This window comes from Tachypleus tridentatus, chromosome 6 (assembly GCF_004210375.1).
Source record: "Tachypleus tridentatus isolate NWPU-2018 chromosome 6, ASM421037v1, whole genome shotgun sequence".
NCBI lineage: Eukaryota > Metazoa > Arthropoda > Merostomata > Xiphosura > Limulidae > Tachypleus > Tachypleus tridentatus.
The window spans coordinates 134,553,421-134,680,513 of NC_134830.1; the positions used below are offsets into that span (position 1 = coordinate 134,553,421).

Below are 127,093 nucleotides of genomic sequence, written 5' to 3' on the forward strand. Positions count from 1 at the left end.
CCACTTTTGAATGAACTGCTCAATCCTGCTGAGAAGTGATGTAGACAAGACTATTAGCTTCAAATTAATGGACCCTACTAGCTACTAATATTTGAAAGTACAAATAGCTTGTTAGTAGGAATGGGATCTCTATTAATTATATTAAAATAGCAGTTGTGAGAGACTGTCCACAACCTGTGACAAAGTGAGAAGTTTCTTCACTTTTGTTTCTTACTACCTATGATATTTGGCTGTAACAGATTTATTATTATACATTTAGTTCTATACCTACCTTTGTTTTCATGCACATAAAGTATATTGTTGGATGTATATTGCGCAAGTCCTGCCTGTTCTCTAAGTTTGTAGAAGAGTCTAGTGAGTAAGAATGAACAATATTTCTTTTACGAAAACTCTAGCGTGTTTTCGAATATTGTTGCAAGTTCGAGAACTTGCCCATGAACTATTACTTAGTACTATTACTCTTGTTTATTTTGAACACTATCTCTATAAAAGCTTAAGTTTGTTTCACAAGTGAACGACATCTGACTAACTAGCATATTGAGATTGCATCTGCTGTTACATATTTTATTTTTACTAGAAAGTATTTTTACATTCCATGAGCATATTGTGGAATCTAAGATACTGATCAATTGTAAAACTTCCACAGCTCTAGTCATGCAAATCTTGTAACTGAGGTGGCAAGTTTTCATTTTACGAAGATTCAAAATCACACTTGAGTAAAAACTTATGTTTTTTGTTGTTGTTTTCTTTTGTATTCACGACCATAATTACGACATCTCTATTTTTCAGATCCACCAGTCTTTTTGAAACCATTAATTCCTCAGAACACGCTAAAGTGACCAGTTTAACTGTGGTTCAGTCACGTGATGAAACTTTGTTTATAAAAATATTGTAATAAATAATTCTGTTCTTGTTAGCACAATAACTGTCATCCTTGTTGTCATTGGAAGTTCAACCTCTAATATATGAATTGTTATGCAATGCACTATGGATTGTGAAAGTTGTTGAAGACTTCACATCAGTGTCGCCACATATACATCCAATATACACTCTTTCTTATTGTAATTCATTCCCACCCCCCACCCACTCCCCAATCATAAGAAGAAGACAAAGTTCTTACAGTACAGGTAATCTCCAACTATATGTCAACTTGCTGTTTGTACCAGTCCATTCTTTTCCGCTTCTAGAAGAAACCTATCACCCATAATTACCACATCATATCAAACAGTTGTAGCTGTCGAACAATTGTTGATCAACACACTCAACATAGCTCTTTATTGCATCTTCGATCTTATTGGGCTCTTAGATTTATTCTTATAGTATCGTCTATAGCCAAATTTTGTCATTCTCTCTATTATAGTACATATAAATTATTCACGTATTAATGAATCCATCATTTTATGTGAATCATCTGGGTAAAATAGGAAGTCAGTCCTTTACAAATACAGCCCAGCATGACCAGTGGATTAAGGCACTTGACTCGTAAACTGAGGGTCACAGGTTCTAATACCCGTCACACCAAATATGCTCGCCCTTTCAACCGTTAGGGCATTGTAAAGTGACGATAAATCCCACTATTGATTGGTAAAAAAGTAGTCCAAGAGTTGACGGCGGGTGGTGAGAACTAGCAGCTTTCCCTCTAGTCTTACACTGCTAAATTAGAGACGGCTAGGACATTTAGCCTTCGTGTAGCTTTCTCGAAATTCAAAAACCCAACCCTGTACAACTAATCACCAAGTTCAGCTGAGGTCTCTTTATTGTTCTATAATCTGCTTCTGATATCATGAACATTTTCTTTCGGTGCGTCACTATAACCTGTTGAATAAGACAATATCAATAAGGTAAATTTTGTAGTGGGGCCCTCAGGACTGAACTACATAACTACCATCAATTTTACAACCATCATTTGGAGGGTTATTTAATGTCTTTAAATACGGTCCTTTTAATGGAGCATTAAGACAATATTCGCTATTTCATCTGTTTGTTTCTAAAACTATTTCGAAATGACTGTTTGTTTGTTTGTTTGTTTTAATTTCGCGCAAAGCTACAAGAGACCTATGTCCCTAATTGAGCAGTGTAAGACTGGAGGGAAGGCAGCTAGTCATCACCATCCACTGTCAACGCTTGAGCTACTCTTTTACCAATAAATAATGGGATTGACCGTCATATTATAAAACCTCTACACTTGAAAGGCCGACTATCTTTGTTGCAAGGGGAATTTGAACATGTTTAAGTTATAAACATTAACTGTTTGTTAAGGTAGAAAATATGCAAATATCACTTGTATAACCACAAAGAAAGTTAGTTTTCGCACGAAAGTGAGGAACGTTTACTTATTAAAAACGTTGGTCTTTTTACTTTATAAACCTGATAAAACTAAGAACGTTACAAAGTGAAAACTCAGAAATGTAAAAGTTTAAAATGATTGGCAATAAAGCCTTTCAAAAATTTCGTTTTTTTTTAAATTAGAGTCACGATTTAATTTTTAGAGACTTTGGCAAGGAATATTCAATATGTGTCTAGTGTTATACATATATGCACAACTGCAAGTGTGATATATGAATGTGTTATTTTTGCCCACCATCTTTAACAGCATAAAAAGAATTAAATTATTTGTTTAATCCGTTTCGTTGAAGTTTTGCTATAGACACGTGGTCCAGAAAACAATTGAAATGTCTTCATTCTATTTGAAAATATGTCTTTTTAGATTATTGTTGTTAATTACGCACAAAGCTACACAATGGCTATCTGTGCTCTGTCCACTACGGGCATTGAAACCCGGTTTTTAGCCTTGTATGTCCGCAGACATACCGCTGAGCCACTGGGTGACCATCTTCGATTACGAGTCGAGAGTCTTAACAACCTGACCATGCTGGGGTTCTCAGAATTGAACTACGTACATAAATATGTCAAATACAGTTTTGCAATATTTATTACAGTTTAGATATTACACAATATTTGAGATAGGTATATAATGTACAATAGTTGAAGGAATGATTCATAATATATTTTCCTAAATGAAGGAACAGGCTGTATAAGAAAATGTTAATGAAAAATCACAAGACATGAAAAGTTTATACGAAATGCCTAATATTTCTTTTGTCTTGCTGGCACGGTAGTAAACATACGTTTCTGAAGGAGACATTTTTACCACATTTTATCTCTCACTCAGGAAAAGCCATCAATCCCGGGAACTCACCTATTTGCACCTACCCATACCTCCACTATCATAATCAGCCTTCCATATTATTTAGTGATTACGACTTACACCAGCACACAAAAACTAAATACTATAGAACAAGGATTTGTCGTTTGCCACAGTTTTCGGTCACGGTTTTCATGTGGTTAACAACAGCGTGTTACAAAAAAAATATATATTTTTTAACGAGGAAGCATGAATGGTTGTGTCTATTATTTTGAGCATTTTTCTATTCCAAAAATTTGTTTTTATATTTTACCATGGTTAGTTCTAAATCTCTTTCTCTTATATAATGGCGTCCGTTTTACGAGTACATGCCCCAACACATCGAAACATGGTTAAAGGAGTTATGTTTAACTAATGTTTTTATATAGATTATTCTATTTTAAATTGATTCTACACATATTTAAACAATTAATGAATGTCGAATATATATTTTTACAGCTTAATCACTACACAATTATCGTTTGTACACGTTTTGTTAACTCTAACATATCATTGCCGATATCTACTTTTTGTTAAAACTTAATTTTATACCTACAATTATAGAGGTCAAATATTGGTTTTATATCTTCAAATATTTCACTAATTGTTTTATTTCATAAAAACAAAACAATAGTAATTATTATATGTTACAACTCTACCAACTTGGGTCTCAAAATTCAATTAAAACTTCATTGTCAGTATTGTCATTAGCCACAATGAAAAATTGTTTTATAACCTCAACCAAAATATTAATTCTAATCATTAATTAATTTAACTGTGTAAATAAACTGGCACGTAATAAAGTTTATAACAGTGCTGTAAGTAGGTGTAGGAGAAGACTGTGTTATAATTAAAGTAGGGGAGATGTTCTTTACTGATACACTTTCTTTGATTAAAAGTTCAAGATCACAGTTACCTACCAACATAAAAATATAGTTATGGTTTTCTTGTATAGGTGGCATTACAATAACTGTACATGTATTTATAATTAATCCTTGGACAAGGGAAATGAAATAAAACTTTTTAAACAAATAACTTTATGAATAAAATGTTTATTTAGAAACTGTCGTAGATCAAGTACACATACTTTTTTATGTGATTCTAATGAAGACCTTCGTTATGAAATGAAGCACTGCATTCCTTTAACGAGTTTTTACAGACTCGCGAGTAACAGATTGGAATAATCTACTTTGAGCTACAGTTTACAATGTTAGTGGACAATAACATGATTTATTATATTTACTTGAATTCAAATACAGAGTTTTAATTGTCAGTAAACTAACGTCAAGTCTAAAACATATAACAAAATCCAAAGATATGAGAGACATATTAAAAGTGGGGTTGCCCAAGTAGTAGGGGTGTTGGTCTCGCAATCTGTGGGTTACAGGTTCGAATTCCCGTCCCACTAAACATGCTCGCCATTTCCGTCGTTATGGCGTTATAATGTGACAGTCAATTCTGCTATTATATGTAAAAATGGCTGGTTTGGGCTGATAAAATTTTTATGCAGAGGAGCGGACAACGTTTCGACCTTCTTCGGTCATCGTCAGGTTCACAAATTTTCTCAACCCAAACCAGCCATTTTTACATATATATTTTTCTCTACAAGTGGGTTTTCTCGTTATCACTGATACCTAATTTCGCTATTCTTTGGTAAAAGAGTAGTGGGTGGGTATGACTAGCTGTCTTTCCTCTAGCCTTACACTATTAAATTAGGGACGGCTAGCGCAGGCAGCCGTCGCGTAGTTTTGCATGAAATTCAAAACAATCCATTTGGCTCTTCAGTTATGTGTAATTATATGATTTATTGGACAAAAGCTTAAAGCGCCACCTAATGTCACTCATTAGAGAGAAAATATTATTACTCTTTTAATCCTAATTAGATAGAGTTTGTAATTAAGCGCATTGTTATCTCTGTGTCACAAGTATCGAAACCTATATTTTAGCATTATAAGACTTCGGACTATTCACTACACCACTGGAGGAGTCCTAATGGAATCTGAGCAGGCATGTACAATGTTTAGTTACATAAACAAACGACAAAGTCAAAGATACATAACTATGAACCAAGTAATAATTAACAAAAAATAAATAAATACTACATAAAACTGAAATTCGAACCACAATATTATCAAAACAATGCACTAGCCTAGTCTAATGTAAGTTTTAGGCATGAGAATGACAGCAAATAAAAAGAACCATACGTAGGTAAGCTGCACACCCTCTGTCCTCATATTTAATGATTATTTTGCATTTTCAAATTTAACAATTTAATTTTAATATTACATAAAATGCTCATTTACAATGAAAAATATATATTGTGAACACGCTCAGAAATTTTACGTCATGTATGTTTTTACGTTTTCCAAGTATACTTCGAAATTTCTACCTCCTTTATTGAATGAGGACAATTCTTAAGGTTTATCTTTTTTTTTTTTAATTTGATATTTAGTGCCGACAAGAGTTGTCGTTTTAGAATTAAAAGATAGGTAAGAGAGTGGCTAAATTTCTTTCACAGTTTTGAATAACTAATGTTCACCTTCTTGATGGTAAGACGACTGTAAAGCTGACAGTATTCTCTCTCCCTGGCAGAGTGTGTGATACCTTAAGGTTTCATCCATACATCTCAACTGGTTCAACTAATAGTGACATAGGTAACACACTGCTCTGAAAAGAATAGCATTATAGAACTTTTTCTACAATACTATACATACTCAGACTAGAAGATAACGTTACAGAACTTTAAGGCATTGGATAGAAATGCATATTTGTTAAAGATACAGTGAAGATACTGTATTCCGTTCATATATGTTTTATTTTGATTGTGTCTTGTATAATATAATGAATGTTTAACTTTATTTTACATTGCTCTCCCCAGTGGCTCAGCCGTAATTTTGGTGGTTTATAGCATTAACGATCGAGTTTCGATACCTGTGATGGTCACAGCATAGATAGCCTATTACGTAACTTTGAGCTCAGTAACAAACTGGCCCGGTATGGCCAGGTGGGTTAAGGCATTCGACTCATAATCTGAGGGTTGCGGGTTCGAATCCCCACCGCACCAAACATTCTCGCCCTTTCAGCCGTAGGGGCATTATAATGTGACGGCCAATCCCACTATTAGTTGGGAAAAGAGTAGCCCAAGAGTTGGCGGTGGGTGGTTGTGACTAGCTACCTTTCCTCTAGTCTTACAGTCCTAAATTAGGGACGGATAGCACAGATAGCCCTTGGGTAGCTTTGCGCGATATTCAAAACAAAACAAACGATTCCACATGATGGTCCGTCTCGGTTTATTTCAATAAAACATCTACTATCAAATTACCAGTTATCATGTGGGTCCTATTGTGATTACTTGAAAGAAAGCCAGTGAACCTAAGAAGACCACATTGCTAAATTCAGTGGTTAATCATATATTTCTATTAACTTATGATTCTGAAACAAAATTAGTTTCTTTATACTCCTTTAAAATATTTTATTTTTTGATTGTTTTATAAGATGTAATCACATCAGGAACATAAAACACTGTTGATACATTTTTTCAAGAAGTAGAAACCTCTATTAATTGTCGAATTCCATTGGTTGCTAGTTACATAGTTTCTGAGGAAGAGTTATCCTTACTGACAATTTATAATACAGCGTGACATACATGTGAACGTGAGGGAGGTGGTAAACCTAAACATAGCATGTATTACTTATGCATATTTAATAAAAACACCTTAGGCGGAAAGAAAAGAAAGTGTGATCATAAATAGCGTGCGACTTAAATGAATGAAATTAAATTTGGAGGCCTTACTGAGAGCTACACATATAACACTGATCAGACTTTTAAAGTAAATATTCATTCATTAGGTATCCAGGCTGCGTATTTTGTTTAACTTGGGGCACAATGGTAGGAAAAAAAATACACGGCCTAACCAATAAATATTTGCTTTAAAATTCTTTTTTGGCCGCAACTTTAAATGCAAAATAACTAAAGCGTTTTTCTCTTATTAGATATCATGTCAATAAACACAAAAACATCACCACAAGTAAGAAAGAAGCACTCAATGATAGGCCAAGTGGTTAGGACGCTGGACTCGTAATCTGATGATCACGGGTTCCAGGAGCGTAGATTTTTTACACCCGATGGGGGGGGGATGATTTTTGCAACCATTTGTGTGGACTGTTCAAATTACAAATTGGTAATCTCTGATTACGTGAACCTGAAAGCTGTAAATATACAGTGACAGAGTAATCTTGTTGCCACGATACTTGCATGTGTATTTAGGCCTACTGACTGATACAAACTATCGCTTAGATAGATGCCTTAGATCGAAAAGCTTAGAAGCACGCCTATATTAAAGATGTATTGGGTTGAGAAATAATTCGTGAGCGTTTTTTCAAGTTAAAAAAATATATTCATAAATGAAACGCTTTCGCAAAATATTTCATGTCATTTGGTAGATAATTTTTTGCTCTAATAGATGGTGTGTTTAATTTTCATGTCCTTAATTTTTGCTTTCATTTTCAGCTCATTAAATGGAATGTCAAGTGGACAAAATCGAGCGTTTTCGACACCATCTGCTTTTCGCATTTAATTTCTTGCAATTTCATTTAAAACAATGCATACTATATACCTAGGTATTACATGAAATAAAGTATCATAATAAATGTTTTGGGTGTAATGTGTTCATGCATTGAAGTATTGTATAGTCTTGCATGTAATGCTTGAATGAAATTATTTAAAAACGCTCACGAATTATTCCTCAACCTAATACATTTCAGCTACTGAAGAAGCCTACATCTAGGCCTAATTATGTAATTCGATTGGTAAGAACACGAGAATCACAAGAACAAACACAGAATTTGTAGGCCTGTGATGCAGGGAACTAATATCCACTTTTAACATTGGCTAGTTTTTGAATAATGTTTCCCATCTATATGATTCATTAAAATTCGTCTGCACTTTGACTTACATGATGTAAACGTACAATAAACGAATTGGCTTCACCAATGAGGCCCGGCATGGCCAAGTGTGCTAAGGCGTTCGACTCCCAGTCGCACCAAACATGATCGCCCTTTCAGCCGTGGGGGCGTTATAATGTTACGGTCAATCCCACTATTCGTTGGTAAAAGAGTAGTCCACGAGTTGGCGGTGGGTGATGATGACTAGCTGCCTTCCTTCTAGTCTTACACTGCTAAATTAGGGATGGCTAGCACAGATAGCCCTCGTGTAGCTTTGTGCGAAATTCAAAAAAAAATCACCAATGAATGTTTCTCTTTCACTTAATGAAGTACAACGTAATTTATTCTTATCTTTTCATTTCTTTAGAGCCGTTAATATAGCACAGAAACAAACAAGGAAAGTTCCCACAATGCTAGTCCAGGACGGATATTGGCCAAGAAATGGCACTTCAAATATTAAAACCAAAACGATATCAACTGTTCTCACTATAGAAACTGGTCCAGCTTCTTCTAATTTCCGTGAAGTTACGTAGAGAAACCATGAACATATACCATAGAGTCCACAAAGAATCAGGAGAACGCCATTTTGTCCACATGTATGAATAGTAAATTTACTGAAAATGAAGAGATAAACTAAACTGAAAGTAATGGATGCTATAGAAGAGATGTATATCACTACTAGAATTGAAGTTTTTTGTATCTTTCGCAAGAATATGGTGCTCAATGCTATCGATAGACACGAGCAAAACGCCATCAGATATCCCTGGAAGAGATATTATGAACTAACCCGTTGTGCTGAAGTACCTCCAAATAAGAAAGATGATCTAGATATAAGTACTACACCTGTTAAAGTTACAATAACTGTGAATACTTGAAATATTCTACATTGTTCTCCTAAAATAATGCAGGCAAAAAGAGTCACTAATGCCGTATTGCTAAAAATTATAGTCAAAGTATCCGCAAATGGAACCAGTTGGAAGGAGTAATAAGCAGTTCCTGTATAAATTTCTCCAAACACTTTTCCTGTGCAAAGAAACTTCCTCTTTCCTTTAATTCCTAATAATGAATTTCTATTATAGATAACCACCGGTACATACAACAACAAATGAATACAGATACTGATGACCAAAATCTCAACAGGATCCACATTCTTTATAAAGGCAACAATAAATGATGATGTTGTATAAAGGAAATTAAAGAACATAAAAGTCCAAGATAAGAAACATAATTACTTCTCCGACTTTGTCTCTTACAAGGGTTGAAATGACATGTTTTCGAAATTTCCACACTGTTTTCATTCATTGAAGCTACTGTAGAAACATGTTCAGAAATTAAAGGTTTGTTCTCCATCATTATCGTTCGCCAGCCAGCTGGACAATCTGTAATAAACACGAAAATCAAAATTAGAAGCAATGGGTTTCGTTGTGTGTAGTTATTACTTTATTTAACATTTACAACCAATATTTATTAAAAAATAAAGTCGTGATTATGGGAAATTATAGGAGAACAGAGTTGTTAGCACATGTTAGTGTAACGTACACACTGTGAGATACAATCTTCATTTTTTTATGATTATGGTTAGGTTTATCATTCATTTAATATTTCCTACTACTGTGTAACTCATTTATGATTTTTTGGTTGCATTTTGTAGCTAATCATTTGATATTTTGAGTGAATATGTATGATGAAACTGACGCCAGCTTTCTTATCAGTGAAGTATAGATACTATTAATGTAACAGAAGAGTATGTACATTTATGGTCACATGAAGTTGTACTCTCGTGACCTATTGTGTGAACAAACACTGTCAGAAGGTTCATGAAGAGAGAATCGCGTGACAGGTAGTGAATTGCTGGTGTTTATCACTCGATATCGAGAGGTGTTTTGGGGGTATTATATGTGCTGTTTGTTTGTCTGTTTTTATTTAAATTTTTTTTTTTTTCTTTTTTTCTGATTTCATAATTTAAGTAATACTGATATTATTTATAATATGTTGCTTATAAATATTGGTGTGTTGTTCTGTCCAAACACTTGTTTATTAAGTAACTGTCGAATTTATTTTTAATTGTTATTTGTTGTTGAATTCTTGTTGTGGGGACCTGTTTACTTAAGATGGTTACATTGGCGCCTGAACAGAGACCTTTTCATAAACATTAATTATACCTTGGTTTTTTGTTGTCGTTTCTGAATTTGCTATCGAGTGAGAAGTTCAGTTAACCAGTGTCTGAAAATAAACGTTGCTATAGGTGAGATTCTGATATGGCAAGCCTGAAGCAGTCTGTGCCAGTATTGATAAAACAGGTAAAAATGCTAATGCTAATAAGTATTATTACTTATCTACTATTAAAATAACGTAAGTTTCTCTCCCTTGCACCATAAACGTCGAGAATTTATTATACCTATATACCTGTCGAAGATGTATATATTTATGTCCTTGCAATCAAACTATCACTCTTGTCTGTTAAGTTCAACTGTGAGTCGAATTTTAATGTCCAAGTTTCTTAATAGTTCAAAAAACATTTTCTTTTACGTTTATCGTTTACGTGGCAATAAACGGGTGAAAACTGCGGCTTTTTGTTTAAGGGAGGACATTAGAAAGGTGGAAGGATTTTGAAGCAAAAATTGTTTTCGAACTCGAGAGAATTTAGAGGAAATTGATTAATTTGTACCCAGCAGTGTTAGACAACAATGAATTGGATAAGGAGCTCATTTTAGTAGGACGTGAACTGAGATGTTTGTGTAAGAAACTAAATGAAGCTACAGAAAGAAAATTCGTGAAGTGATAATAGCACAGTTGTACTTTTCTTTATGGGAATACTTGGAATGTCATTTTGTCCTCTATTATTAATGTGCTAAAGTTTACTAAACAGTACGATCATCGCAAGAACAATCAACAAGAATCTTTGAATTGCAAAGTGTTTAAAACTAAATATTGTAATAGACTTGTACAACACTATACTTGTAACTAAACACAGCACTTATGTCATTTTTGCGACAAAAATAAAATATGTAAACATGAAACAAAGAAACAAATAACAGCGATTGGAAAATTTGAACAGGGATCAAAGAAGGAGGATTTGAGTCCAGTGAAAGCAAGAAACCCTCCATCAACTATTTAACAACAACTGAACTGGATTTGTCACACCTAACCCTGACAATTAGATGTGTAGAAATAGTAGGTTGTGTATACACTGGATCGAATTATTCATTACTTAATGAAAATAATTTGCAACAAGTAATGAGAAATGACCCAAAACTTCAACAAAAACTTGTAGTAAGGGTAACATGCCTCTTAAAGGTAGAATGACGAACTGCCAACCATGAGGATATTTTGAAGCCAAACTATTTGTAACAGATACAGTTGTGGACCATGGTTGTGTTGTCGTTAAATGTTTATCTGTGTCTTGTATTCGACTTCATTCAGCAAAATGAAGCAGTTCCTCATAGATGGTCTTGAATTAAAGGTATCATCAGTTAGGGATTACGTCTGGAAATACACTGATTGATGAAGTACAATGTTCGCAAGAGAAAACATTCAAAACAACTTGTGTTGAAATATGCCGATATTGTTACATATAAACCTGGTTGAACACAATGTTGTGTAACCACCACACAAATATTCTCGTTTTTATCTTACTAATATACCACTGCTAGAGGTCACGTGAATGAAATGTCTCGTGCTGGATTAACCAAACAGCACATATCCTACTGAGAGACCCTGGATGGCCAGGCGATTAGGGCGCTTGACTCGCAATCAGTAGGTCGCAAGATCGAATCCCCGTCACACCAAACAAACTCTCCATGTTACGGTCAATCCCATTATTCGTTGATAATGAGTAGCCCAAGAGGTGCCTTCTCTTCAGTCTTACACTGCTAAATTAGCGACAGTTGGTACCGATAGCCATCGTGTAGCTTTGTGCGAATTTCAAACATAACTAAATGTACAAGCCTGAGTCACTGTCAAGACAACAACTGTTTTTGTAGAAGACAGTTTTATCAAACAACGAGTATTCTGACAAGTGTTCGATGATTTTCGCAAAACATATCACGTTTAACTTTAGACTAGTTTTCTTTTGACATAGATCAAGCGATTCTGAGACATAACTCCAGTAGTGGGTGTATGTTATACTTCAAGAGGGTTTGAACACTGTCAATGTTTTCTCTGTTTATCTACTAAATATGAGGCGACATTCGGACTTTCTGTGATAAAAAAAACAATTAATATTCAGTATCAGAATGTACTTATAAACGTAAAAAAATAGTTACACTTACGCATGCTTATTATATGTTTAAAAGAAAACTCGGGGTGAGGATTAGTTTTAATGCAAACGTAGCCTTAATCGCCCTGTTTATCTATTTATACAATATAAGAACGTTACCTGTGTGTGACATCTAGCGAATCGTTTAGAATATTAAACCTTATTTCAACTGTAATCTTTCGTGTATATATATATATATATATTAATTAAGGATGTTAGTAATTTCATAATTCTAACACTTATCTAGAAGTAGGCATCGCAGAATTGCTTCTTATATCAGTTTTCATGATACTTATATACATTCTGAAAAATAAATTCACACCATAACTTATAATTATTGTGTTTATATTCGTGTTGGAATACTGCTACAAATTGTTTTTTTCAATGACAAAACAAATATTGTTTATACCTCTTTATTAGAGCAAATCTTACTTATTAATATAATACTAAACACCTGGATAAAGGGAACTATTTTATGGGAGGATTGTATGAGCTCCCTACCCATCAAAAGTAGTCAATTCAAAATTAATTGTAAAACAATTTATTACTGACCATAAAACAAATCAAAAATATTTATATTGTTTTGTCTTAAGAAAAAAAAAAATCAATACAAGGTGGAGCTCCAACAGACAGTACTATTATGTTTGTATAGATAAGTAGTTACATAACATACAACAGACAGTAATATTATGTTTGTATAGATAAGTAGTAACATAACATACATCAGACAGTACTATTATGTTTGTATAGATAAGTAGTTACATAACATACAACAGACAGTACTATTATGTTTGTATAGATAAGTAGTTATATAACACACAACAGACAGTACTATTATGTTTGTATAGATAAGTAGTTATATAACATACAACAGACAGTACTATTATGTTTGTATAGATAAGTAGTTATATAACATACAACAGACAGTACTATTATGTTTGTATAGATAAGTAGTTACATAACATACAACAGACAGTACTATTATGTTTGTATAGATAAGTAGTTATATAACATACAACAGACAGTACTATTATGTTTGTATAGATAAGTAGTTATATAACATACAACAGACAGTACTATTATGTTTGTATAGATAAGTAGTTACATAACATACAACAGACAGTACTATTATGTTTGTATAGATAAGTAGTTATATAACATACAACAGACAGTACTATTATGTTTGTATAGATAAGTAGTTATATAACATACAACAGACAGTACTATTATGTTTGTATAGATAAGTAGTTATATAACATACAACAGACAGTACTATTATGTTTGTATAGATAAGTAGTTATATAACACACAACAGACAGTACTATTATGTTTGTATAGATAAGTAGTTATATAACATACAACAGACAGTACTATTATGTTTGTATAGATAAGTAGTTACATAACATACAACAGACAGTACTATTATGTTTGTATAGATAAGTAGTTACATAACATACAACAGACAGTACTATCATGTTTGTATAGATAAGTAGTTATATAACATACAACAGACAGTACTATTATGTTTGTATAGATAAGTAGTTATATAACACACAACAGACAGTACTATTATGTTTGTATAGATAAGTAGTTATATAACACACAACAGACAGTACTATTATGTTTGTATAGATAAGTAGTTATATAACATACAACAGACAGTACTATTATGTTTGTATAGATAAGTAGTTATATAACATACAACAGACAGTACTATTATGTTTGTATAGATAAGTAGTTATATAACATACAACAGACAGTACTATTATGTTTGTATAGATAAGTAGTTATATAACATACAACAGACAGTACTATTATGTTTGTATAGATAAGTAGTTACATAACATACAACAGACAGTACTATTATGTTTGTATAGATAAGTAGTTATATAACATACAACAGACAGTACTATTATGTTTGTATAGATAAGTAGTTACATAACATACAACAGACAGTACTATTATGTTTGTATAGATAAGTAGTTATATAACACACAACAGACAGTACTATTATGTTTGTGTAGATAAGTAGTTATATAACATACAACAGACAGTACTATTATGTTTGTATAGATAAGTAGTTACATAACATACAACAGACAGTACTATTATGTTTGTATAGATAAGTAGTTACATAACATACAACAGACAGTACTATTATGTTTGTATAGATAAGTAGTTATATAACACACAACAGACAGTACTATTATGTTTGTATAGATAAGTAGTTACATAACATACAACAGACAGTACTATTATGTTTGTATAGATAAGTAGTTACATAACATACAACAGACAGTACTATTATGTTTGTATAGATAAGTAGTTATATAACACACAACAGACAGTACTATTATGTTTGTATAGATAAGTAGTTATATAACACACACACAGACAGTACTATTATGTTTGTATAGATAAGTAGTTATATAACATACAACAGACAGTACTATTATGTTTGTATAGATAAGTAGTTATATAACATACAACAGACAGTACTATTATGTTTGTATAGATAAGTAGTTACATAACATACAACAGACAGTACTATTATGTTTGTATAGATAAGTAGTTACATAACATACAACAGACAGTACTATTATGTTTGTATAGATAAGTAGTTATATAACATACAACAGACAGTACTATTATGTTTGTATAGATAAGTAGTTACATAACATACAACAGACAGTACTATTATGTTTGTATAGATAAGTAGTTACATAACATACAACAGACAGTACTATTATGTTTGTATAGATAAGTAGTTACATAACATACAACAGACAGTACTATTATGTTTGTATAGATAAGTAGTTATATAACATACAACAGACAGTACTATTATGTTTGTATAGATAAGTAGTTATATAACATACAACAGACAGTACTATTATGTTTGTATAGATAAGTAGTTACATAACATACAACAGACAGTACTATTATGTTTGTATAGATAAGTAGTTATATAACATACAACAGACAGTACTATTATGTTTGTATAGATAAGTAGTTATATAACACACAACAGACAGTACTATTATGTTTGTGTAGATAAGTAGTTATATAACATACAACAGACAGTACTATTATGTTTGTATAGATAAGTAGTTATATAGCATACAACAGACAGTACTATTATGTTTGTATAGATAAGTAGTTACATAACATACAACAGACAGTACTATTATGTTTGTATAGATAAGTAGTTACATAGACATACAGCAAACAGTACTATCAAATTTTTACAGATAAGTAGTTACATAGACGTACAACAGACAGTACTATCATATTTTTATAAATAAGTAGTTACATATTCACACAAAAGACAGTACTGTCATATTTCTATAGATAAGTAGTGACATACACATGCAGCATAAAACAAGTTTAAATCTATTGAAGACCGTGTATTATTTAGGGACGGAGGGTGAGTTTTTATGTATAATATTTATTTTATAAGAATTTCAGTATCGTATTTGGCTGTTGAGAAAAATTTAAAAGTAGAGACGGAAATCGGATGTCCTGTTTGAGCTGTTGAATAGTGGAGTTAGGAGGGTTTGTAACCTTTCTTACAGTTTTTATAGATATGGCCATGTGTTCACATGCTCGCACGTGTATAAGTCGACGAGGTGTAGACAATGGAATTCAGTAAACGATCTTTGCAATGGAAAAAATATTTAGTTTGGTTTCATAATAACTTTCAGGTCAATGTAGGGTTAGTAAGTGTTAACTTTTCATTTCAACTGTTTCTTGATAAGAGAGCTCTGTCTTTCAAAGATATGATCAGCAGGTGTATATGGGAAGTTAGGATGGGTGCCTTAGACAGTTTGAGAAACAGTTTAGTTGAGAATAAAGAAATTAGTTTATCCAAGAAATGCTTAGGGTAGTCGTTTGGAAAAAGAATGTTTTGTAGGTAAGTACTTTCTTTGTGTAGGATCAGATAGGAAAAGTTTGTAGATTTTCTTTAGTACAGTGGTTCTTAACCTTTTTCAGTGTTTGCACCCCCTTTCAAATCAGTAATCATTTCTCGTACCCCCTGGAAACTTAAATATAAAAAAAGCTAAAAATACAAAGTTGATGTAATCAAAAATTTTTTTTTAATCTTCATACATACAGCATACCTTTTTTCAAGACAAAAATTCAGGGTACATAATGAAAAATTAATTTCAATGTTTCTTTTTAGGAGAAATATAAAGCATACTCTTATGTAAAAATATAGATTTGCTTTAATTATTCATGGGCATCCTCGCACCCCTTGGGAATCATCTTTGCACCCCCTAGGGGTGCGGGCACCCCTGGTTAAGAACCCCTGCTTTAGTAGAAAGACAATAAGACTGTGATTGAAACAGAAGGGTATTAAACTATGAAACTGAGTAAAAAGGGCAGTAAATGTGTTTCAATAATAGAATACAAGTTGAAAAACTATTAGAATCATGATAAACAAGAACATCCAGAAACGAAATAGTTATTTGTTTCATGAGTCAACTATATCGAGGGGTGTCATGAAGTAAGATAGTCGAGAAAGTGTTGGATATGATCAGTAATAGGGAGAGAATCATCTTCTATGGAGAACAGACTTGAAGGACAGTTGTTAATCCAGCTTTGTTCGTGGTGACAAAGTAAAATGTTGGCAAGCGTGAGTGAGACTCAATGGAGATCTCGTAGCAGCCCATCTAGCTGTTCATGAAGGAGAATAGGTCCTTCAGTAGAGAGTTCAAGTATAGGTTTGAAATCTGATTCAGAAAGTCCTTTAACAAGAATGTTTTTTAGATAAGAGATGAGACAGCGCAAAGCTAATGGTTTCGTTCAGGTAACTATAAGTACAGGTACACCACCGATTTTCCAGCACCCTTGATTCCAGATCCTTCCCGGATTATCCGTTTTGCTGGACCAACAGAGGTCACGTGACAATAATAGAACTATACACCTCTGACCCAGTAATTATACCCTTCCTGTGTCTCTATAGCACCGTTGACTACTAGAAACTTAATTAAAACAAATATTAGATGTGAATTAACTGATTAATGAAATACATCAGAACAGGTATAAATGATACAGGTTTATTACTGCAGTATAAGTAATACAGGTTTGTTAGTACAGGTATAAATGATACAAGTTTATTACTACAGTAAAGTAATACAGGTTTATTAGTACAGGTATAAATGATACAGGTTTATTAGTACAAGTATAAATGATACAGGTTTATCAGTACAGGTATAAATGATACAAGTTTATTAGTACAGTATAAATGACACAAGTTTATTAGTACAGGTATAAATGATACAAGTTTATTAGTACAGGTATAAATGATACAAGTTTATTACTACAGTAAAGTAATACAGGTTTATTAGTACAGGTATAAATGATACAGGTTTATTAGTACAGGTATAAATGATACAGGTTTATTAGTACAGGTATAAATGATACAGGTTTATTAGTGCAGTATAAATGGAAAAGATTTATTAATCACTGTACTTACAAAGAATGCTACAATAGTACAATATCCAAAAGAGCAAATTTTAGAATTTTACTAGAATTGTAGAGCTAACCACAAAGGTTTGGAAGTTGAGGGATGTTAAAGGTGCTGTCTGTTTCATATTTGACTGTTTCATCATGGATTTGTGATGTTGCAGGAGGAACATCTGGGGTATTTGAAGCCACAAAAATTATCGGATGTAGGCCTACTGCTCTGACACACATTCTTCTTGGCTATGTTTTTAAACATTTCATCCAAGCGAAGTTGTTTTAATCACTTTGATCTTTCCCTGTTAATTTATCACACAACAAATGAAGAGTTATTAGCTCTTCTTCCGTCATGTTCTAACCCACTGATTAATTCATCCGTTAACTCAATTAACTTGTCCATAGTAAGTCTTTCAGCTACATCTGTTTTATCTTCATCACTTTCATTGTTTTTATCAGGGTCCAGAAAAATATCCATAATTTCAGAGTCAGCATAGTGATGAACAACAGGTGTTTCTTTGTTAACATTCATCCACTCGGCTAGACTCTCTTCATTAAGCCTACTTGCTATATCCTTGGCAGCAGGTGCCGTTAAACTTGTTGCATACTCAAGGAACTCATTTGGTGTGACGGAGATTCGAATCCGCGACCCTCAGATTACGGGCCGAGTGCCCCAACCACTTGGCCATGTCAGGCATTATACACCTTATGTGAATAATTTACCTACCATGAAAAAATATAGTACTGTTGAATATAATTTGGAAACAATAAACCTAGTGAAGGTTGTTCGACCTCAATGAAGCAAAATGTGTTTCATTTAAACATTAATGTTGTATTTTGGTTTCATTTGTATTTCGTTAGGTACTCCTTTATGTATAGAACAACATAGAGCCGAAGCTAAGTGTGAAATTGATTTGAATTTGTACTAAACCTCAAGTGAGCGGAACAGTTGACAATTCTTTGATAGATTGTTTAGGCAAAGTATTCATGATGAAACTTTGTAGAACAGACGGAAACTGCCTGTTGTGGAGAAGACGATATTTCGAAAGTCTTCTCCCTTTGGTCTTCAAGTCAGTGTGTGTGTAGGTGTTGTCGTCCTTTTATAGTGTTCTGGTGGATTGTGGAGTGCGTGTTATGATTGGGGGAAGACTTTCGAAACGTCGTCCTCTGCACTTGTGTCTCCACAACAGGCAGTTGCCGTCCATTCCAAATTATTACAGTTGACAATATTTAAAAATAAGTCCTTTTCTATTTTCTACAGCTACTGCCTATGATTTAATATTTCCATATAAGAACAACAGCTACATTGAAGAAGATATGATCCAGTGTTTCGACAATGAAAACATTAAAATGTAAGTAAAATAAAAACTCATCTTTGTGTTTCAATAAATTATAGCAAGTGCATTACTAATGCAAACTATTTATCATTTTCTTGTATATCAAGGTTCGACTTTATAAAGAACATCGGCATGGAAGAAGATTTACCTCGTGTTTACTTTATGAAATATTTAAAATGTTAACGAAACTAAGCTACGTTTTATACAATCTTCACCAAAATGTTTGCACAATTTGTAGTAAATAAGATCATTATTATTAAGACGGATTACAAATACACTTAGTGTTATCAATCGAAAATGTCAGTTATATTAAATATATTCATGTGTAAACTGTATAATGTTACTTGTTATTTTTGAATTTCGCGCAAAGCTATCAAGGGCTATCTGCGATAGCCGTCCCTAATTAAGCAGTGTAAGACTAGAGGGAAGGCAGCTATTCATCACCACCCATCGCCAACTCTTGGGCTACTCTTTTACCAACGAATAGTGGGATTGAGTGTCACATTATAACGCCCCCACGGTTGAAAGGGCAAGCATATGCGGTGCGACGGAGATTCAAACCCGCGACCCTCGGATTACGAATCGAATGCCTTAACACACCTGGCCATGCCGAGACTGGTGTTATATTAAGTCACCATAACGTTTCTTAATGATAATTTTAAAAGTTTGATGATCAACTGAAGATTCTTCAGGATACTTAATAGTTAATGGGACTGGCTTCATGTATGAATAGGGCAAGGTGACTGATATACTTGCATCTCTGACTACTAAGACTTCCACTCTGACTCGCAATCTGACCATTCTCGTGTTTTTCTTGCAATTTTCAAACCAGCTTCTCGTCCCTAGGCTTCTGTTCTTTGAAATTTAACGTCTTTTTAAACCGACAATGCATGTTAACCAATCAGGACATGACACTCATGTTCTACAAGTTATAGGAAACTTTGGCGGAAGATGCATTTTGTTTTGTTTCAAATGGATTCTCCACCAAATTGTCATGTGATCACTTTGAGTTGCTTGCAATCTTCAAAAGCATTTTGTATGGTGATGAATATTCTTACCAGATGTATTACAGTTGGCCCGGCATGGCCAGATGGTTAGTGTACTCGACTTGTAATCTGAGGGTCGTGGGTTCGACTTTGGAGGCGTTATAATGTGACGGACAATCCCACTATTCGTTGATAAATGAGTAGCCCAAGAGTTGGCTGTGGTTGATGATGACTAGCTGTCTTCCTTCTTGTCTTACGCTGCTAAATTAAGGACAGCTAGTCTGGATAGACCTCGTGTAGTTTAGCGTGAAATTCAAAAACAAACAAACTGAAACAAACCTGTACTACAATAGAAAGTACAGCTAACTACAATGTTCCAACATTATACATTGAAGCTGATAACTGAACGCAACAAGGTATAAATATCTGGGGTTTGTTTCATTTTAACGTTAAAAATAACTACAGGCAAGTGACGTCATGATGTTCTGAAGTTCATTTGATTAAACAATATATGTAGATATTAACACTGAAATAAGAAAATTCAGTGTAGAAGTTCCGTCATGTCTAGTTTTGCAATAAAACGATTGATTATTATCAGGAGAGTAAAGTTCGTTCTTTTCTTCCTTTCTCTAACTTTATCGTCAAAATATTCAGATTCGTTGAAATATTTGAACAATATAGATGTTATTGAAACAATTCAAGATACATACGTATGTGAATTCGTGCCTGTCACATACCTCAACTGACTTCATGTTTTGTAATATGTTCTCCTCTATGCGGTGAAAACGTTTCAGGTGAGTACCGAAATTGAACGTTCATAAAACGGTGTTATTGTAGTTTAATTACACATCGGCGTTATGTACGTGTATACCATCTATGTTATATTAAATTGTTTTCTAAAAATGTTAGGTACAGCCAGACATGGCCAGAAGGTTATGGGCGCTCAACTCATAATCCAAGTGACGCGGGTTCAAATCCCCCATAACACCAAACATGATCGCCCTTTCAGCAATGGGGGCGTCATAATTTGACGGTCAATCCCATTATTCGTTGGTAAAAGAGTAGCCTAAGAGTTGGCAGTAAGTGGTGATGACTAGTCTTACACTGCTAAATTAGAAACGGCTAGCGCAGATAACCCTCGTGTAGCTTTGCGTAAAAATCAAAACAAACCAATAAACCTATGTAAATGTCATTATTTTTGCCTTAACTGAAACTTCTAAAAATTATCCTTTAAAACTTATAAAATAACCAACACAACACGTGAAGAGAAGTTTAACATTGTTGGTTTGTTAACACAGTTGTTGTACTATAAACTTCGGAAGCTGTACCTGTTATTAACACTTATTAATAGCAAACTTTGTTAGTAACATCATAAATTTGATACATCTCAACATTTAATTAAGATTTAAATTTAAATTACAATTTAACTCAGTTTCAGGCTACTTCAAATCATAATACGTAACACGTTGTAAAAATTCATTGACTCATTCTTAACGTATATATTCACAACCCAACATATTAACATCATAGGTGGTTTTACTTCCAAGAAGCACGAGATCGAAGACTTAATTACGCAATCTTCTCCTGACATTGTTGTAATTACTGAAACTATGTGTTCTAAAAATAATCCACTAACATTTTCTGGATATGTTATTTTAAGAGTAGATTGAATGAACAAAAATGACTCATTGTACAAATATATTTCCCTACATTATCTATTATCCGAATAGATATTCAAAATAGTAACGAAAATATTAGCATAAATTTAAATTTATCAAATGATAAGATAACAACCATAGCTGGAATTTACTGTTCTTCATCCAAAATACTGGACACTCAATTACTGGTGGAAGACGCAAGTTAGTGTTATATTTCTGTTGTTGTTGTTTTTCAAGTGCATTTTCTACTTATTATTATAAAAGTAACTAAAATGAAAAAAATTAGAAATTTAATTAGTTAGATTATGTAAGGAAATATTCTGTAGCTTTGCATTAAATTAAAAATCAAACAAACAATATTCAATGTTGTTGTCGCACAAAATAATATTTTATGGGTCTTAGAAAAAAATTGTTTCGTTGGCAAATATTCAGTAAGAAATTAACCTTTAATCTTGACGTTTGAACAAGAGATTCCGACAGCATCTTGTATATTTATATGTTTTAACTACTAACGTTCCAAACTGTATACAAGTCCACTTTGTTGTTGGTTATAATAAATGAGTCGCAAACAAAAGTGTTGTCGACGCTACAATCAACCTCATTTATAACTATTTGAGTTCGCTGTGTATTTTACATAGAAATTATTGCTTTTGTCAGTTCGTTCATTAAATGTTTTTAATTGCGCATTATAATACAATATGTGCTACCCACATTTCAGTAATTTAAAGGTTCATCGACGTTATGTGGCTTTTATAGCTCAAACCAGTGTGTTTGTTTTCTTATAGCAAAGCCATATCGGGCTATCTGCTGAGTCCACCGAGGGGAATCGAACTCCTGATTTTAGCGTTGTAAATCTGTAAACTTACCGCTGTATTAGTGGGGGGGGGCAGCTCAAAGCAATATTATTTTACTAATAATATTGAATTTTATTTTCATCATTAATAAAAGTTTGTGAACATATTTTCTTTAAATAAATATTATTTTTGTTTAAAACACACTTGCCTTCATAAAAGCATTCAGACTTTTAGGATGTTATGGTTATCATGGATTATTATTATTGTTATACTGAATCTTAACCCAACAATCTTAAGATCTATATATTTCATTCTTTTGTGTTTCTTTCATCAGCTTTGCCCTACTGTTATCGTTTATTCCAGCTTCTAAGAACACTAATCCACAAATTACAATAAAATATACAGTAGTAAAAAATGCAAAACAAATTAATATGAAAACAAGTGCATTTATAAACATAAACCAAATTGAAGATACTGATAGGATAAAAACTTAGCTTAACTTTATAAGAGGTGCTTAAAATAAAAACTTTAAATATTTTAGTGTACATTACGGTGCAAAAGTGTTAGGACAAAGTCAAAATTAGACAGAATTTGGGCTAGTTTCGAACAACAATTGAAGACATATCCAGTACAACAGAAACTCAGTGAAAGTGCTTGCGTTCATCAAACAGTTAATATTTTATGTCTCTCTTTTGCTTTAATAACTGCAAACAGCTTTTCAGGCATTGTTGCAACATATTTGATCAAAGTGTTCTTTGGAATTTTACTCCAAATGTCTCTAATACAATTCAATACAGTTTCTTTGGAAGTAAATTTTGATTTGTCAAGTTTTTGATCTTTTAAATCCCAGATTTGTTCAATTGGGTTGAAATTAGGATTCTGTTGAGCTATTGTATCATTTAAATGACTCTAGCAGCTTCTTTCTTAGGTAAGTATCTTCTGCATGGGTTGGATGAGTGTTTAGTGTCATTATGTTCTTCGTAGTGGAATCCTTTACCAATAATATACTCATTTCTGGGTATACCATGACAGATCAGTATCTGGGTATACTTGTGCTGGTCCATTATTCCATCTATTTTGCAAATATCTCTTCCTGTCTCACCAGAAAAACACCCACAAATCATCATAGTACCTCCCCCATGGCTCATGCTAGGTGCTATGCATTGAGGTAAGTCTTTTCCACCTTTCTTCTGCCAGATGTACAACCTACACTTTGAACAAAATATTTCAAACTTGGACTTATTCATCCATAACACCATTTTTCAACCATCAACAGTCAAGTTTTTGCATATTTTAGCAAATTTCAGTCAATATTTGAAGACCGAAGTAAAGATTTTTAAAATTGATATATGAACAAATATTCCACTTTCTTCAAGTCTTCTTAGATTTGTAGATATTGACACTTTCTGTCATTTGATACATGGTACTTTATCTGACAGTTAAGATCTTTCGCAGTCTTTCTTCTGTTCTGGAGGCTGCATAAACCTAACATCAATATTATTGAGTTTAGGTGTCCTGCCTCTTCCTTTCCTAGTTTCAACTTTATCTGTCTCGGTCTGACAGATACAAGGTGTAATTCACAGCGTTTGAGGAGCATTTCAAGTCTGCAGCAACTTGTAGGAGAGTCCAACCAGCATCATGTGAAGATTTTATGCAAACTAATGACAATTCTCTGCGTTTTTTGGACCGTGGCATGACAACAAAGTTTAACATATTGTGTTAAACACTTGTTAAATCAAAATGCATTTGTGGAGTGCTATTAAACTGATTTATTCTAACATATACCGGTACAATATGCCTATCTTCTTTCTGTGTATACTTAAGATACTGCATGGGGCCCCATGACAGTTATTTGAGACCCTAAATTTGATCAGTATGTTCATTTAAACATAACCCTTTTGAAATATTCTTTGTACAAATATTTTGGATTCTAAAGAATGATTAATATTCTCACCCTGGTTCATTCAGTTGTGAATAGGGATGAGTGAAGTATTACCATAGTGTTGAAATTTACATTCTTTAATGGCATAGTAGAATTAGCCACATAAAATGAAAAGAATAACAAAACATTCCCTTGTCCTAACACTTCTGCACAGTACTGTACATGATGAACTTAAATATTATAAAAACTGAAGTCACAGCGACAATTTCAAATCAATTAACACTTTAGAGTTTTCATATCTTTCTTATTAAATTACTACAACTAAGTTAAATGGCAGTAATGTTGTAATGTGAGTGAACGATGAAACAGTGGTAAATTTAAGGGCATACAATACTAAAATATAGGGTTCAATTCCCGTGATGGGCAGATTGCACACAGCCCAAATATATATATATTCATAATTTGTGATTTTATAATCAGTGATAAGCATTCGGAAGTTTCAACTAGAACGGCACCTTATGCAACACTCAGGTTAAACTACAAGATCAAAAATTCCAAGACTCGGATGTAGATGACCAGACGTAAGGCATCCAGTTAAATGCACCACTACTATATGGCCACTCTTAACCAGATATCAGGATTTCCTAACACAGTTTAACACCCACACAGCCGAAAATGTGGGACATGTTTTGGTGGTACACTGAGACGTAAGACTGAGATCTGCCGATCCCCAGGTCAAAACTTGAACTACTAGCCTATGTCTGGCACATATTACAATTTTTAAAGAAAATCGGCCATGTGATATGAAATTCAAATGATCCGTTATCCAAAAGATACCAGAAAGATCTGTGTGTAAATTTCATAGAGAATCATGGAGGAGATCCACCCTATTTTTACACAGAAAAGTAGCATATAGTAACAGTGTGAGTACGAGTTGAGCAGGAATAAGGATTGGTGACGTATCACTCCTTATATACTGCAGAAAGACTAAGGACTGGTAACATATCACTCCTCTTATCCTGCAGAAAGAATAATTACTGATGACATATCACTCCTTATATTCTGTAGAAGGAATAAGGACTGATGACATATCACTACTTATATCCTGCAGAAAAGTACCCTCAAGCCGTAGAGATCACATTCTTCAAAACTCTGTACTGCAATGTAAAAGCAAACACTCTAACTGTGGACAAATTCCTTGAACAGGAATTTGATCAAATAGAGTGGCCTTCACACTCACTGAGCTTGTATTCCATAGTATGTTCATTTCAAGGAATCCAGACACTCAAAAGTGCCTTGAATGTTTGTTCTGTCACACATTAACTTAGAATCTGAGTTTGATGTCCATCATTTGTGCTAACTACTATTGAAGTGTTTGATTACCATTCTTCATATTGAATTAAACAATAAGAACTATAAATCAACAAAATGATACCTACCAAATGTTCTTGCACAAGCATTGGTTAAATGAACTGCCATCTGTAAATCAGACCACGTAAGTTATCATTAGATGTTTGATTTACATAAAGATTAACCGAGTGGCAACTGATTTATTTTGTGCCTATATTACAAATTTGGATTATCAGTAAACTTATTTCAACAGTATATTATGTGTTCAATGACCTCTATTAACTGAATTTTAACTACTCTGCAGAGCATAAGTTATTGTCTATTGTTGCAAATTACTTAATATTAATCTTAACTTTAGAAGTATTATTCAAAATACATCAAGACCAGGAAGATGAAATGTGTTACTAAGGCTTTTAATGTCTAGTAATATAATACATGTCAAATATGTCATAATGTCTAGTAATATAATACATGTCAAATATGCCATAATGTCTAGTAATATAATACATGTCAAACATGCTATCAACAAATCTTTCCGAAACTTTTTGTCACTGTTGCTGTTGTTTATCTCATACAAAACGCAAATATATGTTTTTAACTGTTTGGGTTTAAGTGGTTATTTACATTGCTAGATAATGTAATAATAGAGTATTGAGTTATATTGAAATTTCGTTCGCTTCTGTTTAGCCCTAGTCTTCTGTTTTCAAACATTTTCTTTATCAGGAATATTACTCGAAACATTAAATTGTTTTAGACCTTTGATCATGCTATATCTTAACATGATTTAACGTGTTTTTTTTTTCCTTTTGCAGCTCTTTTAGTGTACGTGTAATTTACAAGAATGGAGCAGAAATTATTTAGGCCTAAAAATACCGGAACCGAAGTCTCCATGAATGAAGATATTTCAGACTCTTTATCAACCTGTCAAGATACTGTCAACAAAGAAACTGAAGTCATCCAGAAAATTTCTTTTCTAGGTCTTCTTTCTTCTCTATTTTCTTCTCTGTTTTTTTCCAGTGCATCATTTATTGTCGCCTTTGTAACCAATGTGGATCCTATTGAGATTTTAGTTATCCGAAGCTGTATCCAGTTGCTGACGTACGTACCAGTTGTTATCTATAACAGAACTTCTTTCTTAGGTGTTAAAGGAGAGAGATGGTTTCTTTGTATGCGAGCAATTATAGGAACAGTTTCCATGGGAATGGGTTACTATTCCTTTCGATTGATTCCATTGGCAGATGCTTCAACTATAATATTTAGTTGTCCAGCGTTAGTGACTCTTTTTGCCTGCGTTTTGTTGAGAGAACCATGTGGAGTATTTCAAGTATTCACAGTTATTATTACTTTGACAGGCGTAGTGCTTATATCTAGACCATCTTTCTTATTTGGAGTTACTTCAATAGACCAGGTTAGTTCAGCACATCGCCTCCAGGGCTCTCTGACAGCATTTTGCTCGTGTATTGCTGCGGCATTGGCCTTCATAACCCTGCGTAAATTGCAGAAAACATCAACTTCCGTAGTTATATGTGTGTTCTCTGTTGCATCCATTGCTTTTGGGTTGATTTACCTTTTCATTGTGGATAATTTTACAATTCCAATTTGTGGACAGGATGCCATCCTTCTCGTTATTTGTGGACTCTTTGGGACCTTTGGACAGTTCCTACTCACAACTGCACTAAAATTAGAAGATGCTGGTCCCATATCTTTGACAAGGACACTTGATATCGTTTTAGCCTTTGTTTTTGGAATATCCTTTCTTGATCAATATCCTACCTGGAGTAGCATCGTGGGAGCTTTGCTTGTTTGCTCCTCTGTCGTTTTAATCGCCATCAAGAAATGGAAAGACAAGCAAAAAACCAAAAAACATTTTAAGTGAAAGACAACCTCTCAAGAATAAAACCAGTAATATTTATAACTCAATTTTATCTCCAAAATCGAAGTAAAAATATTTATGCAACAAGTTACTAAACTGTTGAACTTTTACTTCATATTGAAGTATTGTTATTACTTTATAATATGATAACTTATCTTTGTAGTATTATTATTACTGTGGTTTTGCCTTGGGATTACTTTAATAGGACGTTTATGTAATAAGGGGTTTGTAATTACAGTTCAGTGAACATTGCTAGTTGAAACAACTGTTTGTGCTAGTAAGTAGTAAATGTAGTGTTCGTACCTTTATTGCAAAAAAATGAACATTTTCTGTAAAAACATTTTTTATTTTTTGTGAGAAAAATGTTATGACTGTGCTCTTTACTCATATCAAACTCATTGCATCAAAATGATTCAATGTAGATAGTTCAGTATCTTTATATATTTTACTGATATAAACTGTAATATTTTAATACATTATTGAAAAAAATAACAAATTTTAAAAACTCCAGTTTTCAGTACTATATTTGAAAATAACGTTAATAAAGAAGTAATCAAATCCTCAAATACAGTTCTGATGAAAGTCGTGTTCTTTTTGTAAGGAAAGTAAATTTACCTGAATATTTATTGGTATAAATAAATGGTTATTATATATATTACAGTTATTTTTTTAATTGTCGAAATCTTGAATACCCAAAGGATAATAAGTTTTACGAATTTTTAGGGTGCTATTTAATAGATGGCGTTACTTTTATAAGCCAAAATTCTCTTCTGGCATTGAGACCTTGTATTTCAGCATAACAGATAGCACCATCATATTTACGCATACATGTGTGTGTGCCACTGAAACATTATGTGTATGTGTTTATAGGTACAGTATGATTAAAAAATACAGAATTCTTAAACAGGCTGGTCTTAAATGCCATTAAAAGACTTGTAATTATATTTTCACCTGCATATTAAATTTAAAAAATATATTTAGAATACCAAACATTTTTAAACAATTAGTTCTTAAACACTATCTGACATACGCTGATTAGCATCTTATTGGCTATTTCAACATGAAATAAGATTTGTTGAAATTTGTTTTCACACATATTACAGCGAACAGTCTTTGTTGGCTGTAGTATGCGCTTATTAAGACTTTTTTTATCACATATTCTAATGATAAACAACCTCTTCTAAGTGTGCCAATAAAGCAGTTCAAGCTATAAATGTAGAAATAACATCAGATTCATAACATTTGGTAAGCTAATTAATTAGTTGTGAAATACTTATAAACTGGATCACATGGATACAGGTTATAGGAAATATCAAATTTTGAAATAAAAAAAAATCTTACGTGAAACAATTCTGTATTCACAAACTCTCAAGCGTTAAAGTAAGTTATTTTAAGAAGCAACAGTATGGTACTTTTGCTCACATAACTCTTTACTAATCATTTGTTTCATAGTTATATTGTTTTGAATTTGTGCCATGCTAGTCGAACCTAATGAAATTTTCTCGTTGTTTCAAGTGAGTAATTTTATATCACAACATGTTCTATACCTCTGTCAAAAAATATAGAGAGAGACGACCAAGTTAGTACAAGTGAGTAAGTTAGTCAGAGTGAGAGTAAGTGTAAAAGAAAAGAACTGAAATCAGACTGAGTGATTGTCAGTTTAGAGATATAATGGTGATTTTTAAATTGAAAGCTTCATAGTTTGTATTGTAATAACAGAGATATAGAAAATGAGCTGTCTTCTCAAAGGATGTTCTAAAGTGACAAAATCTGTCTGTATGAACTGAAAGAATGCAATTATCTGTAAATATAGAGAATAATACCTTACAAAGATAAAGGACCCATGAATGACAATGGAATCATGGTTAGTCAAACCAAGTTGCACAAATTTGATGAACAGAAGGATGACATAAATTATTTCCTGAATAGATATGAAGGATTTGCCCAAAGTCAAAACTATGACAAAGGAGACTGGGCAGTCTGTTTCAGCTCATTTCTTACTGGAAAAGGGTTGGTTTGGTTTGTTTTGAATGTTGTGAAAAATTACAAGAGGGCTATCTACTCTAGCAGTCTCTAATTCAGCAGTGTAAGAATAGAGGGAAAACAACTGGTCTTAGGTTACTCTTTTACCAACGAATAGTGGGATTGGCCGTCACATCATAACGCCCACACGACTAAAATGTGCAAGTATATTTGGTGCGGCGAGGATCCGAACCCACGACCTTCGGATTATAAGTCGAATGCCTTAACCACCAGGCCATGCCGGGACTGGTGTTGTATTAAGTCACCATAACGTTTCTTAATGATAATTTTGAAAGTTTGATGATCAACTGAAGATTCTTAAGGATACTTAATAGTTAATGGGACTGGCTTCATGTATGAGTAGAGCAAGGTGACTGATATACTTGCATCTCTGGCTACTAAGGCTTCCACTCTGACTCGTAATCTGACTATCCTCATGCGTTTTTGTTGCAATTTTCAAACCAGCTACTCGTCCCTTGGCTTCTGTCCTGTGACATTTAACGTGTTTTTAAACCGACAATGAATGTTGACCAATTAGGACATGACACTCATGTTCTACATGTTGCAGGAAACTTTGGCGGAAGATGCATTTTGTTTTGTTTCAAATGGATTTTCCACCAAATTGTCATGTGATCACTTGGAGTTGCTTGCAATCTTTTAAAGCATTTTGTATGGTGATGAATATTCTTACCAGATGTATTACAGTTGGCCCGGCATGGCCAGATGGTTAGTGTACTCGACTTGTAATCTGAGGGTCGTGGGTTCGACCTTGGAGACGTTATAATGTGACGAACAATCCCACTATTCGTTGATAAATGTAGTAGAGTTAGCTGTGGGTGATGATGACTAGCTGTCTTCCATCTTGTCTTACGCTGCTAAATTAGGGACGGCTAGCTTGGATAGACCTCGAGTAGTTTAGCGTGAAATTCAAAAACAAACAAACTGAAACAAACCTGTACTACAATAGAAAGTACAGCTAACTACAATGTTCCAACATTATACATTGAAGCTGATAACTGAACGCAACAAGGTATAAATATCTGGGGTTTGTTTCATTTTAACGTTAAAAATAACTACAGGCAAGTGACGTCATGATGTTCTGAAGTTCATTTGATTAAACAATATATGTAGATATTAACACTGAAATAAGACAATTCAGTGTAGAAGTTCCGTCATGTCTAGTTTTGCAATAAAACGATTGATTATTATCAGGAGAGTAAAGTTCGTTCTTTTCTTCCTTTCTCTAACTTTATCGTCAAAATATCAAGATTCGTTGAAATATTTGAACAATATAGATGTTATTGAAACAATTCAAGATACATACGTATGTGAATTCGTGCCTGTCACATACCTCAACTGACTTCATGTTTTGTAATATGTTCTCCTCTATGCGGTGAAAACGTTTCAGGTGAGTACCGAAATTGAACGTTCATAAAACGGTGTTATTGTAGTTTAATTACACATCGGCGTTATGTACGTGTATACCATCTATGTTATATTTCCATTGTTTTCTAAAAATGTTAGGTACAGCCAGGCATGGCCAGAAGGTTAGGGGCGCTCAACTCATAATCCAAGTGACGCGGGTTCAAATCCCCCATAATACCAAACATGATCGCCATTTCAGCAATGGGGGCGTCATAATTTGACGGTCAATCCCATTATTCGTTGGTAAAAGAGTAGCCTAAGAGTTGGCAGTAAGTGGTGATGACTAGTCTGACACTGCTAAATTAGGAACGGCTAGCGCAGATAACCCTCGTGTAGCTTTGCGTAAAAATCAAAACAAACCAATAAACCTATGTAAATGTCATTATTTTTGCCTTAACTGAAACTTCTAAAAATTATCCTTTAAAACTTATAAAATAACCAACACAACACGTGAAGAGAAGTTTATCATTGTTGGTTTGTTAACACAGTTGGTGTACTATAAACTTCGGAAGCTGTACCTGTTATTAACACTTATTAATAGCAAACATTGTTAGTAACATCATAAATTTGATACATCTCAACATTTAATTAAGATTTAAATTTAAATTACAATTTAACTCAGTTTCAAGCTACTTCAAATCAAAATTCATTGACTCATTCTTAACGTATATATTCACAACCCAACACATTAACATCAAAGGTGGTTTTGCTTCCAAGAAGCACGAGATCGAAGACTTAATTACGCAATCTACTCTTGACATTGTAGTAATTACTGAAACTATGTGTTCTAAAAATAATCCACTAACATTTTCTGGATATGTTATTTTAAGAGTAGATAGAATGAACAAAAATGACTCATTGTACGAATATATTCTCCTACTTTATCTATTATCCGAATAGTTATTCAAAATAGTAACGAAAATATTAGCATAAATTTAAATTTATCAAATAATAAGATAACAACCATAGCTGGAATTTACTGTTCTTCATCCAAAATACTGGACACTCAATTACTGGTGGAAGACGCAAATAAGTGTTATATTTCTGTTGTTGTTGTTGTTGTTTTTAAAGTGTATTTTCTACTTATTATTATGAAAGTAACTAAAATGAAAAAAATTAGAAATTTAATAAGTTTGATTATGTAAGGAAATCTTCTGTAGCTTTGCATTAAATTAAAAATCAAACAAACAATATTCAATGTTGTTGTCGCACAAAATAATATTTTATGGGTATTAGAAAAAAAAAATGTTTCGTCGGCAAATATTCAGTAAGAAATTAACCTTTAATCTTGAGGTTTGAACAAGAGATTCCGACAGCATCTTGAATACTTATATGTTTTAACTACTTACGTTCCAAACTGTATACAAGTCCACTTTGTTGTTTGTTATAATAAATGAGTCTCAAACAAAAGTGTTGTCGACGCTACAATCAACCTCATTTATAACTATTTGAGTTCGCTGTGTATTTTACATAGAAATTATTGCTTTTGTCAGTTCGTTCATTAAATGTTTTTAATTGCGCATTATAATACAATATGTGCTACCCACATTTCAGTAATTTAAAGGTTCATCGACGTTATGTGGCTTATATAGCTCAAACCAGTGTGTTTGTTTTCTTATAGCAAAGCCATATCGGGCTGAGTCCACTCAGGGGAATCGAACCCCTGATTTTAGCGTTGTAAATCCGTAGACTTACCGCTGTATTAGTGGGGAAGGCAGCTCAAAGCAATATTATTTTACTAATAATATTGAATTTTATTTTCATACATTAATAAAAGTTTGTGAATATATTTTTTTTAAATAAATATTATTTTTGTTTAAAACACACCTGCCTTCATAAAAGCATTCAGACTTTTAGGATGTTATGGTTATCATGGATTATTATTATTGTTATACTGAATCTTAACCCAACAATCTTAAGATCTATATATTTCATTCTTTTGTGTTTCATTCATCAGCTTTGCCCTACTGGTATCGTTTATTCTAGCTTCTAAGAACATTAATCCATAAATTACAATAAAATATACAGTACTAAAAAAAAAAAAAAGCTAAACAAATTAATATGAAAACAAGTGCATTTATAAACATAAACCAAATTGAAGATACTGATAGGATAAAAACTTAGCTTAACTTTATAAGAGGTGCTTAAAATAAAACCTTTAAATATTTTAGTGTACATTACGGTGCAAAAGTGTTAGGACAAAGTCAAAATTAGACAGAATTTGGGCTAGTTTCGAACAACAATTGAAGGCATATCCAGTACAACAGAAACTCAGTGAAAGTGCTTGCGTTCATCAAACAATTAATATTTTATGTCTCTCTTTTGCTTTAATAACTGCAAACAGCTTTTCAGGCATTGTTGCAACATATTTGATCAAAGTGTTCTTTGGAATTTTACTCCAAATGTCTCTAATACAATTCAATACAGTTTCTTTGGAAGTAAATTTTGATTTGTCAAGTTTTTGATCTTTTAAATCCCAGATTTGTTCAATTGGGTTGAAATTAGGATTCTGTTGAGCTATTGTATCATTTAAATGACTCTAGCAGCTTCTTTCTTAGGTAAGTATCTTCTGCATGGGTTGGATGAGTGTTTAGTGTCATTATGTTCTTCGTAGTGGAATCCATTACCAATAATATACTCATTTCTGGGTATACCATGACAAATCAGCATCTGGGTATACTTGTGCTGGTCCATTATTCCATCTGTTTTGCAAATATCTCTTCCTGTCTCACCAGAAAAACACCCACAAATCATCATAGTACCTCCCCCATGGCTCATGGTAGGTGCTATGCATTGAGGTTAGTCTTTTCCACCTTTCTTCTGCCAGATGTACAACCTACACTTTGAACAAAATATGTCAAACTTGGACTTATTCATCCATAACACCATTTTTCAACCATCAACAGTCAAGTTTTTGCATATTTTAGCAAATTTCAGTCAATATTTGAAGACCGAAGTAAAGATTTTTAAAATTGATATGTGAACAAATATTCCACTTTCTTCAAGTCTTCTTAGATTTGTAGATATTGACACTTTCTGTCATTTGATACATGGTACTTTATCTGACAGTTAAGATCTTTCGCAGTCTTTCTTCTGTTTTGGAGGCTACATAAACCTAACATCAATATCATTGAGTTCAGGTGTTCTGCCTCTTCCTTTCCTAGTTTCAACTTTTTCTGTCTCGGTCTGACAGATACAAGGTGTAATTGACAGCGTTTGAGGAGCATTTCAACTCTGCAGCAACTTGTAGGAGAGTCCAACCAGCATCATGTGAAGATTTTATGCAAACTAATGACAATTCTCTGCGTTTTTTTTATCACTTGTTAAATCAAGATGCATTTGTGGAGTGCTATTGAACTGATTTATTCTAACAAATACCGATACAATATACCTGTATTCTTTCTGTTTATACTTAAGATACTGCATGGGGCCCCATGACAGTTATTTGAGACCCTAAATTTGATCAGTATGTTCGTTTAAACAGAATCCTTATGACATATTCTTTGTACAAATATTTTGGATTCTAAAGAATGATTAATATTCTCACCCTGTTTCATTCAGTCGTGAATAGTGATGAGTGAAGTATTACCATAGTGTTGAAATTTATATTCTTTAATGGCATCGTAGAATTAGCCACATAAAATTGAAAGAATAACAAAACATTCCCTTGTCCTAACACTTCTGCACAGTACTGTACACGATGAACATAAAATATTATAAAAACTGAAGTCACAGCGACAATTTCAAATCAATTAACACTTTAGAGTTTTCATGTCTTTCTTATTAAATTATTACAAGTAAGTTAAAGGGCAATAATGTTGTAATGTGAGTAAACGGTGGAAGAGTGGTAAATTTAAGGGCATACAATACTAAAATATAGGGTTCAATTCCCGTGATGAGCAGATTGCACACAGCCCAAATATATATATTCATAATTTGTGATTTTATAATCAGTGATAAGCATTCGGAAGTTTCAACTAGAACGGCACCTTTTGCAACACTTAGGTTAAACTACAAGATCAAAAATTCCAAGACTCGGATGTAGCTGACCAGACGTAAGGCATCCAATTAGATGCACCACTACTATGTGGCTACTCTTAACCAGATATCAGGATTTACTAACACAGTTTAACACCCACACAGCCGAAAATGTGAAACATGTTTTGGTGGTATATTGAGACTTAAAACTGAGGTCTGACGATACCCAGGTCAACACTTTATCTACTAGCCTATGGCTGGCACACATTACAATTTTTAAAGTAAGCACATGGCATTAAGACATGCTTAATGTTAAGCAGCATTGTGTTTCAAATGCTGTGCATTATTACTTAATAATTCAAATTATTTGTTATCCAGCCTATACTAGAAAGGTCCGTATGTAAATTTCATAGAGAATCATAGATGAGATTCACCCTATCTTTACACAGAAAAGCAGCATATAGTAATAGTGGGAGTACGATTTGAGCAGGAATAAGAATTGGTGACGTATCACTCCTTATATCCTGAAGAAAGAATAATGACTGGTTACATATCACTACTTATATCCTGCAGAAAAGTACCCTCAAGCCGTAGAGATCACATTCTTCAAAACTCTGTACTGCAATGTAGAAGCAAACACTCTAACTGTGGACAAATTCCTTGAATAGGAATGTGAACAAATGGAGTGGCCTTCACACTCACTGAGCTTGTATTCAATAGTATGTTCATTTCAAGGAATCCAGACACTCAAAAGTGCCTTGAATGTTTGTTCTGTCACACATTAACTTAGAATCTGAGTTTGATGTGCATCATTTATGCTAACTACTATTGAAGTGTTTGATTACCGTTCTCCATATTGAATTAAACAATAAGAACTATAAATCAACAAAATGATTCCGACCAAATGTTCTTGCACAAGCATTGGTTAAATGAACAGCCATCTGTAAATCAGACCACGTAAGTTATCATTAGATGTTTGATTTACATGAAGATTAACCGAGTGGCAACTGATTTATTTTGTAGCTATATTACAAATTTGGATTATCAGTAAACTTATTTCAACAGTATATTATGTGTTCAATGAACTCTATTAACTAAATTTTGAATACTCTGCAGAGCATTAGTTATTGTCTATTGTTGCAAATTACTTAATATTAATATTAACTTTAGAATTATTATTCAAAATACATCAAGACCAGGGAGATTAAATGTGTTACTAAGGCTTTTAATGTCTAGTAATATAATACATGTCAAACATGCTATCAACAAATCTTTCCGAAACTTTTTGTCACTGTTACTGTTGTTTATCTCATACAAAATTCAAATATATGTTTTTAACTGTTTAGGTTTAAGTGGTTATTTACATTGCTAGATAATATAATAACAGAGTATTGAGTTATCTTCAAATTTCGTATGTTTCTGTTTAGCCTACATCTTCTGTTTATGGAGATTTTCTTTATCAGGAATATTACCTTTGATCATGCTATATCTTAACATAATTTTTACGCTTTTTTTTCTTTTTACAGCTCTTTTAGTGTACTTGTAATTTACAAGAATGGAGCAGAAATTATTTAGGCCTAAAAATACCGGAACCGAAGTCTCCATGAATGAAGATATTTCAGACTCTTTATCAACCTGTCAAGATACTGTCAACAAAGAAACTGAAATCATCCAGAAAATTTCTTTTCTAGGTCTTCTTTCTTCTCTATTTTCTTCTCTGTTTTTTTCCAGTGCATCATTTATTGTCGCCTTTGTAACCAATGTGGATCCTATTGAGATTTTAGTTATCCGAAGCTGTATCCAGTTGCTGACGTACGTACCAGTTGTTATCTATAACAGAACTTCTTTCTTAGGTGTTAAAGAAGAGAGATGGTTTCTTTGTATGCGAGCAATTACAGGAACAGTTTCCACGGGAATGGGTTACTATTCCTTTCGATTGATTCCATTGGCAGATGCTTCCACTATAATATTTAGTTGTCCAGCGTTAGTGACTCTTTTTGCCTGCGTTTTGTTGAGAGAACCATGTGGAGTATTTCAAGTATTCACAGTTATTATTACTTTGACAGGCGTAGTGCTTATATCTAGACCATCTTTCTTATTTGGAGTTACTTCAATAGACCAGGTTAGTTCAGCACATCGCCTCCAGGGTTCTCTGACAGCATTTTGCTCGTGTATTGCTGCGGCATTGGCCATCATAACACTGCGTAAATTGCAGAAAACATCAACTTCCGTAGTTATATGTGTGTACTCCGTTACATCCATTGCTTTTGGGCTGATTTATTTCTTCATTGTGGATAATTTTACAATTCCAATTTGTGGACAGGATGCCATCCTTCTCGTTATTTGTGGACTCTTTGGGACCTTTGGACAGTTCCTACTCACAACTGCACTAAAATTAGAAGATGCTGGTCCCATATCTTTGACAAGGACACTTGATATCGTTTTAGCCTTTGTTTTTGGAATATCCTTTCTTGATCAACATCCTACCTGGAGTAGCATCGTGGGAGCTTTGCTTGTTTGCTCCTCTGTCGTTTTAATCGCCATCAAGAAATGGAAAGACAAGCAAAGACCAAAAAACATTTTAAGTGAAAGACAACCTCTCAAGAATAAAACCAGTAATATTTATAACTCAATTTTATCTCCAAAACCGAAGTAAAAATATTTATGCAACAAGTTACTAAACTGTTGAACTTTTACTTCATATTGAAGTATTGTTATTACTTTATAATATGGTAACTTATCTTTGTAATATTATTATTACTGTGGTTTTGCCTTGGGATTACTTTAATAGGACGTTTATGTAATAAGGGGTTTGTAATTACAGTTCAGTGAACATTGCTAGTTGAAACAACTGTTTGTGCTAGTAATTAGTAAATGTAGTGTTCGTACCTTTATTGCGAAAAAAATGAACATTTTCTGCGAAACATTTTTTATTTTTTGTGAGAAAAATGTTATGACTGTGCTCTTTACTCATATCAAACTCATTGCATCAAAATGATTCAATGTAGATAGTTCAGTATCTTTATACATTTTACTGATATAAACTGTAATATTTTTATACATTGTTGAAGAAAATAACAAATTTTAAAACTCCAGTTTTCAGTACTAGATTTGAAAATAACGTTAATAAAGAAGTAATCAAATCCTCAATTACAGTTCTATTTAAAAAATATTTTCAGAATACCAAACATTTTTAAACAATTAGTTCTTAAACAGTGCCTGACAAAGGCTGATTAGCATCTTATTGGCTATTCCAACATGAACTAAGATTTGTTGAAATTTGTTTTCACACATATTACAGCTAACAGTCTTTGTTGGCTGTAGTATGCGCTTATTAAGACTTTTTATCACATACTCAAGTGATAAGGAACCTCTTCTAAGTGTGCTAATAAAGTAGTTCAAGATACAAAAGTAGAAATAACATCAGATTCATAACATTTGGTAAGCTAATTAATTAGTTGTGAAATACTTATAAACTGGATCACATGGATACAGGTTATAGGAAATATCAAATCTTGAAATTAAAAAAAAAAAAAGACAGAAATCTTACGTGAAACAATTCCGTACTCACAAACTCTCAAGCGTTAAAGTAAGTTATTTTAAGAAGCAACAGTATGGTACTTTTGCTCACATAACTCTTTATTAATCATTTGTTTCATAGTTATATTGTTTTGAATTTGTGCCATGCTAGTCGAACCTAATGAATTTTTCTCGTTGTTTCAAGTGAGTATTTTTATATCACAACATGTTCTATACCTCAGTCAAAAAATATAGAGAGAGACGACCAAGTTAGTACAAGTGAGTAGGTTAGTCAGAGTGAAAGTAAAAGTAAAAGAAAGAAACTGAAATCAGACTGAGTGATTGTCAGTTTAGAGATATAATAAAAGCTTCACAGCCTATATTGTAATAACAGAGATATAGAAAATAAGCTGTACTAAAGTGATAAAATATGTCTGTGTGAAGTGAAAGAATATAATTATCTGCAAATATAGAGAATAATACCTTACAAAAGATAAATCACCTATGAATGACAATGGAATCATGGTTATTCAAACCAAGTTGCACAAATTTGATGAACAGAAAGATGACATAAATTCTTTTCTGAATAGTTTGTTTGTTTTTGAATTTCGCACAAAGCTACTCGAGGGCTATCTGCTCTAGCAGTCTCTAATTCAGCAGTGTAAGAATAGAGGGAAAGCAACTAGTCATCACCACGCACAGCCAACTATTGGGCTACTCTTTTACCAACGAATAGTGGGATTGACCGTAAAATCATAACGCCCCCACGGCTGAAAGAGCAATCATGTTTAATGTGACAGCGATTCGAGTCCGCGACCCTCATATTACGAGTCGAGTGCCGGGCTACACTGGAAAAGTCTTACAAATATATGCAGGGACTGCTTCAGAAGATTTCATGGGCTTTTACATGTTAAAAGTGGCCTTCTTGAAACGTTATTATCTCAGAAAAGAATGTTTTTGTCAAAAATTCAAGGAAATCAAACCAGACACTAAAGGAACTGTATTTAATTTTATTGTACATCTACAGCAATACTTCACTAGATAAAATGACATAACCATGTGCAAATACAGTTTTGAAGGCAAGTTGATATATTAATGCATGAACAGTTCATTAGTGCATGCTCAACTGACATGTGACTAGAAAGTTCAAAAATGACCATTTAAAGTCTAAGTCAGGGGTGACTAATCAGAAGTAGGATGACACCATAGGCTATGTGTACGAAGGTACGTGCCTATGATTTGGTGGTTGGCAATATAGCAGCCAGTAGAAGTTTGGAGGAACCACACAGAAAAAAGACTGATGAGGTGTTTACGGTCACCATAAGAGCTCAATAAAAGAAAACAAGACATCAAGCCCCTACAAGTTTCGAAAAGTGACATCTCGAATGTAGGCGTATTGGAAATGTATGAAGCATAAAAGAACGACCTTTCACTGCAGAAACTTTGGGATAGTGCTCAGGAGAAAGTTGAGTACAATACCAAAGGGAAAAACTGACACTCTTACAAAGTAAAGACTAGAGAGGAGGGGTGCTGCACCAAATCTATCAAGGCAATTCTCGTCGGGAAGTTAAACAGATCATAGTACCAACATAATACCAAGCTCAAATGATGAAGTTAGCTCACGAATTGATCGTGGGAAGGCAGCTATGAGTGAAGAAGATGACAGACAGAATCACTAGCAACTAACATTGGCCAGGGGTAATTGGAGATGTGACCAGATTCTGCAGATCATGTGTTATCTGTCAAAGGATAATACCTAGAAAGAAGGTAGTTAAGGTGCTACTGGGTGAGATGCCTTTCATAGAAGTGCCACTTAGCAGAGTACCTATGAACTTAATTGGACCACTAACACCTGTTTCTGAAAAAGGGCATCCAATAAATGCTACCAGTAATAAGGAGGAGAGAATTTAAGAAGCTCTCCTGAATATGTTCTACAGGGTATGCTTCCTAAACACGTCTTGAGTGACTCAGTTTACCTCAGGAATGATGCAAGAGGTTACAGACTCTTCAGCTTTAGGCAATTCTCTCCCACCATTCAACCTCAGATCTAATGGGCCTTGTGAGAGAGTTAATGGAGTCTTAAAAAGCATGCTTAAGAATAAGTGCCAGGACAGACCGCGTTACTGGAACCAATACTTGCAAACATCATTATTTCTTCTACCAAAAAGCTCACAAGCAAGTACAGGATTTTCACTCTTCAAGTTGCTGTATGGAAGAATAGTAGGCCTGATGCAGACATTGAGAATATTGTGAAGAGAAGAAGAACAGTCAAGAGTAAAGAATACTTACCAGTATGTGTTAGACCTTAAAAATCAACTGAAGGAAACATGCCATCTCGCTTGAGAGAGCTTGTATGCAGCTCAAAACAGTCAGAAGCACTTCTTTAACAAGAAAACCAAAGATTAACATTTCAATGTCAGATAAAAGGTCTTGGTTCTGCTACCTACAAAGAACAACAAACTCACCCTATAATGAAAATAATATTTGAAAGTGGAAGAAATAATCAACATAATGGGCTATAAAGTGAAAGAAGGCCGATATCTAGCATGCCAATCTGACATGGCAGATGAAACTGCCACAGATGCAGAACCAGAAGACAGTGACTTTGTCATAGAAGATGTTGACCTACTAGATATAGAATTACTATGCAAAGATGAGACACACATAGAACATCACTGTCAGTGAGAAGCTCGGTGTCAAGCAGAAAAATGATATAGAAGATCTACTGTGCCAGTAAGTTATTGCCTTCATAGAGAGATCAGGCAAGAAAGACAAGGGAAATGCTTTTGCAAACAAAAATACAAGGGAAATGATCTGTAAAGTGAATGCAAAGAGAAAAAGTGTGGTTATAATATAAATTTATATAAGAAATTACAACAACTGACAAACTATATACATATCTACATGGTTTTACTTTAAAATTGAGAGTCTACATGACCATTTGAACTTTCCCTTTATAAAAAGTCCCATGAAAAGTGTTCTAATCTATCTGGTTCAAGTTAAATGTACTGTCTTCAACTGAAGCTCTTGCACTCTATTGGTCATCTTCCTTAATTCTTTACTTAAAAGCAGTTTCCTTCTTCAAATGGCAAGGTACAGGCCTCATCAAGTACGCTTTTTGAGCCATTCAGTGGTTCATTTCACTACTTTAACCACAATTATAACCATCAGAGTTTATCACTTTCGTGTATGAGACAACTTCCATATTGATATATGATGGTCTAATATTGCTGATGTCTCTTGCTGTTTCAATAAGTGAGACAGTTAGCAATGCAGAAGCAACTATCTCAATCAGCAATATGAAGAAATTAAAAATAAGATACTCCCTAACCATCACAAAGATAGAAACCTTATTACAAGGTAAAATACTGGTTTTTGCAGTGTCTAACTGATGTGTTTTCAGAAAAATTTCATCATATCATGGATATTGGAACACAGTGAGGAGAGAAAAGATCAAGAGGTTAACATAATAGTATGTGCAGCTGTTGAATGTACATTAGGAGAAAGAAGGCCATTGCAAGGCAAATGTGTTATCGACTGAAGTATGAAAATCATCTTCTGTAGCACATCTTTAATGAATTCAGCTTTATTCACCTCTGAAATATGGAAGATGTCTCAGACACGAAAGTAATCAACTCTGATGGTTATCATCATGGTTACAGTAGTGATGGAAAATATTTTCAAATAATTTGACCTTGTCTGTAGTTTATGCCCATAGGTTTTGCAAGGATGTTAACCCTACTTCAAATATTACTTATTTACAGTTTAGGAGAGGTGTAGCTCGAGATAAGGTAGAGGTTCAGCAAGAAGCTCATCTGCACCATCTTCAAAGTCTGTTAGGTATGACAAAATAAATCACTTTTTTGAACCTCGTTCATAGGGCAGATGTTCTTGTGTATTAAAACTACCAGACTGAGGTGCACGAAGTGTGAGAAAATACTACACAAGGCATATAGTGATGTGCGTTCCACAGAGAATGAAACGCAAATTAAATGACCTGCGTACTTATAAATTAAAAACCAGATTCACATCGGTATAATGCAAATCAGTAGCAGATTTAAGGGTGTGTGGGCCTAGGGAGTAATGGTTTTTGTAGGCACTCCATTTCATGTGATTTTACATAGAAAAAATATTAATGGGCTCCCATTGAGACCATGGCCTTGGGACTGAGCCCCTTCTAGCCCCTACCTAAACACGCAACTGATGCAAAATTTTCTTTGTACTTAATAAATAAAATAAAAAAGAGGCCTTAAAATTTTAAATATTTTCAAAAAATATTTCTGTAATCTAGTTTAACATCTGAATATAACAATAATAGTTACAATATTTTGTTGTTCTTTTTTTCAATAAGTAAAAGAAATTAATCATTTTGTAGCTTGTAGCTATTTTCAGTCACACTTGTAACATTTTAATCAGAAAGGCAGCTAGTCATCATCACCCACCGCTAACGTTTGCGCTACGCTTTTACCAACGAATAGTGGGATTGACCGTTACATTATAACGCCCTCATGGCTGAAAGGGGAAGTATGTTTGGTAAGACGGAGAATCGAACTCGCGACCCTCATATTACGAGTCGAGCGCCCTAACCTCATGCCGAGCCCATTGTTAAAATGAAATAAGTACAGCCAGTAGTGTCATTACTTGTTAGCTTCATAGTAGGTAAGTAGATCAGACAATTTAGAACCCATAATAGAGTTTAGATATGAGAAACGTATTAGAGTCAGTTAATTATCAATATATGTATATATTATTCGAAACACAATGCTGCTTAACATACTCCACCCTTCTAAATGAAGGAGAGTTATAAAAGTAACAGTCAATCTTGTTATCTGATTCAAAGGAGTAACTGGTGTTGCTTAATAGTTCCCTTCCTATTGGTGAGAAATTCAAAACTATGAATCTGAGTTTCAGGATTCTCTGGCCTGGCACATGTGTTAGTCATTTAGGATGAAAATAGCAGACACCATTTATTAATAGCTCTGGTCCAAAGTAAGATAATTTTATATACCACAATTTGAAGGCTTCGTAAATCCACTGGACCTGAATAATAGATTAACCAGAAAATTTAGTGTCGTAAATAATAAAACTGAAACCTATGATAATTAAAAGGTACTAAAGTATTGTTAGCTCTTTTCACTAATATCGGTTATTTCGTGTCCTTTTTTTTTTCAATAATTACGCTCCCTAGTGGCCCAGCGGCAGGACTGAGGATTTATAATCATGAAAACTACAAAAATTCTAAACGACATTCCTGAGGTTTAAGACTAAATCGGTGTCAGGTTAAAAAGAGTTTTTAGACCAAGCCTGTCTCAAGCTGAGCAAGGTTTCAGACTAAGCCAGACGTCAGGTTACAGGGTAAGTCAGGTGTCAGTTTCAGACAACTAGATGACTTAAACAGAATAATACAACTTCAAATTCTCACCTAATAAAAAAAGGAGTACAGTATCGAAAGTATTAGCACTAATAACTAAGATATGACAAAATAGTATCTGCATTTCTTCGCCTACGTAAAGAAGACAATGTTTGGACGTTGTCCTTGCTATTATTGTGATTCCTTATCTCTCAATATCATGAGAATTGTAGATTAGTTCTCGGCTTGAAGTACTGTAGGCTTTTAACATTTATTTTCATAACTCATCTCAGATCAGAGAAGTAAATAAGTTGAAACTCACTACTAGTGGATAAAACAAACAATTTGAATTAAAACTTTGTAACAGAAGTCAGTTTTTGTTCGGTTTTTTCCAGACCCTGTCTTCTAGCTTCGCTGTATTGTTCGATAAAAAGTGATCTTGGCACTACTCCAGATATGGGGTCACGTGATTGCATGAATGCTGGTTCGTGCCATGTTAAAATATAAGAACTTTTCTAAACGGTAAGGTTTCATTTTTTTATTCCTTTGTTTGTAAGTGTGTGGGTGTTTTCTTATAGCAAATCAACATCGGGCTATCTGCTGAGTTCACCGAGAGGAATCGAACCCCTGACTTTAGCGTTGTTTGTAAGTAATATATGTATCATTTTAACGACGTCCAAAACTTAAGGCACATAAGTTAGACAAAACATTCGTTTTTATAACACTGGTGAACTGTGTAATAGAACAACAGATAATTATTGCCTTACATAAAATTATCTTTATATTTTATCTTAAGGAAAAACAAATCACGAAAAGATACTAAAATACAAAATGCAGTAAGAGAAGAAACGAAGATGAAAAGCTACCTTGTTACGTTCAGAAACGAGTTGTTTTATATTCGTGGTTTTGATGGATCAGTTTTCAGCTTAGGGTTTACAGTAAACGTTAAGAGTTACATTAAAAGCCGTAATGATAGGATAAGAAAAGAAAGACTCCTTGAGAGATAATTATGTTATGACGACTTGTTACCTACATCTCTCTTTACTTTGGACAGAGTTTTCATCCATACGAGGGCTGTTCAAAAAATACGCGGACTGACGTCATAAAACAAAATGTACTTTATTTAGAAGTTACAGGTCTGAGACCCCTTCAGGGTACTCTCCTCCCCAACGCACACACTTATCCCAACGGTGTTTCCACTTGTTGAAACAGTCCTGGTACGCTTCTTTTGTAATGTCCTCCAGCTCCTTCGTCGCATTTGCCTTAATCTCGGGAATCGTCTCAAATCTTCTTCCTTTCAAGGGTCTTTTGAGTTTGGGGAACAAGAAAACATCGCAAGAAGCAAGGTCAGGTGAGTAGGGGGGGGGAAGAACAGTGATCGAGTGTTTGGCCAAAAACTCACGATTTCTGAGGCACACATTTCGCAGCAACGCGGTGCATCTTCAATTTTTCGGTCAAAATCTCTTAACAAGATCCAACTGATATCCCACACTCTTCAGCAAGCTCCCTGACAGTCAGACGTCAATTTGCCCGCACCAGGGTGTTGATTTTGTCGACGTGTGGGTCGTCGTTGACGTGGAAGGACGTCCAGGACGTCCAGGACGCTCATAATCTTCAATGGTCTGTCGACCATTCTTAAAACGTTCATGCCACTTGAAACATGCCGTACGATTCATAGCAACATCACCGTAAGTCGTGTTAAGCATAACAAAAGTTTCAGTCGCAGATTTTCCAAGTTTATCACAAAATTTCACAGCAAGTCGTTGCTTCTTCAGGTCATTCATTCTGAAATCCGCCAAACGAAAAAATCGCACTTCACTTAAAACCGCGTAGCTAATACACAAATGAAGATATCTGCAATCGGGAAATGGCGTCGTAATCAGCTGATCTGTGCGAACCTAGCGACACCAAGCGGATTCCTCTGGAATTAACTGGAGCCGCGCAATTCAAACAGTCCGCGTATTTTTTGAACAGACCTCGTATACTTGATTGTAAACATTATTTCGGGGGGTGGGGGCACGAACAATGACTCTACCAACGTTTAAAATGTGCCACTAAGAATTTGTTTTGCAAAACATTAGAGACATTATTTTGTTCTAGATTTTTCCAAGGGCTTTACATAATCTATCATGTCAATATCCATATTAAGTCACCTAGTCTTTAGTCATTTCCATGACCTGCGACTACACTGGTTAAAAGCCCAAACTTTTTTCGTTACTCTTCAGTTAAATTGTGCTTACTTGCAAGTGCAGATAGCCACTAAACTTAGTGCCTTCGAAACAGTAATACCACAGAACTTCCCATCACAAAGTTGTTGTGGTTTTATTTTTTCGGTTATAAACCATTCCAGGTAAGAAGTTTCAGTATTTCGAATAAATTGATATCTTTATTGTTGAAACTTATTAATAAAGCAATAAAATGATTGATTTCAAAAGGTGGAAACTAAGTTACTTCTCAATTATTTATCATTTACACTTCAGAGGCTATTCAGAATGTCAGAAAAGCATACAGGTTCAAGAAGATTTGATACAAAATAATAAAAACCCTTTCACCTTTCTTCTTCACGGACAGGGGTAGTGAATAATTTATGCAATTTATTGCAAAACCTAGCCCTAGTTGCAATTAAAGTAAACCTTCTTAGGAACTGTTAAAAAAAATAATTACCACTGATTTATATCTGCAAAACTGACACAATAACCATGTTCACAAGCGCTGGAAGACATTGCTGTCGAAAGGTGTATAAGGCCATAAATGGAATTATTGTTGTACCTACAGTTACATTAATTTCCTGTTCAGAACACACTACCTTTGACAGAAAGCACACTATTGAGTAAGTCTGAATGAATAACGTTGACTGAGTTGCTAGAAATAATGGATATGAATTCTATGTAAACAAATTGCACTTTACTAGTACTTTACTAGCAAACTGATTGAATTATAGCTTATTGAATATGCAACTCTGTCTTACGTTAAACTAAATTCTATTAATTGTTTTTATATTAAACTTTTTATCTTTGGAATGATAACTGCATAACTTTGCCCATCCTATAGAAAATCGTGTGTGATGGAAGAAAGGCTGTAAGGCTAATAGATACAGACCCATGGTATCTTCAACATGGGTCTTTACCATCCTTCTCTATTAGCAGTTTGAATCTAATTGAAGTAGCTAATGACTCTGTAAAGAAAAAATTGGGGGAAAAAGCTGCATGAAAAGCTTTAATGAGCATATGTCTTATTCATTCTTGAATTAGAGGTCACATACTTACTACACGATGCTTGTTTATCAAATATTTATTAAGGCTTTTAATATATGCATGAGAAGGTTTGCTCATAAAAATGCATGCATTACACACATACATAGACATTTTCAATGTTTCTCTCAAGGTTTTTAACATTTAAGACTGCCTTGCTTTATCTATCTGTGATATTCCAATTTTGTACCTCCAAGATCAAACCTAGTACCCTCTTGCATGCCAAGCGAGGGTTCTACTATCTGCACTGAAATGTCAACCTACAAGCTTGCTCTTCCACATTTATTTTTGTTTTTGTACGTTTCAGAACAAAAGTTACCTACCAGGTTATCACACTTCTATTAGTTTCAGTTTTGTACCAAATATCCAAAAACCGATTGTTAATAAGGAAAGGGAATAGTTGTTTCAAAACGGAAGGGTAAATACAAAGAAGTGAAGAGAAACGGTTTAGTTGTGTTAAAATGGAAAGACGAATATATTTGTTTGTTTTGTAAAAGGCCGAGCATGTTTGGCGCGACGGGGATGCGAACCCGCGACCCTCAGATTATGAGTCGCTTTTACCCACCTGGCCGAGCCGACGAATATATAGAAATGAATGCAAGGGGACTAATGTCAAACGGGAATGGTGACTATATAGAAATTGGGTGCTTTAACATCAGTTGTTATATCTGACTTACAGATGAAAAATCTATCAACCCTTCAAAGTTGCGAAGCTAAAAATTTGAAAAATAATATCAATATTTTTAACTAACAGCACGTCATCGTGTTTTAATATATCAGTATTTTTTAACTAACAGCACGTCATCGTGTTTCAATATATCAATATTTTTCAACTAACAGCACGTCATCGTGTTTTAATATATCAATATTTTTTAACTAACAGCACGACATCGTGTTTTAATATATCAGTATTTTTAACTCACAGCACGTCACAGTTTGTTTTAATATTTGTGCTGTTTATTTAAACTTTATTTTAAAAATATCATGTCAGTGAAGGCGACTACTCTCACTTGCATTTTAACATTTTTTCAGATGTGCTGGTGAGCTTAAGAAATGGAAACTGAAACCAAAACATTAAAGCTAAAGCCTAGTGCAAGCCATAAGACACTTATTGAAGCATCCATGAAGGACAACTTGAAGACTTTGTCATCATATCAAGATACCATCAACACGTCTCGGAGTCTCAGAATTCTGAAAATCCCATTTTTAGGGATTCTGTGTGCTTTAATCTCCGCAATATTTTTTTCCACAGCATCGTTTATTGTCGCCTTTGTAACCACAGTTGATCCCATCGAAATTTTAGTTATCCGAAGCGGTATTCAGATGGTGCTGTGTGTACCAGTGATAATTTACAATCAAAACCCATTTTTTGGTATTAGTGGAGAGAGGAATTTTCTTTGCATGCGAGCTATTGTGGGAACAGTTGCCATGGGGATGGGTTACTACTCTATTCGTCTGATTCCATTGGCCGATGCTTCTACTATAATGCTTAGCAGTCCAGCATTAATAACTTTGTTTGCGTGTATGATCTTGAGAGAACCATGTGGGATGTTTCAAATATTCACAATCACTATTACTTTAATAGGTGTGGTACTGATATCTAGACCATCTTTCTTATTTGATGTTATTTTAGTAGACCAGGTTAGTTCAGAAAATCGCGTTCAGGGTTCTCTAATGGCATTTTGTGCGTGCACAGCGCGAGCATTGTCCTTTATAACCATGCGAAAATTGCAGAAAACACCCACTCCTGTGGTAATTTTCATGTTTTCTTTATCGTCTATTGTTTTTGGCCTGTTCTATCTCTTCATCACAGGTACACTTAGTGTTCCATCCTGTGGACAGGAGGCTGTTCTGCTAGTTGTCTGTGGACTTTGTGGAACATTTGGACAGTTATTAATGACGACCGCACTAAAGTGTGAAGAAGCTGGACCCGTGTCGATAGCGAGAACAGCTGATGTCGTTTTGGCTTTCATTTATGGAGTATCATTTCTTGACCAATATCCGTCCTGGACTAGTATCGTGGGTGCTTTTCTCGTTTGTTCCTCATTCGTATTGACAGCTATGAAGAAATGGAGGAGCAGAAATAAGCCATCGAATACTCCTTCAAATGAAAGGGATCCACTCAAGAGCAAAAAGAACATATTTTACAACTCGTTTTTAAATCATAAGTCTAATTAAAAACGTTCTTTAGCTTATGAACTTTGCATCTTGCATATTGAATACATAAATAGGATGAATGTCTTTGTGCATTTGAATGGTCTCCCATTGTAAGAGCGATAAGTCTATGGGTTTACAACGCTAAAATCAAGGGTTCAGTTCCCTTTGATAGACACAGCAGATAACTTTGACATAAGAAAACGTACCTATGTCTTTGAATGACTGAGTCAAAAATTAAACCTCATTAAATAAAGCATAACAATGGGATTTATAATGAAATGAAGTTTGGTTTGATTGTTCTCATCCACAAAGCTACAGAATGGATTATATTTCCTCTACCCATCTAAACCCAGTTTATAACTTTGTAGACTGCAGACTTACCGTTGCAACTGGAGTGCATGAGGAAACGTAATTACGTTTTCACTTCAGAATTTAATTATTTTGGGTCATTTAAATAATCAATGTTTAAATTTCAGTGCATCTTCACACAGACTCGCCTAAGATAACCTAAATTATCGACATTAAAAGATGCCTTATCAAATAAATAGAATGGTTCACAAGGAACGTTTTTTCTTCTTCTGGCTAACAGATACAGTACATGCTCTAGAAAATGGATTAAGATGCAAATATCACATGAAATAGGTTTTTCTGCAAACAACGTAGATGAAAAGATTCGCAGAACTTCTAAAAGCATCGTCTATCTTTCCAATATAACAATTACATTCGGTGCTTCTTTTTTATAAAATTTAATGAAGCTTTACTATTAACAATAATCTGCTTATTTACCTGAAACACACATTAGGAACATAATAGGCTGAGCGAGCAGGTCGGAAAGTCTAATTTTGAATTGTGAACCAAAGATGAGAGCAACCAGTCGGAAGTACCAGGAAGCGGCTATTTTAAACAGTATAAAAGAATTTACTACTACTCTTAAGCTGCTAACCAAGATTTTTGAAGGGGTTTGAAAGAACCAAGTACCATCGGTCTCTAGTCCGATATGCTAAACCACTAAACTATACTCGGGACATAACAGCTACAACATATGTTGTCCATTTTATCTTTAGCCTAACCTCACCATAGTTAATGTTTCTTTGCATTTTGTAAATACGTTACGCAATGAAACCTAAATGATACATTTAGAAGAAACTCCTGCAACCATACACATTTGTTTCATTTTGAATTTCGCGCAAAGCTTCTCGAGGGCTGTGTGTGTTAACCGTCCCTAATTTAGCAGTATAAGGCAAGAGAGAATACAGCTATCCATCAGTACCTACAGCCAACTCTTGGGCTACTCTTTTCTCAATGAATAATGGGATTGACCAAACATTATAACGCCCCCCACATCAGAAATGGCGAGCATTTTTGGTGCGATGGAGATTCGAACCCTCGACTCTCAGATTACGAGTCGAGCCTTCTAACCACCTGGGCGTGCCGAGGGAATAACATAGTAAAGATGTTGAATCTATATAGGCTATAAGGATCAACTAGTAGTTGACCAGACAGAAGACATAAATGTGTAAAGAGATGAAAGTTGTAACAAATAAAAACAGTGATGCAATAATTATTGGAGACTTTTATTTTAGACATATTGTTTGGAACTGTATGGATTCAAAGAGCGAGAGACAGAGATTTCTGGAAGTGATTTATAGCGTTCTTCTGTACCAAACTGTCACAGGGGTAATTAGAGAGTGTTTGTTTGTTTTTGGAATTTCGCACAAAGCTACTCGAGAGCTATCTGTGCTAGCCGTCCCTAATTTAGCAGTGTAAGACTAGAGGGAAGGCAGCTAGTCATCACCACCCACCGCCACTCTTGGGCTACTCTTTTAGCAACGAAAAGTGGGATTGACCGTCACATTAACATTATAACGCCCCCACGGCAGGGAGGGCGAGCACGTTTGGCGCGAGTCGGGTGCGAACCCGCGACCCTCAGATTACGAAGCACACGCCTTAACGCGCTACGCCATGCCGGGCCTAATTAGAGAGGGAATAGTTAACAGTGTTAACTGCTGAGAACATCTTGAAGAATGATCATTGTATAATTATGTTTGATGTGTTGCTACACGCAGGCCCCCCGCTAGTACAGCGGTATGTTTCCGGATTTGCAACGCTACATCAGGGGTTCGATTCTCCGCGGTGGGCTGAGCAGATAGCCTAATGTGGCCTTGTTCTGAGAAAACACACGCTACACGCAGAAATAAAAATAAATTTAATTTTAGATCCTTAGACTTTTTCATCGCTCTTCCAACAAATGTTCGATCAAACTTTCTCGATTACATGTGTATTATTTGTCAAAACTAAACTGAGATCGGAATATTTTATCAAATATTGTGTAGCAAAATTTTGCTACTTAGGTTTGTGTTAAATTTTCGTATTTTCAAAACATGAATAGCCCACTGTGCGATTCATTGGCTGAACGCACATGTGAAAAGACCCCCAAGGCTCAGGTCTTAGGATTATAACGCCCCCACAGCTGAAAAGCGAGCATGATTGGAATGAAGGCGATTCGAACTTGCGACCTTCAAATTGCTGGTCGAACACAATAACCATGTGACTAAAGTTCAGGTATAACTGTCCCTAATCTAAAACAGCTGAGCAGAAGTAAACAAGTAGCTAGTACAACTGATTTCCAACACTCTAACCAGAATAGTTGGATCAGTCGTTGAACTTTGACAACGTTCCCACAACTAATACTTCGGAGTACATCACATTAGAGTATATTGTTCAAGGGTATATCATGGATTCGAATTATACGTTTTTGAGATTCTTAACTCAGAATGTTAACCATTAAGTCACAGACCTTTTTTTTTTTTTCTTTGCTATTTTTGTTCATGTTGGTAGTCAAAAATACGGGCAATTTGCCGGGCTTCTTTCGAGTTTAGTATCTTTATTGATCAACAGAACATGAAAGTTATACATAATACGGAAAGTAATTGAATAACTTACATTTATTATAAACTGTAATTATAAACAGCGACATCCGTGAGCTCATTTTGTGTACTTGCTTAGAAATTTCGCGCTCCCTAGCGACTCAGCTGCATATCTGTAGACTTATAACGTTAAAAATCTGGATTTAAATATCTGTGGTGAGCACAGACCATAAAGCCCATTGTGTAGCGAGTGTTCCAATACATATAAGCATGGAATCTGTGTAAATAAAATGTTTTTCTTAGAAAAACAGCGCTTGAAACCACGAGTGCAAGACTGTGAAGCGAATTATTCTTAATTTAAGGCATGATGGGAGATTTTTGAGATCGTCCCTTACTATTTTCAAGTACGGGAGAATGTGGGTTGTTGAATAAGTTCTTTATTTTGTATTTACTTCAGTAAGCTTGCATCCATGGCTTTAAGCTGACGATAGAACTTAAAAGTCTCCGAAAGAATGACTTAAAAGCAGTTAAAATAAAAACTAACCAAGAAAATTACATTTTTCCGAGTTAAAGAAACATAGCCTTCTCTTGTAATATGTAATTTTTCACAATGTTCGCGGGTTCGAATTCCCTCACTCCAAACATGCTCGCCTTTTCAGCTCTTGGGGCGTTATAATGTTATGGTCAATCCCACTATTCGTTGGTAAAAGAGTAGCCCAAGAGTTGGCACTGGGTGGTGATGACTAGCTGCTTTCCCTCTTGTCTCACATTGCTAAATTAGGGACGGCTAGCGCAGATAGCCCTCGAGTAGCTTTGCGCAAAATTCGAAACAAACCAAATAAACCAATCCCTCAGAGCACCTGGGAAATTAGTTGCCCCTTAAAACCCTCCTGTCAGCAGACCTGTTTATACCCATTTCACGTAACACTACTGTTTGCCACCGAATAAATTAGAGGTATCGTTAGGACTAAAAAGATTCAGAGCTCGGGCCCAAAATTCGTTGGAATTTTCAGCGTTTCAGTATATAACATGGTTCACAGTTTTCTGTACTGGTTTCTAAGAAAACCAAATGGTTTTGACATACGATGAAGTAGAATAGAATCTATATATAGTTTTGGTTGTTTGTTTCCAAAATCTCACGGAAAATTGGGACATAACGCAAAACCTAGGCCCATATAAAATGGCTAAGGCCTTACACGTCATCATCAAGTCATACAAAATGTTCCTCTAGCAAACAATATAAAATGTCTACATTACAACACTAAAACATAATTATCAAACTTCAACCATTTGTGCATAATGATAAATTTAAAATCTGTAGTTCTAAATTCTTCCCATTACAGCTCTAAGTCTTTACAACATTTATAAAAAGTACAAAACACTACTTAAGTTTCAGTCGGCTCTTACCGACTGCAGACGTAAAGTGGTAGTACTAGTTACACCAGAGGCACTTAGTAACTAATATTTATTGTAGCGACCCTTCTAATACGGGGAGCAGTGTCGACAAGTCCTAGAATGTCCGACAATGCGTTTCACATGTGCAATAAGTGCATTTATATTTACCTTTCACTCTCCAATGAAAGTATCATTCATATAAGTTAATTTAAAGGAACTAGCTTTAGCCAAAATGATAAGTTTCATCATCAAAATTGTAGTTAAAACAAAAAAACATAAAAATATATTCGTTTTCCATATATTGATGATCAGAGGCAGCATTGACTGCTCACGTTGATTTTAGCGTATCAAATAGTAATAATCTATTTTAGTTGCTAAGATACGAAATATTTATACTTGTTAAGTTTGTAACTAGCGTTGTTATATATAAACAATTAAGAACAAGTTACTTTGAAAAAGGAATAGTTTGAACTTTTGAAATCAAAATGAATATTGGGTTAGAAGGCTATATAAAGGCAAAATTTGAGAACAAGATAAATGTGTAAGCGAACGTTTTGTCAACCTTATAAAAATTATAACTTAAGTCTTATGTTAAGACTGAGTGTCACTATGTGATACTGTTAGTCTTAGTTATAAGGATAAGGTATGATTAACTAAATTTGTTTGTATTAAAACCTTTCAAAATGAAAGGAAAGAACTAAAACCTAGTATGACTATGAGCTACATTGCATGTCACTTTACTGTAATAAGGCCAAAGGTTATTAATTATATCACATTGACACAAATTTTATTTATACCATATTTAAGCCCATTTAATAAGCTCTTTTCAACTGCTATCACTTTCAGTTGAACTTCACAAGAAATACATCTATAATTCTTCATTTAAAGACCTAGTATGGCTAATAACTCTACAGCCACGTTATTAATAGATAATTTCGGTAATTTTGTTTTGTAACATGCATCTAATCAGTCAAAAAGTAACTTATTTACTTTATGTTACATGTAACTTCATTAAGTACTTATTTTGTGATGAGTTAGTTGTATGTATAGATTACTTGGCTGATGTGACATCATAAACAAGCTGTTATTTTATTTAAAAGTATAAAGATAGATTAACTGCTACCAATGATTCAGCTTTTTGGGGGTATTTCTAGTATTTCAAAGATTTTAAATTATTCAGTTAATAACATTTAATATTGTGTACAATTAAATGTTGACATTATCCTGAAATGAAAATTGTCATTCACAAGAGAAATTTACTAATCATATTACATACTGATACCAAGTATGTTATATAATGCTTCAACCTTTCATTTACAAACATAAAACAGTTGTTGTATAGCAAAGTGGCATTCAATGTTTTATAAATACTGTTTTTTAATAAAATTATAGGCTACATTCATTGAAATATAACCAAGATCTGTATTAATTACAAACTTTTATTTAAACAGTATAAATAAAGGAAATAATAAATGTTTATAAGTGAGCTAGTTCATTGACATAATGTTTGATTGTATTAGATTTTTCTTGTGAAACACAGAAAAAGTTGAACATTGAATCTGTATATTTCTAGATAATTATAAGCAGTGATAAGTAAGAGAAAACATTTAAAAAGTCATTGTACAACATATAAATATAATTTAAATGTTAGATGTAATAAATACATGTACACTGCTTAGAACTCAAAAACTGCAACAAAACAGTTGGAGTTTCAGAATTTATGAAGATTATATGATTTTGTTGACTACAATAGTATAGATTTGTGCAGTATCCAAAATGTGTCTGTTGTAGCAGATTCTATTTTTTGACATGTACTGTAAGGAACGGCTTCATCATAATCTTTATTTATTCATGACGTGCCCAGTAATGATCATTTGCAAACTCTATTTGTCAACTGAATATGACTTACGACCGTCAAAACATTGTTTGGTACTTTATTTTAATTAAGGTTTTAATACCCATGCCAGCTGTCTTTAGAATACAATCTTTACTTATAATTCTTGTTTGGCAAGAGTGCTTAGATATTAGCCTATCATGATAATTTAAGGCATTTATTACTAAAATAAAGTAAATGTTGAAAATAGCAGTGGAAGTGGTCACTTGTTAAAAAAGCTAGTATTGCTGATCATTTAAGCATGGTATACAGTTTTCAGTATATTAATCCTATGTGATCCAAATGTATTGAAGTTGATATATCACAGTCATAGTTTTATGATTTTTTCAATGCTAGCAACACAGAAAACATTATTGTGAATACAAGGAATATGACAAACTGTTTGACTTTTCATTTACGTAAATAGAAAGTTTTAAAAGAGACTGCACTGAAGAAATATTCATTTAAATATTTGAGTTCAAAACTTAGTCAGATAAATGTTTAGCAATTATCTTAAATGGTTCACATCTTAATACATTTTATAGCAAGTTATTAACTAAAGTTACAAATACTTTATGGTTAACAAAATAGCAGAAAATAAATTTCCTATTGGTAAATCACGGATACATATTAAAAAATAAAAATGATTCAAGTATTGGTTTATATAAGGCACCACATACTAAATCAGTGAGAAACTGTCACCAATGATATACCTCTTTATGAGTAGTATCTAGCAAATGTGATCAAATCACTTCAAAACTATATTTATACATGTGGTAGGGACAGCTGATATGGGTTTAAAACATAAACTAAATAATGTTTTAACTTCTTTAGGATATTTAATTAAGTTTTGTAACTAATTACATAAAGACTGTTGTTTTGAATACATAATAAATGCAGTGTTTGTTCTACACAAGAAACATTTACAGTTGCTTTTATAAATGAAATAGATTCATGGTTTTGTAGTGAGATGTCCTCATGAGATTTGTGATTAAGATTCAATTTTATACTTGTTAAAATTAATGCAAGCATACAATTTGTATCATGATAAATACAGTGGAACCCCTCTAAGTAGCCACCCCTTGAAAGGGGTCATTCAATCATAGTCCCTTTTTTTGTTTACATAATCCCTAATTATGTACAGTGGAACCCCTCTAATCAGGCCAGTTTGTCTCAGTCCCAAAGGTGGCTGCTATAGAGGGGTTCCACTGTAAAGGGTATCGATATATCCAGTTATTAAACTTAAGATTTAAAAGCTGTATTTTAACTTTTTATTTTCATAGTTTAAAAAAATGAAAAAATTGAATACAAGGAGCAATGTTGGTAGTAACTGGTTTTAAAGTAGCTAACCATGTGAAATTTTCATGGAGTTAGACTTACTTTTTCAACCATATAACTCAGATGCAGCATTTGTGAACCAACAAAAGAAAATACACATTTTCAATTGGCATTTGTTTAGTGTAACTTCATTAAATAATTTAAGAGGTTGTGTTAATTCAAGAATATACTTAGTTGACAGTTACATGTTTTCCACAATAATTCAACAACTACAAATTTGAAGACTCAAGTGTGTGAATGGACAGGTGTAACAATTTGTTGAAGCGAGAGTAAAAATATAACACTTTATTGCTGATAAAAGAAAATTGATGATTATACAAGTGGAAGGACTATTGAAGAATGCTAAAATTAAAATGTGAAGTAACTGATACAAAGTAAACTTGATTTATATAAAATTAAAAGAAAAAACACAACCAGCAAACTGTCTAGGTATGTAAAAAATGAAACTTCCACAGAATGCTTCTCACCTCTTTCAAGATTGAAACAAATCACTCTGAATATGGGAAAACTACATTCATAATTCAACTTTTCTCTGTAGCTAACAAATTACAAAAACTGGATCACATAAGAAATTAAAAAGAATCTTTGTAATAGTATTAATAATGGGGACATTTTAAGTTTTAGGTATATGTTGATCGGAAAACATTTGTATGTAATGATAAGTTAAGATAGGTTCTTGAAACCTCTTTCAGGTAATTTTCTTTACCATATGGTTGTGGAACAAGTGTGGGAGGAAGCAATTTTAGATTCAGTACTAACTTCAATGTGAATTTAATCGAGGGGGTGCAAGTGGGAAACAACTAGGTAGTGACTGTTGTACAGGTAGGTTTCAGGTGGCATAATATGTAAAGATCAAGAATAACAGTAATATTGTGTGGCTCCACATGTTGGGAATACTAATTTTGAGAGAAGGAGACAGATATTGAATCTTATCAATTGAGATACTGAAGTTCAATGGATATGCTTAAGTTGTTAAGTAATCAAAATTAGAGTGTTCCACAGAGGGGAAAAAATGGTGACTGCAAGATACATTCATTGATCAAGATGTCTAAGTTAAAGTGTTAGGAAGAAAATTAAAGATAAGCATCACGCATTTGAAAGGTTTAACTAGTTTACTAAGACAGAAAACCTAGAGGATTGGAAAAATCTAGAATTGGTTAAAAAAATATATTACAACATCAAACAATGCACATGAAAAAGATAAACTGAAAATTTCAAACCTAAGAGTAAATATTTCTTTAAATACATTAAAGGTAAGCATCAGGTTAAAATGATAATGGACTATTGAGGAATGCTGAGAAAAGAGTTGGTTTGGAAGATTATGTGATAATTGAGTTGCCAAACATTATTTTCTTCAGTCTACACTAGAGAAGAGGTGAACAGTATCGATTCAGATTCTAAGAAATTACTTGTGGGAAATATAAAAGACCTACATTAGTAACATAAGTATGCTCCCATGGCCCCCATGACTACAGAAAAGTCCCAAGCCAAAATGTGACCCAAAGGGTCTGACTAACATGAGAATGATCAATAAGTAATATAAATGTATGGAACCCAGTTACTTTTCATGTGTAGGTGGAGGACTACATTTTTTTTTATTATGTAGCTGAACTACATAAACATAATATTTGCCATAAAATTGTAAAAAAAAAATTAAAGATGGTAAAGTTCCTTGGCGATATAATACTTTTCCAGTGGTATTAAAAGAGTTAAGAATTACATAAATAATCTCTTTTTAAATTTTTGTGAGTCTTTGAGTAGTGGGCAGGTGCCATAAAACTGGAAGCTTTCTAATGTTATTGAAAATAGCAACTACTATCAAGAAAATTATAGCCAAGTTAGCCTTTCTACTATTGTGGTAAACATTTTGGAGAGATTGATTAAAAAAACTTTGCAAAACCACCTATCAAAGTTTATAATTCTTTTGGATAGCCAGCAAGATTTCACACATGGAAAGTCTTACCTCATGAATCTTTTAACATTATTCAAATATCTTACTCCTTTTATTGGTGCAAGATTGATATACCCAGATTTTCAAAAGGCTTTTGCAAACTGCTATATAAAAGACTTGTAAAGGAATTAGTTCTATAGGTGTGAGGGATAAATCAGTTTAATAAATTAAGGTTAGTAAAGAGGCAAAGGGTTGTAATAAATGGAGTTCAGTCAAACTTCATTGAAGTTGCAATTGGGATATCTCAGGGGCCTGTACTAGGACCTAAAAATCATCTTGATATATATTAATGATATTGATAAGGGAATGGTCAAAATATTGGTAGAGTTTGCTGATGATACTACAGTTTTGGATGCAGTTGACTATGAAGAGGATGCTTTTGTTTTACAAAAGGATTTAGATCATATGGTGAACTGGGCAAATAAATGGCAGATAGCATTTAATTATGTCAATTTCAAGCTAATGCATGAGAACTTCCTTTATTTAAACTATAATTACTACCTTCATAGAAATCGACTGTTATGGAATTAAAGAATCTTGGTTTGTTTTTGTCTGTAACGTTGAGATTTCTGTTCTATAGTTCATTATGGATTTGTTTATGTAATCTTCCTTCAATTGTTAGTTTAGATAGATTATAACTTGCCTTAAAAGTGCTAGCTCACCTACTTCTTAATACATATAAAATATTAAAAATATGAGGCTATGTAAAACAAATTCTAGTGTATTACATTTAGTGATATATATAATCTCATGGTCTGGTAAGCAGATAAAAAGCCCATGACTTGCAGTTATACAACACAGGCAAGAGTAGATCTGTTACACTGCAATACATAAGATATATTTGTTGTTTATTAAAAGCATTACTTTACTGGTGATATTTCTGAGATTTGTTTATTGTTGCTTTTTAGTATAAGCTTTTGAATTAGGTTATTTTCTTCATCTTCTGATTCGTTTTCTTCTAATTTACTGTTATTGTTATTATGTGTGTTTTTATTATTGAAAACATTACCGTTTCTTCATTGAATATTTCTGTTTGGGATATTTTGGTACAAAGTCCTGGCCAGGTACTAATTTGCAGAGTTTGTAAAATACATTTTGATATAATAAACTTGTAATTTGTTATCTTACCTTGATAGTAGTAGTGTAATTGTCAAACAATTACAGTAGTATCCAATCAGGGATCTCTTCTCTGACAGTCTGAGGTACTTTTGAGTTATTTAGTTGTTCTTAGATTCTCATAATCAAATATCCAAGAAGTTAAATAATAATAATATGTTAACAAATAGTTGAAATTATAATAAAGTGATTACGGAGTTATAATGTAGATCAACAAGGCTGGGTTGTTAAGTTTGAAACAAGCCATTGTAGTTTTCACTGAGCAGGTGCATCCCTATTTCCTTCTATACTTCAGTACTACTACCACCTAAAATGGAATGCCATGAAGAAGCACTCCACCTTATGTTTCTGGAGTTAAACCTACCAGCAAATCCAATGGTAAATCAGATTTCAGTGTTAAATCATTTATGAAAAGTTTGTATGGAAGAACATATTTACCTCAACAAAATATCTGAAAGTAAATAAATATCAGGTGGGTTTTAGTTATGATAAATGCAAGATATTACATGTGGTTTATTGTAATTTGAATTCTAACTATAATTTGGGTGGGAATAACTTTAACAGTGTCATTAAAGAAAGGGATCTTAGGGTAACAGTCAATCAATCTCTAAAGCTGTCCAAGCACTATACTGCTGCTTGTGGTAGGGCAAATAGGATTTTAGGTTCTATCTATAGAAATACTGAAAACAAGTCTAAAGATGTTATAATTTGATTGTATAAGTCACTGGTTAGGCCATGTTTGGGGTATTGTATTCAGTCTTTGGCTCCTTACTGTCCTTAGCTAAGACAATTTTTCATATAGAGTGGTTGGTCTATGGAATGGGTTACCTTCAGATGTTGTGAAGCAGTAAATTTGAGTGAGTTTAAAAGAAAGCTTGATAGATATATGAATGATAAGGGCTGGCTTTAAATTTTCATTTAACAGTTTTAGTTTAGCTTAGAAGATGGGACAGCCAAGATGGGCCAACAGGTCACTTGTTGCCCCTAAATATTATGTTATATTAAGATGACATCTGAGCTGGAAAGACTTGCCGTACTAGGTTAAGATTTAAATTGATAATATAATAATTGTAGGGGGTCTGATTAAGGTGTTTAAAATTGTTAATGAAACTAGTAATGTTGATCCAACATCTTTTCTTTTGTAATTAATGGTGAGAATGGTAGGACTAGAGGATGTAAATATAAATATTCAGTTAGTTTTATTTTTCTGATAAAGTGATTTGCCTTTGAAATGGGTTGCTTTTGAATATAGTAAAAGTGTTAACTGTAAGAGTATTAAATAGAAGACAGTAAATGTTTGAATGATATTGTTATCTTTTAGTTTTTCATTTTCATTTTAGCATTTATCAGGTGGGACAGCCTAGATAAACCAAGAAGTCCCTTCTTATCTTTAAATCTTATGTTAAGGCTAACCTAAATGAGAAAGTTAGTGAAAGAAAATATTGCCAACCATAAGTACCTTATCTACTGTTTAAAAGTACTTGTGTGTATTTTCTCATAGCAAAGCCACATCAAGCTACCTGCTGAGTCCACTGAGGGAAATCAAACCTCTGATTTTAGAATTATAAATTTGTAGACTTACTGCTGTAATTACCCTTGAAGAAATAATAGAAATGATGGAAAGGTTAGAGCTACAAAAGTTTTTCCTGCTGCAAAGAATTGTATATAAGGTTTTTTTTTGTTTTGTTTTTTTGTATATGTCCCCAATATAATCACTGCATTCCTACAGTTGCTTAACTTATCAAGTTGAATTGGACTACCTAGTGATCTCATGATCAAACATTTTGAATTTTGTTTGCAGATGCTTTATTGGAGATAAGAATCAGAAAATAAATCACAGTTGTCACATAAAAAAGGCATAGTGTGACCTTTTGAGCATTATTTCATTTCTGCAATATCAGTGAAATGTAATTTCTCTTGAATATGCTTTTTCTATTATATTTCATTATATTATTGCTTCGCAAAGCAATCAACTAATATTATATTTTTACTCACTTGCTATGTTTGAGGATTTAATATTGCATTTACACATACTCAAGGAATTTGGCTTTGCTTGAAGAATTTCATTTTTTTAGTTGGTTTTCCCAATCAGGAACACATGATCCATTCATATTCCTTTGATTATGACCAGTGAAAGTGAACATATTGCATGGATTAATTACAAAACAATTCATGAAGGAATGTAATTTTCCTGATAGCTTTCCCTTAAGTGAATTTAATTTCATTATTTCTATCTTTATGTTTATAAAAATCATTACACAACTTTGATAAATTGAGATTTGTTCATACAAATCCTTTGTGAAACCTACCCATTAATCTTGTAACTTCCACACATAAACTTTGCAGTTGAAGCAACAATGAATTTAAAAATTCAAAACTATTTAAATGTATCTGTTAAATACCTACTAAAGTTGCTGATATTATGATGTCTTTCATTTTAATGGAAGTGATGGGTTTATTTATGCTATAATTTTATAAAATTAAAAAGTTAAAGTGTGGTCATACAACAGAATACTAGCTTAAATATTCAGAATACTGATGGATTTAATTATTTTATTTAAGTTATAATTAGTTGAATTGAATTCAAATGTTTTGTTCTTTTATTAGAAAGTATCCTGAACGTGATGATAAGTACCTTACAAATGGAACAAAGCTTCTAGAGAAAAAAAGAGAAATTTCAGAAGTTGAGGATTTACTGAAACAAAATAAAGAGGTTATTTATGGTGTTCCTATTTATAGTGTTGTTTTGAAACAAAAATAGTTCTCATAATGTATTGTACTTGTTGAAAAGGCTTTATTTATAAAAAAAACACTACAGATTTTTGAGGATGTTTTGTTAGAAATTTAATAATTATTAACTAACTTTTGTTAATAATTTAAAATTAAGAGAATTACACAATATGATTATTTTTAAATAAATTAAAGACCTATCAATTAACCACTGCAGTTTAAATCTAAGTTGTTTTTACATAATATAAATTTATATTTATATTATGAAAATACTAATAGTCTGTCATACACATACACACAAGAAATTTATCAAGAGTATTGTCAGTTAAGAAGTAGTTCTCTAAAAGTCACAAAAAATGAAACAAGAATTCAGTTAAAGGTGAGTTACCTTCACTCCCAGAGGGGGTGAGGATATTGCAATTGGGTTTGTGTCTATGTTTCCACACGTCTCAAAAAGTAATAGACAACTGTACACAAAAGTTTTACATAAGATGACAAGTCAGTGTGGGACAATATTCCCAAAATTTGGTTTGTACCACTTTGAAGCATTTTCTTTACAATGGGAAGGCAAGGCATATCTGTAATCTGGGGTAAACAACTCTGTAGAGTGGAATCAGATTTGTACCAAATTTAATGGCAGATTAAGAGTTGAGGTTTCTCATCACACGACAAAAAATGATCTAGATGTTAGAAGAATTTTCCGAGCATTTGAAGGTGAAATTTAGCATTATCCAACATGGCACGCAATCTTAAAAAGAAGTGACAGGGCAAGGATATGTAATCTCTGTGATTGCTCCTGTTTTTATCTAGGTAAAGAAATATGTTAGGTTTTATGGTCTGATGCAAATGATCCAAATACAGTAGTTATCTATTACAGAATCTCCAGACTTACCTAACTGATAAGATTTGTTAAATTCTAAATGACCTTTAATAATTTTTATTGTATTTCATTGATCTTGAGATTTTATGGCATGTAACAGAATGTATGATAATAATATACATTATGTGAGGCAATCATTAGTCATCAGTTTTCTGTTCAAACTTGTATATGTAATAAAATGAAACACAGAAACTACAAAATTTTCATAATGTCATTGTAAATCTTCAAGTGTTTCCATATAAATACCCACTGTTTCAATTTCGCTTTACTCAGGACAGATTATCTAAATAATATATATATATATATATAGTATGTGTAGTCTTATATTTTATTTTGTATATTTCTGAATTTTCCAGGAATTTAAAATAAAAGCTAAAGAACTGGAGGAAAAAAAGAAAGAGTTGAATGAACGAGAGAACAAGCTGAAAGATTCATTTAAAAAGTTTGACAAGTTTCTTGAGGTAAGCACTTGGAGGATAATTCAATAATTGATATTGAAGTCGTGGAATACTAACATTCATAAAATATATGAACTGGTGTTAAGCGTGCTATTAACTACATCCATGTCAAAGTAATATATCAAAAAGAAACAGTGCATGTGATTTATTATATATTATTTTGGAAATTATACAGCTTAAAATGAATAAGTAATTAAAGTAGAAAAATATGCAGTATTGTCTTGCTGTTGAATATAACTCCAGAATTTGCTAGAACATTATACAATTCCTTATTGTATCAAAGAATGTTGAGCATATATAAAATAAAGAATGGTCATGGCAAAGGCAGAATTTATGAGTGTTCAAAATGTCTTGATCATAGATGAGATAGGAAAGGAAGTTATCAGAACATTTGAAAAATTTGTCTGTGATAGCAGTGTAAGAAAACAGTCTAATACTGTATTATTAGTTTCTTTCATATTCAGGCACCTGTTAGCAAACAATCATTCATTACATTATGCATCACTTATTATTATTTTATCATATTTACAAATCATATATGTTACATTTATGTTTATTTTTTTAATTGCTACTAATATAATGAACAATCCTCTCTCATCCAAGTCCTAAATCACAAATATAGATCAAACTATGATGTTGTAATTTAATTGTAAGTCAGATGCCACTGAGCTTAACACTGCACAATATACATTGTACTGACTTTCTTTCTTCAAAGAATTTAGTTTAGTTTTAGGAATTGAGCACAAAACTACACCAAAAACTATCTTTGCTCTGCTCACCATGGATATTGAAACTCAGATTTTAGCACTTTAGAATTTAGCTGTGCCGCTGGGAGGTTTTCTTCAAAAACACATGTAAAGTTTCGTAGACATGTGACATCCACGTATACTGAGTTGCAGTGGTGTTTCAAGGAGGGCACATTGGAACAATGAGATAATTTTGAGAATCAGAAAAAATTAAATTTCATGTGGAGAATTTAGAAATCTTTAAAAAAAAGCTGTATCTCACAAAGAGGGAAACATTTTTCCAAAGAAAGCCTACCACTATCCATCCCCATGCCAGAGTTGCAATGTATAATTGAAAAGTTAAAATAAATAACTAAACGTATATATAAAGTATCAGGAGTAGAACAGCATTCCATTTATCTGTTTACATCATGTTGGTTTTAGCTGTGTGTAAGATAATGTAGCTTTCTAAAGAACTACATTTACCAACCACTCTGCATTTGAAACTTGCTCCTCAAGTTTAATCAAAATATGTGAATTATCTTTTGTAAAATGTTAAAAAAGAAGAAAACAGATCCTGGGGAAACCACAGAATCTCTTTCAATGGACAGATCAACTTGAAATAAATTTTACGTTCAAGTGTCATATAGAATTGTCACAGTATATTAAGACACTTTTGTTAAAATATGTTCTACATTTCTTTTTGATATAACGAAGATAAATGATTTTAACAACAACTAGTACAGTAGTAATTAGCATTTTAATTGTTATCGGTATTGCATAAAACTAATTACTTTGGACTACAAAGGAAAATCACTGTTTTTGCCCTTTTTAGAAATTGTTCATCTCCTGAGTACTTGTACTTTAACAGTCATTTCTACTCTCTACATGCACAAATATTTTTGCATGCCACAAGCCTTGAATTCCCACTTACCCCACGATTAAAATGGTTCACTGCACCTTTGCATGTAAATCATCACATGACAACCCTCCACCGATAGCAGTGCCATATACCCTCCTGATGCATGTGACTCCCTCTATTTATTTGTATTGAAATATCCCATAAAGTTTATTTCCTACTACTTTAACCTGTCAGTTTGATATCTTTGCCATTGACATTTCATGTATTCTCTCCTATTCCACGTTTTCCTTTAACTATATTCTTCCTTCTTGCCAATTTCTCTTCACTCTGTTTCCTACCTTTATTCCTGGTCTTATTCAGACAGGCTTCTATGTTCCATTTCTGCTCTTCATTGTTACATTACTCAAATAGGTATCAAAATGTCATACTTGGGTATATTATCTTCCACCTAGAATTTCCCAATGAGTGGTTTTGTATTGGAGATGGACAAATCAACGTAAATCTTCACACATATGGCAGTCATGCTTCTTTATCCTACCTCATTCTAGTAGTTGTGCTTTATCCCCATGCAATGAGCCCTGGAGATTGAAGTTGTATGCACATGCACTTCCATCTTCTGTGCAATCCTATCTGGAAGATGGTGTGTTGTTCAGGGTGATGGTTATCCCTTTGGTAGTTCACCTCCAAGAATTTTTCTACCTGAGGGTGATGTACATTGCAAAATAAGCTCAACGCAGTCTAGATTTATTATGAATTGCTACATTGGTACATCCTTCTATACGCTCTATTTGAGGTTGTGTTCTCTAATGCCTGTTTGTGGTTGTGGATGGATCAACTGTTCAAGTTAAGGTAGATATGATGTGAATCCTTCTTCTACCAAAGGTCAAAAGATGTATACCTAATTCCACTTGTTTAGGTCTAGAATTGACCAGCTGAATATTGTCCAATGCTTTACTAGCCATTCTACAACATGGAGCACACCCTTTGTTAGTTTTTTTGTTCTTGAATCTGGTCCTCCTACCTTCTACCCATTTTTACCACTCCTATTTCCCCAATAGGTAAAAGGTATACCTGGTAAAGAAATGGTGCATCTCCCACGTCTTCCCCTCTAAATGAGGGGGTCACACTTCAAGGGTGTTTTTTGGATGCTTTCAAAGAGTACCTTTCTATATGCTTCTCACCAGCTTTTCCACTTCTTTAATGTGAGAGAAAGTAAGATATCATATCACAAGTTATTTTCTTACACTGAAAATATATTTCCAAAAGTACCTACCTCATCTCATCCTTCCTCTGATAGTTTGGTAGAACTGAATTCTGTCAGGAGGGTATGTTGCATTCCTATTGTTGGGTGGTTATTACCTGATGATTTACATGCAAAAGGCAGTGAACCATATTAAGTGGGGTAAGTGGGAGTTCAGAGCTTGTAGCATGCAAAAAAAATGTTTGCATATAGATGGCATCACTGAACAACAATAGCTATATCTGTAAGAGGTAAATACCTCCCAGAAATATATTTTAATGTAGAAAAATAACAACATTGAAAAGAGAATCTATGAAGTTGAGGCCCAATGTGTTTCTTGATTGACCATAATCTCTACTGTAAAGTGCACTTTTGCCTATTCAAAGCTCATCCATCATCACAACTTGGGTCAGCAAACCAAATAAATACATTTAGGCCTTTTATAATGGTGAAGTGTATATAATATTTATGAGATTGTGAGTCATTTTCAATTCACTGTACAATAACCTAAATTAATTTAGGTATGTGAATAATGCTATGATATCACACCTAAGTAACATTTGGTAGTTCTCTTGTACTTGCCCATAAAATAGGATCATATAATTACTAAGAATAGAAAATAATCTTGAGAAAATTACGCATACTTACAGTACTCAACTTATTTTATTATTTTCTTATTACTTGCTTGAAAACTGTAACTGTATCATAATACTAAAAATCTAATTAAAATAGAAATAATTAGCTTCATTTCTGTGCTAAAAGTATCATGCTAATGGTTAGTTGAGAGTACTGTTGTCTTATAAATTTGAACATATCTCATTCTCTGGTGTGATGAAGAAACAGTAGAGAATTATTGAAGCTTTTAAGCCTAATACATTATTTTAATTTTTTTTTTCACCTGATATATATACTTATACATGAATGATATTTCATTCTGCTTCTTTTATGTATATAAATAAATGCAAAAGTTGTTTTAAATTGTTCTTTATAAACTTTATCAACAAATAACTTTTAGATTTAAAATTAAAATTTTACTATCTGTATCCCTTTTAAAACAAATCATGAATAAATTGTCTTAATAAAGCACACAAGATATATTTTCTCTGTTGCTTGATAGGAAAATGATGCTAAGAGTGCTAAAGCACTGAAAAAAGCTGAGGAAGAAAAAGAAAGTCAAAAGCAAAAACAAAAGGAAATTGAAAAGTAAGAACACATTTTCAGCCAAATAAAGTTACCATAAATCTCTGCTGATTCTTATTGTGAAAAATAGGGAACTAAGAAAATACTTGTACTTGCATGATTTTATGAGCTATGAAAATTGATTAATTAATTTTATAATTTTTATGGTATACCTTGTACCTCTAGACTTAAAGAAGACTTAGCCCTTATTCAAGCTAAACAGAAAAGACTTGAAGAAAATGTTGCTAAATATAAAATCTTTAACAACTTTTTGGAAGCCACTGTCAAATCATCTGAGGAGGTAATATTATGATATATATTGATGATAAATGAACAAATTATAAAGCAAAATCTATGTAGAGTTTATAACACAAACTAATTTTTACTTAAAAGGACTGATATGGTATACAACACAAAAAAATACATTTTTTTAAAATCATAATTTGAACATAATAGCTATTTTAGAATAGTTATAATAAGATTTATATTTAGATGTGCAACTCCACTTATAACATCAAGTTTCAGTACCTTTTGCTAAAATAAACCAACTACAATTATGCTTCTATTATATTTACAATTATTATATACTGTAGTCAGGAGTCAGCAACCTCTTTCCACACAGGGACCAGCATCCATGTCTGTGAGCAGATGGAGGGCCACATTAAGTTACAAACTCAAATTCTTTTTTAGGACCCCATGGTCCAGGTAGATGAAATATTTCATTTGAGGACTGAGGGCCGTCGGTTGCTGTAGAAGAACAATTCCACTGAAGTCTGACCAAACTTATTTATGAAATATTTCATTTGAGGACTGAGGGCCGTCGGTTGCTGTAGAAGAACAATTCCACTGAAGTCTGACCAAACTTATTTATGAAATATTTCATTTGGGGACTGAGGGCCGTCGGTTGCTGTAGAAGAACAATTCCACTGAAGTCTGACCAAACTTATTTATGAAATATTTCATTTGAGGACTGAGGGCCGTCGGTTGCTGTAGAAGAACAATTCCACTGAAGTCTGACCAAACTTATTTATGAAATATTTCATTTGGGGACTGAGGGCCGTCGGTTGCTGTAGAAGAACAATTCCACTGAAGTCTGACCAAACTTATTTATGAAATATTTCATTTGGGGACTGAGGGCCGTCGGTTGCTGTAGAAGAACAATTCCACTGAAGTCTGACCAAACTTATTTATGAAATATTTCATTTGGGGACTGAGGGCCGTCGGTTGCTGTAGAAGAACAATTCCACTGAAGTCTGACCAAACTTATTTATGAAATATTTCATTTGAGGACTGAGGGCCGTCGGTTGCTGTAGAAGAACAATTCCACTGAAGTCTGACCAAACTTATTTATGAAATATTTCATTTGAGGACTGAGGGCCGTCGGTTGCTGTAGAAGAACAATTCCACTGAAGTCTGACCAAACTTATTTATGAAATATTTCATTTGAGGACTGAGGGCCGTCGGTTGCTGTAGAAGAACAATTCCACTGAAGTCTGACCAAACTTATTTATGAAATATTTCATTTGGGGACTGAGGGCCGTCGGTTGCTGTAGAAGAACAATTCCACTGAAGTCTGACCAAACTTATTTATGAAATATTTCATTTGAGGACTGAGGGCCGTCGGTTGCTGTAGAAGAACAATTCCACTGAAGTCTGACCAAACTTATTTATGAAATATTTCATTTGAGGACTGAGGGCCGTCGGTTGCTGTAGAAGAACAATTCCACTGAAGTCTGACCAAACTTATTTATGAAATATTTCATTTGAGGACTGAGGGCCGTCGGTTGCTGTAGAAGAACAATTCCACTGAAGTCTGACCAAACTTATTTATGAAATATTTCATTTGAGGACTGAGGGCCGTCGGTTGCTGTAGAAGAACAATTCCACTGAAGTCTGACCAAACTTATTTATGAAATATTTCATTTGAGGACTGAGGGCCGTCGGTTGCTGTAGAAGAACAATTCCACTGAAGTCTGACCAAACTTATTTTTCATTCTCACTTGGTATCTGGCAGTGAAAACAAAGAACTATATTATTCATGTTTATTTATAAAAACATACAGTTTTTTAAATTCATCTAATTACATATTCAAAATGCCTTAAAAAATAAGAGTAAAGCACTATTTCCTATGGAGTAAAAGACAATTTCTGGTAACATAGCAAGAGTAATAGCTTTTTATCATATGCTATAAAATAATTTTAAGTCTTTGGGTACAAGTAATTTTGAATGAATTTATTCTAAATTCATTATATTTTCAATGCTCACCTTTCTTCTTCACCAATACTATACTTATGAAACAATCATTGATAAAGTTAGTACTTTGAGCCAAATCAATAACCATTCACTGTTTGTTTGTTTGTTTTTACATTTGCCTGTCAAGATTTTGCCATACAAGATATTAAGATTTTTGACTGGAATAAATAAGAATTTTATATTAATAATAATTAAAATTATTACACTCTATAATATTATGATTTTTTGAAACAAAAATAATTGACATATTCTACTAATTGATATTTTAAATTTCGTTTTATTTGTAGTTAAGCACAAAGCTACACAATGGGCTATCTGTGCTTTATGAACCACAAGTATTGATATCTGATTTTTAGCATTGTCAGTCTACAAGTGTACTGCTGAGCCACTATGGTGCAAGTGATTTAACTATTCCTGTAGTTCACTAATTGTATTTCTTTTTTATTATCTTTATTTAGATAAATATTAATTTTTACAGAATATGCTTTATGAAAAACATTTTGTTAACTTTCAAAATTTGTGGTGCTTTTTTAAGAGATTTAGATGATTTTTGGAAATAAATTTAGTAAGAAAACACCTTGAGCAAGTCTCATGACAGTAGCCTAGATGAAGTCACAATGAGGAAACACTGACTGAAATAAAAGTTTGTCTTTTAATTATTATCTGGAGAGTACAGATGTTTTTTACTAACTTTATTTTCAAAATTTATAAAAAACAGTTAAACCATAATGCAATGCTTAACAAATGGTTTTGTTGTCCTTTGATATAAAACACCTAAGATAAAAAATGTTTAATTCGATGTTTTTACATTGATGTGTACACATCCTAAAAGTAACACTATTAATCTACTTTCTTCCAGTTTGAAGAAATATGCGATGTGATTAGCTGGTATGAAACATTAATTGAAACATATCAGGTAAATTAATAGTACCCATCAAAATATTTATCATTCAGCTTACTACATATACTTAATATCTATATTTGACTTATCTGGTAAATACACTGATTAAACCAGTATTTAAAGTAAAATAATTCTGCATTTCTGAAGCCATTTGTTTCGTTTGTTTCTGAATAAATTATAAATTTATCACTGTTGCTGTTTCTCAGTGCAAAGCTACACTATGAACTATCTACACTTTGTTCACCATGAAAATTTTAACTCTGGAGTTAAGTGTTGTAAGTCCATAAACTTACCGTGAACCACTGGGGAACACTTATTGCTGAAAGATATTTATATGTTTATTGTTATTTTTACTTTGTACATTTTAAAGAAGATTATTAAGGACTGGCTGTAGTGGCACCAGTTTAATTGTGTTTTTCTTTAGTTAAACTAATTAAAAATATATTTTACTTCCAGTACAGAATTCTATGTAGGTTTCAGCTATGTCTTTCCCCAGTATTTTTTGTCAGTGTCTCCTCACCTTGGTGGTACTTCTCCTTAATGTGCATTTTTAAAATTCAGGAGGGCAAATAGAGTTCTTCAAGAGTTCAAAATTATATTTGTAAAAATTAAACCATAAAAATTGACTATTATTGCCTGACAATTTTTAATCAGTAAAATATTTTAACAGACTAAAAATTTATTAGAATGGTCATGAGTGTTCATTGTTAGATGAAGGTAGTGGGAGTGCTGACACAAAATACGTTGGGAAGCCCTGTTCCAAATAAATATATAAATGTTACATTATTATTAACATAGTTAATACTCTTAAGTTTTATTACATCACAATTGCACAAAGCACATTGTAAATATTTTTAAATAGTGTATATTAACTATATTGGTTTTTTTTAACAAAAGTTTTAATTTACATACATGTTCAATGTCTTTATTCATAAACACTTGTAAATGTATTTAAATTGTTGCTGTGCAACATATCTTAAATGTATTGTTATAAGTTTAATATTATAAGAATTGATAAGTTTGCTAAATGATATCCTACATCTGCAGGACCTCATGAACAGAGAACAGAAGTATGAAGATCGGATAGAAGAAGAACGAAATAAAATGATAAAATACACAGAGGTAATGTTTAAAATACACAGAGGTAGTGTTTAAAATACTCAAAGGTAATGTTTAAAGATAATACTTTACAGTTTACCATGAAAAAATAATCATTATAATTATGTTTGTTTGTTATTAAGCACAGTTTATAGAAGTGTAAGTTTGCAGACATACCACTGTGACACAGAGGGGCCATTATAATTAATATAGTATAAACAAGATATGATCACAATAATTGTTTGTTTGAATTTCACGTAAAGCTACATGAGGGCTATTAGCACTAGCTGTCCTTAATTTAGCAGTGAAATTCTAGAAGGAAGGAAGCTAGTCACTACCACCCACCATCAACTCTAGGGCTACTCTTTTGCTAATAATTAGTGGGATTGACCATCGCATTATAATTTCCCAACAGCTAAAAGGGCAAGCATGTTTGATGTGATGGGGATTCAAAGCTGTGACCCTCACATTGCATGTTGAGCACTCTAACCATGTGGCAATTAGAAAAATTATCATTACTTGTAGAATTCAAATTGTGTATATATGTATATATAGCATATTAATACTCAACAGTTAAGTAAAATAAACAAATCAAAATAAAGGATCAAAAACAGTAAATTCAATCCTCTGGCTAATGATAATTTGTTATAGACAAAAACAAGCCCAGAGAGAAATAAAAAATGCTGCACTTATCTAAAGGATCCCCAGAGTAATGGCTATAACGTGAGATATAAAATTTTTCATGTGAGACTAGCAAATGATGGTTAGGACTCGTAGCTTGTGTATCGCCACCATAATGTGGATCCTACTTCTGCAGTCATCTTTTAAACCTAGAGCACATTTTATATCTCACATTACAGCTTCTATCCTGAGGATCCTTTTGTTAGTGCAGCATTTTTTTTATTTTTGTCTTGACTTGTTTTTCTTTATATATATATATACTTTTCTTCTATTTTAAATAGGAGAAACAAAATGAAATACTTCAATATAATAACAAATTGGCAGAGTTGCAAACTAGATTTGACAAGGCCCAAAATGAAGCAATCAAATGGGAATCACGTTGGGCACACATAAAGAACACTGCAGCCATGAAAACCTTGCTACTGGGTCAAATCAGAATGTGAGTTATGAATTATTCATAATATTTACAATTTAGAGAGTATTAATTCAGCCCTATAAATGCATTATTTTGTATTAACATTTCACTTGAATTCTTTACTATTTATACTTGGATGATCATAACTTATTCATGATATCATGAAAAATGTTGTGAATATATTCTAACTAATTGTTTTATTATTTTTAGTGAAGAAATATATTCTTATTATTGACCAACAAAGGTTGATATGTTTTTTCTAAAGAGCTTTTGTCTTTGAGCTTCTTTAGAGAAAACAAAGTAAGATATAATTTCATTTTTTGTTTACATTAATATTGTATATTATGCTTTTAGCTCATTATGTCCTGTTAATAAGTTTTTGTAGTCTGTTAGTTTGAGAATATCTTTTCACAGTGTACTTTGAAATATCTTGTACTGATAGTTCCAGAAACTCTTACATTATGTAATTATTAATTTCATAACTCTAGCAACTTTTATATTACCAATAAATTTATTTAGCTACTATCAGATTTTATATATTCACTAATTTTATAAAGACAGCTATAAAAAATGGTATTATCAGTAAGTTTTTTTTATAAATAGCAATTTTTACATAGTTGCTAATTTGTAACGAGAACTGTAAATGTGAATAATCACTAATTTTAGAAGGTAAATCTAGCAACTTTTGTATAGTAATTAATATTATAAGATAACCTTAATAACTATTTCATTTCATAACTAGTAATTTTTACATAATCATTTGTTTTGAGTTTTATAATTATGGAAGATATCTTTTCTTTTTTTCTTACCTTTCATGATCATAGGGCCACATATAACCTTTTCCAAACTATCAACCAATACATAAAGACCGAAGTTGAAATGGAGAACACATCTGAACAGTTAACCGAGGTATGTTGGAATTGCTATAAATAATCACTTCTTTTGAAATTTTTATTCTAAAAACATATTTTGGTGGATTTTATTAGTTTATTTTTTAGTTTTTATTAGTTTATTTTGAAATTCATTTAAGATGTCATTAAACTCCACAGCAGAAATGTGTTTTACTGTATTCAAAAGCACAGGAGATGTGATGTGTAACAAAGTACACTGGTCTTCTCACATTTGTGGCTAAATAGATTAATTTTATTTTGTGTACAGGTGCAGCATTTTATAAAAGACTGGAGTGAAATCGTGGAAGAAGTGCAAAAACAAGAAAAAGTATCTTCAACTCAACCTCAACTGTCGTATAACACTTAACTTTCAAATTAAAACTTTTACATTGCATTTCTCTCAAATTTATATATTATGATTGTGACCTGGTTATTCATTAAAAGTTTAGAACGGACTACACATTCAAATACTGGAGATTATTCTATTAGATACATTGTAAAACATAGGGTAAAATATATTAATATTCTAATTCAGAAACATTATATAGTCATGGACACCTGTGGATACATATATGAATGTTTATTCACTTCACAGTTGTGGCTTATAGTAAAGCAATAACAACAATCCTGATTAACCTCAGGTTTTATTTTTGTAGGTGAAACATGATCATTGTTTGTATTTTACTAAAAAGTAATTTTAGTAAATATTTTGGCCAAGTGACCTAATAAGCTTTGCTAGAGTTTTAATTTAAGATATCCTCAAGTCAGGTGTTTGAATTTAAGATATCCTCAAGTCAGGTGTTTGAATTTAAGATATCCTCAAGTCAGGTGTTTGAATTTAAGATTCTAGTAGATGTAAAAGAATTACACATTAAGAAAACTTTGGGTTATTTATAAGCACATAAAACTAAAATGTTTCTCACTGTTTCCAATACACAGAAAGTTAATTCTTCTTGAAGTCATGTTAATCTGCCTGAGGAACTTACATGGTACCAACTTTGTGAAAGTTCCCATTTAACTTTAATGTGAATTTGTGTCACTGAATGACATATCATGCAGTGAAACCCTCCACCAACAAAAGTGTCAAACACCTCCACATGTAAATCCAACCTGTACATTCATGTCAAAAATTCTTTATCCTTTTTCTGGACAAGTTATTCAAAGACCTGTTTCTTTTTGCTGAGATTTGTTGGAATATTTTATGTTAACAACTTTGTGTTTCAACCTTTCACTTATGAATCACAGTTAATTATGAATTTATTTTCTGTTTAAATGAGTGCCCAGTCTCTCATCCATTGTGGCAGATTTTCCAAAAACACAGCCTTTTTTTTCTCAAATCCATATCACTCTTCCACCTATTCTGTTTACCAGCAGACATGGTGGGGTTTTTGTCATTTCCCTGCTTACTAATCTATCTTACATCTACTCATCTCTTTCCTTCCCTAGCTATTTGATTGAGGCCTCTATGTTTCTACTGTGGCAGAGTCTCATTTCACTATCCACTCTATTTCAATTTTCACAATTCCAAATTGTTTTCCTTCCCTTCTCTTTTCTTACCACTCTCTTACTCCTTAGTCCATATATCCTCTATTTACTCTCCATTGTCTGACAGGGTATTGTATGTTGTTCTTCATCCATTTGCTATTATCCTTCTCTAACACCTTACCACTTCTTCTCTATTGCCTCTCTCTTCTAGTTTTCCTTCCTTCTCCTTTTTACAAGTGCTCATCATTGTTCTGGCTTTTACCCTATCAACTGTTCTTGAATCCATTATCACTGCTAATATATTCTTTTCTATTATGATCATTTCTTCCTTCATAAGACTCTATATACTTAGGAAGGCAGGCTCCCATTCACTTATTTCCTTTTTATCTGTTTCTCTCATTTATGGACATTATGCTCCAGAAAGAATCCTGTGTCCAGTCTGCTTTAGTATTTACTCATCCTTTGAGGTTCTTTACTTTTGACCTCTCATTTACCTACAGACATTTTCTCTCTACACTTACCATATGGATCCTCCAACTCAACCAGATCGTTTACTCTTGTTTTGTTGTGATTAGTCATCGACCAATTTGAGTTTCCTCTCACCAGAATCACCTCCTCACACACTCTCTAGCAGCCCTCCATCAACAGCTTGAGAAGGTACTCTGTGCTGACATGTGGACTACTCCACGCTATTTCAACCATCTAGACGTTTATTTTCCAGCATCATACATACTTCCACCAATGACAATTCTTTAGTTGGCCTTGCACCTCTAACAGGTGAGAGTTTCCTTCTGTTTATTCTTTCCTCATCTTCATTCTATTTTTGGATCCCACTATGTAGCTAGTGTTACCTTCAAGGGTATACTTACTCAAAAACTTCACTGATTCAGGATAGCTGAAAGGACTTGTACCATCTGTCCTGACTTAGTCAGTACCAAGTGTGTTGATAATGTTATAAAACATTCAATATTCAAATCCACACTATAACTATTCCATGGGCTATCATGGAAAAAGCTAGTTCCAGAGTTCTGTATCTGCCTACTTCTATGGCTAGTATTGCTGCCTTTTAAAAAAAGGGTTTTATGGTTACTCCTTCCACTGTTTCATGTAAAAAAACCTTTCTTATATGTACCCAATGGGGATCGGGAATCATTCTTCAGGTCTTCCTAATGCGAATCCCTTCATTTGAGTAGAGCACAGGAGACTCTTGCCATATACCTGATCCCAGCCACTGGAGTAGTGAATCTTATAGAATTTCACCAATTGAGCTCTAAATACCAGGGGCTAGAATGCAAGTGAAAAATGGGGAAGGAATATTTCTTGAGTGTATGAACCACCACCACATTGCATCTACACACATCACAATCTCCAAATGGAATATGAATATATATATATCACATAATTAAACTCTTATATCAGTGTGTATTTATCATAATTTCTACTTCCACGAAAGCCTGAACCCACTATACGTAACAGAGGAGTAAATGATGTTATTCAATTTTCAACTGTGATGTATCATTCACACATCCTAATTCCACAGCAGCTAAGGACTCCATAACGTCTGATGGTCAGTTTTAATCCTATAAGTATCTATACTAATTGTGTCCTATAGAAAAAAATAAATACACAATGTTCTTCTGCAACTGGCATAAGTGTTTGATGGTAGAAAACCTGGGCAGAGATACTTATCAACTGTGCCCTTCTTCCACAGCTAGTTTTAACCTTGAGAATGTGTGCACACAAGATACAGTATCAATGGTCCCAATCTCTTTACAGTTATTGGCCATCCAATGCCATGTGTATGAGTGCTTGGATGAATATGTATATATTCCACCCATCCTCATAACATAATTCAAATGTTTTTCTCTTCTAATCATACTCACTGGATAAGATTACACACTACTGCCTACAGGTGCACCTCTCTGAACTTCTTATCACAGTGTCCATACTCCATTGGCTTCCTTCAAGCACTTGCAAGGAAGATTAGTGGAGGATTTTTCTGCATATCATTGCACAGCAGCACAAATTCATGTAACTTTATGTGTGAGTTTTAATAAGCCTGATAACATGCAAGTTTCTCAGGCAGACTCGCTCAACTTCAAGAGGAAAATAGTTTTCTATGTGTAGTGGTATTTATCAGAAATACATTTTCAGGTAAAGAAAATGTTAACTTTTACTACTTGTTTGTTGAAAAATATTGCCAAAGCTGGTAAATAAGACATCACTAAGCATTGTAAAGAATGTTAAGGATAGTCCTGAAATTAGTGCCTTCTTTGAAGGCTTGCATTATATAAATATAGCTGAACCATTAGCAGCAAGATAATACGAACACTGCAGATAGCCCACTGTGTCTGTTTTGCAAAAACCAACAAACAAATTTTCAGTATATTATTATGTTTTATCTAAACAAATAGTACATTTATTATCTTAAACAGTGGGTCAACTTAGTCACAATCTAAGTTTATAAAAGCTTTTCAAAATAAAGATCCAAACAGATAAATTTGTTTTTCAAACTTCACACTAAGCTATACACTGTTTCTTTTGAACTGATAAGGTAAATAGTGAATGCTATCCACCCCCATTCATGGACTAACATTGTTGCAAACTCTATGTTAACGTGAAGATGACCTAAGAAGGTCGAAATGTTGTTCTCCATTTTAATAAGTTTTAAAAACCATACCAGCTGTCTTGAGATACATGCCTGCCCTTTCAACTGTGGGAGGGGTTATAATGTGATGATCATTCTTTCTGTCTACTGGTAAAAGGGGATTCCAAGAGTTAGCAGGGGTGTTGCTGACTAGCTGTCCCCTTTAGTATATCACTGCTAAGTTAGGCACAGCTAGCTCTCACGTAGCTTTGAATATGCCCCTGCCTGATAGCTTAACAGTAAGTCTCACAGCTCACAATGCTAGAGTTCATATTTTGGTACCTGCTGTAGGATAATCACAGGTAGTCCATTGTGAATGAAGAAAAAATGAATCATAATTGTAAACTCATAGTGTATTATTATTTAATCACAATGTTAATGTACCCTCAAGTTTTTATTGGATCAAAAGTGTATAGCAATAAACTTTTATGTGAGATCTAAATTATTGTTAAAGATTTTATTTCTATATAGAACGAGACATTTTGATAGCAACTTCCACAGAATTATTTGTACATAAAATCTGAATAAAGTTTTTTATTAATTATTAAAAAGAGTACATAAAAATATCAACTTTGTCATTTTTTATTCACATTTAAATATAGATATTATTAACTGAAAAAAATATACATTGAAAAATCTACATCAAGCTTTTTACTGTTAGACATTGGTAGCAGTGTCATTGCTTGTCCTCTGTAATCTGAATTGGTATTCCAAAGTAAAACTTAAACCAACAGGTACAGTAATGTTGTTTTTACTGTACACTATAACTTGGTAAGTATTAAGCTTGGTAAATACAGCAAATATGAAAGACATATGATACAAGGAATAAAATGAACATGGGAAGCAAACAAAAGATTAAAACTTTATTATGCAGCAAGAGATAGAATCTTTATCTCTGTACTACATTTACATGATGGCTACAGTAGACAGGACTTGGACTTTTGCATGCTACCTAAGTCAGATCAGATTATTTACACCCAACAAAACACAAGAGAATAGTGTATATATCATAGTATTTGGTTATATCAGATTTTAATGTGGCATCCACAAACCAAGATCAACATTGTTGATAATTTCTCATTACATACTTAAAAGTTAAATTCCAGTTCATATTAACTTGTACAAAGACCTACACCAATCTTCTACTTGGGTATGACTCATACCCCTATGGAGTAGTTACACAGAGATACGACTACTGTGTTGCATAATTTGTGCCCAATGTGGAGATTTATGGATTAGTGCAAGTTTACCTCTAAGCACGGTAGTGCTTGATATGGAGGTTGGTTTGAGACTAAAACGGCTGTCCCACTCAATGTTATTCCAAGATGCTTACAAGTAACTGCTGAAGTTGAGTTATAGCCTTATTTGAGCACCTAATTGCCATCACTGAGTGTTTCACAGCTTGTAATACATACCGAGAAGTGTTGCTAAGATGTATAACTGAAAATGAAACAGCTAGTGTTCACCTTTTTCTTCTCCCATGCTAGCCACAAAATGAGTGTTACTCTTGCAATGGATTTAGTATGATAGTAAATCATTTTAAGAATACTCAGGAAACAGGCTGTCAATAAATGCAGTAGTGCTACTGATAAGCTAGACATAATTCTAGTGTAAATGATGTTACCATTACCCCTTGAAGTCAACTATCTTACAGATATATATAGTTTCTTCATAAAGCTTAAGTATAGAGTGAAACAGGAATTACCAGCCAGTAACAGATTAACATTAGATGACTGTAATATGTAGAACACTCAATACTATGTTCATTACAAAACCAGCATTCTTAGAGAGCCAACCCGAATATTATGTATGAAGAACAGGAGTAAAAGAAATCAATACACATGATGTTAAATTTCATTACACACATTTATAGAGCACATTAACTTCCAGTCAGAGGTAAAATGTCACAAAACAGGTAATAAAAAACATTATGTTAATATAAAATGACATATGAATGGCAATGCCAAAAAAGTGTAAATATGAATATAGTGTGATACAGCTATACATGTTTCATGTTCTTTCCTTACTGAAGGTTCCTCAATATTAAGTCCCAAGAAGTCAAGCTAATGACCAGTGATGATCAATAATCTATAAGTGTATAGCCTGTCAGTAATGATGGGGCAAGTACTACCATCCCATAGTATACCCTAACCTTAAATTTCATAGCTAACTGAATTAAATAAATTCTGCAAAATCAAACTTGACCAAAAAAAAGGCAGAGATGTTCAGTTGAGACAGTGAAATGTTGATTAGTTCCATTGTGAGCCAAACAAAATTAGGATAATTCTTGAAATGAATTAGTGGGGTATTCATAGAATTGTTTGTAAAAAATTAGCTAGAGCTTCTAATATATGGAAAAGCCAGTGCATTTTTGTAACACTGCATTCCAACAATGTTTTTTATGTTATGTAACTTAGTAACAAATGTATAACCTAATATGTTGTTATTCTTAGTACTGAAAGTATAAAATGAAACTTACAGACAACAAAACTGGAAAAATGTTGGTTGATTTTTTAACTTGAAATCTCTATTGATTAAACTGGTTTGTTTTTTACTGAAAACACAGGTGGCTTAATAGAAAATAGTTTAATTCAGAAATTAAAAGTTGAATCTATATTTTTACTTTCAATTTTATGCACTAGGGTCCAGACTAGATTTTTACTCTATTCTTGATATACCAACACTCACTACACTTACACTGTTTTACTTCATACCCATTCCTCACAGACCCATTGCACCCCTGTCACCAAAACAATAATGGGCAGACAGTAATTGAGCTATTTTATCTGTATAAATGTACCTTGACTTTTATGACTCATCCTACTTCAAAAAATTGAGTGTGACATTCAATACATGCTGGCTTTTATATACATTAGATTTTAGCCTTTGTATAATATAGCATCAATGTCCAAGGTCATTCAACAAATGTAATGAAAAAACTGATATGATATTAATATAAATTACCAATGAATTATTTTTTTAAAAATGTTTACTTATCAACCAATTTTGATGACTGTTTAAGAAAGACAGGAAAGAAGTAATAAAATACACTTGACAAAACTAAAAAATGAGATGGTGATGGCAATACCAAAAATTAAAAAACAAGGTAGGAATGAACACACAAAACCATACAAATCACAATATCAGTAGCCAAATATTCACACAAATAACTTTTTGTCTACAACCAACTGGTCAGGTGGTTAGGGAACTAGACTCGCCATCTGCAGATTGCAGATTTGAATCCTTGTCACACCAAACACGATCGCTCTTTCAGTCATGGGGATGTTATTATGTGACAGCAAATCCCACTATTCATTGGTAAAAAACATTAGTCCAAGAGTTGTTAGTGGATGGTGATGATTAGTTACCTTCCATCTAGTCTTTCACTACTAAATTATGGCCAGCTGTCACAGATAGATCTTCTGTACATTTGCGTGAAATTAGGAAACAAAGAAACCAATGTATAAAGAGATTCATTTTTGTACTAAATGTGATTGCTTGATAAAATAAGTTTGTTACTTGACAATCCATATACAGAGTTCACACAAAGCCCTTATACATTAACAAGAGAGGGAGACTACATATTAAATCACCTATTTGTCTTGTAATTTGATAAACTAGCACTGAAAGGTATCTAAAAGTATTTTGTTGCTTGCTTTACATACCAGAAAAATATTGATCCTTTTAAGCTATATGGTAAATATTTGTTTCACAATATCATTTATCATAAATACTAGATGATGTACCCATACAAAGCACAGAAAGACTTAAAGGATTCTTGAGGGTAACATGTGAAGGAGGTCAGTTCAAATGCCAAATTTGTGACAATTCTGTCCAACAGTTCACCAGTTATAAAAGGACAGACACAAACAGAGATTCTTTCGAAACAATGGCTTAGAGTTTATTAATTGAGCCTATACACAAATCTGATATTTTACCAAATGCAATTTACCTTTAAGGAAGACGCATCTCTTGTTGCTTAAACCGTGTAATTCATAATTACTATAAAATGTTTTAAGGATAATTGAAGTATGCAACAAAAGAATAAAAACTTGAAGCTAATGTGCATTTTACATTATTTTGTATTTCAGATGTTTTAAAGGGTATCAGTAATCACATGCTATGATTCTTCAAACTGGGATAAAACCTTTGTTTGCTTAAATTAGTTTTATTTTGGGGCAAGGAGTAAATACATTGAATATTTATTATTGAAAGCAGTTCTTTTCATGAACTTCTGACAAGAAGCATCCCAGGAGCACAGTGGCATGTCTATGGCATTATAATACTAAACACCAGGTTTTGAAACTTCAAGTTAGCAGAGCACAGAGAGCCAATTGTATAGTTTTATGCTTAACTTCAAAGAAACTTAAAATTTTTTCTTTCTTACTAAAATGGTGCTTGAGGTTTTATGCTAAGCTCTTCCTCAGACTCTTATTACAAAAACGAAAATATAATTTATCACTAAAGTAAGAGTCTAGAAACTAAAAATCGAACAATACTTTATTTCACAGCTATATATTCAATAATCTAGCATAATATTTATATTATTTTTATTTTATTTTAGATATTATAACATGCTGTGCTATCTATTAGCCAAAAGGGTTTTTTCATTTTATAAACAAAAATTTATTTGAATACTATTGAACCTGTGGTTCTGTGGCCCACATTTACATGACCAATATTATGTAAATTGAATGACTGATTTTCTATTTTGTACTTTTTCAGTTTAATTTCTTTAACCAAGTTATAAACATTATTAGGAAACCTACTTATTTATGTGCTCTATTATAAATCAATGACAAACTTCTTTGTTTGTTGTGTTTTTGAATTTCTCACAAAACTAAACGAGGGCTATATTTGTTAGCTATCCCTAATTTAGCAGTGTAAGACTAGAGGGAAGGTAGTTAGTCATTACCGCCTACCACCAACCTTTGGGCTACTCTCTTATCAACAAATAGTGGGGTTGACTGTCATATTACAACACCCCCATGGCTGAAAGGATGAGCATTTTTGGTGCGATGGGAATTCGAATCCACAACCTTCAGATTACGAGTCGAGAGCCCTAACCGCCTAACCACCTTGTCATGCTGGGCTGCAAGCCAAATGGTAGGTATTCCCTTGTATTTCAGATTAAGGTTTCCATATCATTGGTCTGGAAGTGCTTTTTCATTTGCTAATAACACTCAAAAATTTGTCAAATTCACATCTATCTGCTATAAATAGCCAGCATCCTCTCATCTTATTGACTTAATTTTTATTGAAATATAGCCAAAGATTATGAAAAATGTGCAATACTTTAAACTTAGTTCATTTCAGAAGTTTCAAATCATGCACAACTATGAGAGACCACTATATGTGGTATAAGCTGAATGACTACTGACTTGCATTTAAAACCATGACTCATTTACATAACAATTAACTAAGGAAATTATAAAACTGGTTTTTAAATTATATGCGATATAAAAATTCTAATGATTTTTCTTTTTTGCAGGTTAATTAGGTATACTAGTATTATGTTCCAAAACATTTAATGCCCAAAAGACATATACAAAAACACAATGAAATGTTATTTTCAACCATCCATTATTTTTCTAAAATAAACAATTTTAATCTACTTCCTACAACTAAATTTTTAAAAACATCAGCAAATTCAGTGAAATACTTAAAGAACTTCTATGTTTATCTTGACATAAATCATACTTTGTAGCTGGTGGTAGTATTCATGTTTACACCCATGAAAATAGTCAATACTCATTTCAACACTTTTACTTTATTAGTTATTGTAAGGAGCTTCTCCTTATGACCAATGACTTTCTTGAAAGCACATTCAATTGCTTTTTTTCTGAATAAGAACCACAATAACAGCTTAATAAAACAAATATGAAGGACACTTCAACTAAAAGAACAAGATTGTAGCAAAGTAACACCAAACATACAAGATTGCCACTGGACAGGAGAGGAGAGTACCACAACTCGTGAGTGGCAAGAATGCCAACAACACAAGCATGCTTTAATATTAAGAGAATTTTCAACTTTAGAATTCTGAACTTCAGAGGTCAAGCTCAATTTATAATGCCGTTTAAGAACTACTCTGAATGTGTGGTACATTCAGGTAAAACCAAATTAATGTTAGAATTAAAATTATGGAAAACTTAGAAAAAGGAGAATACAGATCATTAAAAAATACATAAAAAAGATTTAAAGTGAAAATGCAAATGGAAAATATGTGATGAAACAAATAAGGTTTCAAGGTATTAACATTATTTTCTCAAGCTACACATCCTTGTGTTGATTTTACTAAATATTAAAGCTTTAAGAAACAGAGTTCAATAGGAATTTTTAGCTTAAGATGATGATGTAAGCACTATATCTCAAACCTTAAGATTGTTTGTTTAAATTTTTGCAATTGCATTTTCACATTAAGCTACTCCCTGGTCACACAGCGATATGCCTATGAACTTATAATACCAGAAACTGAGTTTTGATACCTGTGGTGAGCAGAGCACATATAGCTTATTGTATAGTTTAGTGCTTAACCACAAACAACAACACTAAGTCATTTATCCTGTTTCTATATGTTTCACAATCCCTATTCTCCCTTTATAAACTAAAGTTTATAAAGCTGTAAAACAGTATATAAAGATAGCCACATACTTTTTCAAGTTGTATAAGAGTTATCAATAGATGTTTAATGCAAATATAAGAAAATATGTCATAATTGCACATGTATATAAAAAAGCATTTTTGATGTTTCTTATAATTTGTATATTTCCCCTTCCTTCACCTCCTCTCTAGTCTGTAATAATGCTGGTCATGATTTTGTTGCAGCTGACCAGACTTCCTCTTCCTGACTCCCCAGTGGCATGTCTTGGGACTCACACTGTTAAAAACTGGGTTTCAATACCTGTTGTAGGCAGAGCACAGATAGCCCATTATGATACTCTGTGTTTAATTGCAAATAATAAATCAATCCTCTTCCAATATATTGCATCACCTTATGATTTTCTCCATTTCCCATCCCTTTTTGCAGTCATGTTGGTAGTTACACATGTAGCACTGATAAGAACTTTACAGCAAATATTCATTCTCTGTTACAATTAACTTAATAAATAACTAAGAATAAGCAAACTCTCTCAGTATAACTAGCCAAATGTTCTTTATTTATGGTTCCAATAACATTACTAAATCACTTACAGTATACTGATTCCACCATATTTTAACTGTGTTATTTGATGTCAGGAAAGATGGCAACAGCAACTTCTTTCTTGACTTTAACTTTTCAAATGAATTTCTATCTTCAAATACGTGTTTTTATACAGTCTTACTGGTATTATTATGATCTTCCAAACAGTGTACACAACTATGTGCAAAGTACATCTCACACATTTATTTTGTTTTGTCTTTGAACATTTCCTAATTCTCATTTGTTATAGATAACATCAATTAACTGGCAACCTTCTTACTTGTATCTTTAAACAAATTTTCAATATTGATACCACATAAGAACTTATTCTGTTCTTGGCAAGTTTGTGAGAAATAATTTAGACATTTCAAGTTGCTTTCTCCATGCTGTAGTGTTACCAGTCTATAGATAATGATTTAATTAATATTCTCTTTAATGTGACTTTCATGGTCTCAACAGCATCATTTATAGATAACATAAACATTTCTCAGCATAGTTCTCTTCTTGGTCAATCCTTAACACATAACAATTTCTATACCTTTGTGAACACATATTACACTTCTCCTTAGTGCCTATTTTCACTGAATTCTAGGAGCATTAAAAATACCTAGATATATCACAGATGTTTCATGTGATAAACCACGTGCTACTTGTATTTATTATAATTAAAACCCATTTACTATTTATTTGTCACTCTCACTATATGATCAATATTATGTAAATCAGCAGCATATTCTTCACAGCTAACAACACCAAACAACTTAATATCATCTGTACATTTAAGTAATTTATTGACTATTCCTTCATCTATGTCGTCGGTGTAAAAAAAAGCAAAGATCTGAAGACCTTGAGATACACCACTTGTGACATTAATCCCGTTTGACTGAGCTCCATTTGTAACAACATCCAGCTTTCTTCTATCTAACCAATTATTCCAACCAATAAGCTAATTCCTCATATTTTTCTTCTATCTAACCAATTATTCCAACCAATAAGCTAATTCCTCATATTTTTCTTCTATCTAACCAATTATTCCAACCAATAAGCTAATTCCTCATATTTTTCTTCTATCTAACCAATTATTCCAACCAATAAGCTAATTCCTCATATTTTTCTTCTATCTAGCCAATTATTCCAACCAATAAGCTAATTCCTCATTTCTATCTACCCAATTATTCCAACCAATAAGCTAATTCCTCATATCTATCTACCCAATTATTCCAACCAATAAGCTAATTCCTCATATCTATCTAGCCAATTATTCCAACCAATAAGCTAATTCCTCATATTTTTCTTCTATCTAACCAATTATTCCAACCAATAAGCTAATTCCTCATATTTTTTGAGACAATTTCTTTACAAGCCTTTCACATGACACCTCCTCAAATGCTTTTGGAAAATCCAGATACACAAAATCTGCACTCTTACTTCATCTTCATAAACAATAACATTTTTAAAGGATGTCCAAAAATTTACATGGTAAGATTTTCCCTCAGTGAAATCAAGTTAAGTATTCAATAAAATTCTAAATACTGTTAAATCACTTTGCAAAGTATCTTTTAACAAACGTTTTCTCTAGCTGATGTAACAGTGACTGATCTATAATTACTGGGACAATTTTTATCACTTAGTTAGAAAACAGGAGTTACCTTAGCTATCTTGTAATTTGGTACCTGCCCAATATTCAAAGAAAGACATTTTACAATAATCAGACATAAGCCTTCCTTTATCATCCCTGAAGGGTTCTACCCAATCCTAAAATTTTGTTTACCCTTAATGTATCTGAAGAAATCTTTACAGTTAGTTTTTCATTGTCAACCAACCTTTTCTCAAAGATGCATTTTCATGTCCCAATTTCCTGTTTCACTAACTTTCTTTATCTTGTATAATATTCTAAGTCTCCTATAATACCAATCAATGTAAATTTGCTAACATATGATGCTTTAATTCTATCTCTTATACTCTGTTGCGTGAACCTGGTATTTTACTTGTAGCTACTATTTTCTTTCTGTAAGAAATACATTTACTGTGCATATTTAAAAAAATACTTACATCTTCTCAGCGTCTTCAAATAACTCATCTGCCAAACTTACAGTAGACAATTTTCAAGGTGTGCAACAAGAATTTACTTTTTTAAATTTGTAACCAAAATATCATAATAATTCATTATTTCCATATGCAGCAAAACAACACTGAACCTAATAGAAAAAGGTTCATTTGCACCCAGATGTTCCCCAATTTCCATCCTCTTAATCATTTCTTAATTTGAAATTGAGAATATATCCAAAAATGGCAATGTTACTGGTAGATTCCTTTGCTAATTGGTGAAGAAAACCTTCATGAAAAGTTTTCAAAAACATTAAGTTCCTAACAGTTCAAATTTCAACACTCTACATCTATATATGCTTGACTTTAAATTACCCATAATTATAACTTCATTAACAGCTGAAATCTTAATCTCAGTGTAAAGTTTCTCACTAATTTCATCAGTATCAATTTATGGTCTGTAATATATTTAGACTAAGAAGCTTTTCCCTTTATATCCACTAATAGAAACCTAAATAGATTCAATCTCTTTCTATTGTATTTGATATATCTTAACTTCCATGAGATGACGCTCACATTCCACATGTAAAGACTCTCCTCCCAACCTCTTTAATATTCTGTCCACTTTAAATAGCTTGTAACCCAGAGATTTCTGTTATTAAAATCACACACATTTAACGATGTTTCAGTTGTTTCCATAACATAAAAATCCTCCATTCCTACCAGTGTACCAGCCACCAAATCCATATCTCAAACTTCTAGTATTACAACAGTAACAAGCCTACCCTAATAACTATTTCTATATTTATTTTTGTGCTAAACTTTTCTCAAACTCTTATTCTTTTAGCATTAAGCTTATCCTTGCCCCTCATGACTATCTGTTCCTTGTTTATAGCTTCCTTTACTGCCAAGTTAATCAAGGGACTCCTTTCAGTGAACTAATTCCACAAGACAAACCAATCTGTTCATTCTTACACACTAATGTAATCCTAGCATTTAATCCTGTTGATGTGCACTTTACACCTACACTTAACTCTGAAAACTATTCCCAATAAAATTAATTTATGGAATGTTTCTTTAAATGCCTTTATCAATTTCTTTCACAGCTTTTCTCTACACTTTCTGCAAATTGAGCGCCTCATAATGTCACCATATGTACAAAGCCATGTTCATTCCACCCCACTCCTACATCACTGATATATTTTTTTAATTAGCTTACACAAAATTTTGTGAAGGTTTACTCAACGATTTTCTACATTGCCAGAAAACCTAAAATATTTCCCCTAAACTAAACTAAAGAGCATTAAATGTCTTCAAATTTGAGGTCCAGGAATTTCATTTTAACGTAAGTTTTTTCCAATTTGCTTAAACACACTCAAATTGTATTGGTGACGAATAAGTGACTATTCGCACATTATTTTCTCATTCAGTGCTGCCCTCTTTATACAAATGTTTTTCCCATGGCCTACAATTCTTTTCATTACCTCCAACATATCAAATATAAAAATTCAACATACGGGGAAATTCGAACTCCTGATTCTTTGTTGATATCTATCCATTTTTTTTTCTTTTAATGTCTTGCAGGAAAACACTTATTAAAAAGGGAATAACATATATGTATTGATACCTGAATATTTTCTACGACTCTGATTAGACAGCTACTTAGTAGAATTCAACCAATAATGATTCTACTATAAGAGTATCTTAGCAACGTTAGTGTTAGGAAAAGAATTTCAAAAATTTAGTTAAGTACTAGGAAGGCTGACAAATATTGATATTTCATCTTATAAACAGAAAGTAAGATATTATGACAGAATTATCATTAAGAAGTATTTTTTTTGCTTAATTATATTTGTTGTCTAAACCCAAACTCAAATGTATGAAAAATCTATTTTATTTCTTTAAAATGTGAAAAATATATACTATTACAACCAGAAACGAAATAATAAGCAGTTAGTTCCTTGTACACCACTTGTTTCCAACCGAAAAACCCTCAGTCACTGCTTCTGTTAATTACGATTGGAGAGGCTAATTTTTCATAATTTTTAGACATAGTTTCTAGTCTTTTGTGTTGATTTGGGTGAAAATATTCAAATTAATCAAAGATGTTGACCGTGAGTATAAAGCAGATATAATACTGATAAATGTGATTTAGTGGTGGTGTGATATAGACATTCCAACTCAATACATTTAACTAATTGATCATTTAGATTTGTAAACATTACTTGTAATTTAAAAGTAAAACTATTCTTAAACAGAAAAACGAAAGATTGGAGAATTTTACCTTTCGTCGTTAAAACTTGCTGTACAAACACAAATAAAACACCTTTTTAAATATTTTCATGAAGATGGTTATGTTGGTACTTTTTACAGTTTTATTTAATTTTTTATTCAGTTTATTTGGTACCTCAAAACACCATCAACTGCTCTTGTGGATACAAGTTAAGGATAATCATGGCTGTAAGTTGTGAATATGGACGTACTTTGGTTTTTATTCTTTTCATCTTTTCACGTAAAAATTTGAGGGGCATAATCTGTTTTGTAGAAATATGTCTATAGTAATGAAATGAGAAAACTCTAGATAAACAAGAAGTGCATTTGGAATCTTCCCAACGTTAAAACTTTTACTGAAACGAAGTGTTTTTGCTAGTTTATTTTTAAATATATTTTACACAAGATGGTAATTAAAAGCCGAATAAGAATTTGAATTTCCTTACACAGAGGCACAAAGCAACTTGGAATAAATGGAAAGAATATGTTTTATTATAATGTGCGAAGTAAGCAATATATGCAATGAGATTGTTGTGAATTTCAGTATAGAAGGAAATATTATAAAAAGGAAAACACCTGTACTAATTACATCGTGTCATAAAAGTTAGGCAAAATTTCTACAAGACTTACAAATTAATATACGTGGTAGAAGTGCTTGGTGTTATTTAGTGGCTAGCGTTGGGGTCACTAATTGATGGTCCAATGTTCGAGTCACAATGTGTCGCTGAACACGTTCCAAGCTGTTAACTACCAGGTATTTTAACTAACTTAATCGGTGTTGTTTCTCGGTTCAGAATGTTACGTAAGAGTTGCAACTACTGCTGATAGTTGTCCTTAACTTTTTTAACAGCTGTAAATAAAGAACGGTTGTGTCTGAAACTTAGGAAGGATTTGAATTGGATGTTCATACCTTCCATCGCATGATGTGCCGTATCTTTAGTTTTTGTTTTGGAAACATTACTTCGGATGTTTTAACAGCTGTGTATCTCGTGTTGTGAGAGTACTACTTCGAACACTTCCATGCCTGTTCTCTCTTCACTTATTACAGACGTTAAGGCCATCTGTGTTATTATATTGTTTTGTCACCATGTTTTCTCTTGTACTCAGCTATTCGTTGCATCAAGTTTCAGAGTAAATTTACGTATTTTATGCCATAAACACAAACGAAACATTGAGATAAACATTAATAAGTGCATTATGGGAAATACCATATGTCAAAATCTTGGTTACTATTTTACCAACGAATAGAGGGTCGAACGCCCTCACCACCTGGACATTCTTACATTACAAGTTTTGTAGGACTAAGTTGTTAACGGATTTTCTTTCCGGTTATCACAAAGTGAAGTCAGCTCTAAATTTGAATTGAACGTAAATTATATTCATAAATTTCATTTTCGCTAAAAATAATATTAACATTTTAATAACTGTGGTTCTCTTTTTCATACTTACCGAAGCAAGCTTAAACACTAAAAATGTGTTTTCCATACAACAAAGCCACATCGGGTTATCTGTTAAGTCCATCAGGGAGATTTCAGACCCTCATTTTGGTGTTGTAGGTCTGAATACTTCCCGCTGCACCAGCTGCAGACTTTAGAAACAGCACATCATTGTTGATTTATTACAAATACATATTAATATTCATATCAAATGTCGCTGTAAAAAAATATTAAGAACTCTTTGAATACTCTTTAACTAATGAAGAGTGAGACTTACAGTCTCATAACAATGACCTCACCGCTTAAAAAACGAGCTTCTTTGATGTGATGGAGATTCGCACCCGCGCTTCTTAAATCACGATTCGGGTGTTTTAACCACATGGCAAAACCGTGCCGTTTTACTACACACCTGCGACAAAAGTAAAACATGCATATACCGTTTTCTCAACTAAACATAAACAATCTATAATAAATACATATGTTGGCCATATGTATACACACATCATACAATCCATATATAAATTAATTATTAAACAATAGCCACTTAGTATATTTTCCTTTTTAAATTAAAATGTTATTCTAATTATAGTTTTATTGTTATTATAACAAAATGCAATTTATTTATGCTATAACTTCACACTTTTACTTAGTTTTTCATATCTTTTTGTCTTAGTATCTTTTCACAGTTTTCGGTGGCTGTACGTAACCAGTTTCTTCTGCTCTCTTACTACTAGCTATTTAAAAGGCGACAAACGTTAATTGAATGATTGATATTTTGAATTGAAGCACAGATTTACACAACTGTTTATCTTTGCTCTGCTCACAACGAATATCGAAGATTCTCAGTGTAACTATTTCTTGAACAGTGAAAGTTACGAAACCGGATAAAGAAGAAAATAAAAGACATATAACACAGTATTTTCTTATTCATATCCACAATAAAATCTTTTCGATATTTTGGATTGTTTTTGTTTGTTTTAGAATTTCGCACAAAGCTACTCGAGGGCTATCTGTGTTAGCCGTCCCTAATTTAGCAGTGAAAGACTAGAGAGAAGGCAGCTAGTCATCATCACCCACCGCCAACTCTTGGGCTACTCTTTTACCAACGAATAGTGAGATTGACCGTCACATTATAACGCCCCCACGGGTGGGAGGGCGAGCATGTTTGGCGCGACTCGGGCCCGAACCCGCGACCCTCAGATTACGAAGCGCACGCCTTAACGCGCTAGGCCATGCCAGGCCCCGATAGTTTGGATATTACTCCCACTGACAAACGGTATATATACGGACTTACAACATTACAGATCTGGTTTTGATACCTGTCATAGACAGAACGCAGAGAACCAATTGTGTAGCTTTATCTTAACTTTATAGACAGACAGAGGTTTGGTTAAATATATATATTTATTTCACTAGGATAACAAAAACAGAATGACTGGGAAGAAGCCTAAAACCTTAAATGATGCCCAGGAAAGCTGCAAAGTGAAAGGTAAAATATCTCTATTTTTGTTTCTCTAGTATTAAAAGTATTAGCAAAATCTTTTAAAATTTGTGAAATGTTTTCCTAAAATATTTATTTTATCATACACTACACCCAAGAAAAAAACCGTTTCTTCCTCCAACTTACCAAATTTACACCAATTGCAAAACTTCAATACAAGCATCGAAAGTATGGAATTAAAAAAACAACCTAAGTTTAGTTAATTGTCTTTGCCAGAACTACCACAAAATGATTTATCAAGGAATTTCAATTCAGAATCGGAGAAAAGAAATCTGCAGAGAAAATATTTCATATCAAAATACTTATTTCAAATCATGAATTTCCACTTTCTAAAACGAAACTTCTTGTTTCTTTTCAAGCACTAAACAAAATCAAGTGACTTAGTCAAAAATGAAACAGTTGGCTTATCTTCACGAAAGCAAACTGAACTTGAGTTTTGTTCAAACATTTAATTAAACAACCTACATGTCGCAATTAGGACTATAATTGTATAATTTGTGCAGATCGTGTACAACTACAAGTATCATATCCACCAGTATGTAATAAATCAAAGAGTAGTCTCAAGTAATTTAATGGAGAACAATCGTTACAGTATACGTTTCCCCTTTGGCTGTTACATCTAAAACATTTAAATAACCGGTGTAATAGTTTCAGAGGTAAAGCTCATTATCATCATGAGAGAAACCCTAGGAAATAGAAAATTGACACATATCTGTACACCTAACCAGGTACTTACCAAACCAAAGTTAGTTAATGAGGTTCAAAACGTTGAAAGCAAACCATGATTATTACAGGCCACACATATTGAAGACAAAGGAAAATCTTGTTCATCATCGTGTTGCGATCTAACAGATATATTTCTTTAGAATGATTGGAAAGAAATAAAAATATATATTGGACTGTATTCTAAGTGAGAATGATCTATCGTTACCTTATGTAGTATATAAAATAATCTGATAACTGGAATACACTATACACAGACAAAATAGGACAAAAATCGAATCTCACATCAGAGCCAAAGAATTCCACATACTTAGTGGAATCACCAATTTATAACCGACACCACGATCGGGTAATGAAGGATTAAAAAAGTGAAATCATTTACATCACTCTTATCCTATAGATGTACATCTCAACGAACATTAGATTTAAACATCACCTTCACGTGCTTCTATTGATTATGCTAGGCTAAACACCAAAGTAGGGAGTGTGTACATCGTGTTGAGTTCCTACACTTCTAACATTTATAAACATTCCCCTACTGTGTCTAATAAGCGTATTTTAGATTTTAAACAATTATGACAAGTTTCGACATATTCTTACAAAGACATGCGTCTCTGTTTCATGATTCATTAAATCTGTTTACTCTTTGTTATTTCCAATTGTTCCCAGATATCGCTGGCTCTAATACTTCGTGGCTAACACACTATTTTAAATCATGTTTTTCTCTTGTAATACTCTGCTCTGACCAAATATTCAATATTTTAATGTCTTCTACGTGCTTAATGTAAACGATATTTTATATCACGTATTATTTCTCCATTACAATTTCTTCCATGTAGAAACTCATATTTATAAATTTAAGTATTTTCTATTAACTGTATGTTGCTTTTTGTATTACCTAAAATCTGCTTTATGTTATTTTGCCGATTAAAATATAGGATAAGATATTTGTCGATTTTCAACACGTTAAACAAAATAATAATTAAACCTGTAACTTAAGGCACAAGAAACATTTCTTCTGATGCTTCAGTAAAGAAACAATTTAGGATAATATAACAATGAGTTGGTAAACAATAATCTATAAACACAATAAAATGATTTAGTTTGGGAGAACGTACAACATTTTTCGAAAGAGTATTGGTCTGTCTTGTTCAGATATGGTCTTCAGCAAAGCAGTACACGGTTATGTACAAGATCAAATACAAGAGTATTTTATTGCAATTGAATTTATTGTAAGAGAAATGTTTTCACCAAAGCTACACAAGGGCTATCTGCGCTATCCGTCCCAAAATTAGTAATGTAAGACTAGAAGGAGCATGAAATGGTATGTCGGTAGAACAGCTAGGGTTATTATAATATATTGTGTGGGTTTTTTTTTAACGTTAATACAAACCCTATTATATAATTTTGGCTAAACCTCTGGATAGTACTACATTTTCTAAGTAGTGCAATTTAGTTCTAAGTCTTCTTTGCGGTTACAGTGTTGTAACAAAATATAATAAGGAGTTTGTGATTCTAGTATTCTCCTCCTAAAACCAACAGATAATCGTTCCCTTATTATCTTATATACATGTATTTAAATATCTGTGTTCGTATAACATGGAATAATTCGTAAAGATATCAGTTAAAATTTCTCAGAAGTCAAATTGTTAATCAGAACAGCTTTAAAATATTTTATCTTCAGGTTTAAAATCAGACAAAACCAACCATGATACCAGGATACCTTGCTTTTGTTTTTTTATTTCAGGGCAATCAGTGACATCCTCTGTGAGCTCTAAGAGAAATCAGTTTCTCCAGGTTGTAACATAAGGGACGCTTAACATTGCAATTTGTAATGCCATGATATCAGTAAAACATGTACGTGCCATGAATCACGAGAAAAATTATATAATTTATAGGATACAAAACAGCGTGAGATACGAACTTGTAAACAAGAAATAAAAATATTTTAAACCTTCATTTAGTTCTTATATGCTCTTGAAACAAAACACGTTAGAAAACTCTTCCCCAAACATCTAGTTTATTAATAGAGTTCGTGAGTGCAAGTCTAACTAAAGATGAAGGGATGATATGTTCAGTTCATTACTTTCAGTTTAATTCATTATAGGGAAAACAAAATTATTGAGACAAATATCATGAGATGATCCCTCAGAAAATAATGTAACCGTTAAATTAAAATTACAATAACGAACAGTTTGAACTGATGATGATGCCACACCAAAGGACGAGACTCGCCCTAGCCAGGTGAATTAAGGCGTTCGACTCATAATCTGTAGGTTACGGGTTCGAATCCTCGTCGCACCAAACATGCTTGCCCTTTCAGCCGTGGGGGCGTTATAATGTGAGGGTCAATCCCACTATTCGTTGGTAAAAGAGTAGCCCAAGAGTTGGCGGTGGGTGGTGATGACTAGCTGCCTTCACTCTAGTTTTACACTGCTAAATTAGGGACGGCTAGCGCAGATAGCCCTTGTGTAGCTTTGCGCAAAATTAAAATAATACAAAGGACGATACGATGCAGTTATTAAAGTCATAATTTACTTCGTGTAGAAGCTGCTGTTATTGTGTTTTGAATTTAATTATTTACTCTAGCAGATTTTTTACTAGATATCAAATCAAAGCTAGTTTAGATATTATTTAGTTTTATAGAAATCAGCATTTTTATCTTATTTTAGGTGAATCTTCGGCTATCACTACCATCATGTGTGATGAACAAGAAACATCAGTTCCTCCGGAGGTTTACATACCCAAAAGGTATGTATTCTCAAGTACATCCCGACTCTTAGCTCAAATGGTTGCCAGGACGCTCTACTCACAATCTGCGGAATGCTGTTTTGAACTCCCATCACACCAAACACATACACCCATTTAGCAAAAAGAAAAACGAAAATATGACGGTCAATTTCGCTATTCGTTCGTAAAATGAGTAAACAAATAGTTGAAGTTGTTTGGTGTTGACTAGGTGTCTTTCTTTTGCTGGTTAGTGTATTATAGCCTGTGAATAGTTTCGCGCAAAATTTAATAGAAACCAAATCACATTGACTAAGTATCGAATAAACATTTTAAAACTATAAAAAATATGTTCATATAGTTTCTTAATCAAATAGGACACAAAAGGTTTAAGATAAATACGTAACAGTTCATGTACTGTTGTTCTCATTTGTCTTTATCTCACCATGGTGAACTTATGTTTTTATAAGAATGTGTACTATTGATGATTATAATCTGTTATCAAGCAGAAAAACTGTTAACTTGAAATGCAATGAAAAGTATGTAATCCAATGATATAATTAGGTTTCATAGTTACTCACATAATGTATGTATTTCTTCAATACTTTGCACCTTTGCTCCTAGGCTAAACCTAGTTAAACACTACCTGTCATATCATCTTTGCCGTCAACGTCTTGTAGAGTCGTTTTCACTTATAATTTCTTTTAGACCCTTAATTATTGTATTTTTGATTCAAGCAGACAAATTTGGTAAGATATGTTTTATGTGACCCTGAAATAACCATAATTCGTTATCTATTCCACCATATAAATATTCAAGTGTACATTTAATAATAATTTGACGAACATCAACTGCTGTTTCTCTCTACACACAATCCCAACCATTTTACATTCTAAGTAACTTTAGTGTGGATATTATAGTAACTTGTGAATAAAAGTAGAGAAAAATATGTCAACTCCATTACATCTGCTATATCCACTGTTATCAAGGACTTCCGTATAATACCAGTACTCCACAGTTTGACTGGTACACGACAGTTTTAGTAGTTATTGAAATACTGTTCATACTGTCATATTGTCTGAACAATAATTGTAAATATACTATGACATATTCATCACATGTAAGTATTGCTTCTATTACAGTGACTTTGCCGTGCCCAGAAAGCCATTGTGGAAGCGGATTTGGAACGGTTTGAAGAACGCTTTCAGTTGTCACCACGTCTACAAGCCATTCGAAGAAGAGAGAAGAAGAGGAACAAAAGATCCTTACGACGAGGAAGAGTCCTCCTGGTGTCACGACTCGTAAGTTCTAGGTTTTTATGATTTAAATAGGATACCGTATTTTCATACTACATATACTCAACGTAATGTATCGCTTTACAAAAAGTTTTAATACATAAATCAAAGAGTGTACAAGCCATGGTCTGACTGGATACCGATATTTTCAATTGATGGGTATTCTATGCTCACAAGGGCTAAATGGCAAGTCAGAATCACTTAACATTCCTATTTCTAAACAACTGACCAACCACTCATTGCATTAAGAAACTTTAGCCATTTCGTAAAGCCGAATAATGGGACTGACTGTCATTACTATAACGCGAGCACGACCGAAATTACTGACTGTATTTAGTTGCATTGTGGCTCGTATTTTAGACACAGAGAATTGCAATCCTGCACTCTGAATATCGTTCATTCACTGTTGGCCCGTCTACGTAGAATATAATAAGTATAAATTAATGCTAACTTTTAATCTCTGTGAGGATCTGTTTGAAGAAAGAGTGAATTTTAGATGTGTAAAATGCAACAGTTTTTTACATGATTTTGGGGTAATCGACGATTTCTAACTTAAAATACATTTTATAGTGAACATTAAATTGTATTGAGTTTCTTTATCATTCAGCTTTGTTGGACTTCTATTTAAAACCATGTCGTATTTTTTGTTTCTTACTAACATCCGCGTGGCATGACATTAATTAAATGTCTTACCTTTTAATGCATGCTTGAATAAAAGTAAAACAACAAATGTGCTTTAACATCATTTTTCTCTCCAAACCATACTCCAGTTGTAACAATACTGAACAGGGAGAAATGAAGAGCTTATCCCTTGCAGATTGCGCATGTGGTCGTGTCATTGGAATTGACTCGAATGAAACACGTATAGTAAATGTCCTAAAACCAAGGAACACACCAAACGGATTCTTCGTTACAAAGTGGAGGTTGAAGAACTGTAAAGGTAAGCAGCTTCTTGTTTGTATCAGAACAGCGTTTCTTTTATTATTATTATTACAGTAAAAGATGACCTGGAGAGATCACCTACTTTAACCATTTCCACCACTTTATAGTAGTATGTTGTCTGTCTATAACTTAGTTATAAGACACTGAAATGTTGTCACTTAATGGACGCTTAACATTGCATTTTGTATCACGAGAATAATTATACAATCTATAGGATACAACACAGCATGACGTATGAACTTGAAAAGCAAGAAATAAAAATATTTGTTATTATTCGTTTTGTTTTTACCTGCTCTTGATACCTCTAACGTCTTAGGTCACTGCTAAACATCTAGATTATTAATATATTTCGTGAGCAAAGATAAACAAAGATGAAAGGATTATGTGTTCAATATATTATTTTCAGGTTAATTAATTATAGGGGAAACAAAATTATCATGGCATAATCCGGTAGAAAATAAGGTGGCGGTTAATTTAAAATTACAATAACAACAATTTTGAACTTATGATGATGATGTGCATATAGAAGGTCGATATGATGTAGTTATTAAAGTCAGGATTTAACTGCTGTAGAAGTTGCTGTTATTGTATTTTGAATTTAATTATTTAGTCTAGCAGGTTTTGCATCGTAACTGAAACAATTTTATCTTAACGTTTTTAAATTTCACTTAAATAGTTTTGAGCCCAACATGGCCCGGTGGTTAACGCACTCGACTCGTAATCCCAGGATCGCGAGTTCAAATCCCCGTCTCACCAAACATGCTTGCCCTTTCAGCCGTGGGGTGTATAATGTGACGGTCAATCCCACTATTCGTTGGTAAAAGAGTAGCTCAAGAGTTGGCGGTGGGTGGTGATGACTAGCTGACTTACCTCTTGTCTTACACTGCTAAATTAGGGTCACCGAGGTTAGATTGCCCTCGTGTAGCTTTGCGCAAATTTCAAAGCAAACAAACTTTATTAGCCGCTGAAAAGGTTTGAAAAGTAAAGTTTATAAATAGTTAGGGTGAAATAGTGCAGATAGACCTTTGATAAATTACAACAAATTTACACAGAAGTGTCAACAGATTGAATAATTTATGTTTTAGCATATTCTTTACTCAAAGCCACCCATGGAATAACTGCTCATAGCAGTTGTAGATTTTAAACTGATGAACAAGAAGGAAGTTAATTACTGAATCAGACCATTGTCCTTTTCAGCCTACTACAGTCCCTACCCACTTAACAGTTTCAAAAAGGTAAAACATAGAAATTATTCTGTATGACCTAATATGTTGTCTCGCCACCTGTAGTTATCAGCCAAGAATAAGTTTCTAATTTGATGATTAAGTCAGGTAATAAATATGCGAATTGAGCACAGCCAATAATGACCCATTTGCTCAGGGTACGATGTATTACCAATAGTTACATAACAAAGCCTGGAAACAAAATTGTGTAATCACGCCTACATAGTTGTAAGTTGCTGTTCCACGTGTCTTTCATTGATTTCTTGTTACTTTAAAGATCGTGTATGTTGTGAAAAGAGAAGAAGATAAAAACAAGCCGCAATGCATTGTTATTTTTTGTGCCAAAAATAGTTAAACATTCAATATAACTGTTATAATTAATTTGTTTGAAACATTGAACTGTCAGTTTGGGAAATACTTACCTATAGAAAATGATAAAGAGTAATAAGAAAAAAAGTAGTTTCACCAATCGCAACTGTCGAATGATCAACGGGAAGAAGATAAATTAATGGAAGAAGGATTTTAATTGGCTAACGCGATCTAAACTTTCAAGCATTTTGTTTCCTTATATAAACAATATTTTTTCAAGATATTTTGTATTCGTGTCCAACCTCACTTACATGTTGAACAAAGGAAGTCAGCTATTCACAGATGAATTTTAGTTAAGTGACATGTAAAATCACTACAAAGTGTATATTGTATATATATTGTTTCAATAGGTTCAGAAGTTTTCATGACCAGGATCAAAGATTATGAAACATTGATTTCGTTAAGAGGAATACTTGATCCTAGTGACGAAATTCTAAAAATAAACAACGTTAGTGTGACCGACGAAAACATCGGGCGAATCAAGAACTTAACAATAACAACGAAGAATATACGTTTTACAGCCGTGTGTCTTTCGAATCGGAAAGGCAATTGAATATACAGTCATGTGAAAACGTTAGGACACCCTATGAAAGCCTGTGTATATTTGTAACATTTTTGGATATATCGATATTTAATCTCAATTTTAACAATACTGAGAGATTATAGGAATATAATTAAACAATTAAAACTGAAGAAAAGACCTTTCAAGATCTTCTGTGAATGTCATACTACAAAAATGCATATTCGAACTGAGGAAAAGTTAGGACACCTTACCACCTAATAGCTAGTGTTACCCCTTTGGCTGAAATAACTGCAGTGAGACACTTCTTGTACATGGCTACCCGTCTCTGACATTGGTCTGAAGGAAGTTTGCTCCACTCCTCAATGCAGAATTCTGTCAGCTATGAGATGTTTGAGGGGTTTCTTGCATGTACAGCCCGTTTCAAGTCACCCCACAGCATCTCAATGGGATTAAGATCTGGGCTTTTCATTCCAGGACTCTCCATTTCTTAGTTTTCAGTCAGTCCTTGGTGGATTTACTGGTATGTTTTGGGTCATTAACGTGTTGCTGGGTCCAATTCTACTTCAGCTTTAATTTTCTTACATCGAGTCTCACATGAACCTCAAGCACCCTCTGATACACAGTAGAATTCATGGTGGATTCTGTTATTGTGAGCTGTGCAGGTCCTTCTGCAGCAAAGCAGCCCCAAACCATGACACTTCCACCTCCATGCTTCACAGTTGGCATGAGGTTCTTTTCCTGGAATGCTGTATTTGGTTTACGCCAAACATGTCCTCTGTTCTGGTGCCCAAATAATTCAATTTTGGACTCATCTGTCCAAAGAACATTATTCCGGAAGTCCTGATTTTTGTCTACATTCTCTCTGGCAAACTTCAGTCTGGCCTTGATGTTTCTCTTAGAGCAAAAGTTTCCTCCTTGCACACCTCCCATGCAAGTTACACTTGTGCAGTCTCTTTCTGATTGTAGAGGCACGCACATTCACATCAACAGTAGCCAGAGCCTGCTGTAGGTCTCATGATGACATTTTAGGGTTTTTAAGAGACCTCTTTTAGCATCTTGCGGTCTGCTCTCGGGGTGAGCTTGCTTGAACGACCAGACCTGGGCATGTTGGCAGTTGTTTTGAAAGCTCTCCACTTGTTGACTATTTTCCGGACAGTAGAATAGCTAATTTCAAACTCTTTTGATATCTTTTAACATCAGAGACTGATAGATGACGACAAGAAGCTTCTCACTGCTGTTATTTCAGCCAAAGGGGTTAACATTAGCTATTAGGTGATGGGGTTTCCTAACCTTTTCCTCAGTTCGAATAAGCAATTTTGTAGTATGACATTTACAGAAGGTCTTTTCTTCCGTTTTAATTGTTTAGTTATCTTCCTATAATCTCTCAGTATTGTTATAATTGAGATTAAATATCTATATAGCCAAAAATGTTACAAATATACACAGGCTTTCATAGGGTGTCCTAACTTTTTCCCATTACTGTATGCAAAAGTACTTTAAATGACATTATCGTTATAAATAGTAAATTGTAAAAAAAAAATGTATAAAATTATCTGTGTACTTATTTATGTTACTTTTAATATTTAGTGTTGTAAAATAACAAATTAAGAAAAGTTTAAATTGTATTCCTCATTGTATTAAGTGTATTGCAAAGAAAATTTTATTGGATTTTATTACTAAAAAAATGAAATAAAACCAACAAAATTCAAGACAGACTGGTGTCATACCAGTCAATTCAAATTTCTTAAATTTATGATGATGTTAATAAATCTTATCTCTTAAACTGTGTGTGAGCCAAGCTGTTTATTGTTTCCTTGCAGGTATCCTTTTCATTCTATAAGGAACATGTTTACCTTGAATACTGAAGAATTTACCTTTAAAAAGTTCACACATCTGGCCAGTGTCGCCAAATAACTTAATCTCACAGTTAGTTTTGCAGATTATCCCTGACAAAAATTATTTCTTAGCTTTTTTATTCTTTAAATTATTTTATGACCTCACGACACTTCTGCTAGTCTACTTCATTAAATTTTCTGCTTTGTCAGTTACATCCTCCATCTGTACCCTTAGGTAGTATAATATTTTTTATCTCTATTCACAACATTGGTTATTGTCCCCCTCTTTGGAGTAATCACCTATAGCTGATAGCCTACTTGTCTTCTACATCTTTCTCTGACCCTTTGGTTTTCCTTCCATCCAACATTTCCTCATCTGCATAAACCAAAGGCTGAAATTTATTATTTAACAGAATGGACTTATTATAAATAATTTTATTACTCTTTCTGCTTTCTTGAAAGTTGTTGTCAGCTGATGTATCCCTTGTATGTAAAAACTTTAGTTCCTTCAGAAATTGTGCTTCTATTTCCCACAGTGTGTTCTTCTCTTTTACTATTACCTCTACTTTATTAGGATTGGCTTTAATTTCTCCTCCATCCTACATACTGCTTATAAAAATTGCATATCTCTATTACTAGCTTCCTTAAAAGTATAGGGGTGACTTACATTACTAAATAAAATCGACCATACATTGCACTCGTTACATCTGACAAACTGTGAACACTTTACTCCTACTAGTCTTAACCACTGGATTTATACTTGTGGCTTGAAAATAAGTAGTCAGTACCAAATGTCAGTATTCTATTTTTTAACACTGTTACTGTTAAGACAAATGTTTAAGAAACAATTGACCGGCATTGCCAGGTGGTTAAGGCTCTTGACTTGTAATTCATCAATAAATGTTTGAAATGTACTTAGGATGTTTTAAAGATTATGTAAATAATGTTTGAGATTTTGAGGATGAAAAATAGTTCTCTTAATCCTAACATGAAATCGCTTTACATTCAGACTAGTTACGAAACAGGCACTATTTTCTCAAACACATTTCTAGTAAAAATATTTCATTAAACAATCTGTAATCTTTACTAAAAGTATACCAAATTTTGTAAAAATACATATGCTATATAAAAGGTTATAGCAAAAACACTTAATGCGTGGAAAAGTGTAGACGAACTCGTGTATGTTACACCAAGCCCACAGTGAAAGGGTTAACTAAGTTTGTGACACCCAAATTGACCTTTATTGTGTTCATTCAAAAACTTACATGTTTTGTTCATCTCTACTAAATATCAAAAACTTTCAGTAGTCATCAGGAACCATTTTGTGACAAAAATACAGAATTTTTTAATGAAGTCTTTTCAATAAGTATTTCTCCATGAACATATGGAGTCAAAATGTTGGCTGCTCGGAGTGCAAAATGATTTTTATGTTAAAATTAGAAAGTACTTCCACTTATCTGAAAATATGAAATTTCATTTCCATAACTTCTTAAAATCTCCTAAAAAATTTGAAATGTTTTCATCAGTAAAAAATTATATTTTATCTGTCATTTTCGCTACTGTAACTTTATATGAGGTTGTCCCATTTGACTGACCTGGTGACTGCCAAATAAAAAAATCAATATATACTTATATTACATTTTTCTTTCTAGAATAACTTCAGATTGTAACATGAAACATTTCTTTATTCTAAATAGCTTGAAATGTACAACAGTATATATCTGTTTATACTTATAGTTTTATTGTCCTTTTGAATCATATTTAACTGATATTCTCACCATAAAATTTGTAATTTACTTGGTAAATGTGAAGATCAAATTACCCTACTGAATCACATAAGACTACTTATGAGTTGCTTGCAAGCATACCTCATAAAAATTTATTATTTCTTATTTTATGTAAGCTAACTTAAAATGGTTACAATGGAATAAAGTTTGAATTTCCAGTGAAAATAGACAATTTTCAATACAGAAAACAATTTATCTCATTTGATAGATTAAAACCTTCACTTCCTATTGAATATAAAAATATTGTATTAAACACAGAGAAAATTAACGGCACTTCTGAAAAACAGGATTTGATGTGTCAGTGTGAATGTGGGGTAGGATTTCCTATTTTGTAGCACTGTAACTAAATAAAATTGAAAGCTATAAAAATTATTCTTTGCCTGAACACTGTTAATATCATAAGCAATTTATTTCATATTTAATATTTCTTGGAGGGATTGTAAACACATTAGAGAAGAGGGATGTCAAGAAGAAAAGTCACAATTCTCGTACTAATGTTGCCTTGTAAAGTTAAGGACTGAAACCTGATGTGTTACTAAAATTTGGATTATTAACTATGTTTCTATGACAAACTTATTCATAAACCATGATAAGAAAGTAGTTCAATTAAATTTAAAATGTAATTCACTAAAACACCATGACATTCACAGAAAAAAATTAAACATGGGTGGAAATATCTGACTTTGGACCTGACTATTCAATAAACACACATGATAATCTAAAACAAGACATTTCTTTCTCTTCAAAGCTCATACAAATGCAAAAATGATAGCATTTGCAAAATATGAAATGCCAAAAGAAGAAAAACTGTAGGTGCACAAAACCCTTTAATTGTCTCTCAACTACAGAATTAGTATACAATTTCAAGAAGTAAGGTCATTCTAAAGCTGTGAAAAAAAAATCTGCAGAAAAATATGTGGATGTCTTAGGAATATTAAATGGAGAAATGTACCTTTGTTAATTTATCATATGTGTTTGTTTGTTTAGAATTAAGCACAAAGCTACACAATAGACTATCTGTGCTCTGCCTACCATGGGTATTGAAACCTGGTATTTAGCAGTGTGATTCTGCAGACATACCGCTATTCCATTGGGAGACGTGTTTGTGAATTTGTTCACTATCCACACACCTCTCCCACAGTTTTGAAGATGTCAAAACAAAATGTTTTGAGCAAGATTCTGGTTAACTCAAGTAGAGTAATTATCTATATAGTATAGCCACTCCCACCCCCATCACTAAGAGGAGGTAAAATGCACCAGAAGGTTAAATCAGGTAAAATAGTTGTCTAGGAGCAGGTGTTTCAGGGATCTTTAACCTAAATCTGGCATTGGATTTTGTGTTCCTACACCCCTCATTGATTTATATGACATTCACAAGTTAAAGGTGCAAAATGTGAAGTATGTACTGAAGGACAATGGATGGATGTTCTAACAATATTTCTTCATGGTTTTAACCTCTTCTTCAAGTAAAATAAAAATACATCTAGAGATAATGGAAGAATTTCTGGTATACTGGAGTCTCTACAAATCATGAGAGGACTTTAGAGCACAACAGTACAGATCAGATATTCTATGCTTGTTCTAAAACTAAGCTAAACTCACTTTATGGATTTGTTAATTTTCTTGAATTATTCCTGTAGATGATCTGTTAAAAAGTGTTTCTTCAACAGGTCAACTGTTTTTCAACACTAAGTGCAACTTTTTCTAATTCACTCTAAAGTTCATTTTCTACAATCTTCACAATTTGCTGAAAGATAACATATACTTGTCAAAAAACGAAAATCTAATTTTCAATAAAAAATGAGGTAAACTTGGTATGTATTTCTGTTTTATTCAGGAAATATAAACGATACATTAACAGATCATTAGTTGAGAAAATTCTTCTTATATAAAAACAATTACAGTATTGTTCCATAGTCTTCACTAATAAAACATTGATTGGTTGATTGATTTAGCATTTAATGGCACAAAGCAGCTAGGCTATCTGTGCCAAACATCCTGTAAAAAGGTAAAAGTAAAGTAAATGTAGTAAAACACATAAATGGAAATGAAGGTAAAACAAAACAGAGTTTAAAAACATATATAGCATAAAACCAATGTTAACATCTAGTCTACAAAGTTGAGAGAGAAATTACAGTAAATGAAGTCATGACTTTCTGTAGCATAATGGTAATTATAATAACCCACCACGAAGACTAACAGGTAAGTAGAAGAACTACTGTCAGTCACCTGAAGTTGGCCTTTCCAGTCCTGGTTCGGATCTATGAGTAGGAAGGATGAGAGCCATTACAATTGACACAATGTGGGTCCATTTCACACTCATATGCATCCTGGTCCTTGCCATCTCAATGAGCACATTTCAGGGAACCATAACATGACGTCTTTGAGTGACCAAACCTGTGACACTGGAAATATCGGAGAGGCTTTGGAATGTATGGCCATACCCTGCAATTAAGATAACCTGCCTTGATGCAGGTGCACGTGGTGATGTAAATGTCAGAATGAGAATATTGGTCAAGAATGTAACTCCATCTTTGCCAGTGGAGATATGCCTCACTGCAGAAAACCCCTTGAGAGGAGAAACCAGCGAGAATCTCCGATGTTTCCACCAATATGTCACCAGATCAAAGTTTCCTCACTGACTTTGGAAAGTCAGCACGTCCCAGCAGTCCCTTCTGAATAAAAAAAGGGAAACATTTGCCCTAAAGTTTTCTCTGAAAGAGAATGTAGGATAAAAAAATGAGGTACAACAGGTGGTGCAGATGTTGAAGATTGCTCCTCAGAAAAGTCAAGACGAGGTCATTTACCTATTGACTGTTTTTTCACGTTATTATTTGAAATTTTCTTTGGAGGATCCATAAGAAAAATGGAAATTTCGATGCCCTCTGACTCCATCCACTATAGAGCCCTATGAGGAGTTGCACTACAATGTCAAGCAAGGACATTGCAGCAATGCCAGGGTTTCATGAGCACTATACCCAAACACCAGCATCAGACAAAATGTACACAACACCTTTTGAGAACTTCCAACACTGGTACTTGGTTGACTCTAGCCTAAGGGGGCAAGCCAATTGACCCAAGGGGGGCCACCCCAAGCGAACCCGTCCACAGGAATTCAAGGCTAAAGTGGTGTGTTAGGGTTGGGCCCCTCAACCACCAGGATCCTCTCCTCCCCTTCATGGGTTGCCACACACGGCAAACACGTGAGTAGATGTTTAGATCTCAGAGAAGGTAAACTGAAAGAACAGAACCTTCCCTCAGAGGTCCCCTCACCAAGTACAGGAATCCACACCGAGGGGAATAAAACATTGACTAAAAGTTAAAAAAACAACAACAATGTTGGCCAATCATAAATATGAATAAAGGATACCTGTTGTTTTCATTCCAAATTATATAGAAAAAATTTACTTGTATGTAAAAAAGACCAACAATTTACTCAACAATATTTTTGCAAACAATATTCTTGGTTATAATTAATTTATGTATATTTTGTCTCTACATAAATTAAAACTTCTTTTATATATTTGTGTTACTTGAATATGTTACATTTAACAATAATGTTCAATACTTATGGATATGAGTTACATATGGACCAATTTGATATTTTACTATTACTATTGTTCACTCTTAAAACATAAAAAGGCTTGTATAATGTCTTCTCATACACTAAAAAATTGTCATAATTTGTGATCAAATACAACTGAATCCAGCATGCATGGAACTGGTCCAACTGACTGACCTGATAATGAAAAAGGAATACTTAATAAAATTCAAAATATACCATATGTATGTACAAAAAAACATAGCAAGCTTTCAGAAGAACATAAAAGTCTGTTATGCACCAAAAATAAATGAGTTACAAAGATATGTCTGCAAATTGATGATATCTGTTTTGACTTTACATATCAAAGTACAAGTCAATGCTCATGTGAAAAATAAGGTTTCTTTTTTGTCATTGTATAATCTCCATATTGTATTTGAACAGCCATTGAAATGCACACCTAAAGGTTTGTAAATACTATCATTTATATTGCATCTGTTACTTACTTTCACCTACCAGGAAATGTTTTTAAATCAGTAATAAAGTATAAAATAAACACGTATTTAATAACTGACATCAAGTACACAATACTATATTGAATGGTACTCTCTAAAATGTCAAAAAACATGAGCTTTGACATTTACACATACAAATAGGCCTAATGTGAAAACATTTACAGGAATGAAGACAATATCTAAAAATACTATAATAAACTTCTAAGACTGTGACTTATGTCGATGTCTTTTAAACTTTCCACTAAATTATGATGTTCATCACTGCATAAGTTACATTTAAATCATATTATCATGGAAGCATAAATTATTCCTCATGTAACTAGTTGATAATCTTTATCCAGTAATATCTAAACTTTGCTTTTATTCATCTCTAAAGCTGTTCTCTATTAGTAGCTCTTACCCTTTTATGGTCTTGCACCATATGATGAGACTTGAAATGTGTAATAATTTCTTCAAATACAAAAATAAATCATAAAAGAAACAACAGTTGGTTAATTGTATTCTTAATGGATGACAGTTTCTTAACAAATAAGAACCTATACTTTGAGATGAACAGAAAATTCTTAACATATTGATAAGTGTGGAATTTTATTGATAAAGGTGCTTTATTCTGTGGAGCTGTTATACTCACCACATATATACTCATTGAAGAATATACAACTTAACACTGTAACAACAGTAAAGAGAAATAAACAGCATTACAAATTTTGACTGTTTAATATATTCTAATTACATATACCAAAAGTAGAGATTCATAAAAGATTATTTGCAGTAAAAAAAACAACAACGGGAAGTTACTGTGTTAAACAAATTAAGTGTGTATTTTATCTACCAATTTTTTGAGTCACCACAGCAAGTGCTTTGAGGTGAAGGTGATAAAATAAGTTCATTGCTCACTCAATACAAGACCACCTTGCTTACTTATACTTCAGGAGTTTTTCTTACACAGTAAGAGTCACAGTCCAGTCATGATAGAAATGTTTTTTTTAACAAGGTATAACAAATCAGAAGTACATAAAATGGAAATCCTCAGTAAAATTGCTCACTATTCAAAATTGTGACAGCAATGTAATACTGTGGTTTGACATAACAATACTGCACAGATATAATCCTCAAAAATCTTATCTAGTCAATATAATTCTTTATCATATTTCATATAAGTGTGACGTTACTGATATAGCTTGTTGTTCAGAAGAACAACATTCAACATGAAGATACCACAGACAAGAAGCTGCATAAATCTGGATATCTTGTATGGAAACAGAAAAATTTCAGGATGTGAAGGTGGTGAAGTCTGAAGGTACATTCATCTGAATAACAAGTAAAAGCAAGACTAGAGGGAAGGTAGTTAGTCATTACCGCCTACCACCAACCTTTGGGCTACTCTCTTATCAACAAATAGTGGGGTTGACTGTCATATTACAACACCCCCATGGCTGAAAGGATGAGCATTTTTGGTGCGATGGGAATTCGAATCCACAACCTTCAGATTACGAGTCGAGCCCTAATTGCCTAACCACCTTGTCATGCTGGGCTGCAAGCCAAATAGTAGGTATTCCCTTGTATTTCAGATTAAGGTTTCCATATCATTGGTCTGGAAGTGCTTTTTCATTTGCTAATAACACTCAAAAATTTGTCAAATTCACATCTATCTGCTATAAATAGCCAGCATCCTCTCATCTTATTGACTTAATTTTTATTTAAATATAGCCAAAGATTATGAAAAATGTGCAATACTTTAAACTTAGTTCATTTCAGAAGTTTCAAATCATGCACAACTATGAGAGACCACTATATGTGGTATAAGCTGAATGACTACTGACTTGCATTTAAAACCATGACTCATTTACATAACAATTAACTAAGGAAATTATAAAACTGGTTTTTAAATTATATGCGATATAAAAATTCTAATGATTTTTCTTTTTTGCAGGTTAATTAGGTATACTAGTATTATGTTCCAAAACATTTAATGCCCAAAAGACATATACAAAAACACAATGAAATGTTATTTTCAACCATCCATTATTTTTCTAAAATAAACAATTTTAATCTCCTTCCTACAACTAATTTTTTAAAAACATCAGCAAATTCAGTGAAATACTTAAAGAACTTCTATGTTTATCTTGACATAAATCATACTTTGTAGCTGGCGGTAGTATTCATGTTTACACCCATGAAAATAGTCAATACTCATTTCAACACTTTTACTTTATTAGTTATTGTAAGGAGCTTCTCCTTATGACCAATGACTTTCTTGAAAGCACATTCAATTGCTTTTTTTCTGAATAAGAACCACAATAACAGCTTAATAAAACAAATATGAAGGACACTTCAACTAAAAGCACAAGATTGTAGCAAAGTAACACCAAACATACAAGATTGCCACTGGACAGGAGAGGAGAGTACCACAACTCGTGAGTGGCAAGAATGCCAACAACACAAGCATGCTTTAATATTAAGAGAATTTTCAACTTTAGAATTCTGAACTTCAGAGGTCAAGCTCAATTTATAATGCCGTTTAAGAACTACTCTGAATGTGTGGTACATTCAGGTAAAACCAAATTAATGTTAGAATTAAAATTATGGAAAACTTAGAAAAAGGAGAATACAGATCATTAAAAAATACATAAAAAAGATTTAAAGTAAAAATGCAAATGGAAAATAAGTGATGAAACAAATAAGGTTTCAAGGTATTAACATTATTTTCTCAAGCTACACATCCTTGTGTTGATTTTACTAAATATTAAAGCTTTAAGAAACAGAGTTCAATAGGAATTTTTAGCTTAAGATGATGATGTAAGCACTATATCTCAAACCTTAAGATTGTTTGTTTAAATTTTTGCAATTGCATTTTCACATTAAGCTACTCCCTGGTCACACAGCGATATGCCTATGAACTTATAATACCAGAAACTGAGTTTTGATACCTGTGGTGAGCAGAGCACATATAGCTTATTGTATAGTTTTGTGCTTAACCACAAACAACAACACTAAGTCATTTATCCTGTTTCTATATGTTTCACAATCCCTATTCTTCCTTTATAAACTAAAGTTCATAAAGCTGTAAAACAGTATATAAAGATAGCCACATACTTTTCAAGTTGTATAAGAGATATCAATAGATGTTTAATGCAAATATAAGAAAATATGTCATAATTGCACATGTATATAAATAAGCATTTTGATGTTTCTTATAATTTGTATATTTCCCCTTCCTTCACCTCCTCTCTAGTCTGTAATAATGCCGGTCATGATTTTGTTGCAGCTGACCAGACTTCCTCTTCCTGACTCCCCAGTGGCATGTCTTGGGACTCACACTGTTAAAAACTGGGTTTCAATACCTGTTGTAGGCAGAGCACAGATAGCCCATTATGATACTCTGTGTTTAATTGCAAATAATAAATCAATCCTCTTCCAATATATTGCATCACCTTATGATTTTCTCCATTTCCCATCCCTTTTTGCAGTCATGTTGGTAGTTACACATGTAGCACTAATAAGAACTTTACAGCAAATATTCATTCTCTGTTACAATTAACTTAATAAATAACTAAGAATAAGCAAACTCTCTCAGTATAACTAGCCAAATGTTCTTTATTTATGGTTCCAATAACATTACTAAATCACTTACAGTATACTGATTCCACCATATTTTAACTGTGTTATTTGATGTCAGGAAAGATGGCAACAGCAACTTCTTTCTTGACTTTAACTTTTCAAATGAATTTCTATCTTCAAATACGTGTTTTTATACAGTCTTACTGGTATTATTATGATCTTCCAAACAGTGTACACAACTATGTGCAAAGTACATCTCACACATTTATTTTGTTTTGTCTTTGAACAATTCCTAATTCTCATTTGTTACAGATAACATCAGTTAACCGGCAACCTTCTTACTTGTATCTTTAAACAAATTTTCAATATTGATACCACATAAGAACTTATTCTGTTCTTGGCAAGTTTGTGAGAAATAATTTAGACATTTCAAGTTGCTTTCTCCATGCTGTAGTGTTACCAGTCTATAGATAATGATTTAATTAATATTCTCTTTAATGTGACTTTCATGGTCTCAACAGCATCATTTATAGATAACATAAACATTTCTCAGCATAGTTCTCTTCTTGGTCAATCCTTAACACATAACAATTTCTATACCTTTGTGAACACATATTACACTTCTCCTTAGTGCCTATTTTCACTGAATGCTAGGAGCATTTAAAATACCTAGATATATCACAGATGTTTCATGTGATAAACCACGTGCTACTTGTATTTATTACAATTAAAGCCCATTTACTATTTATTTGTCACTCTCACTATATGATCAATATTATGTAAATCAGCAGCATATTCTTCACAGCTAACAACACCAAACAACTTAATATCATCTGTACATTTAAGTAATTTATTGACTATTCCTTCATCTATGTCGTCAGTGTAAAAAAAAGCCAAGATCTGAAGACCTTGAGATACACCACTTGTGACATTAATCCCGTTTGACTGAGCTCCATTTGTAACAACATCCTGCTTTCTTCTATCTTACCAATTATTCCAACCAATAAGCTAATTCCTCATATTTTTCTTCTATCTAACCAATTATTCCAACCAATAAGCTAATTCCTCATATTTTTCTTCTATCTAACCAATTATTCCAACCAATAAGCTAATTCCTCATATTTTTCTTCTATCTAACCAATTATTCCAACCAATAAGCTAATTCCTCATATTTTTCTTCTATCTAGCCAATTATTCCAACCAATAAGCTAATTCCTCATATCTATCTCATTATTTTTCTTCTATCTAACCAATTATTCCAACCAATAAGCTAATTCCTCATATTTTTCTTCTATCTAACCAATTATTCCAACCAATAAGCTAATTCCTCATATTTTTCTTCTATCTAACCAATTATTCCAACCAATAAGCTAATTCCTCATATTTTTTGAGACAATTTCTTTACAAGCCTTTCACATGACACCTCCTCAAATGCTTTTGGAAAATCCAGATACACAAAATCTGCACTCTTACTTCATCTTCATAAACAATAACATTTTTAAAGGATGCCAAAAAATTTACATGGTAAGATTTTCCCTCAGTGAAATCAAGTTAAGTATTCAATAAAATTCTAAATACTGTTAAATCACTTTGCAAAGTATCTTTTAACAAACGTTTTCTCTAGCTGATGTAACAGTGACTGATCTATAATTACTGGGACAATTTTTATCACTTAGTTAGAAAACAGGAGTTACCTTAGCTATCTTGTAATTTGGTACCTGCCCAATATTCAAAGAAAGACATTTTACAATAATCAGACATAAGCCTTCCTTTATCATCCCTGAAGGGTTCTACCCAATCCTAAAATTTTGTTTACCCTTAATGTATCTGAAGAAATCTTTACAGTTAGTTTTTCATTGTCAACCAACCTTTTCTCAAAGATGCATTTTCATGTCCCAATTTCCTCTTTCACTAACTTTCTTTATCTTGTATAATATTCTAAGTCTCCTATAATACCAATCAATGTAAATTTGCTAACATATGATGCTTTAATTCTATCTCTTATACTCTGTTGAGTGAACCTGGTATTTTACTTGTAGCTACTATTTTCTTTCTGTAAGAAATACATTTACTGTGCATATTTAAAAAAATACTTACATCTTCTCAGTGTCTTCAAATAACTCATCTGCCAAATTTACAGTAGACAATTTTCAAGGTGTGCAACAAGAATTTACTTTTTTAAATTTGTAACCAAAATATCATAATAATTCATTATTTCCATATGCAGCAAAACAACACTGAACCTAATAGAAAAAGGTTCATTTGCACCCAGATGTTCCCCAATTTCCATCCTCTTAATCATTTCTTAATTTGAAATTGAGAATATATCCAAAAATGGCAATGTTACTGGTAGATTCCTTTGCTAATTGGTGAAGAAAACCTTCATGAAAAGTTTTCAAAAACATTAAGTTCCTAACAGTTCAAATTTCAACACTCTACATCTATATATGCTTGACTTTAAATTACCCATAATTATAACTTCATTAACAGCTGAAATCTTAATCTCAGTGTAAAGTTTCTCACTAATTTCATCAGTATCAATTTATGGTCTGTAATATATTTAGACTAAGAAGCTTTTCCCTTTATATCCACTAATAGAAACCTAAATAGATTCAATCTCTTTCTATTGTATTTGATATATCTTAACTTCCATGAGATGACGCTCACATTCCACATGTAAAGACTCTCCTCCCAACCTCTTTAATATTCTGTCCACTTTAAATAGCTTGTAACCCAGAGATTTCTGTTATTAAAATCACACATTTAACGATGTTTCAGTTGTTTCCATAACATAAAAATCCTCCATTCCTACCAGTGTACCAGCCACCAAATCCATATCTCAAACTTCTAGTATTACAACAGTAACAAGCCTACCCTAATAACTATTTCTATATTTATTTTTGTGCTAAACTTTTCTCAAACTCTTATTCTTTTAGCATTAAGCTTATCCTTGCCCCTCATGACTATCTGTTCCTTGTTTATAGCTTCCTTTACTGCCAAGTTAATCAAGGGACTCCCCTTCTTTCAGTGAACTAATTCCACAAGACAAACCAATCTGTTCATTCTTACACACTAATGTAATCCTAGCATTTAACCCTATTGATGTGCACTTTACACCTACACTTAACTCTGAAAACTATTCCCAATAAAATTAATTTATGGAATTTTTCTTTTAATGCCTTTATCAATTTCTTTCACAGGTTTTCTCTACACTTTCTGCAAGTTGAGCGCCTCATAATGTCAGCATATGTACAAAGCCATGTTCATTCCACCCCACTACATCACTGATATATTTTTTAATTAGCTTACACAAAATTTTGTGAAGGTTTACTCAACGATTTTCTACATTGCCAGAAAACCTAAAATATTTCCCCTAAACTAAACTAAAGAGCATTAAATGTCTTCAAATTTGAAGTCCAGGAATTTCATTTTAACGTAAATATTTTCCAATTTGCTTAAACAAACTCAAATTGTATTGGTGACGAATAAGTGACTATTCGCACATTATTTTCTCATTCAGTGCTGCCCTCTTTATACAAATGTTTTTCCCATGGCCTACAATTCTTTTCAGTACCTCCAACATATCAAATATAAAAAATTCAACATACGGGGAAATTCGAACTCCTGATTCTTTGTTGATATCTATCCATTTTTTTTCTTTTAATGTCTTGCAGGAAAACACTTATTAAAAAAGGAATAACATATATGTATTGATACCTGAATATATTCTACGACTCTGATTGGACAGCTACTTAGTAGAATTCAACCAATAATGATTCTACTATAAGAGTATCTTAGCAACGTTAGTGTTAGGAAAAGAATTTCAAAAATTTAGTTAAGTACTAGGAGGAAGAGGTCAAATGTACCTGACCCTCCTGGGTATTTAACAACATCAATACCCAAATACCCACACAGTCAAACTTAAGTACTAGGAAGCCTGACAAATATTGATATTTCATCTTATAAACAGAAAGTAAGATATTATGACAGAATTATCATTAAGTATTTTTTTTTGCTTAATTATATTTGTTGTCTAAACCCAAACTCAAATGTATGAAAAATCTATTTTATTTCTTTAAAATGTGAAAAATATATACTATTATAACCAGAAACGAAATAATAAGCAGTTAGTTCCTTGTACACCACTTGTTTCCAACCGAAAAACCCTCAGTCACTGCTTCTGTTAATTACGATTGGAGAGGCTAATTTTTCATAATTTTTAGACATAGTTTCTAGTCTTTTGTGTTGATTTGGGTGAAAATATTCAAATTAATCAAAGATGTTGACCGTGAGTATAAAGCAGATATAATACTGATAAATGTGATTTAGTGGTGGTGTGATATAGACATTCCAACTCAATACATTTAACTAATTGATCATTTAGATTTGTAAACATTACTTGTAATTTAAAAGTAAAACTATTCTTAAACAGAAAAACGAAAGATTGGAGAATTTTACCTTTCGTCGTTAAAACTTGCTGTACAAACACAAATAAAACACCTTTTTAAATATTTTCATGAAGATGGTTATGTTGGTACTTTTTACAGTTTTATTTAATTTTTATTCAGTTTATTTGGTACCTCAAAACACCATCAACTGCTCTTGTGGATACAAGTTAAGGATAATCATGGCTGTAAGTTGTGAATATGGACGTACTTTGGTTTTTATTCTTTTCATCTTTTCACGTAAAAATTTGAGGGGCATAATCTGTTTTGTAGAAATATGTCTATAGTAATGAAATGAGAAAACTCTAGATAAACAAGAAATGCATTTGGAATCTTCCCAACGTTAAAACTTTTACTGAAACGAAGTGTTTTTGCTAGTTTATTTTTAAGTATATTTTACACAAGATGGTAATTAAAAGCCGAATAAGAATTTGAATTTCCTTACACAGAGGCACAAAGCAACTTGGAATAAATGGAAAGAATATGTTTTATTATAATGTGCGAAGTAAGCAATATATGCAATGAGATTGTTGTGAATTTCAGTATAGAAGGAAATATTATAAAAAGAAAGACACCTGTACTAATTACATCGTGTCATAAAAGTTAGGCAAAATTTCTACATGACTTACAAATTAATATACGTGGTAGAAGTGCTTGGTGTTATTTAGTGGCTAGCGTTGGGGTCACTAATTGATGGTCCAATGTTCGAGTCACAATGTGTCGCTGAACACGTTCCAAGCTGTTAACTACCAGGTATTTTAACTAACTTAATCGGTGTTGTTTCTCGGTTCAGAATGTTACGTAAGAGTTGCAACTACTGCTGATAGTTGTCCTTAACTTTTTAACAGCTGTAAATAAAGAACGGTTGTGTCTGAAACTTAGGAAGGATTTGAATTGGATGTTCATACCTTCTATCGCATGATGTGCCGTATCTTTAGCTTTTGTTTTGGAAACATTACTTCGGATGTTTTAACAGCTGTGTATCTCGTGTTGTGAGAATACTACTTTGAACACTTCCATGCCTGTTCTCTCTTCACTTATTACAGACGTTAAGGCCATCTGTGTTATTATATTGTTTTGTCACCATGTTTTTTCTTGTATTCAGCTATTCGTTGCATCAAGTTTCAGAGTAAATTTACGTATTTTATGCCATAAACACAAACGAAACATTGAGATAAACATTAATAAGTGCATTATGGGAAATACCATATGTCAAAATCTTGGTTACTATTTTACCAACGAATAGAGGGTCGAACGCCCTCACCACCTGGACATTCTTACATTACAAGTTTTGTAGGTCTAATTTGTTAACGGATTTTCTTTCCGGTTATCATATAGTGAAGTCAGCTCTAAATTTGAATTGAACGTAAATTATATTCATAAATTTCATTTTCGCTAAAAATAATATTAACATTTTAATAACTGTGGTTCTCTTTTTCATACTTACCGAAGCAAGCTTAAACACTAAAAATGTGTTTTCCATACAACAAAGCCACATCGGGTTATCTGTTAAGTCCATCAGGGAGATTTCAGACCCTCATTTTGGTGTTGTAGGTCTGAATACTTCCCGCTGCACCAGCTGCAGACTTTAGAAACAGCACATCATTGTTGATTTATTACAAATACATATTAATATTTATATCAAATGTCGCTGTAAAAAAATATTAAGAACTCTTTGAATACTCTTTCACTAATGAAGAGTGAGATTTACAGTCTCATAACAATGACCTCACCGCTTAAAAAACGAGCTTCTTTGATGTGATGGAGATTCGCACCCGCGCTTCTTAAATCACGATTCGGGTGTTTTAACCACATGGCAAAACCGTGCCGTTTTACTACACACCTGCGACAAAAGTAAAACATGCATATACCGTTTTCTCAACTAAACATAAACAATCTATAATAAATACATATGTTGGCCATATGTATACACACATCATACAATCCATATATAAATTAATTATTAAACAATAGCCACTTAGTATATTTTCCTTTTTAAATTAAAATGTTATTCTAATTATACTTTTATTGTTATTATAACAAAAATGCAATTTATTTATGCTATAACTTCACACTTTTACTTAGTTTTTCATATCATTTTTGTCTTAGTATCTTTTCACAGTTTTCGGTGGCTGTACGTAACCAGTTTCTTCTGCTCTCTTACTACTAGCTATTTAAAAAGGCGACAAACGTTAATTGAATGATTGATATTTTGAATTGAAGCACAGATTTACACAACTGTTTATCTTTGCTCTGCTCACAACGAATATCGAAGATTCTCAGTGTAACTATTTCTTGAACAGTGAAAGTTACGAAACCGGATAAAGAAGAAAATAAAAGACATATAACACAGTATTTTCTTATTCATATCCACAATAAAATCTTTTCGATATTTTGGATTGTTTTTTGTTTGTTTTAGAATTTCGCACAAAGCTACTCGAGGGCTATCTGTGTTAGCCGTCCCTAATTTAGCAGTGAAAGACTAGAGAGAAGGCAGCTAGTCATCATCACCCACCGCCAACTCTTGGGCTACTCTTTTACCAACGAATAGTGAGATTGACCGTCACATTATAACGCCCCCACGGGTGGGAGGGCGAGCATGTTTGGCGCGACTCGGGCCCGAACCCGCGACCCTCAGATTACGAAGCGCACGCCTTAACGCGCTAGGCCATGCCAGGCCCCGATAGTTTGGATATTACTCCCACTGACAAACGGTATATATACGGACTTACAACATTACAGATCTGGTTTTGATACCTGTCATAGACAGAACGCAGAGAACCAATTGTGTAGCTTTATCTTAACTTTATAGACAGACAGAGGTTTGGTTAAATATATATATTTATTTCACTAGGATAACAAAAAAAGAATGACTGGGAAGAAGCCTAAAACCTTAAATGATGCCCAGGAAAGCTGCAAAGTGAAAGGTAAAATATCTCTATTTTTGTTTCTCTAGTATTAAAAGTATTAGCAAAATCTTTTAAAATTTGTGAAATGTTTTCCTAAAATATTTATTTTATCATACACTACACCCAAGAAAAAAAACCGTTTCTTCCTCCAACTTACCAAATTTACACCAATTCCAAAACTTCAATACAAGCATCGAAAGTATGGAATTAAAGAAACAACCTAAGTTTAGTTAATTGTCTTTGCCAGAACTACCACAAAATGATTTATCAAGCAATTTCAATTCAGAATCGGAGAAAAGAAATCTGCAGAGAAAATATTTCATATCAAAATACTTATTTCAAATCATGAATTTCCACTTTCTAAAACGAAACTTCTTGTTTCTTTTCAAGCACTAAACAAAATCAAGTGACTTAGTCAAAAATGAAACAGTTGGCTTATCTTCACGAAAGCAAACTGAACTTGAGTTTTGTTCAAACATTTAATTAAACAACCTACATGTCGCAATTAGGACTATAATTGTATAATTTGTGCAGATCGTGTACAACTACCAGTAACATATCCACTAGTATGTAATAAATCAAAGGATAGTCTCAAGTAATTTAATGGAGAACAATCGTTACAGTATACATTTCCATTTTGACTGTTACATCTAAAACATTTAAATAACCGGTGTAATAGTTTTAGAGGTAAAGCTCATTATCATCATGAGAGAAACTCTGGGAATTAGAAAATTGACACATATCTGTACACCTAACCAGGTACTTACCAAACCAAAGTTAGTTAATGAGGTTCAAAACGTTGAAAGCAAACCATGATTATTACAGGCCACACATATTGAAGACAAACGAAAATCTTGTTCATCATCTTGTTGCGATCTAACAGATATGTTTCTTTAGAAGGATTGGAAAGAAATAAAAATATATATTGGACTGTATTCTAAGTGAGAATGATCTATCGTTACCTTATGTAGTATATAAAATAATCTGATAACTGGAATACACTATACACAGACAAAATAGGACAAAAATCGAATCTCACATCAGAGCCAAAGAATTCCACATACTTAGTGGAATCACTAATTTATAACCGACACCACGATCGGGTAATGAAGGATTAAAAAAGTGAAATCATTTACATCACTCTTATCCTATAGATGTACATCTCAACGAACATTAGATTTAAACATCACCTTCACGTGCTTCTATTGATTATGCTAGGCTAAACACCAAAGTAGGGAGTGTGTACGTCGTGTTGAGTTCCTACACTTCTAACATTTATAAACATTCCCCTACTGTGTCTAATAAGCGTATTTTAGATTTTAAACAATTATGACAAGTTTCGACATATTCTTACAAAGACATGCGTCTCTGTTTCATGATTCATTAAATCTGTTTACTTTTTGTTATTTCCAATTGTTCCCAGATATCGCTGGCTCTAATACTTCGTGGCTAACACACTATTTTAAATCATGTTTTTCTCTTGTAATACTCTGCTCTGACCAAATATTCAATATTTTAATGTCTTCTACGTGCTTAATGTAAACGATATTTTATATCACGTATTATTTCTCCATTACAATTTCTTCCATGTAGAAACTCATATTTATAAATTTAAGTATTTTCTATTAACTGTATGTTGCTTTTTGTATTACCTAAAATCTGCTTTATGTTATTTTGCCGATTAAAATATAGGATAAGATATTTGTCGATTTTCAACACGTTAAACAAAATAATAATTAAACCTGTAACTTAAGGCACAAGAAACATTTCTTCTGATGCTTCAGTAAAGAAACAATTTAGGATAATATAACAATGAGTTGGTAAACAATAATCTATAAACACAATAAAATGATTTAGTTTGGGGAGAACGTACAACATTTTTCGAAAGAGTATTGGTCTGTCTTGTTCAGATATGGTCTTCAGCAAAGCAGTACACGGTTTATGTACAAGATCAAATACAAGAGTATTTTATTGTAATTGAATTTATTGTAAGAGAAATGTTTTCACCAAAGCTACACAAGGGCTATCTGCGCTATCCGTCCCAAAATTAGTAATGTAAGACTAGAAGGAGCATGAAATGGTATGTCGGTAGAACAGCTAGGGTTATTATAATATATTGTGTGGTTTTTTTTAACGTTAATACAAACCCTATTATATAATTTTGGCTAAACCTCTGGATAGTACTACATTTTCTAAGTAGTGCAATTTAGTTCTAAGTCTTCTTTGCGGTTACAGTGTTGTAACAAAATATAATAAGGAGTTTGTGATTCTAGTATTCTCCTCCTAAAACCAACAGATAATCGTTCCCTTATTATCTTATATACATGTATTTAAATATCTGTGTTCGTATAACATGGAATAATTCGTAAAGATATCAGTTAAAAATTTCTCAGAAGTCAAATTGTTAATCAGAACAGCTTTAAAATATTTTATCTTCAGGTTTAAAATCAGACAAAACCAACCATGATACCAGGATACCACATTTTTATTATTTCAGGGCAATCAGTGACATCCTCTGTGAGCTCTAAGAGAAATCAGTTTCTCCAAAGGTTGTAACATAAGGGACGCTTAACATTGCAATTTGTAATGCCATGATATCAGTAAAACATGTACGTGCCATGAATCACGAGAAAAATTATATAATTTGTAGGATACAAAACAGCGTGAGATACGAACTTGTAAACAAGAAATAAAAATATTTTAAACCTTCATTTAGTTCTTATATGCTCTTGAAACAAAACACGTTAGAAAACTCTTCCCCAAACATCTAGTTTATTAATAGAGTTCGTGAGTGCAAGTCTAACTAAAGATGAAGGGATGATATGTTCAGTTCATTACTTTCAGTTTAATTAATTATAGGGAAAACAAAATTATTGAGACAAATATCATGAGATGATCCCTCAGAAAATAATGTAACCGTTAAATTAAAATTACAATAACGAACAGTTTGAACTGATGATGATGCCACACCAAAGGACGAGACTCGCCCTAGCCAGGTGAATTAAGGCGTTCGACTCATAATCTGTAGGTTACGGGTTCGAATCCTCGTCGCACCAAACATGCTTGTCCTTTCAGCCGTGGGGGCGTTATAATGTGAGGGTCAATCCCACTATTCGTTGGTAAAAGAGTAGCCCAAGAGTTGGCGGTGGGTGGTGATGACTAGCTGCCTTCACTCTAGTTTTACACTGCTAAATTAGGGACGGCTAGCGCAGATAGCCCTTGTGTAGCTTTGCGCAAAATTAAAATAATACAAAGGACGATACGATGCAGTTATTAAAGTCATAATTTACTTCGTGTAGAAGCTGCTGTTATTGTGTTTTGAATTTAATTATTTACTCTAGCAGATTTTTTACTAGATATCAAATCAAAGCTAGTTTAGATATTATTTAGTTTTATAGAAATCAGCATTTTTATCTTATTTTAGGTGAATCTTCGGCTATCACAACCATCATGTGTGATGAACAAGAAACATCAGTTCCTCCGGAGGTTTACATACCCAAAAGGTATGTATTCTCAAGTACATCCCGACTCTTAGCTCAAATGGTTGCCAGGACGCTCTACTCACAATCTGCGGAATGCTGTTTTGAACTCCCATCACACCAAACACATACACCCATTTAGCAAAAAGAAAAACTAAAATATGACGGTCAATTTCGCTATTCGTTCGTAAAATGAGTAAACAAATAGTTGAAGTTGTTTGGTGTTGACTAGGTGTCTTTCTTTTGCTGGTTAGTGTATTATAGCCTATGAATAGTTTCGCGCAAAATTTAATAGAAACCAAATCACATTGACTAAGTATCGAATAAACATTTTAAAACTATAAAAAAATATGTTCATATAGTTTCTTAATCAAATAGGACACAAAAGGTTTAAGATAAATACGTAACAGTTCATGTACTGTTGTTCTCATTTGTCTTTATCTCACCATGGTGAACTTATGTTTTTATAAGAATGTGTACTATTGATGATTATAATCTGTTATCAAGCAGAAAAACTGTTAACTTGAAATGCAATGAAAAGTATGTAATCCAATGATATAATTAGGTTTCATAGTTACTTACATAAGTTACTTATTTCTTCAATACTTTGCACCTTTGCTCCTAGGCTAAACCTAGTTAAACACTACCTGTCATATCATCTTTGCCGTCAACGTCTTGTAGAGTCGTTTTCACTTATAATTTCTTTTAGACCCTTAATTATTGTATTTTTGATTCAAGCAGACAAATTTGGTAAGATATGTTTTATGTGACCCTGAAATAACCATAATTCGTTATCTATTCCACGATATAAATATTCAAGTACATTTAATAATCATTTGACGAACATCAACTACTGTTTCTCTCTACACACAATCCCAACCATTTTACATTCTAAGTAACTTTAGTGTGGATATTATAGTAACTTGTGAATAAAAGTAGAGAAAAATATGTCAACTCCATTACATCTGCTAAATCCACTGTTATCAAGGACTTCCGTATAATACCAGTACTCCACAGTTTGACTGGTACACGACAGTTTTAGTAGTTATTGAAATACTGTTCATACTGTCATATTGTCTGAACAATAACTGTAAATATACTATGACATATTCATCACATGTAAGTATTGCTTCTATTACAGTGACTTTGCCGTGCCCAGAAAGCCATTGTGGAAGCGGATTTGGAACGGTTTGAAGAACGTTTTCAGTTGTCACCACGTCTACAAGCCATTCGAAGAAGAGAGAAGAAGAGGAACAAAAGATCCTTACGACGAGGAAGAGTCCTCCTGGTGTCACGACTCGTAAGTTCTAGGTTTTTATGATTTAAAGAGGATACCGTATTTTCATACTACATATACTCAACGTAATGTATCGCTTTACAAAAAGTTTTAATACATAAATTCTCACCGTGTAAGAGTGTACAAGCCATGGTCTGACTGGATACCGATATTTTCAATTGATGGGTATTGTATGCTCACAAGGGCTAAATGGCAAGTCAGAATCACTTAACATTCCTATTTCTAAACAACTGACCAACCACTCATTGCATTAAGAAACCTTAGCCATTTCGTAAAGCCGAATAATGGGACTGACAGTCATAACTATAACGCGAGCACGACCGAAATTACTGACTGTATTTAGTTGCATTGTGGCTCGTATTTTAGACACAGAGAATTGCAATCCTGCACTCTGAAGATCGTTCACTGTTGGCCCGTCTACGTAGAATATAATAAGTATAAATTAATGCTAACTTTTAATCTCTGTGAGGATCTGTTTGAAGAAAGAGTGAATTTTAGATGTGTAAAATGCAACAGTTTTTTACATGATTTTGGGGTAATCGACGATTTCTAACTTAAAATACATTTTATAGAAAACATTAAATTGTATTGAGTTTCTTTATCATTCAACTTTGTTGGACTTCTATTTAAAACCATGTCGTAGTTTTTGTTTCTTACTAACATCCGTAAGGCATGACATTAATTAAATGTCTTACCTTTTTAATGCATGCTGGAATAAAAGTAAAACAACAAATGTGCTTTAACATCATTTTTTCTCTCCAAACCATACTCCAGTTGTAACAATACTGAACAGAGCTTACCCCTTTCGGATTGCGCATGTGGTCGTGTCATTGGAATTGACTCGAATGACACACGTGTTGTAAGCATCCTAAAACCAAGGAACACACCAAACGGATTCTTCGTTACAAAGTGGAGGTTGAAGAACTGTAAAGGTAAGCAGTCTCTTGTTTGTATCAGAACAGCGTTTCTTTTATTATTATTATTACAGTAAAAGATGACCTGGAGAGATCACCTACTTTAACCATTTCCACCACTTCATAGTAGTATGTTGTCTGTCTATAACTTAGTTATAAGACACTGAAATGTTGTCACTTAATGGACGCTTAACATTGCATTTTGTATCACGAGAATAATTATACAATCTATAGGATACAACACAGCATGATGTATGAACTTGAAAAACAAGAAATAAAAATATTTGTTACTATTCATTTTGTTTTTACTTGCTCTTGATACAAATCACGTCAGATGCCCTCCCTTCACCAAACATCTAGATTATTAATGTATTTCGTGAGCGCAAACTTAAACAAAGATGAAAGGACTATGTGCTCAATATTTTATTTTTAGGTTAATTAGTTATAGGAGAAACAAAATTATCATGGCATAATCCGGTAGAAAATAAAGTGACAGTTAATTTAAAATTACAATAACAACAATTTTGAACTAGTGATGATGATGATGCATAGTAAAGTTCGATATGATGTAGTTATTAAAGTCATGATTTAACTACTGTAGAAGTTGTTATTGTATTTTGAATATAATTATTCAGTCTAGCAAGTTTTGCATCGTAACTGAAACAATTTTATCTTAACGTTTTTGAATTTCACTTCAATAGTTTGAGCCCGACATGGCCTGGTGGTTAACGCACTCGACTCGTAATGCCAGGGTCACTAGTTCGAATCCCCGTCACACCAAACATGTTTGCCCTTTCTACGGTTGGGGCGTTACAACTAACGGCTAATCTCACTATTCGTTGGTAAACGACTAGCTCAAGAGTTGGCTGTGGGTGGTGATAACTAGCTGCCTTACCTCTTGTCTTACACTGCTAAATTAGGGTCACCGAGCTTAGATTGCCCTCGTGTAGCTTTGCGCGAATTTCAAAAACAAACAAACTTTATTAGTTTTACATTTTGCGCTGAAAAAGGTTTGAAAAATAAAGTTTATAAATAGTTAGGGTGAACATAGTGCAGATAGACCTTTGATAAGATTAAACGCGCACACACACAAATTTACACAGAAGTGTCATGACAGATTGAATAATTTATGTTTTAGCATATTCTTCACTCAAAGCCACCCATGGAATAACTGCTCATAGCAGTTGTAGATTTTAAACTGATGAACAAGAAGGAAGTTAATTACTGAATCAGACCATTGTCCTTTTCAGCCTACTACAGTCCCTACCCACTTAACAGTTTCAACAAGGAAAAACATAGAAATTATTCTGTATGACCTAATATGTTGTCTCGCCACCTGTAGTTATCAGCCAAGAATAAGTTTCTAATTTGATGATTAAGTCAGGTAATAAATATGCGAATTGAGCACAGCCAATAATGACCCATTTGTTCAGGGTACGATGTATTACCAATAGTTACATAACAAAGCCAGGAAACAAAATTGTGTAATCACGTCTACATAGTTGTAAGTTGCTGTTCCACGTGTCTTTCATTGATTTCTTGTTACTTTAAAGATCGTGTATGTCGTGAAAAGAGAAGATAAAAACAAGCCGCAATGCGTTGTTATTTTTTGTGCCAAAAATAGTTAAACATTCAATATAACTGTTATAATTAATTTGTTTGAAACATTGAACTGTCAGTTTGGGAAATACTTACCTATAGAAAATGATAAAGATTAATAAGAAAAAAAGTAGTTTCCCCAATCGCAACTGTCGAATGATCAACGGGAAGAAGATAAATTAATGGAAGAAGGATTTTAATTGGCTAACGCGATCTAAACTTTCAAGCATTTTGTTTCCTTATATAAACAATATTTTTTCAAGATATTTTGTATTCGTGTCCAACCTCACTTACATGTTGAACAAAGGAAGTTAGCTATTCACAGATGAATTTTAGTTAAGTGACATGTAAAATCACTACAAAGTGTATATTGTATATATATTGTTTCAATAGGTTCAGAAGTTTTCATGTCCAGGATCAAAGATCATGAAACATTGATTTCGTTAAGAAGAATACTTGATCCTGGTGACGAAATTCTAAAAATAAACAACGTTAGTGTGACCGACGAAAACATCGGGCGAATCAAGAACTTAACAATAACAACGAAGAATATACGT

The 127,093-nt window shown here is 33.0% G+C and overlaps 3 protein-coding genes and 2 long non-coding RNA genes across 13 annotated transcripts in view; 3 read left to right on the forward strand and 2 right to left on the reverse strand.

Annotated features, from left to right (window-relative positions):
- Positions 1-9,967: 9,967 nt before the first annotated feature.
- Positions 9,968-28,607, forward strand: LOC143251467 (solute carrier family 35 member G1-like). 2 transcript variants are annotated; one of them, XM_076502763.1, is made up of 3 exons: positions 9,968-10,428; positions 19,111-19,201; positions 26,669-28,607. In XM_076502763.1, the coding sequence occupies exon 3, from the start codon at positions 26,698-26,700 to the stop codon at positions 27,730-27,732; it is 1,035 nt and encodes a 344-aa protein (XP_076358878.1). In that variant the 5' UTR covers positions 9,968-10,428; positions 19,111-19,201; positions 26,669-26,697; the 3' UTR covers positions 27,733-28,607. The 2 variants fall into 2 exon arrangements, with proteins under 2 accessions (XP_076358878.1, XP_076358877.1); XM_076502762.1 differs by lacking the exons at positions 9,968-10,428; positions 19,111-19,201 and adding an exon at positions 20,749-20,966 and having other exon boundaries at positions 26,669-28,606.
- A 1,331-nt stretch (positions 28,608-29,938) lies between these two features.
- On the forward strand, positions 29,939-51,138 carry LOC143253729 (solute carrier family 35 member G1-like). 3 transcript variants are annotated; one of them, XM_076508033.1, is made up of 3 exons: positions 29,939-31,159; positions 44,419-44,545; positions 48,307-51,138. In XM_076508033.1, the coding sequence occupies exon 3, from the start codon at positions 48,328-48,330 to the stop codon at positions 49,450-49,452; it is 1,125 nt and encodes a 374-aa protein (XP_076364148.1). In that variant the 5' UTR covers positions 29,939-31,159; positions 44,419-44,545; positions 48,307-48,327; the 3' UTR covers positions 49,453-51,138. The 3 variants fall into 3 exon arrangements, with proteins under 3 accessions (XP_076364148.1, XP_076364149.1, XP_076364150.1); XM_076508034.1 differs by lacking the exon at positions 44,419-44,545 and adding an exon at positions 44,602-44,668; XM_076508035.1 differs by lacking the exons at positions 44,419-44,545; positions 48,307-51,138 and adding an exon at positions 36,681-38,542 and having other exon boundaries at positions 29,944-31,159.
- Positions 51,139-53,085: 1,947 nt separating this feature from the next.
- On the forward strand, positions 53,086-78,857 carry LOC143253730 (coiled-coil domain-containing protein 42 homolog). Of its 6 annotated transcripts, none has more exons than XR_013029825.1 (11): positions 53,086-54,234; positions 62,579-62,684; positions 63,938-64,042; positions 67,984-68,069; positions 68,232-68,346; positions 71,158-71,214; positions 72,247-72,321; positions 73,260-73,417; positions 74,218-74,302; positions 74,552-75,051; positions 75,082-78,857. XR_013029825.1 is itself a non-coding variant. In XM_076508036.1 (10 exons), exons 1-10 carry the CDS (start codon positions 54,179-54,181, stop codon positions 74,648-74,650), a joined length of 942 nt encoding a protein of 313 aa, XP_076364151.1. In that variant the 5' UTR covers positions 53,086-54,178; the 3' UTR covers positions 74,651-78,857. The 6 variants fall into 6 exon arrangements, 3 of the variants coding, with proteins under 3 accessions (XP_076364151.1, XP_076364154.1, XP_076364153.1); XR_013029827.1 differs by having other exon boundaries at positions 75,112-78,857; XR_013029826.1 differs by having other exon boundaries at positions 74,552-75,023.
- LOC143253731 (uncharacterized) lies at positions 62,746-89,117 on the reverse strand. Its single transcript, XR_013029828.1, has 2 exons — positions 87,651-89,117; positions 62,746-70,052 (listed from the first exon to the last, which is right to left on the reverse strand). It is a non-coding gene; the product is annotated as an uncharacterized LOC143253731 (long non-coding RNA).
- A 16,974-nt stretch (positions 89,118-106,091) lies between these two features.
- The window catches only part of LOC143253733 (uncharacterized), a 33,628-nt gene continuing 12,626 nt past the window's right edge, over positions 106,092-127,093 (reverse strand). The window contains exon 2 of the long non-coding RNA XR_013029829.1: positions 106,092-106,274. This is a non-coding gene — a long non-coding RNA (uncharacterized LOC143253733). The remainder of the gene's footprint in view (positions 106,275-127,093) is intronic.

Coding starts and splice junctions, on each gene's coding strand:
- LOC143251467 (XM_076502763.1), top strand. CDS start 26,698: ATGGAGCAGAAATTATTTAGGCCTAAAAATACCGGAACCGAAGTCTCC.
- LOC143253729 (XM_076508033.1), top strand. CDS start 48,328: ATGGAAACTGAAACCAAAACATTAAAGCTAAAGCCTAGTGCAAGCCAT.
- LOC143253730 (XM_076508036.1), top strand. CDS start 54,179: ATGAATATTGGGTTAGAAGGCTATATAAAGGCAAAATTTGAGAACAAG. Junction 54,235..62,578: donor TTTGAGAACAAGATAAATGT/GTAAGCGAACGT, acceptor TTCTTTTATTAG/AAAGTATCCTGAACGTGATG. Junction 73,418..74,217: donor CTACTGGGTCAAATCAGAAT/GTGAGTTATGAA, acceptor TCATGATCATAG/GGCCACATATAACCTTTTCC.